The 140222-nt window shown below is 48.2% G+C and overlaps 1 protein-coding gene and 2 pseudogenes across 1 annotated transcript; all 3 read left to right on the top strand.

Annotated features, from left to right (window-relative positions):
• Positions 1-26626: 26626 nt before the first annotated feature.
• Positions 26627-72972, top strand: LOC134949483 (formin-2-like). The gene is made up of 3 exons (XM_063938077.1): positions 26627-28564; positions 69771-69875; positions 72708-72972. The coding sequence occupies exons 1-3, from the start codon at positions 26866-26868 to the stop codon at positions 72908-72910; spliced, it is 2007 nt and encodes a 668-aa protein (XP_063794147.1). The 5' UTR covers positions 26627-26865; the 3' UTR covers positions 72911-72972.
• A 7264-nt stretch (positions 72973-80236) lies between these two features.
• Positions 80237-80356, top strand: LOC134953144 (5S ribosomal RNA; annotated as a pseudogene).
• A 6102-nt stretch (positions 80357-86458) lies between these two features.
• On the top strand, positions 86459-86578 carry LOC134950021 (5S ribosomal RNA; annotated as a pseudogene).
• The last annotated feature ends 53644 nt before the right edge of the window (positions 86579-140222 follow it).

Below are 140222 nucleotides of genomic sequence, written 5' to 3'. Positions count from 1 at the left end.
TCCTGGTTGACGTCACAAACACACCCAGCGTTCGCCCAGGCACTCCTGCGTTTTTCCCGGAAACGGTAGCGTTTTCAGCCACACGCCCCTAAAACGCTGTGTTTCCGCCCAGTAACACCCACTTCCTGTCAATCACATTACGACCACCGGAGCGATGAAAAAGCGTAAGTAATAATACTATCTTCATAGCAAAGATACTTGGCGCAGTCGCAGTGCGAAAAAAAATTGCGCATGCGCACTAAGCGGAATTTCACTGCGATGCAATGAAAAATACCGAGCGAACAACTCGGAATGAGGGCCATTGTTATTAAATCTTTGCCTTTTAAAAAAGACGATAATTTGCACTATTATCTTTTTAATTTGTGTTCCCCTTTTATGAGCAAAAAATAGCTCTTGTATATACAAAAGGGACACAATTTATTTCAGATTGTCAAGTAATTATGCATTTGGAAAACACCATCAGTCTAATGTGAAATTGATACATCTTACAAACAAACGGTACTATCCCTTTTTTTGGGGATTTTGTGGTGTCTAAAGGGTGAACTGGTTTTATCTTTGGAGCGCTTGTGCTCTATTTCATATTTTCTTTGTATCTGTATCTATCTGTTAGTGCAATGGGGAGGCACTATTTGATATAGAACCTAGCTGCACCATTGATATTTTGCACAGCGTTACACTGAATACTATCTTTGCACTTAAAATACACATAGAAAAATAAAATGATTTATCTTGTCACATGCAAGAATAGCAGCAGCCTCTGTACTACTTACACATTGGGACAGGACTCAGGAGGACTCTGTGTGTGTCTCTATCTATAGACCCAAATGATTTAGTTGCATAACAGTTTACACAGGACTCAGACACCCAGGCGGGGAGGAGGAGAAGCTGGGATCCATGTGTCACTTGCAGCTCTCTCCACCCTCCTATCTCTCCTCTGGTCAGAAAGCTCTGTTGGTAGCACATGAAACATGATATTCCTTTGTCTCTGCCTGCACTGCATACTGTCCTGCTCACATACTGGCTGCTGGTTCTGCTGCTGCTTAAAAGGAAAAGCTAGTGATGTCAGTGGGGGGGGGGGGGTCTCCTGACAAAGGGGGGCCCGGGGTACAGTATGACCTGCACCCCCCTCCCCTCAATCTAGCTATGCAACAGGTTATTATTTAGATAATGATAATTGGGTCTGACTTCAGGCCTAATTGTACAGCCATGGCCAAAAGTTTTGAGAATGACACAAGTATTGGTTTTCACAAAGTTTGCTGTTTCAGTGTTTTTGTCCTTCTCCGGACAAGCATTATTCCAGATGCCCCAAGCAATCTGAAAGGGGATTCATCAGAGAAAATGACTTTACCCCAGTCCCCAAGTCTATTCCCTGTACCTTTTGCAGAATATCAGTCTGTCCCTGATGTTTTTCCTGGAGAGAAGTTGCTTCTTTGCTGCCCTTGTCCAGATAAGGAAAGGTGAGCGCTACCATCAGTCCTGTGTCATGCCAACAGTAAAGCATCCTCAGACCATTCATGTGTGGGGTTGCTCCTCAGCCAAGGCATTGGGCTCACTCACAGTTATGCCTAAGAACACAGCCATGAATAAAGAATGGTACCAAAACATCCTCCAATACCAACTTCCCCCAACCATCCAAGAACAGTTTGGTGATGAACAATGCCTTTCCCAGCATGATGGAGCACCTTGCCATAAGGCAAAAGTGATATCAAAATTTTGGGACCATGGCCAGGAATCCCCCCTGACCTTAATCCCATTGAGAACTTGTGGTCAATCCTCAAGAGGCGGGTGGACAAAGAAAACCCCACACATTCTGACAAACGCCAAGCATTGAGTAGGCAAGAATGCGCGGCCATCAGTCAGCATGTGGCCCAGAAGTTGATTGATAGCATGCCAGGGCGAATTGCAGAGGTCTTGCAAAAGAAGAGTCAACAATGCAAAGATTGGGCTCAATTCAAACCTTATCGCAGCAGCAAACTTGTTCTCTAATGGGCAAAAGCATGTGCACCACAGGTGGGGCAGATAGTTAGATTTGGGCGGGGTGTGATCAAACTGAAATCTAAATTGCAGTGTAAAAATAAAGCAGCCAGTACTTACCCTGCACAGAAACAAAATAACCCACCCAAATCTAAAACTCTCTCTGCACATCAGGGCTGGACTGGCCCACAGGGGTACAGGGGAAACCACCGGTGGGCCGCACCTCCTCAAGGAATCAGGTTCCAAACTGTGCACTTGAATTATACATACATACCTCCCAACTGTCCCAATTTTCGCGGGACAGTCCAGTTTTTTGGGGTCTGTCCCGCTGTCCCTCCCGTGGACCACAGTGTCCCGCTGTGGGGGGGAGCAGTTGGGATGCTCCTGATCACTCGCACAGCATGCGCACATCGTCTATTCCAGTGAGCTTGAGGGAGAGGGGGCATGCCAGCAGCTCACAGAGCACTGGCCATGCCTCCTCAGTGACGAAAATGGGGGCGTGGCTTGGGATCACAGACCCTCCACAAAGCCACGCCCTCTTCTACATAGTCCACACCCCTTTTCACGGCACGGGCACGCTACGCGCGCCAAAATGTCCCTCTTTCCAGTACTTCAGTATTGGGAGGTATGTACATATGTTACCTTCTATTGCAGGGGACTAAGGTATGCATTGCTGTTATTAATCTGGTACATTATCATGCATGCACTAGCAGTATTTGCTATATATATTTATCAAGGGGCCCAGACCATGCGGTCTCTAATGGTTAGCCAAGCCTCTGTGTCAGCTGACCACCCCCCCTCTGGTGACTGACCACACCCCTAAACATGGTCCCCTACCATGGCATTCCCCAATGTGGGCTCTTTATGCCCCAGTCCGACACTGCTGCACACGTCATATCTACCCGCAGTGCACATGGGTGGTCATTTCGAGTCGTTCGCTCAGTAAATTTCTTCGCATCGCAGCGATTTTCCGCTTAGTGCGCATGCGCAATGTTCGCACTGCGACTGCGCCAAGTAATTTTGCTATGAAGGTAGGATTTTTACTCACGGCTTTTTCATCGCTCAGGCGATCGTAGTGTGATTGACAGGAAATGGGTGTTACTGGGCGGAAACAGGCCGTTTTATGGGCGTGTGGGAAAAAACGCTACAGTTTCCGGAAAAAACGCAGGAGTGGCTGGAGAAACGGGGGAGTGTCTGGGCGAACGCGGAGTGTGTTTGTGACGTCAAACCAGGAACGACAAGCACTGAACTGATCGCAGATGCCGAGTAAGTCTGAAGCTACTCTGAAACTGCTAAGAAGTTTGTAATCGCAATATTGCGAATACATCGTTCGCAATTTTAAGAAGCTAAGATTCACACCCAGTAGGCGGCGGCTTAGCGTGAGCAACTCTGCTAAAATCGCCTTGCGAGCGAACGACTCGGAATGACCACCATGGTTTTGCCCATTAGAGAACAATTTTACTGCTGTGATCAGGTCTCTCTGAATTAGGCCCATTGTCTCTTTGCACAAACTTAATGTAATTATCAATAAAAGCCTTTGACACTTATGAAATGTTTGTAATTTTACTTCAGTATACAATAGTAACATCTGACAAAAAGGTCTAAAAACACTGCCGCAACAAACTTTGTGAAAACCAATACTTGTTTTTTAGGAACAGTGGGGGTCATTCCGACCCGTTCGCTTGCTGCGTTTTAACGCAGCAGAGCAAACGGGTCCCTGCTGCGCATGTGCCGGCGCCGTAGTGCGCCAGCGCATGCGGATTGACAGGCAGAGGCGATCGATGGGCGGGAAGGGGTGAAACGGCGGCGTTTGGGCGCCGTTTCATAGGCAAGGTCTGGCCAACGCAGGCATGGCCGGACCAATCGGGGGCGGGCTGCAGTGGCTGCGTGACGTCATTCGCAGCCGCTGCGGGCCAGGGAGCGAGAAGTAGCTCCCGGCCAGCACGCTAAAGTTGCGCTGGCCGGGAGTTACTCCTGAAGTGCAAATGCATCGCCGCTGTGCGAGGGGGCCGGACTGACATGCAGGGCGGTCTAGCACCGTGCTGGGCGTCCCCCCGCATGTCAGGAAAGATGATCGTAGCTGTACAAAATTTTGCACAGCTACGATCAACTCGGAATGACCCCCAGTGTCAAGCCAACGTCATGCAGGTTCAAGGGAATGCTGTTTTGTGACAAGTTATTGACAGCAGTGAGAGACTGGAATGTATTAGGGATGGGCAACAAAGAATGAACCTTAAATTTCCCTAGAGAACTGTTACATTGCTGCATGACGTCGGCAAGTCAGACTGGTTTGCCTTTCTCAAATGTCTGGAATTTAAAAGCAGTTCTACAACTTTCTCTAACCAGTGGCTTTTATTATGTATATCTGTAACTTGTACTCTTATATGAAACAGGCACTATGGATGGTGTAATGGTTAGCATTAATGTCTCACAACACTGAGGTCATGGGTTCCATTCCCAGCATGGCACTGTGTGGAGTTTGTATATTCTCCCCATACTTGCATAGATTTCTTCCCACAATTCAAAAATATACTGGTAGGCTAATCAGTTGTGCCGAGGGGGTGGGGGGGCCCAGTGGGGGCCCAGGCCCATGCTTCCTGTGATTAGGCCATGCCCCCTGAAAAGTACCTGGGGCCAGCCAGGCTCTCCACAGCCCTGGCTGGGAGGCATGCCATGTTCCTGTGTGTGGCTGCTTCTCATGTGCTAGACACGCCCCAAAGAGGTGTGGCTATACGCCTCACCTGCTGTGGTCACACCCCCTCCAGGGAGGTGGGTGGACCCTGAAAGTTGGTGTACTTGGGCCCAGGATTTCTCTTGGCAGCCCTGAGGCTAATTGGCTTTGACGAAAAATCTCTAATAACCCTGGTGTGCGTGTGTACGGGTTCACTACGGCTGGCCGGCGGTCGGGCTCCCGGCGCCCAGCATACCGGCGCCGGGAGCCCGACCGCCGGCTGACCGACAGTGTGGCGAGCGCAAATGAGCCCCTTGCGGGCTCGCTGCGCTCGCCACGCTACGGGCACGGTGGCGCGCTACGCGCGCCACACTATTTTATTCTCCCTCTATGGGGGTCGTGGACCCCCACGAGGGAAAATAAGTGTCGGTATGCCGGCGGTCGGGCTCCCGGCGCCGGTATACTGAGCGCCGGGAGCCCGACCGCCGGCATACAGAATGCCACCCCGTGTGTACATGTGTTTAGGGCAGGCTAGATGGGCCAAGCGGTTCTTAGCTGCCGTCAATTCTCTGGTTCTATGTACAGTAACTCTGATTGTAGACCCTTGTGTACGGTCTACTATGTACAGCACTGGAGAACCCTTGTTGCACCTTCTAAATAAAAGATCATAAGAAACATAACCCTGTAAAAATAATGGTTCAAGCAAAAATAAATTTTTTAAGCTTCACATTTGCCTGTGCCACATGGTATCCAGTCTTTAGATCGATCACATTTAGGTCGACATGCATTAGGTCGACATTGTATCTATGTCGACATGGTTACTAGGTTAACATGTTCTAGGTCGACATGACAAAATGTCAACATGAGTTTTTCCGATTTAAAAAAAAATAATGTTGAACTTTTTCATACTTTACGATCCACACGGACTACAATTGGGAACGGTAACCTGTAACCGGTAGTGGTTTTGAGGCACGTGAGGGGACACTAATTGGGGTTCCCAGTCACTCTACAGAAAAAACGACACCATTTAAAAATAAAATAAAAAAAACTTTGTCATGTCGACCTATTTCAGGTGTCAACTTAGTTACTGTTGACCAATAGTGGTCGACCCTATGATCCACACCTAGATGTTTTTTTCTAGTGCTTCAGTGCATCATGATCTTATTGAAATGAATGTTATTTTTAGAAAAAGACATGTTGAATGGTACAGAGATAAATCACACACACTTTAGTGTCGAATTTTAATTAATTCAGCCTCCAGGCGAGCCCTTAAAACTCCTTTTTTAATTTTTTTTATTCTAGCATGCTAACCCTTCTCCTACGTCCGCAGTCTGTACTGAATTCTCCTCCTATTGTGTCCACTTCTACCTCTTATTGGCCCTCATTCCGAGTTGATCGCTCACTACGGATTTTCGCAGCGCAGCGATCATGGCAAAACGGGGCTAAACTGCTTATGCGTATGCACCGCAATGCGCACGTGCGTCGTACTGGTACAACGAGCGACGTGGTTTTGCACAGGATCTAGCGACGCTTTGAGTCACACTGGCGGTCGCAAACAGATTGACAGGAAGTGGGAGTTTCTGGGTGTCAACTGACCGTTTTCTGGGAGTGTTTGGAAAAATGCAGGCGTGGCCGGGCGTTTGCTGAGCGGGTATCTGACGTCATTACCGCGTCATTCATCGCAGCAATCATCGCACAGAATAAGTAACTACAGGGCTGGTCTTGTTCTGCACAAAATGTGTTTGCAGGCGCTCTGCTGCACAAGCGTTCGCACTCCTGCTCTGCTAAATACACTCCCCCGTGGGCGGCGACTATGCATTTGCACGGCTGCTAAAACTAGCTAGCTAGCGAGCGAAGAACTCGAAATGAGGGCCATTGGGCCTTAGTCAGCATGGAACGTCAGCATTCCCATGTTGATGCCCTGTGAAGTGTGCACACGTGCAGAAGCCACACTGCGCGTAGGTACACTGTGATATTAGACGGCATCTCACACGTGCAAATGCCTGTCTGATTGACAGGCAGAGGCGTTCGCAGCGTGGGAGGGGGCATCACGTGGCATTTAAGGGGTGTTCAGGCAGCTTTGGGGGCATGGCTTGGACAATTCAGGCGTGTTTGGACTGTTTAAAGTAGGTGGCTGGGGAGAGGGATTAGAAAGATTTTCTGGGAGAATCAGTGTGAATAGCAATGGGGGGGCGATGTAAGATAACTGGGAGTGGAGAAGGGGGGAGGAGAGCAGCCCAAAAAAAAGAAAACAAATAAAATGATAAATCCTGATAATTCACACATAAACAAGGAAAGTCTACCAAGGCAAAAAATAAATAAAATTGGGTTGAGAGAGAATTACCTAAAGTGCATGCTTCTAAATGCAATCTAGGTACTTATGGCCCATACACACTATGCAATATCGTTCACAATCTGAACGATATTGAGGGTCATTCCGAGTTCATCGCACGTAGCAACTTTTTGCTGCTCGTGCAATCAACGTGACGCCGCCTATTGGGGAGAGTATTTTAGCATAGCAGGGCTGCGATCGCTTGTGCAGCCCTGCTATGCTAAAAAAGTTTCCTGCAAAACAAGACCCTGTGCGACGGATCCAGCAACGAAGGTCCCGGGATTGACGTCAGACATCCGCCCTCCAAATGCTTGGATCCACCTGCGTTCGCATCATCACGCCTTGGAAACGGTCAGTTGACGCCCGTAACGCTTCCCCGCTGTCACTCTTTATGCGATCGCCGCTGCGTTCACTTTCTGCACTGGCAGCGGTGCGTGTGCGCATTGGGGGCGCCGCGCAGCCGCAGTCCCGACCCATTCGCATTGCAACGAAGAACCGCTGCGTGCGAGCGGGTCGGAATAACCTCCATTGTTCAGTCCTAAATTATATTGCATAATGTGTATGCATGATCCGTACGAAGCGCACTCTCGCGGGTCGCATGCAACGTCGTACGTCGGACTGCATGCAGTCTTGATGAGGTGATATTGTGTGGTTTTGAACTCCAGTGATGACTTTGTTTCTAGACATCGTTTGACACCGTTTGTAGTATGTACACACGAACCCATCTGAAATCTTATACAATATCATACGCAGTAGCAGATCTTGCCACGGGCAAGCAGGACTTTTGCCCGGGGCGCCGCCTTCCGGAGGGCGCCGCACCATGACAAGATCCGCTACTGCTGTGCCCCCTGCTGCCCGCTGTGTCCCGCTGTCCACTGTGTCCCGCTGTGAAGGGAACTAGACGCGTAGCGTCTAGTTTCCCTTCGTGGAGAGGACCTTTACTGTGCGGTGCGCGATTACGTCATTGCCACGCCCCCATTCCCCGCCCGGTGCGCAAAATGGCCTAGAACCGGCTCTGATCATACGATATTGTATCGTATGGGATCGCATAATTTGTTCATAGTATTAGTCTGCGACCCAGCTAAGCTTGGCATTAGCGGTAAGGGCACAGTGTGCTGGGTCCATACTATATCTGAGTCTCCCTGGAAGGGCACTTTGTGGGTTAATTGTGCATTTAACCTTTTCCTGTGTGTGAGCTGTCACTGTTACAGATGTCAGGCAAAGAGTGTGTTTCATGTAAGGCACAGTGGGGGTAATTCAGACCTGATTGCTCGCTAGGGTTTTTTGCAGCGCTGCGATCAGTTCAGAACTGCGCATGTGTATGCACCACAATGCGCAGGCATGTCGCACAGGTACATAGCGGATCGTTGCTGGATTTTACGAAGAATCCATTTGCATGGCCGATCGCAAGGTGATTGACAGGAAGAAGGCGTTTGTGGGTGGCAACTGAACGTTTTCTGGGAGTGGTTGGGGAAACGCAGGCGTGTCCATGCGTTTGCAGGGTGGTTGTCTGACGTAAATTCCGGGACCGGACAGGCTGAAGTGATCGCAGCGGCTGAGTAAGTTCTGGGCAACTCAGAAACTGCACAAAGTTTTTCTTTACTGCTCGGCTGCACATGCGTTCGCACACTTGCAAAGCTAAAATATACTCCCCTGTAGGCGGGGACTATCTGATCGCAGCGCTGCAAAAAACTGCTAGCGAGCAATCAACTCTGAATTAGGCCCAGTGTTCCTCTTCTCCAGGGGGTTCACTACTGTGTACTCCGTGTAGTGTACCTTCCCAGCCTAGCCGGGCAGAGACAGCATGGCTGGACTCCATTAAGGGAATGATTTCCAATATATCTTCTAAATTGTCCTGCAATGAGAAAGAGACGCAATACTTAAGACAGTCTATGGATGAGTTTATGAAATGAGACTGAGTACCAAACCAGCGTCTCAGTCCCCTGCCATTTGTCCGCAAAAAAATACTTTGGCCCATATCATACAGTCTGACTCTCATGATAAAGGGTCAGACATGGAGGAGGGGGAGGTGGACTCAGAGGTGGGGGAGGTTACTCTGTCACAGGGAATAGAGGCTCTCATAGACGTTCTGCAGATCCCTGATAAGGTGACAGAGGAGAGTGAGGAATCTTATTTTAATGTAAAAAATAAATCCTCAGTCACTTTTCCTGTATCAAAGGAACTGAATACCCTGTTTGAATAACCGTGGGTTAATCCTGATAGGAAATTTAAAATCCCTAAGAGGTTGCTTTCATCTTTTCCTCCTCAGTATATGAAAAAATGGGAAAATCCACGATAGTCGATGCATCAGTTTCCAGGCTGTCATGAAAAATAGTATAGCCTGTCCCATGTGCAGCCTCTCTGAAAGACACGGCTGATCGTAGAATTGAGACCACACTCAAATCCTTGTATACAGCTGCAGGGGTGGCCCAGAGACCCACTACAGCATGTGGGTGGATTGCTAAAGCCATTGCCAAATGGTCGGGTAACCTAATTGAGGGGTTAAATACCTTATCTCAGGGGGAGATTATTTTACTCCTGCAACATATACAGGACTCTGCAAACTTTATGGTGGAAGCCATAAAAGAAATAGGATTGCTTAATGTACCCACCACTGCTATGACAGTGTCAGCACGCAGGGGCTTATGGCTACACCAGTGGACTGCTGACGTGGACTCCAGGAAAGGCGTGGAAGGCCTACCATTCACAGGTGAGGCCTTATTTAGAGATGAACTAGACAAATGGATCTCCAAAGCTACTGCGGGTAAGTCCACATATCTGCCTTATGCAGCTCCTCAAGCCAGGAAGGCTTACTCAGGTTCCAATTTACAGTCCTGTCGGACTGCAGAATTTAGGGGCAAGGCCAGAAGTTCTTCTACAGCCACCAGAGGTGCTAGAGGTAAACCACGCAAACCTGCAACTGCCGGTTCTCAGGAACAGAGCTAAGTCTCTACTTCCTCAAAACCTTCAGCATGACGGTGGACCGCGTTGCCTGGAAGACTGTCAGGTCGGAGCCCGGCTAAAATTCTTCAGTCACATCTGGACAAATTCATGCCAGAATCCCTGGGTCATAGATCTTATTTCCCAGGGCTATAGACTGGAGTTCCAGGAGCTCCCACCTCACAGATTCTTTAAATCAGGCTTACCAGTTTTGCAAGAGGCAAGTATATCTTTACAGGACGCCATTCAAAAACTGGTACAGACTCAGGTCATAGTTCCAGTTCCACCTCATCTACACAACAAGGGTTACTATTCCAACTTGTTTGTAGTACTGAAACCGGACGGTTCAGTAAGACCGATTTTAAACCTCAAGTCGTTGAACCCGTACTTACGAGTGTTCAGATTCAAGATGGAGTCTCTGAGAGTGGTGATCTCAGGTCTGGAAGTGGGGGAATTCCTGGTGTCTCTGGAATTCAAGGATGCGTACCTTCACATTCTGATCTGGACGCCTCATCAGGCCTATCTACGGTTTGCACTGCAGGACTGTCACTACCAGTTCCAGGCCCTGCCATTTGGTCTCTCCATGGCACCGAGAGTGTTTACCAAAGTATTGGCAGAGATGATGTTGCTACTCCGCAAACAGGGAGTGAACATAATTTCGTACCTGGATGATCTTCTGATAAAGGCACCGTCCAGGTAGCGGTTGTTGGACAGCATGGGCCTCTCAACCAGACTACTCCTGGATCATGAGTGAATTCTGAACTTACAAAAATCTCACCTGGAACCGACGCAGAGGCTTCCTTTCCTGGGAATGATACTTGACACAGAGTCTCAGAGAGTGTTCCTTCTCTTGGAAAAGGCAACGGTAATCCAGTCAATGGTTCGGGGCTGACCTGAAATCAACCTGGATCTCAGTGCATCTGTGCATTTGCCTTCTGGGGAAAATGGTGGCCTCTTACGAGGCAATTCAGTATGGAAGGTTTCATGCGATGCCCTTCCAGCTCAATCTGTTGGACAAATGGTCCAGATCGCATCTTCACATGCACCAGAGGATTTGTCTGTCGCCAAAAGCCAGGATCTCCCTTCTGTGGTGACTACAGACTTCTCACCTAGTCGAGGGTCAGAAGTTCGGTATTCAGAATTGGATTCTGCTATCCACAGACGCAAGCCTCAGAGGTTGGGGAGCAGTCACCCAGGGGGTGCAGTTTCAAGGAAGATGGTCAAGTCAGGAAGTCATACTTCCAATCAACATCCTGGAACTCAGGGCTGTATACAATGCCCTTCTGCAGGTCTCATCTCTTCTTCAGAATCAGGCCATTCAGATCCAGTCGGACAATGTGACGGCAGTGATGTACATATACCATCATGGCGGAACGAAAAGCAGAGCCACAGTGTCAGAGGTGTCAAGAATTCTCCTCTGGGCGGAAAAACACGCTGTGGCATTGTCGGCGGTCTTCATTTTGGGAGCAGACAACTGGGAGGCACACTTCTTCAGCAGACACAACCTGCACCCGGGGGAGTGGGCCCTTCACCTGGAGGTGTTCAGGTGGTTGACACATAGGTGGGGATATCCACAAATCGACATGATGGCCTCTCGGCTCAACAAGAAACTCAAGCGGTATTGTTCCAGGTCGAGTGACCCACAGGCAGTGGTGGTAGACGCTCTGACAACTCCATGGGTCTACCAGTTGCTGTACATTTTTCCTCCAATTCCTGTGAGCCCAAGAATTCTAAAAAGAATAATAAGGGAAAAGGTTCAAGCAATTTTCATTGCTCCAGATGGCCTCGAAGGGCCTGGTATGTGGATCTTCTCGAGATGCTGTTCGAAGATACGTGGCCTCTGCCTCTTCGAGAGGATCTTCTGCTACAGGGCCCATTCGTCTATCAAGACTTACCATGGCTATGTTTAATGGCATGGAAGTTGAACGGCTGATTCTAGCCAAAAGAGGAATTCCTGAAAAGGCCATCCTGACTATGATCCAGGCCAGGAAGGGGGTAACGGCTAAATATTACCACCGTATTTAGAAGAAATACGTCTCTTGGTGTGAGAGCAGACAATATTCTGCGGTGGAATTTCATCTGGGATGTTTCCTGCTTTTTCTGCAGTCAGGTGTGGATGTGGGCCTACGTCTAGGTTAATTAAAAGTCCAGATTTCGGCCTTGTCTATTTTCTTTCAGAAACACTTAGCTTTTCTCCCTGAGGTCCAGACGTTTTTGAAAGGTGTTCTGCACATCCAACCTCCTTTTGTGCCTCCAACGGCGCCTAGGTATCTTAATTTGGTTTTACAGTTCCGCCAATCGGACTGGTTTGAACCGTTACAGGAGGTTGACGAAAAATACCTTACATGGAAGACCGTCACACTGTTGGCCTTGGCTTCGTCAAGACGTGTGTCGGAGTTAGGGGCTTTGTCTCACAAGGGCCCCTACCTAATTTTCCATGAGGACAGAGCTGAACTCAGACCTCATCAGCAATTTCTTCCTAAGGTGGTGTCTGCGTTTCACATCAACCAACCTATTGGGTTCCGGTTGTTACGGACACCTCTGCTACTTCAAAGTCTTTGGATGTTGTGAGGGCTTTGAAGGTGTATGTTAAGAGAACAGCTTTTCGCAGGAAATCGGACTCACTATTCGTTCTCTATGATCCCAATAAAATTGTGTGTCCTACTTCAAAGCAGACGATTGCACACTGGATCAGGCTCACTATCCAGCATGTTTATTCCATGGCAGGCTTGCCGGTTCCAAAATCTGTACAGGCCCACTCTACTAGGTCGGTGAGTTCTTCTTGGGCAGCTGCCCAGGGTGTCTCGGCTTTACAGCTATGCCGAGCAGCTACTTGGTAAGGTTCAAACACGTTTGCAAAGTTCTACAAGTTCGATATTTTGGCCTCTGAGGACCTTCAGTTTGGTTCTGCAGGAACCTCAGCACCCTCCCACCCGGTTTGGGAGCTTTGGTACTTCCCCATGGTACTAAATGGATTCCCAGTATCCCCTAGGATGTAAGAGAAAATAGGATTTTAATTACCTATTGGTAAATCCTTTTCTTGTAGTCCGTAGGGAATACCGGGTGCCCACCTGGTGCTTAGTTTTTCCTGCACTGTTACTTGGTTAAGTAATGTTGTTGGTTCAGCCATTGCTGTTGCTGGTTTCAAGTTTGGTTAGCATGACTTTCCTCTTGTTCTCTGTGTGCTGGTTCGTAATCTCACCTCTTTCTTTATGTATCCTCTCAAAATATGTCCGTCTCCTCGGGCACAGTTTCCTAGACTGAGTCTGGTAGAAGGGGCATAGAGGGAGGAGCCAGCACACACTATCAAATTCTTAAAGTGCCCAAGGCTCCTAGTGGACCTGTCTATACCCCATGGTACTAAATGGATTCCCAGTATCCCCTATGGACTACGAGAAAAGGATTTACCGGTAGGTAATTAAAATCCTATTTTTATTAACATTAGTAGTGCTCTAGTTCATATTATGTCACATAGCAGGGCTACCAATTTATATTATGTAACATACTGTAGTACCCCCAATTCACATTATGACATACAGAGTCCCCAGTTTATATTATGCCACATTACAGTGCCCCCAGTTTATATTATGCCACATTACAGTGCCCCCAGTTTATATTATGCCACAGTAGAGTGTACCCACTTCCTATCATGCTACACTATAGTGCCTCGACTTCATATTGTGACACATTACAGTGCTCCAGTTCATGTTATGTAACATTATAATGCCCTCCAGTCAATTTTATACCACATTACAATGAGAAGTTCCAAGGGCATAACTAGATATATTGTAGGCCCCAAGGAAAACGTTTGTAAGGGACTCTATAAACCACCCAACAGTGATTTTTTTTCTTACATAACAGATGCAACTGTGACAGGGAAGGTGGCCCCTCTCAGCTCTGGGCCCCATAGCAGCTGCACTCCCTGCATCTATGGTAGCTACGCCCTGTATATAACACATGTACCTGTGACAGGGAAGGTGGCCCCTCTCAGCTCTGGGCCCCATAGCAGCTGCACGCCCTGCACCTATGGTAGCTACACCCCTGTATATAACACATGTAACTGTGACAGGGAAGGTGGCCTCTATCAGCCCTGGGCCCCATAGCAGCTGCACTCCCTGCATCTATGGTAGCTACGCCCTGTATAAAACACATGTAACTGTGACAGGGAAGGTGACCCCTCTCAGCTCTGGGCCCCATAGCAGCTGCACTCCCTGCATCTATGGTAGCTACACCCCTGTATATAACACATGTAACTGTGACAGGGGAGGTGGCCCATCTCAGCTCTGGGCCCCATAGCAGCTGCACTCCCTGCATGGAGCAGAGTGAGTTGCCAGTCCCAGCACTGATTCCCAGCCACCTTGTGGCTCCTGGGAATCAGCATAAGCCATTATACAGCTAAACCCGCCCCCTGGCCAACAGGAGTCTGGGGGGGTATAAACTCCACAATGGAGTATACAGATTCCCGGACGCCGTGCACACTGCACGGCTGTCCCCAAAGAATCAGCAGGTAGTATGCACGGAAATATTCCGGGGTAGCCAGCGCTGCATACCACCGAAGGGGTTGTTAAACAGATGTCAGAGGGCAAATTTATAGATCAGCCAGTGGCAAAACATTTTAAGCAATACCATCATTATCTTTCTGCATTGCAATATAAATTGCTTGACCATGTGCTAGGTGATCTGAGAGGAGGTGATAGAGGGAGAATTATTTTGCAAAAAGAAGTCAAATGGATACACTTGCTTATGCTATGGTCCCACATGTGTTAAATAAGACTTGGTCTCTGACCTGCTTTTTATAAACATTTCTATAAACGTTTGTCTGAATGTGTTACAATCTTGCTTATTCTATTACTATGTAGCAGCGTTATCATCTGGTAGCGCATTACATCCGTAAAGAGGTGTGCTTTGTTGATATACGATTAAGAGGAATAATTCATGTTAATCGTTATATCATGATGTGTGACTGCCTGTATATGCTTTCCTTGGTGATGGGAGCAAGGGTACTGGTGAAGGTCTCCACCCAGACAGGTGTGTCACAGGTGTTGGAGATTGATCAGAAATTGGACTGGGGGTGTCTTTTGTGGTGTATTCACAAGTATAAATGTATGTTCTGTGTAGGGAGGCCAATCCCGGGCCGTTTTTTCAATCCCGGGATTCGGGATTGAAAAACGGTCAATCCTGGGATTCCCGGGATCCCGGAATTGCAGTAGAGACCAGTGAAGGTTGTAGGGAGCAGCGCTGGAGGGAGGGTGTAGGTAGTGGTGCGGGAGGTAGGGAGGGTGTAGGTAGTGGTGCGGGAGGTAGGGAGGGTGTAGGTAGCGGTGCGGGAGGTAGGGAGGGGGTAGGTAGCAGTGCGGGAGGGTGGGTGTAGGTAGTGGTGCGGGAGGGAGGATGTAGGTTGCGGCGCGGAAGGGTTGGTAGCGGCGCGGGAGGGTGGGTGTAAGTAATAACACTTACTATTAGGCGGGCGGCCGCGGCAGCCATGGACTCACTGAACGCGGCAGCATTTCAAATGAAGCGTCGGCCGCCAGCCAACCAGAGCTGGCGGACCGGCAGCCAATCAGGGAAGCGGTCGCACCAGTGGCTCTTGATTGGCTGCCGCTGCTGCGGCAGCTTCCCTGATTGGCTGCCGAGCCGGCAGCTCTGATTGGCTGTCGGCCGGCGTTACATTTGAAGTGCTGCCGTGTTCAGCTTGTCCATGGCTGCCGCGGCCGCCCGCCTATTAGTAAGTGTCATTACTTACACACACTCCCTCCCGCACATGCGCACTGTAATCCCTTGAATCCCGGGATTGGAAGCTCCAATCCCGGGATTCAAATCCCGGCATTTTTGGTCCCAAATCCCGGGATCCCGCCAATCCCGATCCCGGGATTGGAATCCCTAGTTCTGTGTATGTTGTATTTTATTCCTGACGACGTTTGAAATAAACCAAAACGTTGAATGAAGACATGCGTGTTGACCTTTTGTCCGAGAGTGCCGCCAACTCTCTACATTATATGTGTGTCTGTGTGTATATATATATATATATATATATATACACAGTAATTCTGCCCTTGTTCTCGTCGTTGTTCGTTAGTTGTCTCCATGGTGTGCTACGCAGTGGAGCATTATCTGGAGAAGTTTCAGCCCAGTGTTATTTCCCAGCATAGGCCAGTTTGGCCAGCAGGACTATTATAGCTCTTGCACCTACAGTATGTGAATGCTGTAACTAGACATTTTAGTGCCCTGTGCCAGAAAGAGAATTGGTGCCCACCCCATTCCATATTAGCAACAAGGATAGTGTGCACCACAGGCGAGCACCAATAATAAAGAGCCATGACTACATGGGGAAGGGGAGTGGCCACAGAATAGTACCAATTCACATTACCTCACACAGTAGTGTCGATTTTTCACATTGTACCACACAGTAGAGCCCCTTATACACATTATACCTGACCATACAGTAGTGTCCATTATTCACATTACACCACACAGTAGAGCCCCTTATACACGTTATACCTGACTGTACAGTAGTGTCGATTATTCACATTACACCACACAGTAGAGCCCCTAATACACATTATACTTGACTATAAAGTTGTGTCGATTATTCAGATTACACCACACAGTAGAGCCCCTTATACACATTATACCTGACCATACAGTAGTGTCCATTATTAATATTACTCCTCACAGTAGAGCCCCTTATACACGTTATACCTGACTGTACAGTAGTGTTGATTATTCACATTACACCACACAGTAAAGCCCCTTATACACATTATAGCTGACCGTATAGTAGTGTCCATTATTCACATTACACCACAGTAGAGCCCCTTATTCACATTATAGCTGACCATACAGTAGTGTCTATTATTCACATTACATCACACAGTAGAGACTAGAGACCCTTATACACATTACACCAGAGAGCAGAAACCCTTATAAACATTATACCACAGTAAAGCCCCTCCTTCTCGTTCATCCTCCTCATCATCATCATTCCTCCTCCTCATTCATATCTCATTACACAGTTCCCACTCACTTCTCATACACTGATCCCCTGCTCACCATAGACTTACACACTCAGCACTTGCTCACCTATCATATACTAAGGTTTCAATACACTTGCCTCCAACACTCAGCCCTCAGACACTGACATCACATACAGTATACTGACCGCTGAATTTCAGTACACTCAGCCCTCAGTCACCCTAAGCCCGGCAGCAGCAGCAGCTAGTAGCACATCTTTCCGAGCAGCAGCAGCTCATCTCCCCCATAATCTTCTAGGGAAGCAGTTTCCGCTGATCTGTAGTAGATGATTCATGGCTTTTGCCCCTGGTACCATCGCTGGATCTCTGCGACTTAAGAGAGCTGGCTGAGCCAAACATTACCTTAATTACCATCTCTGTGCCGGCCCTGGGCTCCTCTCTCTGGGATCAGGGTATCGGTGTCTCCAGCCAAGGTACTAATGCCCCGGATCAGCTGTCCTGGGTCATTCCGTGTCAAATCAACACACTTTTTGTTAAACTTTTACCTCACCAGCTCAGATTTTGTTCAAATTTGGTATGTGGAGAGTATATATGTAGTCCAAGAAAAATACTAAATTTTATTTAAATATCTCATGCCATTTCCAAATTATGACTATGTAAAGTTTTAAAAAATCTGCAAAAAACAAATGCACAAGCGGCATATTTTCAAATTGCTATAGCAGCTCTCCTAATTAAGCTAGCTTCTTGTTTTTGTATACTGTAACAAGAAATGGTGGCTTGCTTATGTGGTGGACAAGAATAAAGATGAAGACAAATTAAAAGTGACCTTCCTTCATCCAGCTGGACCTTCACCATCATTCTTCTATCCAAGGAAGCCTGATGTTTATTAAATAAACTAATAAAGCCATCAAATCTATTATTACATATTACTACTTGTAATACACCCGGCTTTTTTTAATAAACTACCTTGCTTTAAAAATATTTTAACTATGAACCCTTTATCCTTCCACTTTTAAAATAGGATTTTGGTTACCTACCGGTAAATCCTTTTCTTGTAGTCCGTAGAGGATGCTGGGGTCCACATTAGTACCATGGGGTATAGACGGGTCCACCAGGAGCCATTGGCACTTTAAGAGTGTGGGCTGTCTCTTCTCTCTCTATGCCCCTCCTACCAGACTCAGTCTGGAAACTGTGCCCGAGGAGACAGACATCTTTGAGAGAAGGCTTGTAACCAGATAGTGGCGAGATTCATACCAGCTCACACATACAAAGCACATCAAGCTAACTAGCTTGAAACCTCAGCAACAGCTGAAACATTACTTACCAAGTAACAATGCAGTACACAACTAAAACAAAGTTGTACTGAACCAGATAACTATTGCAGGAAAACGAAGCACTGGGCAAGACCCCAGCATCCTCTACGGACTACGAGAAAAGGATTTATCGGTAGGTAACCAAAATCCTATTTTCTCGTACATCCTAGAGGATGCTGGGGTCCACATTAGTACCATGGGAATGTACCAAAGCTCCTAGAATGGGAGGGAGAGCCCGGAGGCTCCTGCAGAACTGATTGACTGAACTTCAGATCATCAGAGGCCAAAGTATTGAACTTGTAGAAGTTTGCAAACATATTCGACCCAGACCAAGTTGCTGCTCGGCAAAGTTGTAACGCCGAGATACCCTGGGCAGTCGCCCAGGAAGACCCCACCTTACCAGTAGAGTGGGCCTTAACAGACGTAGGACACGGCAATCTTGCCGTAGAATATGCGTGCTGGATAGTGAACCTGAACCAACGAGAGATCGTCTGCTTAGAAGCAGGACACCCAAATTATTCTTGGGATCATACAGGACAAACAGAGAGTCTGATTATCTGTGGCGAGCAGTCCTCTTCACATAGATTTTCAAAGCCTTAATAACACCCAAGGACTTTGATGAAATTGAGGAGTCAGTAACAACTGGCACTACAATAGGTTGGTGGATATGAAATGCCAACACAACCCATAGCAGAAAAACTGTTGACGTGTCTGGAGCTCAGCTCTATCTTCATGGAAGATTAAGTAAGGGCTCTTAAAGGACGAAACTTCCAACTCCGACACACGTCTAGCAGAATCTAAGGCCAACCACATCACAGCCTTCCTTGTAAGAAATATGTCCTCAACCTTCTGTAGATGTTTAAACAGTCCGATTGGAGGAACTGCAACACCACATTAAGGTCCCAAGTAGCCACAAACGGTACAAAGGGAGGTTGGATGTGCAGAACTCCCTTCAAAAAGGTCTGAACCTCAGGGAGGGCATCCAATCGTTTTAAAGGAAATGGATAGGGACGAAATCTGGACCTGTACAGATCCCCAAACTCCGGCCCATATCCACACCTGCTTGCAGGAAGAGGAGAAACAGTCCTAGTTGCTTTCCAAATATGATGGTAATGTTTAGACGTTACTCCTTTCCAAGCCTGTAACAGGATAGGAATAACCGTGTTTGGAAGGCCTTTCGAGTTAGTATAAGGCGTTCAACCTCCGCGCCGTCAAACGTAGCTGCGGTAAGTCTTGATAGGTGAACGGCCCCTGCTGCAGCAGGTCCTCCCATAGAGGAAGAGGCCTTGTCTCTTCCTGCAATAGAGTCAGAAGGTCCACGTACCAAGCCCATCTTGGCCAGTTTGGAGCAATGAAGATTATTTGAACTTGCGTTCTCCTTATGAGCTTTTAGAACCCTTGGAAGGAGTGGAAGTGTAGGATACACCAACTGGAACACCCACGGAGACACCCGGGCATCCATGTGGGTCCCTCTACCCGGAATAGCGTTGAAGCTTCTTGTTGAGATGAGAGGCCATCATGACCATTTTGGGAAAACCCAAATGTCTGTTATTGCCCTGAACATCTCCAGATGGAAACCCCACTCCCCTGGATGGAGAACTTGTCTGCTGAGGAAGTCTGCTTCCCAGTTGACTCCCGGAAGGAAGATTGCCAACCGTGCCAATGTGTGTTTTACTGCCCCGAGGATGATTCTTGTCACCTCTGACCATAGCCAGATTAAGGGGGGGTTGCAGGGCATACTGTGCCCCGGGCCCCCCTTTGACAGGGCCCCCCCCCCCCCCCGGCCAGAGCACACTGAGATCATCTTCCCTCTTAAACAGCAGCAGAATCAGCAGCCAGAATGTGAGCAGGATAGGGGGCCTAATTCAGACCTGATCGCTGCTGTGCATTTTGCACAGCAGCCAATCAGGTCTGAACTGCGCATGCGCCGGCGCAGCAGTGCGCCGGCGCATGCCAGACAGCAAACGGCTGCCTCAGCCCTTTGATTGCCTCTGCCTGATTTACAGGCAGAGGCAGGCGCTGGGTGGGTCGGCGGAAATCGCCCGCCGCTTTAGGGGTACGGTCCGGGCAACGCAGGTATGCCTGGCAGTGGCAAACACAGGATTTCTTGAGGGGGGTTTCCAAATGCAGTCCACAATTTCCCACTCTGCGGAACATTGGAGCAAGTGCAGAGTCTGGGGGAGCGGTAGAAGAAACTAGTAACGACTCTGAACATTGGACTTTTATACACTGTATACTGTATGGAATACAGTATTCATATTTAACCCTATAGATGGTCTCTAGTATAAGCTGTATCAAACATACTTAAATAATATAAATAAGTGGTCAGAAATAGGTTAAACATACCATAATAAATACATACACAAACAAACATAATAGAACCAGTAATGCACTTTCTAAGAACACATTCTTCCACCTTATGGTAAGGCTCCTGTCTCTTCTTCCTGGTAGCTACACTCTGGTCCAGTGCACTGATTGAGGACTCAGATCCACACACACAGCAAACTTGGTAGAAGAAGCTGCTACCACTTGGCATCTGGGCATGTTCAGCAGCTCTGCTGTCCCAAAAACTGCATTATGTCGGCAGTTCTAGTAATAGTATTATTTACCATGACCATTGTTGTTATCATTTGAGCCACTTGCCAAGAGGAGGGGGGTTTCCGTGCAACCGGAACCCCCCCCCCCCCCCCCTGCATTTGCCTATGCATGGGCCGTTCGTGGGGCGGGCTGCGGCGGCTGAGTGATGTCACACGCAGCCGCTGCAACCCTGACAGCGACAAGTAGCTCCCTGCCAGCGTGCAGGAGCTGCGCTGGTAGGGAACTACACTTCAAGTACAAAAGCATCGCTGCTGTGTGATGCTTTTGTACTTGTGCAGCGAGGTAGGGCCTGACATTTGGGGCGGACTAGCCCTGTGCTGGGCGTACCCCCGCATGTCAGGGTAGCTGATCGTAGATGTGCTAAATTTAGCACATCTACGATCAGGTCTGAATTAGGCCCAGTATTCAGTGCAGGCAGAGACACAGCAGTAACATATTTCATGAGCTACTGACAGAGATTTCCAACCATAGGAGAGGTAGCAGGGTGGAGAGAGCTGTAAGTGACAGGGATCCCAGCTTCTCCTCCTCCCTGCCTGAGTCCTGTGTAAACTGTTATGCAACTAAACCATTTGGGTCTAGAAATACAGACACACACAGAGAGTCCTCCTGAGTCCTGTCCCAGTGTGTAAGTGGTACAGAGGCTGCTGCTATTCTTGCATGTGACAAGATAAATCATTTTATTTTCCTATGTGTAATTTAAGGTTAAGTTGTCTTTGTTCCTCTACAAGAACATTTTATAAAATAGTTGTTTTTCAATTAGGTGGAGCTATAAACAGTACCTAGCCATTATTAAACTATTAGTTTAAAACTGATATACACCATTGGTTTAAATTTAATATACGCAATCTATACCTCCCACCATGACCCATTCCAGGAGTGACAAAATGCTCTCTACCTGGGCTTCTTTCTTAATTTAGGGTTGCAATCACCTGTGTTGAAATACCTTTCTTATCAATTAAATAGTTTTACACAGGTGACGCCAATCATATATTAAGTTGGAAGTCCCGGTAGAGAGAATTTTGTCCCTCCTGGAATGGGACATGTTGGGAGGTATGCACAATCTAATATACACTCCCTACATTCCACTAGGGCCCCGGGCCCCCCCAAGGCTTAATCCGGCCTTGCCTCTGACATTCTGCTCTTCATTCAGCCCTGTCGGTTTATGTAAGACACTGGTGGTCATTCCGAGTTGGTCGCTCGTTATTTTTTTTTTTCGCAACGGAGCGATTAGTCGCTAATGCGCAATGTCCGCAATGCGACTGCGCCAAGTAAATTTGCTATTAAGTTAGGTATTTTACTCACGGCATTACAAGGTTTTTTCTTCGTTCTGGTGATCGTAGTGTGATTGACAGGAAGTGGGTGTTTCTGGGCGGTAACTGGCCGTTTTATGGCCCTCATTCCGAGTTGATCGGTCGCAAGGCGATTTTAGCAGAGTTACACACGCTAAGCCTACGCCTACTGGGAGTGTATCTTAGCATCTTAAATTTGCGACCGAAGTATTCGCAATATTGCGATCACAAACTACTTAGCAGTTTCTGAGTAGGTCCACACTTACTCTGCCTGTGCGATCAGTTCAGTGCTTGTCGTTCCTGGTTTGACGTCATAAACACTCCCAGCGTTCGCTCAGACACTCCCCCGTTTCTCCGGCCACTCCTGCGTTTTTTTCCGGAAACGGTAGCGTTTTCATCCACACGCCCCTAAAACGGCCTGTTTCCGCCCAGTAACACCCATTTCCTGTCAATCACACTACGATCGCCGGAGCGAAGAAAAAGCCGTGAGTAAAAATCCTATCTTCATAGCAAAGTTACTTGGCGCAGTCGCAGTGCGAATATTGCGCATGCGCACTAAGCGAGATTTCACTGCGATGCGATGAAAAATAACGAGCGAACAACTCGGAATGAGGGCCTATGAGTGTGTGCGAAAAAACGCTACCGTTTCTGGGAAAAACGCGGGAGTGGCTGGAGAAACGGGGGAGTGTCTGGGTGAACGCTGGGTGTGTTTGTGACGTCAAACCAGGAACGAAACTGACTGAACTGATAGCAGTGGCAGAGTAAGTCTCGAGCTACTCAGAAACTGCTAAAAACGGTCTCTTCGCAAATCTGCTAATCTTTCATTCGCAAATCTACTATGCCAAGATTCACTCCCAGTAGGCGGTGGCTTACCGTGTGCAAAGCTGCTAAAAGCAGCTTGCGAGCGAACAACTTGGAATGAGGGCCACTGTCATTACATTGTCTGAGTACACTTGAATGGCCCGATTTCTTATAAGATGGGCCGCCAAAAAAGACTGTTGTATATGTCTCATAGTTCCAGAATGCTGAGCGGTAGTTCGGCTTCCAGACTAGACCACCTTCCCAGGGAGATTTCCCCTGAGGTGAATGCACCTCAACCTCAGAGGCTTGCATCCGTGGTCAGAAGGATCCAGTGCTGGATCCCGAACCTGTGGCCCTCCAGAAGGTGAGGTAATTGGAGCCACCAGAGGAGCAAAAATCCTGGCCCTTGGCGACAGAGAACACCTCTGTTGCACGTGTAGATGAGATCCGGACCACGTGTCCAGGAAATCCAGGTGGGAGGCCCGAGTATGAAGCCTACCATACTGGAGTGCCTCGTAAGAGGCCACCATCTTTTCCAGGAGGTGAAAGCAATGATGAACAGACACCTTGGCTGGCTACAGGACATCCTGGACCATTGTTTGTATCACCAACATAAAAAATATATACCCTCTGCACATCCACGTCGAGGGTCAGTACCCTGGTTGGTTCCAAATGTGATTTTTGAGAGAATCAGAATCCCACGTGGACTCCGAGTAGCGGATCGCGAGAACAAAGGTCTGCAACATTTCCACCTTGGACGATACCCTTGACAGTAGATCGTCCAGATGCGGAGCCATGTTCACCCCCTGCTTGCAGAGGAAAACCAGCACCTCTGCCATCACCTTGGTGTTGTGGAGAGGCCAAATGGCATAGCCTGCAATGACTGTCACATAGTGCAAATCGGAGATAAGCCTGATGTGGCGGACACATTCGAATGAGGAGGTACGCCTCCTTGATATCCAGGAACACCAGGAATTCCCTCACATCACCATCCATAGAGATACCCATTTGAACAGGAACTCCCTCAGGAAGGGGTTCAGTGATTCCATGTTCAAATGGGTCAGACGGAACCATCCGGTTGCGGTACCACGAAAAGGTTTGAATAGTAACCTTCGTTATACAAAGAAGGTAGAAAAGGCACAAGTACCTATGACTCCACCAACTTCTGGACTGTCTCTTGCAGGAAAGTCCTGCCTGCCAGCAGAGCTGGCCAGCCTGATTTTGAAAAATCAGTTAGGAGGGAGATGAAATTCCAGCCTGTACCCCTGGGACATTGCACTCAGGGATTCAGGCTGGACGACACCCAGACATGACTGAAATGTCTGAGCTGCGCTCCCACTGGCCCCACCAGCGGGGCGTGCAGTCCACCATCATGTGGAGGACCTCGGTGCACCTGGAACAGGCGCCTGGTCCTGGGAACCTGCAGTAGCCGGTTTCTTGGACTTGAGCCACCTCCCTGAAAGGAGGCGTTGGATGGCCAGGCTTCTCTGGCTTGGCAGCGTCACAGCGCTGTGATGCAGTTGACGAAGAAAGATTTCTTCGGAGAAGGTGAAGCTGAGGGAAGAAAGGGTGACTTACCCGCTGCAGACGTGGAGAACCACATATCTAGCGCTTCCCCAAACAAAGCCTGACCGGTGTAGGGTAGGGTCTCCACACTTCTCCTGGATTCCGCGTCGGCAGACCACTGACGTAGCTACAGTCCACGATGAGCTGAGACCGACATGGAAGAGATTCCTGCAGCCATGGAACCCAGGTCTTTCATGGATTGTCAGAAATCCAGCCGAACCCTGAATGTGACGCAAAAACAATTCAACATCATTTTTGTCCATTTTATCCAAATCCTCAAGTTACGTGCCTGACCACTTTTCTATAGACTTGGCAATACATGCACTGGCAATAGTGGGACTTTACATTGCCCCTGAAGCCGTGCACACTGATCTGAGCGTATTATCAAGTTTACGGCATACTTGCCTGCCTGACCCTCTCCATGAGGGAGAAAATGCTCTGTTCCTGGACTTTCCTGGTAATTTATGATTGCCATCACCTGTGGTGAGCTAGTTAATTGATAAGAAAAGTGTTTCACCACAGGTGATGCCAATCATACATTACCAGGAAAGTCCAGAAACAGAGCATTTTCTCCCTCATGGAGAGGGTCAGGTAGGCAAGTATGGTTTACGGTCAGCCGGCTTCAACACTGGATGGGTTTCCCACTCTGTCCTATCCTCTACCGCACAGGTTCTCAAACTCGGTCCTCAGGACCCCACACAGTGCATGTTTTGCAGGTCTCCTCACAGAATCACAAGTTAATTAATTAGCTCCACCTAAGGACCTTTTAAAATGTGTCAGTGAGTAATTAATACACCTCTGCACTTGCTGGGTTACCTGCAAAACATGCACTGTTTGGGGTCCTGAGGACCGAGTTTGAGAACCACTGCTCTACCGGGAAAGGAAAAGCCACCTGGATCCTCCTAGGGATCTGGAATATTTCGCATCATTAACCCATGCTTTTTCAAATAAAGCATTTAATTCCTTTGACGCAGGGAAGGTTGGCGAGGCTCCCTTATCAGTGAAGGGAGCCTCCTCAACCTGCTAGGTGTTGTATCAGAAATATTCAACACATCTCTAACAGCCTCTACCATTAACTGCACTTGTGCAAGAGATGCCCCCCCCCCCCCCCCCCCCCCCCCCAACATATCCCCATCACGGTCTGCAGTGTCAGAATCGGTAACCGTGTCGTCTTGCATAACCAGCGCAAGAACACATGTTTGGGAACATATAGTGGGGGGCCCTGAGGTGACAGAACTGGGCCAGACTGCCATAGAGTCCTTTAAAGCCTGAGGTGCAAATCCAGCCTGTGCAGCTCTATTATAATTCGGAGAAATTACAGACTCGATAGAGGAAAAATACTCAGGTTCCCTTGCTGTTAACTGTGCTAAACCAGTGCTATCCAGACTAGAGATGAGCGGGTTCGGTTTCGTTGAATCCGAACCCGCACGAACTTCACCTTTTTTTTCACGGGTCCGAGCAGACTCGGATCCTCCCGCCTTGCTCGGTTAACCCGAGCGCGCCCGAACGTCATCATGACGCTGTCGGATTCTCGCGAGACTCGGATTCTATATAAGGAGCCGCGCGTCGCCGCCATTTTCACACGTGCATTGAGATTGATAGGGAGAGGACGTGGCTGGCGTCCTCTCCATTAGAATAGATAGAGAGAGATTGTGCAGACTGCAGAGTCGCAGACAGAGTTAGTTTACCACAGTCAGTGACCAGTGCAGTTGTTTGTTTTACTAGTTAACTTTTATTTAATATAATATATCCGTTCTCTGCTATATCCGTTCTCTGCCTGAAAAAAAAAACGATACACAGCACAGTCACACAGTGTGACTCAGTCTGTGTGCAGTGTGCACTCAGCTCAGCCCAGTGTGCTGCACAGTCATCAATGTATAAAAGCTTATAATTAATTGTGGGGGAGACTGGGGAGCACTGCAGGTTGTTAGCAGGAGCCAGGAGTACATAATATTAGATAAGCTGAAGGCTGCATAAGCCTGAGGCAATATAAGCGATCAACTTTTTGTGATTGGTTGTTAAATGACTAAGCAGTTGCTAGGCAGATCAGTTTCCCAGTTGGGTTTTTTCCTATTGGATTAGAGGGTTGTGCATCAAGATGGAGAGGAGGGTCTCAGTTTAGTATATAAGGGGTGGCCATTTTGCCAGACTTCCTCTTGCATTTCAGTTTTGCCCAGGAAGGATAAGTATCACACTGCTTGTCTTTTCTTTGCTATAGATTTGTGAGTTTTAGTTGCCTTCACTGGGCATTATTTAACAGCCTTATCTCTTTTGCTGTGTGCTTTGATTGTGGTGCAGACTGTCCCCCATACCCTCCAACATTTTACACTGAAAAATCGGTACAAATCCGAAAAGGGGGCGTGGCCGCGGGTAAAGGGGGCGTGGCCACGCCCATTTTCCTATACTTTCAATGGAAGTTTGGAGAGCCAAAAATCGGTACAGACCATTAAAAAAAGGTACTGTACCTATTAAAAAGGTACAGTTGGAGGGTATGCTGTCCCCACCCCCTCCTGTCATGCCTCGTCGCTCTGCTCCCCCCCCCAGGCGCTTCGTGGAGGCAGGGAGTGCCCTCCGCTCCCGCTCTCCGAGCGTCGCTCCCCAGAGTGGGCTTTCCCCTGCTGCGGACAGGCGGCGGGGGCGGGCAGTTACAGCCCGCTCCCCTGCCGCACGGAGACGGGCGGCCAGCGGCCGCTCGTCACGTGGTTGCGGGGCGCGCGGCTCGGCCGAGCCGCGCACCCCGGCGCTTGCAGCAGAACGGGCCTCTCCCCGCCCTCCGGCTCCGGGCTATTCCAGTCCCCCTCCGTCCCCCACCAGCAGCCGCATGTCACAGGGCGCGGGTGCGCGCGACCCGGCTGGGCCGCGTGACCCGGCGCTTCCGGCGGCAAGTTCGTTCCCTCACCCTCAGCCTGGCACCGCGGACGACTCCCTTCCTCCACCCTCGCTAGTGGCTCCCGGCGGCGTCCTGGTGGCACAGGACCGCCGCAGCAGAGCTGCGGGGGGGGAGGTGGGGTTTAATGTGCAGAGTGATATGAGCCCAGGGCAGCGGGTAGCGCCGCCCGCTGTCCCTGGGACAGTTCAGGACAGCACACGGCCAAATTACATCAGGGAGTCCAGCGCACCCCTGATGATCGGTGGTGACGCGGGGCCCCTGGTGTCCGGGACGGGGGACGTGGCGCCGGCTGCCGCCACGCCCGCCCCGGCTGCATCAGCATGGCAGGTTTTCCCCCCGGCATCAGGGCCCTGCTTGGGCGCCCCCTGGGCATCGGCTGCCCCGCCGCCATGGGCGGCGCCCTCGCTTACAGGGTATCAGTCTCCCCACGCCCTCCACGGTCCTTTGCAATGCGGGTCCACGCAGGCGTCCGTATCGACGGCTTATTTTACGCACGGCGGGGCGCTCGCGGTAACAGCTCAGCAAGGCTACGCGGGGAGCCAGTCCTTCCCCGGTGGGTTTGCGTGGCCTCCGGCCCCAGCATTCCCTTTTGCCGCCAGTATGCCTTCCATGGGTTTCATGACCACGGCCGACACACAGTTTTCCCCGCGTGGGGCCAGCGCGTGCGCCGGCGGGCAGTCCACGTGGTCGGTCGGGGGACCCCGAGTCGCGGTGCCCATGCCGGCCTTTGCGGGCCTGCAGTCAGGACAGGCACCGGGCGGGGGGTATCAGGTGGCACAAGGTTGGCCCCCTCTCCCGGCGCCCCCTCAGTTCCTTCCGGCATCATACGGAGGGGCAGGAGCAGGCGTCTGCCTGCCGCATGCGGCTTGGCGACCATCTTACCCCGCGAATTTTGGCGCAACAAGCGGGTCGGCCTTTACGCAGTCGATCGGGTACACCTCGGCGGGGGCCCCCTCCCTACAGTTGCCGGGCGGCCATCCGCCGCAGAGCGGAGGGGCGGTCCCTCCGCCGCCGCAATTGCGGGCAAGTGTTAATAATGTTCTGGTTCCCCCTGTGCCTGTGGTCCCCTCTTTTTCTCCCTCACAGGTCCCGCCTAGCTCGGGGGCTACAACCGGCATGAGGCGAAGATCACGGACAAGCGGGACGGCGAACGTGGAGGTACGGCCATCAGCGGAGGCGGGTGCAGCGGACGAAGAGGTTCCGGGTCCTTCGAACTCCGGTGAGCTAGATATTTCTTTACACGTTTCAACATGTAGTTCATCGTCTTCCAGCAGCATATCATCCGGCTCTCCACGGCGCCCGCGTAAATTAGCTAGGCTCATCGCGCGGCGAATGGCTAAGGAGGCGCATAAGGCGGCCGCTCCTGCGCAGGTGGTCCCTTCGGACCCTCCCCGTTTCGGCGAGATGGTGCATTGCGCCAACACGGCGGTTACAAGGGGAGTTCGCAAGCGCATGCGGGAAAAGATCCGCAAGGGGAAGTATGTGGACGTATTCACCCTTACGGAGGAAATGCGGCAGGGTTTTGAGGCAGCCAAGAAACCGGGCGGTATGGGGGAAAATGCGTTCCGCAATTTCCACCAGTGGCTGCGTGGGTTTTTGGTGTTCATGGTTTGCTACACGGAATCCCGTCCCGCGGAGTATGCCAATTTGGTGAAATATTTGTTTTTAGTACACGATATGTACTTAAAATCCAAAGGGCCTGCGTGGCGGGATTACGACGAGAAGTTTCGTCGCAATCAGGATGGCAACCCCATCCTGCCCGCGGGTTTTAAGGACGTTGAGGTGTGGTTGGAGGTCACGCAGCAGGTCAAACCCACCCCAGACGTCACGGCCAAGAAGCCCGGGGCGTCCGGGGTGGCAGCTTCTCGATTGACGGGGAAAGGGAAGTGTTTCGCCTACAACGACGGTAAATGCGTCAAAGGAACGAGCTGTCGTTTTCGCCACTCATGCAGGGTGTGCGGATCCAATCACCCGGCCAAGGAATGCGCCGCGTCAACAGGCAGTAAGCCTGCCTCTTCCACCGAGGCCGGTGGAATTGGCAAGTAAGGCCTTCTCCCCGATTATAGTTTCCGAGTTGCTGCGCTGGCTTGCGTTATATCCCGATCGGACGGCCGCATCGTTTCTCTCGGAGGGTTTTCAGCAGGGTTTTCGCTTGCCAATTCCGGATTCGGTGTATGTGGTTGCACGCCAGAATTTGAGATCGGCGCGTGAATTCCCGCAGGAGATCCGGCGGAAGGTCGACGGGGAGATTGAGCGAGGGCGCATGGCTGGGCCCTACGCCTTTTCCCCGTTGCCCTCCTTGTGCATTTCCCCAATAGGGGTGGTGCCCAAGAAGGCCATAGGCAAGTTTCGTTTGATACAGCACTTGTCTCACCCGCCGGGGGTGTCGGTCAACGACGCTATCCCGGAAGCCCAATGCAGAGTTCGATATCAATCGTTTGACGACGCGCTGCGCTTAGTGCGGGATGATGGTCCAGGGAGTCTGTTGGCAAAATTGGACGTGGAGTCAGCCTTTCGCCTACTCCCGCTGCACCCAGATTCCTTGCGGTTTCTGGGTTTCAAAATAGGGGGCGAATTCTACGTTGATCGGTGTCTCCCCATGGGCTGTTCTGTATCCTGCGCCTACTTTGAGTGTTTTAGCACATTTTTGCACTGGTGCGTCCAGACCGCCTCCGGGCAACCGGGGGTGGCTCACTACCTGGACGATTTTCTTTTTGTAGGACCCGGGGACAGTTCGGTCTGTGGGGACATTCTCTCGGTGGCCAGGTCGTTATTCGGCGCTTTAGGGGTACCTGTTGCGCAGGATAAGTGCGAGGGTCCTTGCACTTGTCTTAGCTATTTAGGTATCGAGATCGACACGGTGGGGGGGTGCTGTCGCTTGCCCGAGGATAAGGTGCAGAAGCTATTGGGTTTGATTACAGACTGTTTAGGAAAACGCAGGGTTCGGCTTAAGCAGGTGCAGTCCTTGCTTGGCTCTCTCAATTTTGCGTGTCGGATTATCCCCATGGGTAGGATTTTCTGTCGCAAACTTGAGCGGGCCACAGCGGGGACGGTTCGACAGAATCACTCCGTTTACCTGTCCCGCGAGATCAAGGATGATTTGCGGGTTTGGGTCTCTTTCCTGATGTCCTTCAACAGGGAAGTGTTGTGGCCCGCTCCTTGTTGTTCCAGTGAGCAGCTGCAGTTGTTCACGGATGCTTCAGGCAGTCGGGGTTTCGGAGCGTTCTTTGCTGGCGCGTGGTGCGCTGCGGCCTGGCCGGCATCTTGGGTAACGCGTGGGTTTACCAAGAACCTGCTGCTGCTGGAATTGTTCCCAATCTTAGTGGCGCTGGAGTTATGGGCCGGACAGTTCGCAAATAGGGGCATTTTGTTTCTTTGCGACAACCTAGGGGTAGTGCATGCGATAAATAATCAGCGTTCATCATCGCCGCAGGCCCTGCGATTACTAAGGCATTTAGTGCTAGTTTGTTTACAGCGTAATATTAATTTTAGGGCTCGCCACGTTCCCGGAGTTGACAATGGAATTGCGGATGCATTGTCCCGGTTCCAGTTTGACAAATTCAGGACGTTGGTTCCGGGAGCGGAGGCAGAGGGGTTACAGTGCCCACCTTCTGTCTGGCAGATGGTCGAAGCGGTTTAACGGCGTTGGCCAGGTGTGCACTGGCTCCCTCCACGCTACGTGCGTACAATGCTGCATGGCGGGATTGGTCAGCCTTTCAGAGTAGGTACGGGGTAGCAGGTGAGTCCTCGGCAGACGCCCTGTTGACCTTTGTTTGGGAGCATTACCAAAACGGTAGGTCAAAAGCGGCCATGGCTACTGCCCTTGCGGGCATCGCCTTTCACTCGCGACTCCACGGGACAACGGACCCCACGGGGTCGTTTGTCCTTTCCAGAGCGCTGAAAGGTTGGGCTAGGTTGCACCCGGCGCCCGCGGATTCACGTAGGCCTATAACGTTGCAGCTGCTAGCGGACTTGCTGCAGGTGCTACCTCGGATTGCGTCCTCGGAATTTGAGGTGGCTTTGTTTAGTAGCGCGTATGCCCTGGCCTTTTTCGGGGCTTTTCGGGTGAGCGAGCTAGTGGCGAGCAGCAAGGCGTCCCGGGAATCGGGTCTGCTCTATGAGAATGTGCGCTTGCAGGAGGGCCTGTTGCTCTGTAGGATTGTGCGATCCAAGACAGATCAAACAGGTCGGGGTCGCTGGTTGTCCTTGGAGGCTCAGGAGGGTATGGGCGTTTGCCCGCTGCGGCTGACGCAAGAGTATGTGCGGTTAAGACCTCCGGGGGGCAACTAGTTGCTGGTACACGCGCAGTCGGACCCTCTGACGAAGTTTCAGTTTTCATCGGTGTTTAAGAAATGTTTAACGGCGTTGGGCTTGCAGGAGGCGGACTTCGGTACTCATTCCTTTCGGATTGGGGCGGCTACCCATGCGGCAGCCGCTGGTTCATCACCAGCGGCTATTCGGGAGTTGGGTCGCTGGAAGTCGGCCTCCTATAAGTCCTACGTCCGTATAGATAAGTTATAAGTGCGCCTGTTGCGCTAACCCAAAAACGTGTTTACTCGTCGGTTTTTGAACGCTTACCGTTCAGGAATCGAGGGTGTGAAGCGAATTTTTAAAATTTTTCCTCCGAGGGGGCCTAATTTCAATTGGCTGTTCTACCAAGGTCCACGGGAGGTTTTTTGAGTTTTCTCCTTCACTTGGGTTTAATTGGTTTACGTTGTGTTTCAGTTACAGATTATGTGCATAATCTGACATTAGGATATTTTCTTTTACAGCTGTCATCAATTTTGGAGACCACATATGGATGGTTGGTCATTCATACGTTTTTTGGGCAGAGAAACATCCCATGGCGGCTAGGGCGAATGAGATTTTTGGGTCCAGGCAGTTTAGATGGCTAGGTGTTAGGGGCATGTTATGGGGTGATTTGTTGCGCGTCCTGTTTGCACGGGAGCGCCGCTGGGGTCGCCCCAGTTGTATTATCATTCACCTGGGTGGTAATGATCTGGGCCGAGTGAAAGGCATAGACTTGATTTTGTCTATAAAGGCGGATGTAGTGGCAATACGTTGTCACTGGCCTGGGGTATGCATTGTCTGGTCGGAAATGGTGCCCCGTTTCCATTGGCGTGGTGCGGTGCGTTTCTCGGCGCTGGAGAAAGCACGCAAAAAGGTGAACTCGACGGTGTCTCTGTTTGTCAAGGCCATAGGCGGAGTGGCAATTAAGCATCCTCTGCTGGTGCTGCGGAACAGACAGTTCTATAGAGACGATGGGGTTCACCTTTCTCCGGAAGGAGTGCAGTTTTTTCTGGAAGATATTTTCGGTCTTTTTAGGTAGAGCTAGTTTGTTTCTGGTTGGTTAAGTTTCTGTTTGCGGATGGCGGTGGCGGTTTGGTAAACCTTGGTGGCGGGAAATCGCTGCCAACCAGCTGTCACACAGGCATAAGTGGTCATTGTGGGGCTCCCTCTTTAAATGGACGGCAGGTGTGTCCTTTTCTTGCGGTTGGACATTTAGACGTTCCCCTGCGGGAACCGAACGTTTGCCAGAGAAAGAGGGGTAAGGCCAGCACAATGCGGGTTATGCGGGAAGGAGGCGGGGTAGGTGTACTCCCCTCCTTGGTTTGGTGGTTTCCATCTAGGTGACGGGTGCTGGTGGTTTGGCAGCGGTTTTCTGTTTTTGCCATCCTCCAAACTAGAGTTAATTATATATTCAATTTCAATTCTAATTCGGCCTCAATTATTAGTTTAAAGAGTTGGTCAGCGATTAATAAACATCGTCTGACCTTTAACTCCAGCTACTGTGTCCGTGTCTTTATTTCAGTGTGTGGTGTGGTTTTATTTAGTGATAAGCTAGCTTAAATACAAGGTTTATGTAATCACAATAAAGTTATGAGCGGCTTAGATAAGCTGAAGGCTGCATAAGCCTGAGGCAATATAAGCGATCAACTTTTTGTGATTGGTTGTTAAATGACTAAGCAGTTGCTAGGCAGATCAGTTTCCCAGTTGGGTTTTTTCCTATTGGATTAGAGGGTTGTGCATCAAGATGGAGAGGAGGGTCTCAGTTTAGTATATAAGGGGTGGCCATTTTGCCAGACTTCCTCTTGCATTTCAGTTTTGCCCGCCCGCCCTCCCAGAATGCGGATAGGTCTTGTTTTGCTGTGGGCTATTGAAAGCCAGATTGGCGGGAAATCGCTGCCAACCAGCTGTCACACAGGCATAAGTGGTCATTGTGGGGCTCCCTCTTTAAATGGACGGCAGGTGTGTCCTTTTCTTGCGGTTGGACATTTAGACGTTCCCCTGCGGGAACCGAACGTTTGCCAGAGAAAGAGGGGTAAGGCCAGCACAATGCGGGTTATGCGGGAAGGAGGCGGGGTAGGTGTACTCCCCTCCTTGGTTTGGTGGTTTCCATCTAGGTGACGGGTGCTGGTGGTTTGGCAGCGGTTTTCTGTTTTTGCCATCCTCCAAACTAGAGTTAATTATATATTCAATTTCAATTCTAATTCGGCCTCAATTATTAGTTTAAAGAGTTGGTCAGCGATTAATAAACATCGTCTGACCTTTAACTCCAGCTACTGTGTCCGTGTCTTTATTTCAGTGTGTGGTGTGGTTTTATTTAGTGATAAGCTAGCTTAAATACAAGGTTTATGTAATCACAATAAAGTTATGAGCGGCTTATATTAATTAACAGTGCACACTTTTGCTGCAGGAGTGGTGACCAGTGCCTGACCACCAGTATAGTATTGTTGTATACTACTATCTCTTTAAATATCAACCAGTCTATATTAGCAGCAGACACAGTACAGTGCGGTAGTTCACGGCTGTGGCTACCTCTGTGTCGGCACTCTGCAGGCAGTCCGTCCAACCAGAATTGTATTATTATATACCACCTAACCGTGGTTTTTTTTTCATTCTTTATACCGTCATAGTGTCATACTAATTGTTACGAGTATACTACTATCTCTTTATCAACCAGTGTACAGTGCGGTAGTTCACGGCTGTGGCTACCTCTGTGTCGGCACTCGGCAGGCAGTCCGTCCGACCAGAATTGTATTATTATATACCACCTAACCGTGGTTTTTTTTTCATTCTTTATACCGTCATAGTGTCATACTAATTGTTACGAGTATACTACTATCTCTTTATCAACCAGTGTACAGTGCGGTAGTTCACGGCTGTGGCTACCTCTGTGTCGGCACTCGGCAGGCAGTCCGTCCGACCAGAATTGTATTATTATATACCACCTAACCGTGGTTTTTTTTTCATTCTTTATACCGTCATAGTGTCATACTAATTGTTACGAGTATACTACTATCTCTTTATCAACCAGTGTACAGTGCGGTAGTTCACGGCTGTGGCTACCTCTGTGTCGGCACTCGGCAGGCAGTCCGTCCGACCAGAATTGTATTATTATATACCACCTAACCGTGGTTTTTTTTTCATTCTTTATACCGTCATAGTGTCATACTAATTGTTACGAGTATACTACTATCTCTTTATCAACCAGTGTACAGTGCGGTAGTTCACGGCTGTGGCTACCTCTGTGTCGGCACTCGGCAGGCAGTCCGTCCGACCAGAATTGTATTATTATATACCACCTAACCGTGGTTTTTTTTTCATTCTTTATACCGTCATAGTGTCATACTAATTGTTACGAGTATACTACTATCTCTTTATCAACCAGTGTACAGTGCGGTAGTTCACGGCTGTGGCTACCTCTGTGTCGGCACTCGGCAGGCAGTCCGTCCGACCAGAATTGTATTATTATATACCACCTAACCGTGGGTTTTTTTTCATTCTTTATACCGTCATAGTGTCATACTAATTGTTACGAGTATACTACTATCTCTTTATCAACCAGTGTACAGTGCGGTAGTTCACGGCTGTGGCTACCTCTGTGTCGGCACTCGGCAGGCAGTCCGTCCGACCAGAATTGTATTATTATATACCACCTAACCGTGGTTTTTTTTTCATTCTTTATACCGTCATAGTGTCATACTAATTGTTACGAGTATACTACTATCTCTTTATCAACCAGTGTACAGTGCGGTAGTTCACGGCTGTGGCTACCTCTGTGTCGGCACTCGGCAGGCAGTCCGTCCGACCAGAATTGTATTATTATATACCACCTAACCGTGGTTTTTTTTTCATTCTTTATACCGTCATAGTGTCATACTAATTGTTACGAGTATACTACTATCTCTTTATCAACCAGTGTACAGTGCGGTAGTTCACGGCTGTGGCTACCTCTGTGTCGGCACTCGGCAGGCAGTCCGTCCGACCAGAATTGTATTATTATATACCACCTAACCGTGGGTTTTTTTTTCATTCTTTATACCGTCATAGTGTCATACTAATTGTTACGAGTATACTACTATCTCTTTATCAACCAGTGTACAGTGCGGTAGTTCACGGCTGTGGCTACCTCTGTGTCGGCACTCGGCAGGCAGTCCGTCCGACCAGAATTGTATTATTATATACCACCTAACCGTGGTTTTTTTATACCACCTAACCGTGGCAGTCCGTCCATAATTGTATACTAGTATCCAATCCATCCATCTCCATTGTTTACCTGAGGTGCCTTTTAGTTCTGCCTATAAAATATGGAGAACAAAAAAGTTGAGGTTCCAAAATTAGGGAAAGATCAAGATCCACTTCCACCTCGTGCTGAAGCTGCTGCCACTAGTCATGGCCGAGACGATGAAATGCCAGCAACGTCGTCTGCCAAGGCCGATGCCCAATGTCATAGTACAGAGCATGTCAAATCCAAAACACCAAATATCAGAAAAAAAAGGACTCCAAAACCTAAAATAAAATTGTCGGAGGAGAAGCGTAAACTTGCCAATATGCCATTTACCACACGGAGTGGCAAGGAACGGCTGAGGCCCTGGCCTATGTTCATGGCTAGTGGTTCAGCTTCACATGAGGATGGAAGCACTCAGCCTCTCGCTAGAAAAATGAAACGACTCAAGCTGGCAAAAGCACAGCAAAGAACTGTGCGTTCTTCGAAATCCCAAATCCACAAGGAGAGTCCAATTGTGTCGGTTGCGATGCCTGACCTTCCCAACACTGGATGTGAAGAGCATGCGCCTTCCACCATTTGCACGCCCCCTGCAAGTGCTGGAAGGAGCACCCGCAGTCCAGTTCCTGATAGTGAGATTGAAGATGTCAGTGTTGAAGTCCACCAGGATGCGGAGGATATGGGTGTTGCTGGCGCTGGGGAGGAAATTGACCAGGAGGATTCTGATGGTGAGGTGGTTTGTTTAAGTCAGGCACCCGGGGAGACACCTGTTGTCCGTGGGAGGAATATGGCCGTTGACATGCCAGGTGAAAATACCAAAAAAATCAGCTCTTCGGTGTGGAGGTATTTCACCAGAAATGCGGACAACAGGTGTCAAGCCGTGTGTTCCCTTTGTCAAGCTGTAATAAGTAGGGGTAAGGACGTTAACCACCTCGGAACATCCTCCCTTATACGTCACCTGCAGCGCATTCATAATAAGTCAGTGACAAGTTCAAAAACTTTGGGTGACAGCGGAAGCACTCCACTGACCAGTAAATCCCTTCCTCTTGTAACCAAGCTCACGCAAACCACCCCACCAACTCCCTCAGTGTCAATTTCCTCCTTCCCCAGGAATGCCAATAGTCCTGCAGGCCATGTCACTGGCAATTCTGACGATTCCTCTCCTGCCTGGGATTCCTCCGATGCATCCTTGCGTGTAACGCCTACTGCTGCTGGCGCTGCTGTTGTTGCTGCTGGGAGTCGATGGTCATCCCAGAGGGGAAGTCGTAAGCCCGCTTGTACTACTTCCAGTAAGCAATTGACTGTTCAACAGTCCTTTGCGAGGAAGATGAAATATCACAGCAGTCATCCTGCTGCAAAGCGGATAACTGAAGCCTTGACAACTATGTTGGTGTTAGACGTGCGTCCGGTATCCGCCGTTAGTTCACAGGGAACTAGACATTTTATTGAGGCAGTGTGCCCCCGTTACCAAATACCATCTAGGTTCCACTTCTCTAGGCAGGCGATACCGAAAATGTACACGGACCTCAGAAAAAGACTCACCAGTGTCCTAAAAAATTCAGTTGTACCCAATGTCCACTTAACCACGGACATGTGGACAAGTGGAGCAGGGCAGGGTCAGGACTATATGACTGTGACAGCCCACTGGGTAGATGTATGGACTCCCGCCGCAAGAACAGCAGCGGCGGCACCAGTAGCAGCATCTCGCAAACGCCAACTCTTTCCTAGGCAGGCTACGCTTTGTATCACCGGTTTCCAGAATACGCACACAGCTGAAAACCTCTTACGGCAACTGAGGAAGATCATCGCGGAATGGCTTACCCCAATTGGACTCTCCTGTGGATTTGTGGCATCGGACAACGCCAGCAATATTGTGCGTGCATTAAATCTGGGCAAATTCCAGCACGTCCCATGTTTTGCACATACCTTGAATTTGGTGGTGCAGAATTTTTTAAAAAACGACAGGGGCGTGCAAGAGATGCTGGCGGTGGCCAGAAAAATTGCGGGACACTTTCGGCGTACAGGCAGCACGTACAGAAGACTGGAGCACCACCAAAAACGCCTGAACCTGCCCTGCCATCATCTGAAGCAGGAGGTGGTAACGAGGTGGAATTCAACCCTCTATATGCTTCAGAGGTTGGAGGAGCAGCAAAAGGCCATTCAAGCCTATACAACTGAGCACGATATAGGAGGTGGAATGCACCTGTCTCAAGCGCAGTGGAGAATGATTTCAACGTTGTGCAAGGTTCTGATGCCCTTTGAACTTGCCACACGTGAAGTCAGTTCAGACACTGCCAGCCTGAGTCAGGTCATTCCCCTCATCAGGCTTTTGCAGAAGAAGCTGGAGACATTGAAGGAGGAGCTAAGACAGAGCGATTCCGCTAGGCATGTGGCACTTGTGGATGGAGCCCTTAATTCGCTTAACAAGGATTCACGGGTGGTCAATATGTTAAAATCAGAGCACTACATTTTGGCCACCGTGCTCGATCCTAGATTTAAAACCTACCTTGGATCTCTCTTTCCGGCGCACACAAGTCTGCTGGGTTTCAAAGACCTGCTGGTGAGAAAATTGTCAAGTCAAGCGGAACGCGACCTGTCAACATCTCCTCCTTCACATTCTCCCGCAACTGGGGGTGCGAGGAAAAGGCTCAGAATTCCGAGCCCACCCGATGGCGGTGATGCAGGGCAGTCTGGAGCGACTGCTGATGCTGACATCTGGTCCGGACTGAAGGACCTGACAACCATTACGGACATGTCGTCTACTGTCACTGCATATGATTCTATCACCATTGATAGAATGGTGGAGGATTATATGAGTGACCGCATCCAAGTAGGCACGTCACACAGTCCGTACTTATACTGGCAGGAAAAAGAGGCAATTTGGAGGCCCTTGCACAAACTGGCTTTATTCTACCTAAGTTGCCCTCCCACAAGTGTGTACTCCGAAAGAGTGTTTAGTGCCGCCGCTCACCTTGTCAGCAATCGGCGTACGAGGTTACATCCAGAAAATGTGGAGAAGATGATGTTCATTAAAATGAATTATAATCAATTCCTCCGCGGAGACATTGACCAGCAGCAATTGCCTCCACAAAGTACACAGGGAGCTGACATGGTGGATTCCAGTGGGGACGAATTGATAATCTGTGAGGAGGGGGATGTACACGGTGATATATCGGAGGATGATGATGAGGTGGACATCTTGCCTCTGTAGAGCCAGTTTGTGCAAGGAGAGATTAATTGCTTCTTTTTGGGTGGGGGTCCAAACCAACCCGTCATTTCAGTCACAGTCGTGTGGCAGACCCTGTCACTGAAATGATGGGTTGGTTAAAGTGTGCATGTCCTGTTTATACAACATAAGGGTGGGTGGGAAGGGCCCAAGGACAATTCCATCTTGCACCTCTTTTTTCTTTTATTTTTCTTTGCGTCATGTGCTGTTTGGGGAGGGTTTTTTGGAAGGGACATCCTGCGTGACACTGCAGTGCCACTCCTAGATGGGCCCGGTGTTTGTGTCGGCCACTAGGGTCGCTAATCTTACTCACACAGCTACCTCATTGCGCCTCTTTTTTTCTTTGCGTCATGTGCTGTTTGGGGAGGGTTTTTTGGAAGGGACATCCTGCGTGACACTGCAGTGCCACTCCTAGATGGGCCCGGTGTTTGTGTCGGCCACTAGGGTCGCTAATCTTACTCACACAGCTACCTCATTGCGCCTCTTTTTTTCTTTGCGTCATGTGCTGTTTGGGGAGGGTTTTTTGGAAGGGACATCCTGCGTGACACTGCAGTGCCACTCCTAGATGGGCCCGGTGTTTGTGTCGGCCACTAGGGTCGCTTATCTTTCTCACACAGTCAGCTACCTCATTGCGCCTCTTTTTTTCTTTGCGTCATGTGCTGTTTGGGGAGGGTTTTTTGGAAGGGACATCCTGCGTGACACTGCAGTGCCACTCCTAGATGGGCCCGGTGTTTGTGTCGGCCACTAGGGTCGCTTATCTTTCTCACACAGTCAGCTACCTCATTGCGCCTCTTTTTTTCTTTGCGTCATGTGCTGTTTGGGGAGGGTTTTTTGGAAGGGACATCCTGCGTGACACTGCAGTGCCACTCCTAGATGGGCCCGGTGTTTGTGTCGGCCACTAGGGTCGCTAATCTTACTCACACAGCTACCTCATTGCGCCTCTTTTTTTCTTTGCGTCATGTGCTGTTTGGGGAGGGTTTTTTGGAAGGGACATCCTGCGTGACACTGCAGTGCCACTCCTAGATGGGCCCGGTGTTTGTGTCGGCCACTAGGGTCGCTTATCTTTCTCACACAGTCAGCTACCTCATTGCGCCTCTTTTTTTCTTTGCGTCATGTGCTGTTTGGGGAGGGTTTTTTGGAAGGGACATCCTGCGTGACACTGCAGTGCCACTCCTAGATGGGCCCGGTGTTTGTGTCGGCCACTAGGGTCGCTAATCTTACTCACACAGCTACCTCATTGCGCCTCTTTTTTTCTTTGCGTCATGTGCTGTTTGGGGAGGGTTTTTTGGAAGGGACATCCTGCGTGACACTGCAGTGCCACTCCTAGATGGGCCCGGTGTTTGTGTCGGCCACTAGGGTCGCTTATCTTTCTCACACAGTCAGCTACCTCATTGCGCCTCTTTTTTTCTTTGCGTCATGTGCTGTTTGGGGAGGGTTTTTTGGAAGGGACATCCTGCGTGACACTGCAGTGCCACTCCTAGATGGGCCCGGTGTTTGTGTCGGCCACTAGGGTCGCTTATCTTACTCACACAGCGACCTCGGTGCAAATTTTAGGACTAAAAATAATATTGTGAGGTGTGATGTGTTCAGAATAGGCTGAAAATGAGTGTAAATTATGTTTTTTGAGGTTAATAATACTTTGGGATTAAAATTACCCCCAAATTCTATGATTTAAGCTGTTTTTTAGGGTTTTTTGAAAAAAACACCCGAATCCAAAACACACCCGAATCCGACAAAAAAAATTCGGTGAGGTTTTGCCAAAACGCGGTCGAACCCAAAACACGGCCGCGGAACCGAACCCAAAACCAAAACACAAAACCCGAAAAATTTCAGGCGCTCATCTCTAATCCAGACACACACACACACACACGATTACAGACAGAGTTTCACCCCCAAGAATGGCAAGAGAAACACAGAGAATGGAGCTAACCCACACACAGCGCTTTTATCTAAAGGGAGACCCCTTACCATCGCTGACTGTGCAATTCTTAATAGGATACACAGTCGTTTTGCAGCCTCCCCTCCCCCTTCTACAACCCCCTGGTACCATGGAGATAGCTGGAGTTTCTGTGGAGGGACCTGCTTCTTCCTGAACTGCGCTGTGCAGGTAGGAAAATGGCGCTGAACGCTGCTGGGTCCGCTCTGAGAAGTTCCGCCCCCGAAATGGCGCGGTCTTCCCGCTCACCATGGATTATACTGGCCTGAGGATTTACTGCTTGTTGAGATCCACGGACCCCGACAGGCTTCTGGACCAGTGTAGGGGGTAAGCGCTGGCCCGGGACGCCCCTCACAACGCCGCACCATGTACCGTTGAGCCTTCCCAGGAGCGCAGTTAATACGGTGCTCCCATTCCCGCTGCCGCCATCTTCACACCGGCCCCCCGCTTGCTAGGGGGGTTGGTGACTTACTCACCACAATCTTCAGCTCTGTATGGAGGTGGCGGCATGCTGCTGGGGCTAGCAATCCCCTGTGGCGGGGAGCGATATACCCCTCAGGAGCTCAGTGTCCCGTCAGCGGAGATAGTGGCTCAGACCCCGCAGGGTGGACACTACTCCCCCCCCCTCCCCTTAGTCCCACAAAGCAGATAGGCTGTTGCCAGCAGCCTCCCTGTAAAATAAAAAACCCTAAAACAAAGTTTTACAAGAGAATCTCTGTAGAGCTTCCCTAGCTGTGACCGGTTCCTCCGGGCACATTTTCTAAACTGAGTCTGGTAGGAGGGGAATAGCAGGAGGAGCCAGCCCACACTCTCAAACTCTGAAAGTGCCAATGGTTCCTGGTGGACCAGTCTATACCCCATGGTACTAATGTGGACCCCAGCATCCTCTAGGACGTAAGAGACATTTTGACAAATATTTAACATTAGTATAGACCAGTCAGAGGCTGAACTACCGCCAGTGCAACCAGTGCGTTGCACTGGGGCCCACCTCTGTCCAGGGGCTCAAAGTATGTAATGAGTCAAACTGACTCATTACATGCCGCTGTGTGCTGCGGGCAACCGCTGCCCGCAGCACACAGCCGCCCAGAGAGGAGCGCAGCGGCACGGGGGTAAGGAGGAGGAGGGAGGTGGAGGAGCATACTTGCCTACCCTCCCGGAATAGCCGGGAGGCTCCCGAAAAATGGGTGACCCTCCCGGCCCCCCGGAAGAGCAGGCAAGTCACCCGATTTACGGGGGTCACCCCCTGCCCGCCGCCCACTTAACGAGTAAAGTGGGCGGTCCGGGCAGGTGATGACGCGATTCTTGTTGAATCGCGTCATCGTAACCACGCCCCCTGCTGTATAATGCCGGTAATCGCGGCATTACACAGCAGGGGCATGTCTTAAATGATGATGCCAGAAGCCACGCCCCGTTCTGCCTCTGGCCCGCCCCCGTTACGCCTCTGGCCCGCCCCCTGCACGGCACCTCAGGTCCCGCCCCCCCTTGCTGAGCCGACGGGCTGCTCTCTCCCGGAGAGGGCAGCCCAGAAGCCGGCAACCCTGTGGAGGAGGGAGCCGCAGCAGTGCTTTGTTACTGGTGGAGGCGCTGCTGCCGCCCCTCTGCTTCACTATAGGCTGTCTTCCGAGAACAGCCTATAGTGAAGCAGAGGGGCAGCAGCAGCAGCAGCGCCTCCACCAATAACACAGCGCTGCTGCGGCTCCCTCCTCCACCTCCCTCCTCCTCCTTCTCTACTGCCCGGGAATCATCAGAAGCTGCACCGAGGAGCCTGAGCCAGCGGAGAGGGTAAGTATAATTCTTCTTTCTTTCTTTCTTTCTTTCTTTCTTTCTTTCTTTCTTTCTTTCTTTCTTTCTTTCTTTCGCCTGCCGCAATGTGTAAAAATGGGAAATCTGCCTGCCGCAATGTGTAAAAAAGGGCAACCTGCCTTCCGCAGTGTGTAAAAATGGGGAATCTGCCTGCCGCTATGTGTAAAAAAGGGGAATCTGCCTGCCACTATGTATCTTTGTGCGCGCCTACGGCGCACACTGCCCCTGTTTTACATGCAGGGGTGGGGCTCCGATGCCGTTTCTTGCACACAGTGCTAAAAATAAGAATTTACTTACCGATAATTCTATTTCTCGGAGTCCGTAGTGGATGCTGGGGTTCCTGAAAGGACCATGGGGAATAGCGGCTCCGCAGGAGACAGGGCACAAAAAAGTAAAGCTTTACTAGGTCAGGTGGTGTGCACTGGCTCCTCCCCCTATGACCCTCCTCCAGACTCCAGTTAGGTACTGTGCCCGGACGAGCATACACAATAAGGGAGGCATTTTGAATCCCGGGTAAGACTCATACCAGCCACACCAATCACACCGTACAACTTGTGATCTAAACCCAGTTAACAGTATGATAACAGAAAGAGCCTCTTAAAGATGGCTCCTTAAACAATAACCCGAATTAGTTAACAATAACTATGTACAAGTATTGCAGATAATCCGCACTTGGGATGGGCGCCCAGCATCCACTACGGACTCCGAGAAATAGAATTATCGGTAAGTAAATTCTTATTTTCTCTATCGTCCTTGTGGATGCTGGGGTTCCTGAAAGGACCATGGGGATTATACCAAAGCTCCCAAACGGGCGGGAGAGTGCGGATGACTCTGCAGCACCGAATGAGAGAATTCCAAGTCCTCTTTTGCCAGGGTATCAAATTTGTAGAATTTTACAAACGTGTTTTCCCCCGACCACGTAGCTGCTCGGCAGAGTTGTAATGCCGAGACCCCTCGGGCAGCCGCCCAAGATGAGCCCACCTTCCTTGTGGAATGGGCCTTAACAGATTTAGGCTGTGGCAGGCCTGCCACAGAATGTGCAAGTTGAATTGTGCTACAAATCCAACGAGCAATCGACTGCTTAGAAGCAGGTGCTCCCAACTTGTTGGGTGCATACAGTATAAACAGCGAGTCAGACTTTCTGACTCCAGCCGTCCTTGAAATGTATATTTTTAAGGCTCTGACAACGTCCAACAACTTGGAGTCCTCCAAGTCGCTAGTGGCCGCAGGCACCACAATAGGTTGGTTCAGGTGAAATGCTGACACCACTTTAGGAAGAAAATGCGGACGAGTCCGCAGTTCTGCCCTATCCGAATGGAAAATTAGATAAGGGCTTTTATAAGATAAAGCCGCCAATTCAGATACTCTCCTGGCAGAAGCCAGGGCCAGTAACATAGTCACTTTCCATGTGAGATATTTCAAATCCACCTTTTTCAATGGTTCAAACCAATGGGATTTGAGGAAATCTAAAACTACATTTAGATCCCACGGTGCCACCGGAGGCACCACAGGAGGCTGTATATGCAGTACTCCTTTGACAAAAGTCTGGACCTCAGGGACTGAGGCCAATTCTTTTTGGAAGAATATTGACAGGGCCGAAATTTGAACCTTAATAGATCCCAATTTGAGACCCATAGACAATCCTGATTGCAGGAAATGTAGGAAACGACCCAGTTGAAATTCCTCCGTCGGAACACTCCGATCCTCGCACCACGCGACATATTTTCGCCAAATGCGGTGATAATGTTTCACGGTGACTTCCTTCCTTGCCTTAATCAAGGTAGGAATGACTTCTTCTGGAATGCCTTTCCCTTTTAGGATCTGGCGTTCAACCGCCATGCCGTCAAACGCAGCCGCGGTAAGTCTTGAAAGAGACAGGGACCCTGTTGGAGCAGGTCCCTTCTCAGAGGTAGAGGCCACGGTTCGTCCGTGAGCATTTCTTGAAGTTCCGGGTACCAAGTCCTTCTCGGCCAATCCGGAACCACTAGTATTGTTCTTACTCCTCTTTGCCGTATAATCTTCAATACCTTTGGTATGAGCGGCAGAGGAGGAAACACATATACTGACTGGTACACCCAAGGAGTTACCAGCGCGTCCACAGCTATTGCCTGTGGATCTCTTGACCTGGCGCAATATTTGTCCAGTTTCTTGTTGAGGCGAGACGCCATCATGTCTACAATTGGTCTTTCCCAACGGTCTATTAACATGTGGAAGACCTCTGGATGTAGACCCCACTCTCCCGGATGAAGATCGTGTCTGCTGAGGAAGTCTGCTTCCCAGTTGTCCACGCCCGGGATGAACACTGCTGACAGTGCTATCACGTGATTCTCCGCCCAGCGAAGAATCTTGGCAGCTTCTGCCATTGCACTCCTGCTTCTTGTGCCGCCCTGTCTGTTTACATGGGCGACCGCCGTGATGTTGTCCGACTGAATCAACACCGGCTTTCCTTGCAGGAGAGGTTTCGCCTGGCTTAGAGCATTGTAGATTGCTCTTAGTTCCAGAATGTTTATGTGAAGAGACTTTTCCAGGCTCGTCCATACTCCCTGGAAGTTTCTTCCTTGTGTGACTGCTCCCCAGCCTCTCAGGCTGGCGTCCGTGGTCACCAAGATCCAATCCTGAATGCCGAATCTGCGGCCTTCTAATAGGTGAGCCTTCTGCAACCACCACAGAAGAGACACCCTTGTCTTTGGTGACAGGGTTATTCGCAGGTGCATCTGAAGATGTGACCCTGACCATTTGTCCAACAGATCCCTTTGGAAAATTCTTGCATGGAATCTGCCGAATGGAATTGCTTCGTAAGAAGCCACCATTTTCCCCAGGACTCTTGTGCATTGATGCACTGACACCTTTCCTGGTTTTAGGAGGTTCCTGACCAGGTCGGATAACTCCTTTGCTTTTTCCTCGGGAAGGAAAACCTTTTTCTGAACCGTGTCCAGAATCATTCCTAGGAACAGCAGACGAGTTGACGGGATTAATTGGGATTTTGGAATATTCAGAATCCACCCGTGTTGTCTTAGCACCTCTCGAGATAGTGCTAATCTTGTCTCCAGCTGTTCTCTGGACCTTGCCCTTATTAGGAGATCGTCCAAGTATGGGATAACTAATACGCCTTTTCTTCGAAGAAGAATCATCATCTCGGCCATTACCTTGGTAAAGACCCGAGGTGCCGTGGACAATCCGAACGGCAGCGTCTGAAACTGATAGTGACAGTTTTGAACAACGAACCTGAGGTACCCCTGGTGTGCGGGGTAAATCGGAACGTGGAGATACGCATCCTTGATGTCCAAGGATACCATAAAGTCCCCTTCTTCCAGGTTCGCTATCACTGCTCTGAGTGACTCCATCTTGAACTTGAACTTTTTTATGTAGAGGTTCAAGGACTTCAGATTTAGAATAGGTCTTACCGAGCCATCCGGCTTCGGTACCACAAATAGAGTGGAATAATACCCCCTCCCTTGTTGTAAGAGGGGTACTTTGACTATCACCTGCTGAGAGTACAGCTTGTGAATGGCCTCCAAAACCGTCTCCCTTTCGGAGGAGACGGTTGGTAAAGCAGACTTCAGGAAACGATGAGGAGGATCCGTCTCTAATTCCAACCTGTACCCCTGAGATATTATCTGCAGGATCCAGGGGTCTACCTGCGAGTGAGCCCACTGCGCGTTGTAATTTTTGAGACGGCCGCCCACTGTCCCCGAGTCCGCTAGAGAGGCCCCAGCGTCATGCTGAGGTTTTTGCAGGAGCCGGGGAGGGCTTCTGTTCCTGGGAAGGAGCTGCCTGTTGGTGTCTCTTCCCTCTGCCTCTGCCTCGTGGCAGGTACGACAAGCCCTTTGCTCTCTTATTTTTGTAGGAGCGAAAAGGCTGCGGTTGAAAGGTCGGTGCCTTTTTCTGTTGGGGAGTGACTTGAGGTAAAAATGTGGATTTCCCGGCAGTAGCCGTGGCCACCAAGTCTGATAGACCGACTCCAAATAACTCCTCCCCTTTATACGGCAAAACTTCCATATGACGTTTTGAATCCGCATCGCCTGTCCACTGTCGTGTCCATAATGCTCTTCTGGCTGAAATGGACATAGCACTTACTCGTGATGCCAGTGTGCAGATATCTCTCTGTGCATCACGCATATAGATAAATGCATCCTTTATTTGTTCTAACGACAGCAAAACATTGTCCCTATCTAGGGTATCAATATTTTCAATCAGGGATTCTGACCAAACTACTCCAGCACTGCACATCCAGGCAGTTGCTATAGCTGGTCGTAGTATAACACCTGCATGTGTGTATATACTCTTTTGGATACCTTCCATCCTCCTATCTGATGGATCCTTAAGTGCGGCCGTCTCAGGAGAGGGTAACGCCACTTGTTTAGATAATCGTGTTAGCGCCTTGTCCACCTTAGGGGGTGTTTCCCAGCGCGCCCTAACCTCTGGCGGGAAAGGGTATAATGCCAATAACTTCTTTGAAATTATCAACTTTTTATCAGGGGCAACCCACGCTTCATCACACACGTCATTTAACTCTTCTGATTCAGGAAAAACTGTTGGTAGTTTTTTCACACCATACATAATACCCTGTTTTACGGTATCTGTAGTATCAGCTAAATTTAACGTCTCCTTCATTGCCAAAATCATATAACGTGTGGCCCTACTGGAAAATACGTTTGAATTTCCACCGTCGTCACTGGAATCAGTGCCTGTGTCTGGATCTGTGTCGACCGACTGAGGCAAAGGGCGTTTTACAGCCCCTGACGGTGTTTGGGGCGCCTGGACAGGCATTAATTGATTGTCCGGCCGCCTCATGTCCTCAACCGACTGTTTAAGTGAAGTGAGACTATCACGTAATTCCACAAATAAAGGCATCCATTCTGGTGTCGACCCCCTGGGGGGTGACATCTGCATATTTGGCAATTGCTCCGCCTCCACACCAATATCGTCCTCATACATGTCGACACACACGTACCGACACACACAGCAACCACACAGGGAATGCTCTAATGAAGACAGGACCCACTAGCCCTTTTGGGGAGACAGAGGGAGAGTCTGCCAGCACACACCAAAAAGCGCTATATATGACAGGGATAGCCTTATTATAAGTGCTCCCTTATAGCTGCTTTATATATATATATATAATATAGCCATTAATCTTGCCCCCCCTCTCTGTTTTACCCTGTTTCTGTAGTGCAGTGCAGGGGAGAGACCTGGGAGCCGTCCTGACCAGCGGAGCTGTGACAGAAAATGGCGCCGTGTGCTGAGGAGATAGGCCCCGCCCCTTTTTCGGCGGGCTCTTCTCCCGCTATTATTTGAGTTAGGCAGGGGTTAAATATCTCCATATAGCCTCTGTGGGCTATATGTGAGGTATTTTTAGCCTTTAGTAAGGTTTTTATTTGCCTCTCAGAGCGCCCCCCCCCAGCGCTCTGCACCCTCAGTGACTGCCGTGTGAAGTGTGCTGAGAGGAAAATGGCGCACAGCTGCAGTGCTGTGCGCTACCTTATGAAGACTGAGGAGTCTTCAGCCGCCGATTTTGGACCTCTTCTATCTTCAGCGTCTGCAAGGGGGCCGGCGGCGCGGCTCCGGTGACCATCCAGGCTGTACCTGTGATCGTCCCTCTGGAGCTAGTGTCCAGTAGCCAAGCAGCAAATCCACTCTGCACGCAGGTGAGTTTACTACTTCTCCCCTAAGTCCCTCGTTGCAGTGATCCTGTTGCCAGCAGGACTCACTGTAAAATAAAAAACCTAAACTAAACTTTCTCTAAGCAGCTCTTTAGGAGAGCCACCTAGATTGCACCCTTCTCGTTCGGGCACAAAATCTAACTGGAGTCTGGAGGAGGGTCATAGGGGGAGGAGCCAGTGCACACCACCTGACCTAGTAAAGCTTTACTTTTTTGTGCCCTGTCTCCTGCGGAGCCGCTATTCCCCATGGTCCTTTCAGGAACCCCAGCATCCACAAGGACGATAGAGAAATGTCTAGTTACGGCACTGTTGCTAGGTATCCATTTCTCTGGCCCTGGGCAGGTCCCCCTCACCAGATCCTCTCCAGGGGTGAGGGGGCGGACTAGGGAGGCCAATCCCGGGATCGGGATCGGCGGGATCCCGGGATTTGGGCCCAAAAATGCCGGGATTTGAATCCCGAGATTGGAGCATCCAATCCCGGGATTCACGGGATTGCACTGCGCATGTGCGGGAGGGAGTGTGTGTAAGTAATACTACTTACACTTAGGCGGGCGGCAGTCATAGACGAACGCTGAACGCGGCGGCACTTCAAATGTGGCGCCGGCTGCCAGCCAGTTAGAGCTGCTTCCCGGATTGGCTGCTGGTCCGCCAGCTCTGGTTGGCTGGCGGCCGGCACTTCATTTGAAATGCCACCGCGTTCAGTGTGTCCATGGCTGGCGCCCACCTAGTAGTAAGTGGTACTTACACCCAGCTTCCCTCCCGCACTGCTACCAACCCTCCCCGCTACCTACTATACATCCTCCCGCCCTGCTACCTACACCCTCCCGCCCAGCTACCTACACCCTCCGCACCGCTACCTATACCTTCTCGCCTAGCTACCTACACCCTCCGCACCGCTACCTACACCCTCCCGCCCAGCTACCTACACCCTCCTGCACTGCTACCTACACCCTCCCTCCCTTCCCCGCCGCTACCTACACCCTCCCGCACCGCTACCTACCTTCCAGCGCTGCTCCTGACACCCTTCTTCACTGATCCCTACTGCAATCCCGGGATTGATCGTTTTTCAATCCCGGGATTGAAAAAACGGTCCGGGATTGGCCTCCCTAGGGTGGACTTGGATGGGATGGGGGTGGGGGCGGCAAAGCATTTTGTCGCACCAGGGCCCACCGCTTGCTAGTTCCGCCACTGAGACCAGTGGTTCTCAAACTCGGCCCTCAGGACCCCACACAGTGAATGTTTTGCAGGTAACCCAGCAAGTGCACAGGTGTATTAATTACTCACTGACACAAAGGTCTGCAGGTGGAGCTAATTATGTCACTTGTGATTCTGTGAGGAGACCTGCAAAACATGCACCGTGTGGGGTCCTGAGGACCGAGTTTGGGAACCTGTGGTATAGACTATTTCCTGACATTTTTGTAACTTTTTTGTCGACGCACTGTGTGAGATAAACATGATCAAAATTTTCAGTTTGAATTTGGAAAAAGTTTTTCCTCACAAATCCTATTGTGTTGTATATCATAGGAAAGGGCATAAACATACAGTAAAATGTCACCACTCCCATCTCTCTAGCTAATTTAGGAGAGCTGCAACGGTAATTAAAAAATATGTTGGTTGTGCATTTTTTACAGATTTTTAAAAACTTTACATAGCCATGTTTTGGAAACGGCATAAGATATTTAAATAATATTTTGTATTTTCCTTAGACTACATATATACTCTCCATATACCAAATTTCATCAAAATCTGAGCTGGTGAGGTAAAATCATTGTGTTGATTTGACACGGAATGACCCTTCTGCCTGGCTTCTCCCTACCCCAGCGGTACACAGTTGCAACAGCAGAAAAGGGGGCCATAGGCAGGAGGTAGATGTGGCCAGTTGCACCCACAGGGCAAATGCGCTGTGGGCTGCATACATTCCGTCCACCCTAGTTAAAATCAGACAGCCACGTGCCACTCCCCACCCTGTGGCTGCGCAAGGTGGGGAGCGTGCAGCCACTTGGTGACCACCATGTAAAAGAAGCAACCCTCAGCTTCCCTGTGTACACCTGGCAGGTGCAGGGAGGAGCAGCCACCGTGACAATGTAAGTTTGTGATGTCACAATGGTCTGATCATTGATGATCCGATATATCATCAATAAGGGGTTCAAAAGATGTTTATAAAATATTTAAAAAAAAAAAATGTTTTAAATAAAATCTTTTTGGATATGTTTTAAATAGATATCCTTAATAAGGCTTACTATACTATCCTTTTAAGCTGGGACACAGGTTTGGTGGCTGATCAATACCAGGTGAAATGCAGGCTTAAAGTTAGCCCGTCACAGAACCTGTGTATTTCATGAGTGTCCAGGTTTAAAGGATATAGTAGTATGGTAATGGGCCCTACACATTTGGCGATGTGCCGCCGAGGTGCCCGACGGCCGATACGGCCGACGGGCGACCCGGGGGCGGGGGGGGCAGTGACGGGGGGAGTGAAGTTTCTTCACAACCCCTGTCACCTGGCTCCATAGACGTGCAGGCAAATATGGACGATCTCGTCCATATTGGCCTGCACGCACAGCCAACATGTCATTAGCGATGAACGAGAGTGGGGCTGCGCATCGTTCATCGCTGGTGACTCCACACTGCACGAAATGAACGTTATCTCGTTCATTAATGAACGAGATCGTTCATATCGTGCAGTGATATCGGCATGTGTGTAGGGCCTATAAGCCTACTCTTAACCTAATTCAATCATAAAAAATGACAACAATTTCCGAGCTATCTTTGTAAAACAAAAAAATTAGTCAGTTAAGTCGTAAAACCAAACTAGGATTCAGTACAAAATGCCGACGCATAGGATCCCGACGGTCGAAAGACCGACTCCAGGATCCCGAAGTTTGGAAAGCTGGAATGAGTTGGGGATGTTCTTCCCTGTTCCGTACCTCTCTCTTCCCGCAACCTATCACTAACCTCCCCCCTATAGTGCCTAACCCTAACCCTCCCTGTGGTCGTACCTAACACTAACCTCCCCAGGGGGCGGCTAAACTAACCCCCTCCCCCCCCCCATCCACACACTCATACACCAGTCCTAAGCCTAACTCCTGCGCTATACTTAAATAGGTCAGGATGCCGACATTTGGGATTTTGACATTGGTGTCCCAACCTTTTCTGGATTCTGGCACCAGCATTTTGATGGCTGTCAGGATTCCGGCATCGGCATTCCGACAGCCGGTAATTTAACCGCATCCTGAGTCAGTCAGTGCCATACCTCCCAACATGACCCTCTCCAGGAGGGACACAATGCTCTGCTTCTGGATTTTTTCTCAATGAATGATTATCTGCACCTGAGTTGAACAGGTTAATGGATAAGAAAGGTGTTTCAGCACAGGTGATGGCAATCATAAATTAAGAGAAAAGTCCAGGAGCAGAGCATTGTGTCCCTCCTGGAGAGGGTCATGTTGGGAGGTATGCAGTGCAACAACAATGCATACATACCCTCCAACATGACCTGCCCCACTAGGTACAAAATGCTGTGTTCCTGGACTTCCCTCTTAATTTATTATTGCAATCACCTGTGAGAAACAGCTTTCTTATCATTTAACTAGTTCAACACAGGTGATGGAAATCATAAATTAAGAGGGAATTCCAGAAACAGAGCATTTTTTACCTAGTGGGGCGGGTCATGTTGGAGGGTCTGCGCATACCTCCCAACATGACCCTCTCCAGGAGGGACAGAATGTTCTGCTCCTGGACTTCCCTCTTCATGTATGATTGCCCTCACCTGTGCTGAAATACCTTTCTTACCCATTAACCTGTTCAAAACAGGTGCTGGCAATCATACATTAAGAGAAAAGTCCAGAAGCAGAGCATTGTGTCCCTCCTGGAGAGGGTCATGTTGGGAGGTATGTACAATGCAGTAATTTAAGGCTTGGAATATCTGTGTTTGCATTCTATGGATACCAGCTGGGCGGAGCCTTTTGTTCTCTGAGGGACTCTGGTTTCAAAAATCAAGCACATAGAAGGGAGAGCACAGCGGATAAAGGGACTCATAGTGATTGCAGGACACGCTGAGAATGGACAAGATTACAATTTCCCTTCTTGCTCTTCTGACTTTTCATTTGGGTAAGTAACTATAGGAAGATAAACCTGGTCACGTAAACTAGAAAACAAAATCTTATTGCAATTATAAAAAAAAAAAAAAAATCAAAATTTCTGTGACAAAAAAAAAAATACCTGTGAGATGTAGATATTTGAATTGATAAATTCTAGTTATGAGTATGGAGAAAAATTGTGAAGTAATTTTTTTTTATTCTAATGTGATAAAAGTTAATGTTATATTGCAGTTTTGCACACTGCACAGGTGTATTTTATTACTTATGTCTTTTAAAAGATCCACAGGTGAAGCTTATTATTTCCTATGTCCTTCTGTGAGGAGACCTGGAAAACATGAACTGTTTGGGGTCCTGAGGACTCAGGGGGTAATTCAGATCCGATTGCTGGGCAGCGATTTTTGCAGCCCTGCAATCAGACCGTTGCCGCCTACAGGGGGAGTGTATTTTTGCTGTGCAAGTGTGCGAACGCGTGTGTAGCAGAGCTGCACAAACTGATTTTGTGCAGTCTCTGCGCAGCCCAGGACTGACTGAGTCGCTGCAATCACATCAGCCTGTTCTGGACCGGATTTGATGTCAGAGACCCTCACTTCAAACGTTTGGACATGCCTGTGTTTTTCCAGACAATCCCTCAAAACGGTCAGTTGCAACTCACAAACACCCTCTTCCTGTCAATCTCCTTGTGAACGCCCGTGCGAATGTATCCTTTGCACAAACCCATCGCTGACTGGCGATCCCCTTTGCAGCAGTCTGTCGCGCCTGCGCATTGCATACGCAATTCGTATCTGATCGTCCGTTGTGCCAAAACGCACAGCAGCGATCAGATCTGAATTACTCCCCGAGTTTGAGAACCTGTTACAATGCAATGGTTCTCAATACAGTTCTCAAGTTCCTCCAATAGGTCATGTTTTCTCCATTTCTTTCATCACAAGCAGGGGCGTCAATCTGTTTTGTTGGGTTAGAAATTTTCCCATCTGCTTCTATTGAAAGAAATCCTGAAGATATGGCCCGTTAGTGGCACTTGAAGACTGGCGTTGAGAACCTCATTCATAGTGTGTGATGCAATAGTTCACAGATTCTCAAACTCGGCCCCCAAGACCCCAAACTTAATAATAATTTGGCTCATAAGTACCTTATTAGCAGACATATTTGGTGCTCCCTTCCTTTGCATCAGAAGTCCTCCCCAGCAGCTACATTGTATCTATATTATAACAGTAACAGCAGCTGCTGTAGGAGATTGTTACTAGACTCATAATCAAGGAAGCCACTGCTGCAGAAATAACTCAATAGCCGTATGCTACAATTGTAATAAATACAGATACTGTGGATAGCTATATTCTTTTCCACTTGAATTGATTTGCATAATAAAGGTAATTGAGATCCCCAACTACAGTATTCATTTAACATCTAGCATTTATCTATATGCCGATGCAATCTACAGTATTTATCTTACGAGCGATTCTCTGATAAGGGGACACACTCCCCTTCTCCCCTTCTTTTCTTATTAAAGCTGTCTCCAGTAATCATACTGTAATATACTATAAACAGGAATATTTACTATAGGAGATTGTATTACTTGGCCTGGAACTAGGGGGGTCATTGTGGAATGCTGTGATTGGTACATTCAAGGAATAATAAAGACACGACACAGGTAGCGCACCTTGATATTAAATTTATTTTCATTCATTACATATGGTGATCATATTATACAAGCATATTATAATTTACTTCGTGGTTAGACAATTTTAATGAATCTATTAAAGGTTAATTTTTAACTTTCACTTGTGCGCCAACAAAGAGACATTCTTTTCTTCTCTCGTTCTCCTGTATAACATTACTTGTCTCTGGTAGCACCCCCAAACGTCCTATAACCAATACTTAATGAAATTGATGGACATTTGTTGGGGTTTTCTCATATAAATTTCTAGTAATTTAACAGCTGGTGCAGAACATACCCCCTTTTCCCCCTATTCCCAATATATCCCTAATCTATTAAGGTGCACAGTCAGCGCTGGTTGGGGTCTCCCTATACCTTGTAAGCGCTGTGTGTGGGTTGGCTCCAATCTCTGTGTCTTTCTGCCCTTACCCTGTGTGTATGTGGGGTGTGTGGGGATTGCAAGCAACCATGTCTAGAGACTCTATCATATGCTGCAGAGGATATATCTTCTCAAGAAGATCCCATTCCATTTAATCAGGATTGCACTGTTGTAGCGCAGATTCGGCTAGGGAACCAAAGTGGTTAGCCTCTCTTAAGGGGGTTATTTCTGAGAGGGTTGCGCAGACTGAGAATGCAACTCACCCAAGTTGCATTCTCAGTCTGCGCAACCCTCTCAGATAGGGGGGGGGGGGGGGCCTGTGGTACACTCTAAAAAACGTGCTCTTGCCCAAATTACGCAGGATGACACGGATATCTATTCTGACACTGCAGACGGTGATGGGGATGTGTTGAGGGGGGCGGCATCACTTGATAAGGGGGTGCAGATGATGATTGAGGCCATGAGAGATGTGTTAAATATTGCTGACACAACTCCTGAGCAGGTTGAGGAGGCTTACTTCACTGTTACTAAGAAAGCCTCGCTAACCTTCCCTGCATCTAAAGAATTAAATGCTATATTTGAAAAATCTTGGGAAAATCTGGAGAAAAAATTAGAGATCCCTAAAACGGTTCTGGTTGCTTTTCCCTTCCCGGAGGAAGATAGGAAAAAGTGGGAGACCCCGCCTATAGTTGACGCGTCTGTTTCCAGGCTGTCAAAGAAGGTGGCCTTACCTGTCCTGGGATCTACCGTGTTGAAAGAACCGGCATATCGCAAGGTTGATGCTATGCTCAAGTCCATATACACGGCTTCAGGGGCAATATTGCGGCCTACTACTGCCTGTGCATGGATTTCTAAAGCTATAGCAAAGTGGTCAAGCACACTACAGGAACACTTGACTACGATGGATAAAGGTGATGTTGGCTTGTTTTTACGTAACATACAGGATTCTGCGGGATTTATGGTAGAATCCATGAAGGATCTGAGTTCCATGGCTGCGGGGGTCTCCTCCATGTCTGTCTCGGCTTGCAGGAGTCTCTGGCTGCACCAATGGTCTGCGGACGCGGAATCCAGGAGAAGTGTGGAGAAACTACCCTACACAGGTCACGCTCTTTGTGGGGAGGTGCTGGATGCGTGGATTTCCACGGCTACTGCGGGTAAGTCTCCTTTTCTTCCCTTGGCTGCACCAGCTATGAAGAAACCTTTTTCTCCCAACACGTCGCTGTCCTTTCAGCCCGCTCGGACTAAAAAGAACAGGCCCTCTAACACCTTATTTAGAGGAGGTCGCGCTAAATCCCAAAAACTTGCACCTGCAGGTTCCCAGGACCAGAAGTCTGCTCCTGGTGCCTCAAGGTCCTCAGCACGATGGTGGACCCCACAGCCTGGAGGTCGGTCAGGTGTGAGCAAGACTCCGGCATTTCAGCCACATCTGGCTGTCTTCCGGCCTGGATCCCTGGGTGCAGGATATTGTGTCCCGGGGGTACAGGCTGGAGTTTCAAACTCTTCCACCTCACCGATTCTTCAAATCAGGCTTTCCAGCTTTGCTAGCGGACAGAGCTGTCCTACTGGATGCTATCCGAAAATTGGAAAGATTTGAGAAGTCATTGTTCCAGTTCCACGTCATCAGCGAAACAAGGGTTACTATGCTAACCTTTTTGTGGTACCGAAGCCGGATGGTTCAGTCAGGTCAATTTTGAACTTGAAATCGTTAATCCCTTATCTAAGGGAGTTCAAATTCAAAATAGAGTCTTTGAGACCGGTGATCTCAGGTCTGGCAGAGGAGGAGTTTCTGGTGTCTCTGGACATCAAGGATGCGTACCTCCACATTCCCATTTGGTCACCGCATCATGCTTATCTATTTGCGCTGTTGGACGATCACTATTAGTTTCAGTTGCTGCCATTCGGTCTCTCCACAGCACCAAGGATCTTCACCAAGGTGATGGCAGAGCTAACGGTTCTCCTCCAAGCAGGGGGTGAACATAATTCCATATCTGGATGATCTGCTGATCAAGGTATCGTCCAGGGAGAGGTTGTTACGGTCCATTGCTCTCACGACGCATCTGCTCAGGGAGCACGGTTGGATCCTGAATCTTCCAAAGTCTCATCTGGAGTTGACAAGGAGGCTGTCTTCCCTGGGGATGATCCTCGACGCGGAGGTGCAGAGGGTGTTTCTCCCAGTGCATAAAGCATTGGTGATGCAGTCAATGGTCCGGGATGTCTTGAAGCCTGTTCATCAGTGCGTTCGCCTTCTGGGGAAGATGGTTGCCTCCTACGAGGCTCTGCAATATGGAAGGTTTCATGCTTGGTCCTTTCAGCTGGCTCTCCTGGACCAGTGGTCGCGATCTCACCTACACATGCACCTAAGAATACGTCTGTTGTCGAAAGCAAGGATTTCACTCCTCTGGTGGCTGCAACTGCCTCACCTTCTAGAGGGCCGCAGATTCGGGGTTCAAGGCTGGATCCTTTTAACCACAGATGCAAGTCTCAGAGGTTTTGAAGCAGTCACTCAAGGGGAAACCTTCCAAGGAAGGTTGTCAAGTCAGGAATCCCTTCTTCCAATAAACATTCTGCAGCTGAGAGCCGTGTCCAACAGACTTCTTCAAGCAGCACACCTTCCGCAGGATCAGTCTGTTCAGGTGCAGTCAGACAACATGACCACAGTGGCCTACATAAACCGACAAGGCGGAACAAAGAGCAGAGCTGCAATGTCAGAGGTGTCAAGAATCCTCCTCTGGGCAGAAAGGCTTTCCGAAGTGGACAACTGGGAAGCGGACTTCCTCAGCAGACACGATCACCATCCAGGAGAGTGGGGCCTCCACCCAGAGGTGTTCGAGGAGGTAACCGGTTGGTGGGGTGTTCCTCACATAGATATGATGGCCTCCTGCCTCAACAAGAAGCTACGGAGGTACTGCCCAGGTCGAGAGACCCACAAGCAGTGGCGGTGGAAGCACTAGTGACACCGTGGGTGTTCAAGTCAGTGTGTGTTCCCTCCATTTCCTCTCATTCCAAGAGTTCTAAAGCTTGTCAAAAGAACAAGGATCCAGGCAATCCTCATTGCTATGGACTGGCCAAGGAGGGCTTGCTCAGTTTTACAAGTTCGATACTTTGGCCTCTGAGGACGTCAAGTTTGGTCAAGCAGTTCTGCAGGAGCCTCCGCGCTCTCCCTCCCATTCTGGCAGCTTTGGTACATCCCCATGGTACTAATATGGACCCAGCATCCTCTAGGACGTAAGAGAAAATAGGATTTCTCTAACGTCCTAGTGGATGCTGGGGACTCCGTCAGGACCATGGGGAATAGCGGGTTCCGCAGGAGACAGGGCACATCTAAAAAGCTTTTTAGGTCACATGGTGTGTACTGGCTCCTCCCCCTATGACCCTCCTCCAAGCCTCTGTTAGGTTTTTGTGCCCGTCCGAGAAGGGTGCAAACTGGATGGCTCTCTTAAGGAGCTGTTTAGTAAAGTTTTTTTTTAGGTTTCTAATCAGTGATTCCTGCTGGCGACAGGATCACTGCAACGAGGGACTTAGGGGAGAGACTTGCAACTCACCTGCGTGCAGGAGGATTGAAGTCTTAGGCTACTGGACACTGAGCTCCAGAGGGAGTCGGAACACAGGTCAGCCTGGGGTTCGTCCCGGAGCCGCGCCGCCGATCCCCCTTACAGATGCTGAAGAAAGACGGCGGAACGGAGGTCCGGAAACAGGCGGCAGAAGACTTCACAGTCTTCAGAGAGGTAGCGCACAGCACTGCAGCTGTGCGCCATTGTTGTCACACGGCTCACTGACATGGTCACGGAGGGTGCAGGGCGCTGCTGGGGGCGCCCTGGGCAGCAATATAAATACCTATTTGGCAAATAAATACATCACATATAGCCATTAAGGCTATATGTGTGTATTTTAACCCAGGCCAGTTATTAAAAAACCGGGAGGAAAAACCCGCCGAAAAGGGGGCGGAGCTTATTCTCCTCAGCACTCAGCGCCATTTTCCTGCCCAGCTCCGCTGGTGAGGAAGGCTCCCACTCTCCCCTGCACTGCACTACAGAAACAGGGTTAAAGAGAAGGGGGGCATAAATTGGCGATATAATTATATATTAAGAGCGCATATATAGAAACAACACCTTCTAGGGTTGTTATATACATTATAGCGCTTTTGGTGTGTGCTGGCAAACTCTCCCTCTGTCTCCCCAAAGGGCTAGTGGGTCCTGTCCTCTATCAGAGCATTCCCTGTGTGTGTGCTGTAGGTCGGTACGTGTGTGTCGACATGTATGAGGAAAATGTTGGTGAGGAGACGGAGCAAATTGCCTGTAATGGTGATGTCACTCTCTAGGGAGTCGACACCGGAATGGATGGCTTACTTATGGAATTACGTGATAATGTCAACACGCTGCAAGCCGGTTGACGACATGAGACAGCCGGCGGACAAATTAGTATCGGTCCAGGCGTCTCAGACACCATCAGGGGCTTGTAAAAACGCCCAATTACCTCAGTCGGTCGACAGACACTACCACGGACACTGACCCCAGTGTCGACGGTGAAGAAACAAACGTATTTTTCCTTTAGGGCCACAAGTTACATGTTAAGGGCAATGAAGGAGGTGTTACATATTTCTGATACCACAAGTACCACAAATAAGGGTATTTGGTAGGGTGGGAATAAACTACTTGTAGTTTTGCCTGAATCAGATAAATTAAATGAAGTGTGTGATGATACGTGGGGTTCCTCCGATAGAAAGTTATGGGCGGTATACCCTTTCCCGCCAGAAGTAAGGGCGAGTTGGAAAACACACCTTAGGGTGGATAAGGCGCTCACACGCTTATAAAAACATGGCGTTACCGTTTCCAGATACGGCCGCCCTCAAGGAGCCAGCTGATAGGAAGCTGGAAAATATCATAACAGTATATACACACATACTGGTGTTATACTACGACCAGCAATCGCCTCAGCCTGGATGTGCAGAGCTGAGGGGGCTTGGTCGGATTTCCTGACTGAAAATTTTGATACCCTTGACAGGGACAAGATTTTATTGACTATAGAGCATTTTAAGGATGCATTTCTATATATGCGTGATGCGCAGAGGCATATTTGCATTCTGGCATCAAGAGTAAATGTGATGTACATATCTGCCAGACGAAGACACGACAGTGGTCAGGGGAGGCAGATTCCAGACGGCATATGGAAGTATTGCCGTATAAAGGGGCGGTCCATTGGACCTGGTGGCCATGGCAACAGCTGAAAAATCCACTTTTTGTTACCCCGAGTCACATATCGGCAGAAAAGGACACAGTCTTTTCAGTCTCAGTCCTTTCGTCCCCATACGGGCAGGCGGGCAAAGGCCAGTCATATCTGCCCAGGGGTAGAGGAAAGGGAAAAAGACTGCAGCAAGCAGCCCATTCCCAGGAACAGAAGCCCTTCACAGCTTCTGCCAAGTCCGCAGCATAACGCTGGGGCCGTACAAGCGGACTCAGGTGTGGTAGGGGGTCATCTCAAGAGTTCAGCATCACTCGCAAGGGAACTCCGGGATCCTACATGTAGTATCCCAGGTGTACATTGGAAATTCGAGACGTCTCCCCCTCACACAATTCACAGGCTGTATTCCCAGCAGGTGATAACCAAAGTACCCCTCTTACAACAAGGAAGGGGGTAGTATTCCACACTATATTGTGGTACTGAAGCCAACCGGCTCGGTGAGATCTGAAATATTTGAACACTTACATACAAGCGTTCAAATCAAGATGGAGTCACTCGGAGCAGTGATAGCGAACCAGGAAGAAGGGGACGATATGGTGTCACTGGATATCAGGGACGCTTACCTACAGGTCCAAATTTGCCCTTCTCACCAAGGGTACTTCAGGTTCCTGGTACAGAACTGTCACTATCAGTTCAGACGCTGCCGTTTGGATTGTCCACGGCGCCCCGGGTCTTTACCAAGGTAATGGCCGGAATGATGAATTTTCTTAAAAGAAACATGGACGCTTTCCTGATAAGGGCAAGGTCCAGAGAACAGTTGGAGGTCGGAGTAGCACTATCTTAAGTAGTTCTACGACAGCACGAGTGGATTCTAAATATTCCAAAATCGCAGCTTTTTCCGACGACACGTCTACTGTTCCTAGGGATGATTCTGGACACAGTTCAGAAAAACGTGTTTCTCCCAGTGGAGAAAGCCAGGGAGTTATCCGAGCTAATCGGGATCCTCCTAAAACCAGGAAAAGTGTCAGTGCATCATTGCACAAGAGTCCTGGTAAAAATGGTGGCTTATTACGAAGCAATTCCATTCGGCAGATTTCCCGCAAGAAATCTTCAGTGGGATCTGCTGGACAAATGGTCCGGATCGCATCCTCAGATGCATCAGCGGATAACCCTATATCCAAGGACAAGGGTGTCTCTCCTGTGGTGATTACAGAGTGCTCATCTTCTAGAGGGCCGCAGATTCGGCATTCAGGATTGGATGCCGGTGACCACGGAGACCAGCCTGAGAGGCTGGGGAACAGTCACACAGGGAAAAAAATTTCCAGGGAAGTGTGATTAAGTCTGGAGAATTCTCTCCGCATAAATAAGCTTAGAGCAAATTTATAATGCTCCAAACTTAGCAAGACCTCTGCTTCTAGGTCAGCCGGTATTGATCCAGTGGGATAACATCACGGCAGTCGCCCACGTAAACAGAAAGGGCAGCACAAGAAGCAGGAGGGCAGTGACAAAACTGCAAGGATTTTTCGCTAGGCGGAAAATCATGTGATAGCACTGTCAGCAGTGTTCTTTCCGGGAGTGGACGACTGGGAAGCAGACTTCCTCAGCAGGCATGACCTCCACCCTGGAGAGTGGAAACTTCATAGGGAAGTTTTTCAGCATGATTGTGGACCGTTGGCAAAGACCAAAGGTGGACATGATGGCGTCCCGCCCGAACAAAAAACGGGACAGGTATTCCGCCAGGTCTTGAGACCTTCAGGCGATAGCTGTGGATGTTCTGGTAACACCGTGGGTGTACCAGTCAGTGTATGTGTTCCCTCCTCTGTTTCTCATAACCAAGGTATTGAGAATTATAAGACATAGAGGAGTATGAACTATACTAGTGGCTCCGGATTGGCCAAGAGGGACTTGGTACCCGGAACTTCAAGAGATGCTCACAGAGGACTAAGGGCCTGGGGAGCTAAGAAGGGACTTGCTTCAGCAAGTACCATGTATATTCCAAGACTTACCGCGGCTGCGTGTGACGGCATGGCGGTTGAATGCCGGATCCTGAAGGGAAAAGGCATTCCATAAGAGGTCATACCTACCCTGGTCAAAGCCAGGAAGGAGGTGACCGCACAACGGCATCACCACATGTGGTGAAAATATGTTGCGTGGGTGAGGCCAGGAAGGCTCCACGAAGGAAATTCAACTAGGTCGATTTCTACACTTCCTGAAAACAGGAGTGTTTTGAGCCTCAAATTGGGGTTCATTAAGATTTAAATTTCGGCCCTGTAGATTTTCTTCCAGAAAGAATTGACTTCAGTTCCTGAAGTCCAGATTGTAAAAGGGTGTATTGCATATACAGCTCTTTTGTGCCTCTAGGGGCACCGTGAGATCTCAACATAGTGTTGGGATTCCTTAAAATCATATTGGTTTGAACCGCTCAAATCTGTGGATTTGAAATATCTCACATGGAAAGTGACCATGCTGTTGACCAATATCTCACATGGAAAGTGACCATGTTGTTAGCCCTGGCCTCGGCCAGGCGATTGTCAGAATGGGCGGCTTTGTCTTACAAAAGCCCATATTAAAATTTTCCATTTGAACAGGGCAGAACTGGGACTCGTCTCCAGTTTCTTCCTAAAGGGGTGTCAGCGTTTTCACCTGAAACAACCTATTGTGGTGCCTGCGGCTACTAGGGACTTGGAGGACTCCAAATTACTAGACGTTGTCAGGGCCCTAATATATATATATATATATATATATATATATATTGTCCAGTACTGAATGGCACTCCCAGTGAACGTGTGCAGATTGCTCCGGTGCCCTGCAGCAGCCACAGCTGCAGGATATAGGTAGAAGAAAATGCTGGCACTCACAGAGACTTGTAAAGATGACACAAATGCTGTAGTTTAAGGTCAACGTTTCAGGGCCTTGAAACGTTGACCTTAAACTACAGCATTTGTGTCATCTTTACAAGTCTCTGTGAGTGCCAGCATTTTCTTCTACATATATATATATATATATATATATATATATATATATATATATATATATATATATATATATATATATATATATATATATATATATATAGTTAGGACGGCTGGAGTCAGAAAGTCTGACTTGCTGTTTATATTGTATACACCCAGCAAGCTGGGTGTTCCTGCTTCTAAGCAGTTTATTGCACGCTGGATTTGTAGTACAATTCAGCTTGCACATTCTGTGGCAGGCCTGCCACAGCCGAAATATGTAGATGCCCATTCCACAAGGAAGGTGGGCTCATCCTGGGCGGCTGCCCGAGGAGTCTCGGCATTACAACTTTGCCGAGCAGCTACGTGGTCAGGGGAGAACACGTTTGTAAAATTTTACAAATTTGATACTCTGGCTAAGAAGGACCTGGAGTTCTCTCATTCGGTGCTGCAGAGTCATCCGCACTCTCCCGCCCGTTTGGGAGCTTTGGTATAATCCCCATGGTCCTGACGGAGTCCCCAGCATCCACTAGGACGTTAGAGAAAATAAGAATTTACTTACCGATAATTCTATTTCTCGTAGTCCGTAGTGGATGCTGGGCGCCCATCCCAAGTGCGGATTGTCTGCAATGCTTGTACATAGTTATTGTTACAAAAATCGGGTTATTACTATTGTTGTGAGCCATCTTTTCAGAGGCTACTTCGTTTTCTTATCATACTGTTAACTGGGTTCAGATCACAAGTTGTACGGTGTGATTGGTGTGGCTGGTATGAGTCTTACCCGGGATTCAAGATCCTTCCTTATTGTGTACGCTCGTCCGGGCACAGTACCTAACTGAGGCTTGGAGGAGGGTCATAGGGGGAGGAGCCAGTACACACCATGTGACCTAAAAAGCTTTTTAGATGTGCCCTGTCTCCTGCGGAGCCCGCTATTCCCCATGGTCCTGACGGAGTCCCCAGCATCCACTACGGACTACGAGAAATAGAATTATCGGTAAGTAAATTCTTATTTTTAATTACCTACCGGTAAATGCTTTTCTCATAGTCCATAGAGGATGCTGGGTGCCCGCCCAGCGCTTATTTATCCTGCAGGGTTTATATAGTTCAGTGCTGCCTGGTTCCTAGGTAAATTCTGGGTTTCTTTACTGTTTCAGCTCTTGCCCGGATTTGCCTTGTTGTGTGAGCTGGTATGAATCTTGCCAATATCTGTATATTTCCTTCTCTCAAAGTATGTCATCTCCTCTGGCACAGTTTCTAGAGGGGCATAGAGGGAGGAGCCAGCCCACACTGTTAAACTCTTAAAGTGCCAATGGCTCCTGGTGGATCCGTCTGTACCCCATGGTACTAATATGGACCCCAGCATCCTCTACGGACTATGAGAAAAGGATTTACCGGTAGGTAATTAAAATCCTATTTTTTGTGATTGGTTATAAGCCCTCCTTTGATAATAGCCAATTTAATATAAAAATAAAGTACTATGACCTTTTTAATTATGTATACATATTTAATAAGTAGGACAGCTTACATGTGCAGTCTCTGAATATTCTACCCATTTACAATCGATTTAAGATGGCATATGATACAATACTGTGGAAATATTTTGCAGTTTCTGGCACTTTTTGGGCTGATGTTACCAACACAAGCATCCAAGTGACCCCCATAAAAGTGCTGCCCCTTGGCACGTCCCTTGCTATCTGTACTGTACCTGTGCTGTGTGTACATGTCATGGTGTAGTAGTGTGTGAGGGGAGACTGGCACTGCTGCTGTCTGTACTGTACCTGTGCTGTGTGTACATGTCATGGTGTAGTAGTGTGTGAGGGGAGACTGGCACTGCTGCTGTCTGTACTGTACCTGTGCTGTGTATACATGTCATGGTGTAGTAGTGTGTGAGGGGAGACTGGCACTGCTGCTGTCTGTACTGTACCTGTGCTGTGTGTACATGTCATGGTGTAGTAGTGTGTGAGGAGGAGACTGGCACTGCTGCTGTCTGTACTGTACCTGTGCTGTGTATACATGTCATGGTGTAGTAGTAGTGTGTGAGGAGGAGACTGGCACTGCTGCTGTCTGTACTGTACCTGTGCTGTGTGTACATGTCATGGTGTAGTAGTGTGTGAGGGGAGACTGGCACTGCTGCTGTCTGTACTGTACCTGTGCTGTGTATACATGTCATGGTGTAGTAGTGTGTGAGGGGAGACTAGCGCTGCTGCTGTCTGTACTGTACCTGTGCTGTGTATACATGTCATGGTGTAGTAGTAGTGTGTGAGGAGGAGACTGGCACTGCTGCTGTCTGTACTGTACCTGTGCTGTGTATACATGTCATGGTGTAGTAGTGTGTGAGAGGAGACTGGCACTGCTGCTGTCTGTACTGTACCTGTGCTGTGTATACATGTCATGGTGTAGTAGTGTGTGAGGAGGAGACTGGCACTGCTGCTGTCTGTACTGTACCTGTGCTGTGTATACATGTCATGGTGTAGTAGTGTGTGAGGGGAGACTAGCGCTGCTGCTGTCTGTACTGTACCTGTGCTGTGTATACATGTCATGGTGTAGTAGTAGTGTGTGAGGAGGAGACTGGCACTGCTGCTGTCTGTACTGTACCTGTGCTGTGTATACATGTCATGGTGTAGTAGTGTGTGAGAGGAGACTGGCACTGCTGCTGTCTGTACTGTACCTGTGCTGTGTATACATGTCATGGTGTAGTAGTGTGTGAGGAGGAGACTGGCACTGCTGCTGTCTGTACTGTACCTGTGCTGTGTATACATGTCATGGTGTAGTAGTGTATGAGGGGAGAGTGGCACTGCTGCTGTCTGTACTGTACCTGTGCTGTGTGTACATGTCATGGTGTAGTAGTGTGTGAGGGGAGAGTGGCACTGCTGCTGTCTGTACTGTACCTGTGCTGTGTATACATGTCATGGTGTAGTAGTGTGTGTGGAGGAGACTGGCACTGCTGCTATCTGTACTGTACCTGTGCTGTGTGTACATGTCATGGTGTAGTAGTGTGTGAGGGGAGAGTGGCACTGCTGCTGTCTGTACTGTACCTGTGCTGTGTATACATGTCATGGTGTAGTAGTGTGTGAGGAGGAGACTGGCACTGCTGCTGTCTGTACTGTACCTGTGCTGTGTATACATGTCATGGTGTAGTAGTGTGTGAGGAGGAGACTGGCACTGCTGCTGTCTGTACTGTACCTGTGCTGTGTATACATGTCATGGTGTAGTAGTGTGTGAGGAGAGACTGCTGCTGTCTGTACTGTACCTGTGATGTGTATACATGTCATGGTGTAGTAGTGTGTGAGAGGAGACTGGCACTGCTGCTGTCTGTACTGTACCTGTGCTGTGTGTACATGTCATGGTGTAGTAGTGTGTGAGGGGAGATTGGCACTGCTGCTGTCTGTACTGTACCTGTGCTGTGTATACATGTCATGGTGTAGTAGTGTGTGAGGGGAGACTGGCACTGCTGCTGTCTGTACTGTACCTGTGCTGTGTATACATGTCATGGTGTAGTAGTAGTGTGTGAGGAGGAGACTGGCACTGCTGCTGTCTGTACTGTACCTGTGCTGTGTATACATGTCATGGTGTAGTAGTGTGTGAGAGGAGACTGGCACTGCTGCTGTCTGTACTGTACCTGTGCTGTGTATACATGTCATGGTGTAGTAGTGTGTGAGGAGGAAACTGGCGCTGCTGCTGTCTGTACTGTACCTGTGCTGTGTATACATGTCATGGTGTAGTAGTGTGTGAGGGGAGAGTGGCACTGCTGCTGTCTGTACTGTGCCTGTGCTGTGTGTACATGTCATGGTGTAGTAGTGTGTGAGGGGAGAGGGGCACTGCTGCTGTCTGTACTGTACCTGTGCTGTGTATACATGTCATGGTGTAGTAGTGTGTGAGGGGAGACTGGCACTGCTGCTGTCTGTACTGTACCTGTGCTGTGTGTACATGTCATGGTGTAGTAGTGTGTGAGGAGGAGACTGGCACTGCTGCTGTGTGTACTGTACCTGTGCTGTGTATACATGTCATGGTGTAGTAGTGTGTGAGAGGAGACTGGTGCTGCTGTCTGTACTGTACTTGTGCTATGTATACATGTCATGGTGTAGTAGTAGTGTGTGAGGAGGAGACTGGCACTGCTGCTGTCTGTACTGTACCTGTGCTGTGTGTACATGGTGTAGTAGTGTGTGAGAGGAGACTGGCACTGCTGCTGTCTGTACTGTACGTGTGCTGTGTATACATGTCATGGTGTAGTAGTGTGTGAGAGGAGACTGGCACTGCTGCTGTCTGTACTGTACGTGTGCTGTGTATACATGTCATGGTGTAGTAGTGTGTGAGAGGAGACTGGCACTGCTGCTGTCTGTACTGTGCCTATGCTGTGTATACATGTCATGGTGTAGTAGTGTGTGAGGAGAGACTGGCACTGCTGCTGTCTGTACTTTACCTGTGCTGTGTGTACATGTCATGGTGTAGTAGTGTGTGAGAGGAGACTGGCACTGCTGCTGTCTGTACTGTACCTGTGCTGTGTGTACATGTCATGGTGTAGTAGTGTGTGAGGGGGGAGACTGGCACTGCTGCTGTCTGTACTGTACCTGTGCTGTGTATACATGTCATGGTGTAGTAGTGTGTGAGAGGAGACTGGCACTGCTGCTGTCTGTACTGTACCTGTGCTGTGTGTACATGTCATGGTGTAGTAGTGTGTGAGAGGAGACTGGCACTGCTGCTGTCTGCACTGTACCTGTGCTGTGTGTACATGTCATGGTGTAGTAGTGTGTGAGAGGAGTCTGGCACTACTGATGTCTGTACTGTACCTGTGCTGTGTATACATGTCATGGTGTAGTAGTGTGTGAGGAGAGACTGGCACTGCTGCTGTCTGTACTGTACCTGTGCTATGTATACATGTCATGGTGTAGTAGTGTGTGAGGAGGAGACTGGCACTGCTGCTATCTGTACTGTACCTGTGCTGTGTGTACATGTCGTGGTGTAGTAGTGTGTGAGGGGAGACTGGCACTGCTGCTGTCTGTACTGTACCTGTGCTGTGTATACATGTCATGGTGTAGTAGTGTGTGAGGAGAGACTGGCGCTGCTGCTGTCTGTACTGTACCTGTGCTGTGTGTACATGTCATGGTGTAGTAGTGTGTGAGGAGACTGGCACTGCTGCTGTCTGTACTGTACCTGTGCTGTGTATACATGTCATGGTGTAGTAGTGTGTGAGGAGGAGACTGGCGCTGCTGCTGTCTGTACTGTACTTGTGCTGTGTATACATGTCATGGTGTAGTAGTGTGTGAGGGGAGACTGGCACTGCTGCAGTGTGTACTGTACCTGTGCTGTGTATACATGTCATGGTGTAGTAGTGTGTGAGGAGGAGACTGGCACTGCTGCTGTCTGTACTGTACCTGTGCTGTGTGTACATGTCATGGTGTAGTAGTGTGTGAGGGGAGACTGGCACTGCTGCTGTCTGTACTGTACCTGTGCTGTGTATACATGTCATGGTGTAGTAGTGTGTGAGAGGAGACTGGCACTGCTGCTGTCTGTACTGTACCTGTGCTGTGTATACATGTCATGGTGTAGTAGTGTGTGAGAGGAGACTGGCACTGCTGCTGTCTGTACTGTACCTGTGCTGTGTATACATGACATGGTGTAGTAGTGTGTGAGAGGAGACTGGCACTGCTGCTGTCTGTACTGTACCTGTGCTGTGTGTACATGTCATGGTGTAGTAGTGTGTGAGAGGAGTCTGGCACTACTGATGTCTGTACTGTACCTGTGCTGTGTGTACATGACATGGTGCAGTAGTGTGTGAGGGGAGACTGGCACTGCTGCTGTCTGTACTGTACCTGTGCTGTGTATACATGTCATGGTGTAGTAGTGTGTGAGGAGGAGACTGGTACTGCTGCTGTCTGTACTGTACCTGTGCTGTGTATACATGTCATGGTGTAGTAGTGTGTGAGGAGGAGACTGGCACTGCTGCTATCTGTACTGTACCTGTGCTGTGTGTACATGTCGTGGTGTAGTAGTGTGTGAGGGGAGACTGGCACTGCTGCTGTCTGTACTGTACCTGTGCTGTGTATACATGTCATGGTGTAGTAGTGTGTGAGGAGACTGGCACTGCTGCTGTCTGTACTGTACCTGTGCTGTGTGTACATGTCATGGTGTAGTAGTGTGTGAGGAGGAGACTGGCACTGCTGCTGTCTGTACTGTACCTGTGCTGTGTGTACATGTCATGGTGTATTAGTGTGTGAGGAGGAGACTGGCACTGCTGCTGTCTGTACTGTACCTGTGCTGTGTGTACATGTCATGGTGTAGTAGTGTGTGAGGAGGAGACTGGCACTGCTGCTGTCTGTACTGTACCTGTGCTGTGTGTACATGTCATGGTGTAGTAGTGTGTGAGGAGGAGACTGGCGCTGCTGCTGCTGCTGTCTGTACTGTACCTGTGCTGTGTATACATGTCATGGTGTAGTAGTGTGTGAGAGGAGACTGGCACTGCTGCTGTCTGTACTGTACCTGTGCTGTGTATACATGACATGGTGTAGTAGTGTGTGAGAGGAGACTGGCACTGCTGCTGTCTGTACTGTACCTGTGCTGTGTGTACATGTCATGGTGTAGTAGTGTGTGAGAGGAGTCTGGCACTACTGATGTCTGTACTGTACCTGTGCTGTGTGTACATGACATGGTGCAGTAGTGTGTGAGGGGAGACTGGCGCTGCTGCTGTCTGTACTGTACCTGTGCTGTGTATACATGTCATGGTGTAGTAGTGTGTGAGGAGGAGACTGGTACTGCTGCTGTCTGTACTGTACCTGTGCTGTGTGTACATGTCATGGTGTAGTAGTGTGAGGGGAGACTGGTACTGCTGCTGTCTGTACTGTACCTGTGCTGTGTGTACATGTCATGGTGTAGTAGTGTGTGAGAGGAGACTGGCGCTGCTGCTGTCTGTACTGTACCTGTGCTGTGTGTACATGTCATGGTGTAGTAGTGTGAGTGGAGACTGGTACTGCTGCTGTCTGTACTGTATTTGCATTCCAGGTGTCTCACTCTCTGTATTTTGATCACTTTCTACAGGTCATGCTATGAATTGCTACACATGTGGATATGGTACCTGTCTTATTCCCTCCACAACATCCTGTGGATTATTGGAAGTATGCCTGACACAGACAATAACTGTAGGTAGGTATCACTAATTCCCATATGCTATACAATATCCCTAATCTTGTCTCTTCTATCTTCATGAACGTCCTAACTAATGGCAAGTAATGACAATAGGCCTAACTCAGAGTTGTGTGCAGTGGCCAATGTTCACACAAGTGCACGATTATCTTCAGACTGCGCACCTGACGCGATTACACTGCACATGCATCAAGTTGCCGCTGCGATCCCAGTTGCAATAAAGATTTCATCTCAAAGTGATTGCCAGGAAGTGACTGTGTGTAGGTGTTACCGGGGAGTGGTTGCACAAAAACCAGGCGTCTCGTGGCTGTTTTCGGGGTTATGTAGCTGCAGTCAGCTGCAAATTAGTACGTACATAAACATGGTTGCTGCGTCGCTACTGCCACAGCCAGTGTGCATAACCATAGCGCTACCCTTACAGTCGATGTTCCTTGTTGTTGCCTAATGACTGCGAATGTGTACAGTTCACAATGGCTCCACTGGGCGTCTCTTCTTATTTCTGGGCGGCAGCTTTACTTGCTAATATTTGCAGTTCCGTAGCCTGGAAAATCACAATTGCAATTAATGTACAACTCTGAATCAGGCCCCATAAGTCTACTGTTACCCCTAGCACATACTTGCTGACTGTGGAAAAAATCACAGGAACCGCAGTGCTGTGTGGACCAGCAAATTGACATAGTTTCCGGTAATGGGGGTGTGGCCTAATGATGTGAAAACAAGGCCTGCAGCATCTCCTTTCCAGCCTTCTCCCAGAGACAGAAAACATTGGAAAGTATGCCCTAACACTTCGGAATTATTGCGCTTGCTAGGTTTACAGTCGATGGTTCAGAGCATTTTGTACTGTGGTGAGAGGACTTGTGTCTCACCACAATTGCCCACATTCTGGTGGGATCAGCTCCCTCCAAGGGAGAAGAAAACAAAGTCTGCACATTCTGCACCTTCAATGGGGATTTATAATTCCAGACTTGCTGAATCACACAGCTGCAGATGGAGAAGCAGTAGTCCAGGTTTTCCAGCTCGCTCAGAGACAGCAGGAAGTCAGGTGCAGGTGAGGGGTTTAAAAATCCCAAGTACCCACAGTGCATGGCACTGATGCCTATTAGGGACCGGTGAGCAGGTTACAGTTTATAGCACCGCACCAGTGACTGTGGACATTGGCTGTGCCAGGAGAGCATGGCATGTGTGACTGCAGCAGAATGACTTCTAAACACTGGAAGTGCTAGGAACTTTTATGTTTGTTGCTCTATCTCCTGTATGTGCCTATGTGAACAGATACAAGTCTGTGTACACTGTGCTACAGTGTCTGATGCAGGTAAAATCACTGTGGTTGTAACCACCATACCTGCCTTCTAGTCCTTATTTACAGTAGCCGTGTTACAGTACCTGCAAGTAGGGGTACAGGGGGAGGTGTTTATTTATTTATTTTTTTTAATATAAGGTTGCCTACACAAAGCCTGATAGACTACAGTATGAAATTACTCACTTTTATGCTTGAAATCTGCTGGGTCACTCCAGCATCCTACACAGGCATACCTGCTAACAGTCCCAACTTCCAGCTACAGAAGGGGGTGGTTTGGTTGAGGTCTGTGTACAGCGGGGATGTGGACTATTATATCTTAGAGGCCTGTGTACAAAATGTATACAGTGGACACCTGTTGCCGGAATTTTGTGCACAGGCAAATGCGGGGGCGGGGGGGGGGGGATTTTAGTTGCCTGGAAATCCACCTGGCCAGCGGCCACTACATGCAGTTTAAAGGACAAAGTGGAGCTACTGCTGAACATACCCAGCTGCAGCAGATTTTCCTACCAAGTCTGCAGTGTCTGTGGATCTGAGTGCTCAATCATCACACCAGAGAGAGAATCTAGTAAGTGGCTTACAGCGATCATTGCGCTTGCATATGTCTGACATACTGTATTGCATAATCTGCACTTTGTTTGGGGCAGACTATAGCTTCTTACATGCTAATTATGCATCCTTAATGGGCTGGTAACAATTGCTCTAAGTGGATTGTTCAGACGTGGAAGCAAACCAAAAAAGCAAGTAGCTGGGCAAAACCATGTTGCACGCAGGTGCGGCAGATGAAACGTGCAGAGAGATTTAGGTGTGGTGTGTCCAACCTAAAGTCTTAATTCCAGTGTAAAAATAAAGCGAACATGTGGGTTACATGCAAAAGCAGACAGTATTTACCCTGTACAGAAAATATATACATTTTTTTCCTCCCCTTTCCATACATGCCTACCCTTCTGGAGCGGCCGTGAGACTCCCGAAAATCAGGTGTCGCTCCTGGCCCCCTGGAAAGGTAGGCAAATCTCCTGGATGTGGCCTCACCACCACAGCCCCCCTTCATAGTGGGTGGTCCGGGGACGCCCATGACGTGATTTGCGTCATTGTCCCCCGCTATTCAATGTTGGTAATAAGGGCATTGAATAGCGGGTCGCAATGATGCCACGTCCCCTGCAATACCGACCCGGCTGCCCCCTCCCGTATGAGGCAGCCAGAAAGTCAGTAAGCCTTTACAAAACGGTTTGTTCCAGAAGCAAATTTGCATGCTTTTCCTGCATTGCTTCCGAATCAGACCCTAAAATCAAACCTTTGCAAACTCCTCACCCATCTACAAAAATCCTGCCTTTGTCCGTCGTGCGTGGCAAGGTACGATCACACAGGCAGTGGTATTATTGTCCCCAGAGAGCTTAGCGGATGTCTGGTTTTTGTGTCAAAATCAGTTTCCTTTTAGTCTTTACCGCAGTCTGCACAATTTGTGCACATACTATATTAAAATGCAGTTTACTAGACAACATATAAAATTATACATCTTGTGTCTTTTTGTACAGCATCATTGCCGGTAAAGAAGAAGTCGTGTTCAGCCGTGACAAATTGCATTGCGTCAACTCAAACCACATATCTCGGCGCGACCGTGACAGAATCTCCTTCCTGCTGTTTTACTGACCTCTGCAATTCAGCTGCCATGCCCTCCGTGTCTATTGTAACCAGCATTGCTGTCCTGCTTTCATGGTGGGTGGCCAGACTCTTCTGACCCTAAACAACATTTGAATTATTTTCTCTGCTTGACCACATTTCATAAAATGACATTGCCTATCCGTTTCTTCTTTGTGCCTCATGTCTCAGGGAGATTCATGGATTATAGGGAACTGATTTAATCTACAAAATAACTGTCTCTGCTGTGAGTGATGGGTATAATTGTGTTTTACTAGTCAATGGGCCTAATTCAGACCTGATCGCAGCAACAAATTTAACAGCTAATGGGCAAAACCATGTGCACTGTAGGGGAGGCAGATATAACATGTGCAGAGAGAGGGGGTCATTCCGAGTTGATTGCTCGCTAGGAACATTTTGCAGCGCTGCGATCAGATAGTCGCCACCTATGTGGGAGCGTATTTTCGCTTTGCAAGTGTGCGAACGCTTCTGCAGCCGACGGCACAAATTTTTTTTTTGTTGTTGTTTCTGAGTAGCTCTGAACTTTTGGTCCCGGAATTGACGTCAGACACCTGCCCTGCAAATGATTGGACACACCTGCGTTTTTCCAAACACTCCCAGAAAACGGTCAGTTGACACCCACGAACGCCCTTTTTCTGTCAATCACCTTGCGATCGGCTGTGCGAATGGATTCTTCGTTAAATCCATCGCTCAGCACCAATTTCTTTTTACTCATACAACGCGCCTGCTCTTTGCGGTGCATGCGCAGTTTTGTAGAGATTTAACCGGATCGCAGCGCTGCGAAAAGTTGCTAGCGAGTGATCAACTCGTAATGACCCCCAGAGTTAGATTTGGGTGGGGTGTGTTTAAACTGAAATCTAAATTGCAGTGTAAAAATAAAGCAGCCAGTATTTACCCTGCACAGAAACAATATAACCCACCCAAATCTAACTCTCTCTGCACATGTTACATCTGCCCCCCCCCCCCCCCCCCCCCCTGCAGTGCACATTGTTTTGCCCATTAGCTAACAAATTTGCTGCTGCAATCAGGTCTGAATTAGGCCCAATGTGCAGAATGTCATTGACCAGAGTAACCCTTATATACAGTTACACACACACGTATTAGGTGTTAGAATCTCTATATTCATATATTGGGGTTGGATGTTTATGCATTTGTATTTTCTCTGGAATAAATAATTTGTATTGGTTATGTTGCTTCCAACGTTTGGAGTAAAGAGACATTGCAGAGTCGATCTAAATTGCACTTTAAGAACACCAATATGCAGTACGGCACCTTATTTTGCATGAAGGCGTGAACACATGGTAATAGAGATGGTCAAAAATTGTTTCCAATCAGCTCATCCCATGAAATGGCTGTTTCAGGGGATACAGTATTCTGCACGCATAGTATAATTTGATAAATAGGCCCCAGAGTGTCTGTGAGGTTGGACATAAGGAAGTGAGATATGAACACACACACACACACACACACACACACACACACACACACACGGTATAGGCTAATATGATCGTTATATGTGAAAAATGCAAAGTATATGTGAAGGAGACTAACATTTAACCTGTCATTGTTCATCATGCAAGTTGGGGGAAAAAACAGGTTTGTTTTGGTTTTTGTTTTGTTTGTATTTCAGATACAATTTTTCTGGTATATACCAGTTTTTAGGTTTTAAGTTGTTCTTATTGCATTACTGTTTTAATTAAAAAAAAATGAATCCTGCTTATTTTACTGTGAAAGATTGCTATGTATTAGAAACCAATATGATTTATTTTACATCTTTTCAATAAAACCAATTTTTACTGCTTATTTATTTTATATATTTATTAATGGTTTCTTATATAGCGCAGCAAATTCTGTTGCGCTTTACAATTGAACACAATAAAACAAAACCGGGTAAAAACAAACAGTCATAGAGGTAGGAAGGCCCTGGTTATAATCTATATGGAAACAGGCATTGATACACAAGGAAAGGTGCGATCTATTGCAGAGTTCTCCACCAAATTGCAAAGCTTCTAGGTGGGCTGCATGATATCACATCACAGCAATGATGAACCAGGGTCAGGAGGAAGGGAAAGTAAAGACAGAAAATATGTGGAAACTGTGTACAGTGGGGATATTATTGTATAGGAAAGCTCATGAAGGTTATGTGAGCGGTGCTGGAATTTGATTGTCTAAAGAGGTGAGTTTTCATGGAACGCTTGAAGGTTTAGAGACTAGAGGAGAGTCTTATTGTGCATGGGAGGGCATTCCACAGAGTGGGTGCAGCCTGAAGAAAGTCCTGCAGTTGTGCATGGGAGCGAATATTGGGACTAATTCAGACCTGATCGCAGCAACAAATTTGTTAGCAGTTGGGCAATACCATGTGCACTGCATGGGAGGGGGGGGGCAGATATAACATGTGCAGAGAGAGTTAGATTTGGGTGGGGTGTGTTCAAACTGAAATCTAAATTGCAGTGTAAAATTAAAGCAGCCAGTATTTACCCTGTACAGAAACAAAATAACCCACCCAAATCTAACTCTCTCTGCACATATTACATCTGCCCCACCTGCAGTGCACATGGGTGGTCATTCCGAGTTGTTCGCTCGCAAGCTGCTTTTAGCAGCTTTGCACACGCTAAGCCGCCGCCTACTGGGAGTGAATCTTAGCTTCTCAAAATTGCGAACGAAAGATTCGCAATATTGCGAAAAGACTTCTCTCTGCAGTTTCTGAGTAGCTCGAGACTTACTCTGCCAGTGCGATCAGTTCAGTGCTTGTCGTTCCTGGTTTGACGTCACAAACACACCCAGCGTTCGCCCAGACACTCCTCCGTTTCTCCAGCCACTCCCGCGTTTTTCCCAGAAACGGTAGCGTTTTCTCACACACACACCCATAAAACGGCCAGTTTCCGTCCCGAAAACACCCACTTCCTGTCAATCACATTACGATCACCAGAACGAAGAAAAATCCTCGTAATGCCGTGAGTAAATTACCTAACTGCATAGCAAATTTACTTAGCGCAGTCGCACTGCGGACATTGCGCATGCGCATTAGCGTCTAATCGCTCTGTTGCGAGAAAAAATAACGAGCGAACAACTCGGACTGACCCCCATGGTTTTGTCCATTAGCTAACAAATTTGCTGCTGCGATCAGGTCTGAATTAGGTCCTATGTGCAGATGAAAGACCTAGATCTTGTGTAGATTGAAGAGGTCGGGTTGGGAGATATTTTGAGATAAGCGAAGAGATATACGGTACATCGTTTGGTTAATGGCCTTATGTGTGAGTTAGTATTTTATAATGACTACGGTATTATTTCTATTACCGCTGAATATATGTAGATTAAAATTAAAATATGCAAACTACACTCAGAGATAGATTGAACTGAAAATAAGTTAAAGTGAAGCATTAGTCCTACTTATTAAATTACAATGAGATAAACCTGAATAGTAATACATAATGGAAAATGCACACATTTTTTCAACTCCTATTTTTTTATCTCATCAAAAGAGAGCCAGAATAAAGGGCCCTACACACTGGCAGATAACACAGAACGATATGAACGTTCTCGTTCATTAATGAAGAACTTGTTCATAACGCTCAGTGTGTAGGCACAAACGATGAACGTTGCGCAGCCCCGCGCTCATTCATCGTTGGTGCCCCGTCTCTTACAGTGGCGCACCCAGGGGGGGTTTCCGAGCACCCAGAAACCCCCCCCTCCACTAGCTGCATGAGTATTATTAATGGCTGTCTAGCATCCTCTGCAGCCTGCTGTCTACCTGGTGGCACTTGTAAGTGCAATAAAAGTTTACTTTATTTTAATTATAGTACATATATATCCATGTGCATACATATACACATGTATATACATACATACATATAAAAAAACACACACACACACACACACACACACACACACACACTATATATATATATAAACATGTGTGTGTATATATATATATATATATATATATATATATATATATATATATACGTGCAGAGCCGGCCATAGCTATAGGCAAACTAGGCAATTGCCTAGGGCATTTGATATGCCCAGGGGCGTCAGCAGCTTCTGCTGATTAAAATGATATGCAGCATGCCTATATTCTGTGTGTAGCATTTCATATGCAGATTCAGCCACAGTCTCACACAGTATATAGGCATGCTGCATATCATTTTATTCAGCAGAAGCTGATTGTGCACCCTAGCCACATAGCAATGCAAATAAGATACATTTTCATTAAAACATTTGCCCGACGTTAGCACTGAGGCAAGATTTATGAGGACACATCTGTATCCAAGCAGAGGCAGAGGTCACAGTGTTAGTGGAAGTGTGAGTGCTGTGTGCATGTGAGTGGGTTGGTTGTGCAGTAGTGTTCGGAATATGTGTAAGGAGCATTATGTGTTTTATGTAAAAATGCATTAATAATGTAGGGGCACTATGTGTGTCATTATGTGTATAAGGGCATTAATATTGTGTGGCATACTGTATGTGTAACAGGGTACTACTGTATGTGTCATTATGTGTATTGGAGCACTAACAATGTGCAGCAAATGTGTAGGGGGCACTATGTGTGTCATTATGTGTATTAGGGCATTAATAATGTGTGGCATATGTGTAAGGGACATTATGTGTAAAAGGGCATTAATAAAGGTTGTCATAATGTGTAAGCACATTATGTTTAGAAGGACATTAATAATGTGTCTCATGTATTAGAGGCATTACTGTGTGGAATTATGTGTTTAAGGTGCTCTTCTATGTGGTGTTGCGTATAGAAAGGGCACTACTGTGTCGTCTAATATGAATAAAGAGCAATAGGGTGTAGTGTAATGTGAATAAGGAGCAATTCAGTGTGATGTAATGTGAATAAGGGGTTCTACTGTGAGGAGTAACGTTTATAAGGTAAAGTGATACTACTGTGGGATGTAATATGAATTATGGAAACTATTGCATGATCAAATGTGAATAAAGTGCAGTACTGTGTGGCGTATTTGGAATTGGGGTTACTATTGTGTGGCCATGCTCCTTGCCAGCAAAAACACACCCCTTTTTGGGCTCTGCGCCAAATGTGCAAACTGTTCCTTTTTAAAATATAGGGGGTACAAACACCAAAATAAGGACTGCTATGGGTGAGGGGTGATGGTGCTGGGAAAGAGGTGCAGGATCAGAGGCGGAACCAGCGGTGGTGATAGGGGGCACCAGCCAAAATCTTGCCTAGGGCAACATATTGGTTAGGGCCGGCTCTGTATATGTGTACTGTATGTGTGTGTACATATATATATGTGTGTATGTATGCATGTTTAATATGCTATGTATATGTGTGTGTGTATATATACACACACACATAGCTGATAAAGGGGGGGGCCTGGTGATTATGGACCGTGATAAGTACACTAAGGAAGCACTGAGACTATTGGGAGATGATGTTTCCTACACAAAACTGTCTGGTGACCCCAAAGATACGTTCGTCGGAGAACTAAGAACACTTTTCATACACGGTCTACGAACTGAGATACTTACAAAGGAGGAATTCCAATTTTTAATGAAATCAGACCCCACTACCCCTATTTTTTATTTCTTGCCTAAAATTCATAAAAACCTGATAAATCCACCTGGAAGGCCCATCGTGGCGTGCATTGATTCACTCACATCAAATTTATCAGAGTATGTTGATGTCTTCTTAAAACCATACGTGAAAGAGCTACCGTCATATTTGAAGGACACGACTGCAGTACTTAACTCCCTGAAAGACTTTGAATGGAAAAACACCTATAGATGGGCAACAATAGATGTGCAATCATTATATACATGCATAAACCACGACAAAGGTGTAACAGCATGTAGAGAATTTATGGAAAATGACACCTCACTAACAACTATACACAAAGATTTTATTTGTGATGTCATGTATTTTATTCTTCAGCACAACTATTTTAAATTTTTAGATCATTTTTACTTGCAACGCTGTGGGACCGCAATGGGTACGATTTTCGCACCGAGTTTTGCTAATCTTTTTATGGGTAGCTGGGAGAAGGATTTTATCTATGGTAACCATGATTTTAAGAACCACATTGTCTTTTATCGTCGTTACATAGATGACATTTTAATTGTTTGGGATGGCACGGAAGAATCCTTTTTCAATTTCCTGGAATTCCTGAGCACCAACGAAATGAATCTTTTATTTACTTCTAAAATCAACAAAGAATCAATTGAATTTCTCGATGTGATTTTAACAGGGGTGGAAGGAAGAGTCGAAACCAAGAACTACATTAAGCAGGTTGACACTAACAGTTACCTGCATTACAAAAGTAATCACTTGAAGAAATGGAAAAATAACATCCCCTTTTCACAATTTAACAGGATAAAGAGAAACTGCAGTAATCAGAAAGAATGCGACACCCAAATAGAGAAGTATAAAGAGAGATTCAAGAATAAAGAATACCCAGCCACCATTGTGGAAGAAGCAGCCACCAGAGCAAAAACACTTGAGAGATCAACACTGTTAGAATATAAAAACAAGAAAACCAAGAAAGAAGCAGTTCCGTTTATTACCACCTATAACCGTCATGAGAAAGTTATTAGAGACTCACTAAACAATCATTGGGGAATATTATTAATGGACCCAGTCCTCAAGGAAATACTGCCTCCTCGCCCTGAGATTGTCTTCAGGAAATCGAAAAATCTAAAAGATATCCTGGCCCCCAGTATGCTGCATAAGAATGTTGACGAGGAATCAAGAATGCCAAAGTGTACTGGATCATTCAAATGTGGCTGATGCAACATCTGTAAGTACCTACACCCAGCAAGGAAAACATTCACGGACATAGAGAAGAAGGAGGTATACAAGATTAAAGACTTCATAAACTGCAATACACAATCTGTGATTTATTTATTAGAATGCAACTGCGGGAAACAATATGTGGGCAAAACGAAGAGACCACTGAAAATGAGAATCCAAGAGCATGTCCGCAATATAAAAAATAAAATGGAGAACCACGCAGTGTCGAAACACTTTAACCTTGTACACAACTCCAATCCGGAGGCACTAACTTTTAAAGCTATTGAACTAGTGAAGCTGGGAGAAAGAGGTGGCAATTTGGCCAACAAACTCTCACGCAGAGAAATGTACTGGATCTTTCAATTACAAACACTCCAGCCGAAGGGATTTAACGATTATTACGAAATCGCTCCGTTCCTGTGAAACTATATGGCCATTGGATTATCACGGTTGTATCCTGTTACACCCCCGCCTCATATCATCTCTTTCCCACACCCCCCCCCCACCCACCCACCTCCTATACCTTTATTATAAATCCACACCCCCCTCCCGATACCCACCCCTACCCACCTACAGCACCCTATTCCCATCCACACCACTTCCGCACCAATTATGTGATGAGATATTAAATCTGACAAATGTATGGTAAAAATTTATTACAGTCATACCTCACTGGAAAGGCCCAATCTCGCCCGATCTTGGAAGCGAAGCAGTGTCGGGCCTGATCAGTACCAGACTAGGGAGACTATCTGGGAAGATCAGGTACTGTAAACAAACTATTGTTAAATAGCCTACATGAGCATGTCAATTTAGTATTAAGCCTCACACTTCCTATTAAATATTATTATTTATTATTTTTTATTCTGCACCCTGCACTTTATATAATTATATACTTATTATATATATATATATATATATATATATATATCTTATATATTATTAAATTCACTACTGGATATACCTTTAACAATATATATTAATGTATACTATTAAATAAATGTTAGTGATTTAGCTATCAACAGTTGTGCCATAACTGATCAAATCCCATTTTCTATTTATTTGTATGTCTAAAATACCGGAGAATTGAGATAAATGTCCCCGATTATGGACTCCCTAAATATGGCCGCCGTATGAAGTACATATGAGCAAATCCCTACAAAGATGGCCGCTGCAAGGAAACTCACTGAGAAAAAACATCCTAGGACTGTTGAACTCCAAACGAATCCTGCAGCCGCGGGCGGCGCGCATGCGCAATCGCGCACCGGAAGTGGGGCGGAAATGACGCGACGGCCCGAAACCGGAAGTGGGGCAGAAAAGGTCCGCCGGCGCATCTACATGACAGTTTTTAAAGCTTTCCACCACCAAACCTGCCTTTTAAATCCACATCTAATATTATGTTTACATACACTATCAAATTGTATTATTGTATAAGTCTAAATAGAAGTTTCTTATGCTCTGTTCAAACACATGCCTGAGTAACAGGAAGTGATGTCATAATTACTATGAGACTATCACTGGTATAAATAGAAGTCTGGTCCCACTTTACATTTACCCCTTGATGAAGTCTGACTGACGAAACGCGTTGGGCTACCTGGCAGTGACCTCATACCAAGTTAAGTTAAAATAGTTTTACATATTTTAACATATTTTTAACTGGTATTACTATGCATTGTGTCTGTTGCTTTTATCCCATCTTTTAAGAAATCTTTTGCTGCTCAAACTTTAGCTTAATTAATAATTGTCTGTTTTAATGTATCAATAAATTAATTTTTTAGATTCATTTTTTATCTGGTTATTACTTATTAGATTTATTATATCTATGTAGATCCACTTTTATTTCGAAATATTCTAAGACACCATTGGTCGCTTTATCCCCCACCCCTCGTGTGTTATTAATCCTTTGCTACAGGGAACCACCATCCCTGTTTTATTTGGGGGACAGCTGACTCCCTATACCAACCTATAGGGAGTGTTATTTAATCTGGCTATACGTGATTATTTGGAGTTGTACACAAGTGGCGCAATAATCTCCCCCCCCTTTGTTATCCACAAATCTTCTGGTACTAATTTTTATTTGCTGCCTGGTGCACTACAACCCATTTAAAATGTGGAGAAACTTAGATCGGGCAACTCAGAGACAAAACTGGTGCCAAAAAATATTTAATGAAAAACGCCAATCTAGTGAACCCTGCCCACCAGATGATCTAGATGATTTGTTTTGGGGTATAGAAAGACTCCTTACTAAAGAAGTTAAAACATGGTGGGATATAAAGGGCCTAGAGCATTATATTTCAGTAGATAGAATCCCTAGAGGGCTTAGACTGCTAAAACAACCTACATTCGGCAACTTGGATGCAGCTTTTTTAGAAAAATGGGATAAAACACTACACAATTGTTCCATTGACCTAATGAAACTTCTGATTGATGAAAAGAAGAACTCGCTTATAGAATTGGAGAAGAATATCAAAATTAAGGAAACGGAACTTGAACCCTTCAAAGATAAAGAGGATTACAATATTAATGAGAAGGTTCTCTTCAGAAAAATGGAACGTATCGAGGAAGAGGTCACTAAGAACAAAGAGAAAAAGTTTATGAGGGACAAAACAGACTATGAACAAGGAAAAATCAAAAACTGGAGCAGGTTTGGAACCACGAACCAACAAACGAACAGAACAAATAAACAATACTGGAAAACTGTACCAATCAAAGGTAAATCACTACGGAATCCAGAAACAAACACACCATCACCAACCTTAAGGATGCAGAATAGATTCACAGCACTGCAAAGACTTAACTCTAACAGTGATCAGACTTTTTTAGCCCAAAGAACAGGAACACGACCAAAAGAAGCAACAAAAAATCCCCTGAAGGAAGATGTTCACCATGCCTCACCTCTCAAACGAAGATATACAGAAGACGAGGAAAACGGGGCAGTAGGAGGGAACGACAACAAAAAAAGAACATTCTAGTGACGGAAACAAAAGACAAAGGAATTTTTAATCTATCAGAACACACGCTGTCGGAACCAGAAATATCCTTACTGAACAAAGGCCTGACATTTGCACCCACGGGAGGGCTTAACAAGTTTGAGACCTTCATCGACCTAAATAAATTTATTAGAAAATTGACACTCAAAAGGCATTTCTCAAGGAAAGAAGATGCGGTCATCAGCAACTACGAGAATCAATCAAAGTCAGGTCTCAAACCGACTTCCAAATTTTATCCATTTGAGTCAAAGGGGAGCAACGCAAGTATTTTTTATGAACTGGTAAAAAAGGATCTTTGTGAGACTAATATGGAAATAATTAAAGAGAAGAACATCACAAACCGAGAAAGTGAGGCTCTAAAAAAACTGCAGAAAAATCAGGGAATTGTTATTAAACAAGCTGATAAAGGGGGGGGCCTGGTGATCATGGACCGTGATAAGTACACTAAGGAAGCACTGAGACTATTGGGAGATGATGTTTCCTACACAAAACTGTCTGGTGACCCCAAAGATACGTTCGTCGGAGAACTAAGAACACTTTTAATACACGGTCTACGAACTGAGATACTTACAAAGGAGGAATTCCAATTTTTTATGAAATCAGACCCAGCTACCCCTATTTTTTATTTCTTGCCTAAAATTCATAAAAACCTGATAAATCCACCTGGAAGGCCCATCGTGGCGGGCATTGATTCACTCACATCAAATTTATCAGAGTATGTTGATGTCTTCTTAAAACCATACGTGAAAGAGCTACCGTCATATTTGAAGGACACGACTGCAGTACTTAACTCCCTGAAAGACTTTGAATGGAAAAACACCTATAGATGGGCAACAATAGATGTGCAATCATTATATACATGCATAAACCACGACAAAGGTGTAACAGCATGTAGAGAATTTATGGAAAATGACACCTCACTAACAACTATACACAAAGATTTTATTTGTGATGTCATGTATTTTATTCTTCAGCACAACTATTTTAAATTTTTAGATCATTTTTACTTGCAACGCTGTGGGACCGCAATGGGCACGATTTTCGCACCGAGTTTTGCTAATCTTTTTATGGGTAGCTGGGAGAAGGATTTTATCTATGGTAACCATGATTTTAAGAACCACATTGTCTTTTATCGTCGTTACACAGATGACATTTTAATTGTTTGGGATGGCACGGAAGAATCATTTTTCAATTTCCTGGAATTCCTAAGCACCAACGAAATGAATCTTTTATTTACTTCCAAAATCAACAAAGAGTCAATTGAATTTCTCGATGTGAATTTAACGGGGGTGGAAGGAAGAGTCGAAACCAAGAACTACATTAAGCAGGTTGACACTAACAGTTACCTGCATTACAAAAGTAACCACTTGAAGAAATGGAAAAATAACATCCCCTTTTCACAATTTAACAGGATAAAGAGAAACTGCAGTAATCAGAAAGAATGCGACACCCAAATAGAGAAGTATAAAGAGAGATTCAAGAATAAAGAATACCCAGCCACCATTGTGGAAGAAGCAGCCACCAGAGCAAAAACACTTGAGAGATCAACACTGTTAGAATATAAAAACAAGAAAACCAAGAAAGAATCAGTTCCGTTTATTACCACCTATAACCGTCATGAGAAAGTTATTAGAGACTCACTAAACAATCATTGGGGAATTTTATTAATGGACCCAGTTGTCAAAGTCAGAAAAATATCTCTATGCACACTGCCATATTTTACACCTCATACAGGTCCGTGCTGCGCATGCGTACGCTCTCCCGTGCGTGCGCATACTCACAGTCGCGGGCACCCGCAGGCGCACGGTATGCGTATTTACGGTAAAGTTTATGTGATCGTAGCGTGCGACCCAATTGTTACATAAGTTCACTATATAATGTATTTTGTAGATCATGGTCCCTTTGATAGATTCAGAAAGTTTAGTTAATATAGCATGTTCCTGGACAGAGAGATCCCTCTTTGTATTGTACGAAGGGTCCAACAGGAGTCATACAGTGGTGTTTAGTACCCATCGGAAGAACATTTAATTAGCAATATTCCGGTGTTGGTTTGGAGCGGATTAATCGCTCGTGCGAATAGTTATGGACATAAGAAGTTTATGTCCATTTACTATTATTTGTTCTTACTTAGCCATGCGGCGGGAAACCCAGTATCCCACCCACCTGAACAGTTGGAAGTAGCCACAGCCCACCTGTATGAATCAACCTATGACCTTTTGTTATAATGCGAAGCCGAATTCCTGTGTCCAATGAACAATGAGATTGTAGTGACCATTGAATTGTATTGTGTGTGGGGCATAAATAGACAGGCCGACCATATCCAGTTCACTCTCTTCAACGGTTCTCATTGCTGATAATCGGGAGCTGGATATCGAGGCGCATGCGATCGTTTCCCCTTGTGCGTAAGTTTTCTCCGCAATCATATTGATCTTCTTGTTATTCTGAGCCATTTCACTCTCTCTCTCTCTTCTCCTCTTTCTCTCTTATTTTCCCTTTAAACGTAATTGTATTGTATTGTATTTCCTGTGTAGTTATCTGGTTAGGTAGTCTATGTTATATTGTAGTGTATGATTTGTATTTGTATTAATTCTTTTGCAAGTATATCATTCATAATATATATATATTAGGCGTTGGACCCTGAGCACGGTATCTGTGTATTTCTTATAGTGTTAAGTGTTCTCAGAGCGTCGGTGACGCTCGAACAGCTTTAGAGGTAATAAGGTTATACTGTGTTGCATTTACACTCTATCATTACACTAAGGTTTTACTGCATAACACACTGTTTATGGTTTAGATACAAAGGTTTAACATTGTGAGCGTCAGCGCCGCTGGTGATCTCCTCGTGGTCCCGAGCGTCCGCTACGCTATAGCGAATCATTACGTTAGTCGGCAGCCAATAGCGTGCCTGTCTGTGATCTCTTGGCCGTGAGCGAACGTGACGCTTGAGCGTCTCGACCACGGCTAAGCGATTGGTACGCAACGTGCGTACCCTTACGGTACTTCATACGTAAATAGCGTACAGTGTTCTTAGACCTCATAAAGGGTATTATATATGATAAATATTTAGCTTTATCACAGTCCTCAAGGAAATACTGCCTCCTCGCCCTGAGATCGTCTTCAGGAAATCGAAAAATCTAAAAGATATCCTGGCCCCCAGTATGCTGCATAAGAAAGCTGACGAGGAATCAAGAATGCCAAAGTGTACTGGATCATTCAAATGTGGCCGATGCAACATCTGTAAGTACCTACACCCAGCAAGGAAAACATTCACGGACATAGAGAAGAAGGAGGTATACAAGATTAAAGACTTCATAAACTGCAATACACAATCTGTGATTTATTTATTAGAATGCAACTGCTGGAAACAATATGTGGGCAAAACGAAGAGACCACTGAAAATGAGAATCCAAGAACATGTCCGCAATATAAAAAATAAAATGGAGAACCACGCAGTGTCTAAACACTTTAACCTTGTACACAACTCCAATCCGGAGGCACTAACTTTTAAAGCTATTGAACTAGTGAAGCTGGGAGAAAGAGGTGGCGATTTGGCCAACAAACTCTCACGCAGAGAAATGTACTGGATCTTTCAATTACAAACACTCCAACCGAAGGGATTTAACGATTATTACGAAATCGCTCCGTTCCTGTGAAACTATATGGCCATTGGATTATCACGGTTGTATCCTGTTACACCCCCGTCTCATATCATCTCTTTCCCACACCCCCCCCCCACCCACCCACCCACCTCCTATACCTTTATTATAAATCCACACCCCCCTCCCAATACCCACCCCTACCCACCTACAGCACCCTATTCCCATCCACACCACTTCCGCACCAATTATGTGATGAGATATTAAATCTGACAAATGTATGGTAAAAAGTTTATTACAGTCATACCTCACTGGAAAGACCCAATCTCGCCCGATCTTGGAAGCGAAGCAGTGTCGGGCCTGATCAGTACCAGACTAGGGAGAGTATCTGGGAAGATCAGGTACTGTAAACAAACTATTGTTAAATAGCCTACATGAGCATGTCAATTTAGTATTAAGCCTCACACTTCCTATTAAATATTATTATTTATTATTTTTTATTCTGCACCCTGCACTTTATATAATTATATACTTATTTTATATATATATATATATATATATATATCTTATATATTATTAAATTCACTACTGGATATACCTTTAACAATATATATTAATGTATACTAATAAACAAATGTTAGTGATTTAGCTATTAACAGTTGTGCCATAACTGATCAAATCCCATTTTCTATTTATTTGTATGTCTAAAATACCGGAGAATTGAGATAAATGTCCCCGATTATGGACTCCCTAAATATGGCCGCCGTATGAAGTTACATATGAGCAAAACCCTACAAAGATGGCCGCCGCAAGGAAACTCACTGAGAAAAAACATCCTAGGACTGCTGAACTCCAAACGAATACTGCAGCCGCGGGCGCATGCGCAATCGCGCACCGGAAGTGGGGCGGAAATGACGTGACGGCCCGAAACCAGAAGTGGGGCGGAAAAGGTCCGCCGGCGCATTTACATGACAGTTTTTAATGCTCTCCACCACCAAACCTGCCTTTTAAATCCACATCTAATATTATGTTTACATACATTATCAAATTGTGTTACTGTATAAGTCTAAATAGAAGTTTCTTATGCTCTGTTCAAACACATGTCTGAGTAACAGGAAGTGATGTCATAATTACTATGAGACTATCACTGGTATAAATAGAAGTCTGGTCCCACTTTACATTTACCCCTTGATGAAGTCTGACTGACGAAACGCGTTGGGCTACCTGGCAGTGACCTCATACCAAGTTAAGTTAAAATTGTTTTACATATTTTAACATATTTTTAACTGGTATTACTATGCATTGTGTCTGTTGCTTTTATCCCATCTTTTAAGAAATCTTTTGCTGCTCAAATTTTAGCTTAATTAATAATTGTCTGTTTTAATGTATCAATAAATTAATTTTTTTAGATTCATTTTTTATCTGGTTATCATTTATTAGATTTATTATATCTGTGTAGATCCACTTTTATTTCGAAATATTCTAAGACACCATTGGTCGCTTTATCCCCCGCCCCTCGTGTGTTATATATATATGTATATGTGTATATATATATATATATACTCACACAGACACACTAATCTTACGGACACAGCATATACTGGGTCACCTCAGTCCGCACCCCCGTGATTGGCTCCGCCCAGTTCTGGAAACCCCCCCCATGCAAATCCTGCGTTTGCCACTGACTTATGCATGCTGGCCAATATGGACAATCTCGTCAATATTAGTATGCACTGCTATGGAGCCAGGTGTTAGGGGGAGTGAAGAAACTTCACTCCCCCCATCACTCCACCCCCCACCCCTGCCGCCGAGTCACCCGCCGGTCTTTGGGCACCTTGGCGGCGGGTCGCAAAAGGGCCCTCATTCCGAGTTGTTCGCTCGCAAGGCGAATGTAGCAGAGTTACACACGCTAAGCCGCCGCCTACTGGGAGTGAATCTTAGCTTCTTAAATGTGCGACCGATGTATGCGCAATATTGCGATCACAAACGAGTTAGCAGTTTTTGAGTAGCTTCAGACTTACTCTGCCTGTGCGATCAGTTCAGTGCTTTTCGTTCCTGGCTGACGTCACAAACACACCCAGCGTTCGCCCAGGCACTCCCACCGTTTCCCCGGCCACTCCTGCGTTTTTTCCGGAAACGGTAGCGTTTTCAGCCACATGCCCCTAAAGCGCCGTGCATCCGCCCAGTAACACCCATTTCCTGTCAATCACAATGCGAACGTCGGAGCGATGAAAAAGCCGTGAGTAAACTTACTTTCTTCATAGTAAAGTTACTTGGCGCAGTCGCAGTGCGAACATTGCGCATGCGCACTAAGAGAATTCTCACTGCGATGCGATGAAAATCTCCGAGCGAACAACTCGGAATGAGGGCCAATGTGTAGGGGACATAAGTTTTTCTTGCTTCCACTCATCTGAATATAAAGGAGGTTAAACCATGAGGTCTCTCTGTGTATTTCCTCTGTAACGTGTTGGATTTGTTTACCCTTTAAGATTGAGAATGTTAGATGTGGTTTCCTCCTGTCCTATAGGATTGTTAGAGTAGGAGTCTGTAGAGTCTTCGCTGATGCTAGGCAAATTAGGGGACTATTTACTAAGCTTTGGATGGAGATAAAATGGGCGAATATAAAGTACCAGCCAATCAGCTCCTAATTGTCATGTTACAGGATGGGTTTGAAAAATGACAATTGGGAGCTGATTGGCTGGTACTTTATCTATGTACACTTTATCTCCATCCAGAGCTTAGTAAATAGACAGTAGACAGCTAAGTACTGTACCTCTCTGATCTGGTTCACTGTGTGTGTGTGTGTGTGTGTGTGTGTGTGTGTGTGTGTGTGTGTGTGTGTGTGTGTGTGTGTGTGTGTGTGTTTACTGTATTGGTTCAGCTCACTCAAATTAAGTCTGTAGAATAATACCAGCTGGACTCCCTTATAATAGGTTTTGCGTCCACTGCAGCAACCTGAATGAAATAATTTATTGAAAAAAAATCTGAACTGGAAAATATTTTTGCATATGAACGTGTATTAACGCCGGTTTTTGCTCGGTGGAAAAAGGTCGCCGTCTCTAGGGGAGTGTATTTTCGCTTTGCAAGTGTGCGAACGGTTGTGCAGCCGAGCGGGACGAAAACGTTTTTTGCCGTTTCTGAGTAGGTCTGAACTTACTCAGCCGTTGCGATCACTTCAACCTGTCCGGTCCCGGAATTGACGTCAGACACCCGACCTGCAAACGCCTGGACACGCCTGTGTTTTCCACGGCACTCCCAGAAAACGGTCAGTTGACACCCATAAACGCCCTCTTCCTGTCAATCTCCTTGCGATCGGTTGTGCAAATAGATTCGTCGCTAGAAGCATTGCACAGCGACAATGCTGTTTGTACCCGTACGACGCACGTGCGCATTGCGGTGCATACGCATGCGCAGTAGTAACCTGATCGCTGCGCTGCGAAAACCGGCAGCGACCGATCAACTTGGAATGAGGGCCATGGTACTGTGCATCTTCAGTAGAAGAAATTGGTCCCCACCTTTAGATAAGCTGAAGGCTGCATAAGCCTGAGGCAATATAAGCGATCAACTTTTTGTGATTGGTTGTTAAATGACTAAGCAGTTGCTAGGCAGATCAGTTTTCCCATTTGGGTTTTTTCCTATTGGAGTAGAGCACAGGTTCTCAAACTCGGTCCTCAGGACCCCACACGGTCCATGTTTTGCAGGTCACCTGTAGATTTTAAAAATGTGACAGTTGGTGATACACAGTGCAGCTGCTGGGTGACATGGAAAACGTGAACCGTGTGGGGTCCTGAGGACCGAGTTTGAGAACCACTGGAGTAGAGGGTTGTGCATCAAGATGGAGAGGAGGGTCTTAGTTTAGTATATAAGGGGTGGCCATTTTGCCAGACTTCCTCTTGCCATTCAGTTTTGCCCGCCCGCCCTCCCAGAATGCGGCTAGGTTTTGTTCTTGCTGTGGGCTATTGAAAGCCAGATTGGCGGGAAATCGCTGCCAACCAGCTGTCACACAGGCATAAGTGGTCATTGTGGGGCTCCCTCTTTAAATGGACGGCAGGTGTGTCCTTTTCTTGCGGTTGGACATTTAGACGTTCCCCTGCGGGAACCGAACGTTTGCCAGAGAAAGAGGGGTAAGGCCAGCACAATGCGGGTTATGCGGGAAGGAGGCGGGGTATGTGTACTCCCCTCCTTGGTTTGGTGGTTTCCATCTAGGTGACGGGTGCTGGTGGTTTGGCAGCGGTTTTCTGTTTTTGCCATCCTCCAAACTAGAGTTAATTATATATTCAATTTCAATTCTAATTCGGCCTCAATTATTAGTTTAAAGAGTTGGTCAGCGATTAATAAACATCGTCTGACCTTTAACTCCAGCTACTGTGTCCGTGTCTTTATTTCAGTGTGTGGTGTGGTTTTATTTATTGATAAGCTAGCTTAAATACAAGGTTTATGTAATCACAATAAAGTTATGAGCGGCTTAGATCTTTGATGGTTTATTGTTCCCTTGTTACCTGTCTTGTGGACTTTATGCATCAAGTTTTTTCACTCCAAGAATGTCAGCTTGTTCCGAATATGGGTATCTTCTGCTTGCCCAACCAGCAGGGCCGGCGCTACCCGCTCAGCAAAGGGATGCAATGCAGGTAGGCGCCTGATCGAAGAGGCGCCTTCCTGCTCTGCATCCCTGTGCTGCTGCGCCGTCCTGGGCCTGGCCTGTCCCCCCTGCTGCTGCCGCCGCCTACAATTGCAAACTGACAGGCAGCAGAGCCGTCAGTTTAAAGCCCTCCCTCCTTCCCTCCTCCCGTGGCAGAGACATGATGAACGGATGGGAAGTGGGCGGAGCTACACGACCGAAAAGGGGCGGAGCTACGCGGCCGAAAAGGGGCGGAGCTACATGGAACCCCCAAGCTAAGGCAGATCACTTCCAGACCAGACTGTGGTGCTGTAAGTGGATGGAAAAAAGGTGAGATAAAGTGTGTGTATGTATTGTATGTATGTATGTATATGTGTGTATATATGTATATGTGTGTGTATGTATGTGTGTATGTATGTGTATGTGCGTATGTATATATGTATATGTGTGTGTATGTATGTGTGTATGTATGTATATGTGTCGCCAGTGGCAAACGCAGGATTTGCAAGGGGGGGTTTCCAGAACTGGGCGGAGCCAATCACGGGGGTGGGGACTGAGATGACCCAGTATATGCTGGGTCCGTAAAACTAGTGTGTCTGTGTGTGTGTGTGTGTGTGTGTGTGTGTGTGTGTGTATATATATATATATATATATATACATACATACATATATCTACACATATATATATATATACATACATACACACACAAATACATATACACGGGTGGTCTTCAGTATGCCGGCGGTCGGGCTCCCGGCGACCAGCATACCGGCACCGGGAGCCCGACCGCTGGCATACCGACACTTATTCTCCCTCGTGGGGGTCCACGACCCCCCTGGAGGGAGAATAGAATAGTGTGGCGCGCGGCGCGCCACCGTGCCCGTAGCGTGGCGAGCGCAGTGAGCCCGCAAGGGGCTCATTTGCGCTCGCCACACTGTCGGTAAGCCGGCGGCCGGCCTCCCAGCGCAGGTATGCTGGTCACCGGGAGATCGTAGTGAACCCATATACACATATACATAGCATATTAAACATGCATACATATATATATATATATATATATATATATATATAAAATATGTACACACACATACAGTACACATATATACACATGTATATATATGTATATATGTATATCATATGTGTGTGTGTGTTTAAATGTATGTATGTATGTATGTATGTATGTATGTGTATATATGTATGCACATGGATATATGTACTTTAATTAAAATAAAGTCAACTTTTATTGCACTTGCAAGTGCCACCAGGAAGACAGCAGGCTGCAGAGGATGCTAGACAGTCATTAATAATACTCATGCAGCTAAATTTAAAAAAAAAAAGTGGAGGGGGGTTTCTGGGTACTCGGAAACCCCCCCTGGGTGCGCCACTGGTCGCAGTGATCGCAAAATACGTGGCATAGCACATTTTTACGAGCTATAGGAAGTGAGGGACCCGGTTTAAAAAAATTAGTGGGTCTCATTGGACGCACTGTGTCTCACTTCGCCAATAGGAATCCTCACACTCCACGTCAAATCACCGCCACATCTCCCCGTCTGCTCCGAGAATGCCCGCCCCCTTTCCGCGGATAGGCATAGTGAGTCCAGGGGAAACAAACCACAGTTAGCGCTGCTGCTGATTCCGCCGCTCAGACTGGGAGGGAGTCACAGTCGCCGCAGTGAACACTGCATTACAGCGAGCGGCATGTGATCCCCAGTCAGCTCGGCGTGCCGTGACACTTCCTGCATGGGGGCGACTCCTTACACAGCGGATACCACAGCTTCCCCTCCCACATCACTTGGACTCTCCCTGCGGATGCCGGCTAAGCAGCAGTTGCCGGTGGGATGATGGATCGACTCCTGAATGGAGTCGGTATGCTAGCAGTAGACTAGGCGCAGGTGTATGGTATGCAAAGATGGGGGTTGCACAATGTAACAGAAGGGCTCACTCTTCTGGTACATTGTTACATCAGGCCAAACGGGGCAACCTGTGGCTCTCCAACCTCTGGCTATTCTGAGACTTGTGCTTCCACACACAGTGGCTGAAGAGGAACAGTATACCTAAACACACACCCACACCTCCCATTTCTCAGAGCTGTGCCATCCCCTCTCTGGGTCATACGTACATGGATTGCAATATGTGGTGCATAAATCAATATTGCATTATATATATATATATATATATATATATATTTCTCTATCGTCCTAAGTGGATGCTGGGGTTCCTGAAAGGACCATGGGAATAGCGGCTCCGCAGGAGACAGGGCACAAAAAAGTAAAGCTTTACTAGGTCAGGTGGTGTGCACTGGCTCCTCCCCCTATGACCCTCCTCCAGACTCCAGTTAGATTTTGTGCCCGAACGAGAAGGGTGCAATCTAGGTGGCTCTCCTAAAGAGCTGCTTAGAGAAAGTTTAGTTTAGGTTTTTTTCTTTACAGTGAGTCCTGCTGGCAACAGGATCACTGCAACGTGGGACTTAGGGGGAAAGTAGTAAACTCACCTGCATGCAGAGTGGATTTGCTGCTTGGCTACTGGACACCATTAGCTCCAGAGGGATCGAACACAGGCCCAGCCGTGGAGTCCGGTCCCGGAGCCGCGCCGCCGACCCCCTTGCAGATGCTGAAGCGTGAAGAGGTCCGGAAACCGGCGGCTGAAGACTCCTCAGTCTTCATAAGGTAGCGCACAGCACTGCAGCTGTGCGCCATTTTCCTCTCAGCACACTTCACTGGGCAGTCACTGAGGGTGCAGAGCGCTGGGGGGGGGCGCTCTGAGAGGCAAATATAAACCTTATACAAGGCTAAAAATACCTCACATATAGCCCATAGGGGCTATATGGAGATATTTAACCCCTGCCTGACTGGAAAAATAGCGGGAGAAGAACCCGCCGAAAAAGGGGCGGGGCCTATCTCCTCAGCACACGGCGCCATTTTCTGTCACAGCTCCGCTGGTCAGAACGGCTCCCAGGTCTCTCCCCTGCACTGCACTACAGAAACAGGGTAAAACAGAGAGGGGGGGCACATTAATGGCTATATATATATATATTAAAGCAGCTATAAGGGAGCACTTAATATAAGGATATCCCTTGTATATATAGCGCTTTGTGGTGTGTGCTGGCAGACTCTCCCTCTGTCTCCCCAAAAGGGCTAGTGGGTCCTGTCTTCATTAGAGCATTCCCTGTGAGTTTGCGGTGTGTGTCGGTACGTGGTGTCGACATGTATGAGGACGATATTGGTGTGGAGGCGGAGCAATTGCCAAATATGCAGATGTCACCCCCCAGGGGGTCGACACCAGAATGGATGCCTTTATTTGTGGAATTACGTGATGGTTTATCTTCCCTTAAACAGTCAGTTGAGGACATGAGGCGGCCGGACAATCAATTAATGCCTGTCCAGGCGCCTCAAACACCGTCAGGGGCTGTAAAACGCCCTTTGCCTCAGTCGGTCGACACAGACCCAGACACGGGCACTGATTCCAGTGACGACGGTAGAAATTCAAACGTATTTTCCAGTAGGGCCACACGTTATATGATTTTGGCAATGAAGGAGACGTTACATTTAGCTGATACTACAGATACCGTAAAACAGGGTATTATGTATGGTGTGAAAAAACTACAAACAGTTTTTCCTGAATCAGAAGAATTAAATGACGTGTGTGATGAAGCGTGGGTTGCTCCTGATAAAAAGTTGATAATTTCAAAAAAGTTATTGGCATTATACCCTTTCCCGCCAGAGGTTAGGGCGCGCTGGGAAACACCCCCTAAGGTGGACAAGGCGCTCACACGCTTATCCAAACAAGTGGCGTTACCCTCTCCTGAGACGGCCGCACTTAAGGATCCATCAGATAGAAAGATGGAAGTTATTCAAAAGAATATATACACACATGCAGGTGTTATACTACGACCAGCTATAGCAACTGCCTGGATGTGCAGTGCTGGAGTAGTTTGGTCAGAATCCCTGATTGAAAATATTGATACCCTAGATAGGGACAATGTTTTACTGTCGTTAGAACAAATAAAGGATGCATTTATCTATATGCGTGATGCACAGAGGGATATTTGCACACTGGCATCTCGGGTGAGTGCTATGTCCATTTCAGCCAGAAGAGCCTTATGGACACGACAGTGGACAGGCGATGCGGATTCAAAACGTCACATGGAGGTTTTGCCGTATAAAGGGGAGGAGTTATTTGGAGTTGGTCTATCAGACTTGGTGGCCACGGCTACTGCCGGGAAATCCACTTTTTTACCTCAAGTCACTCCCCAACAGAGAAAGGCACCGACCTTTCAACCGCAGCCTTTTCGCTCCTACAAAAATAAGAGAGCAAAGGGCTTGTCGTACCTGCCACGAGGCAGAGGAAGAGGGAAGAGACACCAACAGGCAGCTCCTTCCCAGGAACAGAAGCCCTCCCCGGCTCCTGCAAAAACCTCAGCATGACGCTGGGGCCTCTCAAGCGGACTCGGGGACAGTGGGGGGCCGTCTCAAAAATTACAGCGCGCAGTGGGCTCACTCGCAGGTAGACCCCTGGATCCTGCAGATAATATCTCAGGGGTACAGGTTGGAATTAGAGACGGATCCTCCTCATCGTTTCCTGAAGTCTGCCTTACCAACCGTCTCTTCCGAAAGGGAGAGGGTGTTGGAAGCCATTCACAAGCTGTACGCTCAGCAGGTGATAGTCAAAGTACCCCTATTACAACAAGGAAAGGGGTATTATTCCACTCTATTTGTGGTACCGAAGCCGGATGGCTCGGTAAGGCCTATTCTAAATCTGAAGTCCTTGAACCTCTACATAAAAAAGTTCAAGTTCAAGATGGAGTCACTCAGAGCAGTGATAGCGAACCTGGAAGAAGGGGACTTTATGGTATCCTTGGACATCAAGGATGCGTATCTACACGTTCCGATTTACCCCGCACACCAGGGGTACCTCAGGTTCATTGTTCAAAACTGTCACTATCAGTTTCAGACGCTGCCGTTCGGATTGTCCACGGCGCCTCGGGTCTTTACCAAGGTAATGGCCGAGATGATGATTCTTCTTCGAAGAAAAGGCGTATTAGTTATCCCATACTTGGACGATCTCCTAATAAGGGCAAGGTCCAGAGAACAGCTGGAGACAGCTTTAGCACTATCTCAAGAGGTGCTAAGACAACACGGGTGGATTCTGAATATTCCAAAATCCCATTTAATCCCGACAACTCGTCTGCTGTTCCTAGGAATGATTCTGGACACGGTTCAGAAAAAGGTTTTCCTTCCAGAGGAAAAAGCCAAGGAGTTATCCGATCTGGTCAGGAACCTCCTAAAACCAGGAAAAGTGTCAGTACATCAATGCACAAGAGTCCTGGGAAAAATGGTGGCTTCTTACGAAGCAATTCCATTCGGCAGATTCCATGCAAGAATATTCCAAAGGGATATGTTGGACAAATGGTCAGGGTCGCATCTGCAGATGCACCTGCGAATAACCCTGTCACCAAAGACAAGGGTGTCACTTCTGTGGTGGTTGCAGAAGGCTCACCTATTAGAAGGCCGCAGATTCGGCATTCAGGATTGGATCCTGGTGACCACGGACGCCAGCCTGAGAGGCTGGGGAGCAGTCACACAAGGAAGAAACTTCCAGGGAGTATGGACGAGTCTGGAAAAGTCTCTTCACATAAACATTCTGGAACTAAGAGCAATCTACAATGCTCTAAGCCAGGCGGAACTTCTCCTGCAAGGAAAGCCGGTGTTGATTCAGTCGGACAACATCACGGCGGTCGCCCATGTAAACAGGCAGGGCGGCACAAGAAGCAGGAGTGCAATGGCAGAAGCTGCCAAGATTCTTCGCTGGGCGGAGAATCACGTGATAGCACTGTCAGCAGTGTTCATCCCGGGCGTGGACAACTGGGAAGCAGACTTCCTCAGCAGACACGATCTTCATCCGGGAGAGTGGGGTCTACATCCAGAAGTCTTCAACATGTTAATAGACCGTTGGGAAAGACCAATTGTAGACATGATGGCGTCTCGCCTCAACAAGAAACTGGACAAATATTGCGCCAGGTCAAGAGATCCACAGGCAATAGCTGTGGACGCACTGGTAACTCCTTGGGTGTACCAGTCAGTGTATGTGTTTCCTCCTCTGCCGCTCATACCAAAGGTATTGAAGATCATACGGCAAAGAAGAGTAAGAACAATACTAGTGGTTCCGGATTGGCCGAGAAGGACTTGGTATCCGGAACTTCAAGAGATGCTCACGGACGAACCGTGGCCTCTACCTCTGAGAAGGGACCTGCTACAGCAGGGTCCCTGTCTTTTTCAAGACTTACCGCGGCTGCGTTTGACGGCATGGCGGTTGAACGCCAGATCCTAAAAGGGAAAGGCATTCCAGAAGAAGTCATTCCTACCTTGATTAAGGCACGGAAGGAAGTCACCGTGAAACATTATCACCGCATTTGGCGAAAATATGTAGCGTGGTGCGAGGATCGGAGGGTTCCGACGGAGGAATTCCAACTGGGTCGTTTCCTACATTTCCTGCAATCAGGATTATCTATGGGTCTCAAATTGGGATCCATTAAGGTTCAAATTTCGGCCCTGTCAATATTCTTCCAAAAAGAATTGGCCTCTGTCCCTGAGGTCCAGACTTTTGTCAAGGGAGTACTGCATATACAGCCTCCTGTGGTGCCTCCGGTGGCACCGTGGGATCTAAATGTAGTTTTAGATTTCCTCAAATCCCATTGGTTTGAACCATTGAAAAAGGTGGATTTGAAATATCTCACATTGAAAGTGACTATGTTACTAGCCCTGGCCTCTGCCAGGAGAGTATCTGAATTGGCGGCTTTATCTTATAAAAGTCCTTATCTAATCTTCCATTCGGATAGGGCAGAACTGCGGACTCGTCCGCATTTTCTCCCTAAAGTGGTATCAGCATTTCATCTGAACCAACCTATTGTGGTGCCTGCGGCCACTAGCGACTTGGAGGACTCCAAGTTGTTGGACGTTGTCAGAGCCTTAAAAATATACATTGCAAGGACGGCTGGAGTCAGAAAATCTGACTCGCTGTTTATATTGTATGCACCCAACAAGTTGGGCGCACCTGCTTCTAAGCAGTCGATTGCTCGTTGGATTTGTAACACAATTCAACTTGCACATTCTGTGGCAGGCCTGCCACAGCCTAAAACTGTAAAAGCCCACTCCACAAGGAAGGTGGGCTCATCTTGGGCGGCTGCCCGAGGGGTCTCGGCATTACAACTCTGCCGAGCAGCTACGTGGTCGGGGGAGAACACGTTTGTAAAATTTTACAAATTTGATACCCTGGCAAAGGAGGACCTGGAGTTCTCTCATTCGGTGCTGCAGAGTCATCCGCACTCTCCCGCCCGTTTGGGAGCTTTGGTATAATCCCCATGGTCCTTTCAGGAACCCCAGCATCCACTTAGGACGATAGAGAAAATAAGAATTTACTTACCGATAATTCTATTTCTCGGAGTCCGTAGTGGATGCTGGGCGCCCATCCCAAGTGCGGATTATCTGCAATACTTGTACATAGTTATTGTTAACTAATTCGGGTTATTGTTAAGGAGCCATCTTTAAGAGGCCCTTTCTGTTGTCATACTGTTAACTGGGTTTAGATCACAAGTTGTACGGTGTGATTGGTGTGGCTGGTATGAGTCTTACCCGGGATTCAAAATGCCTCCCTTATTGTGTATGCTCGTCCGGGCACAGTACCTAACTGGAGTCTGGAGGAGGGTCATAGGGGGAGGAGCCAGTGCACACCACCTGACCTAGTAAAGCTTTACTTTTTTGTGCCCTGTCTCCTGCGGAGCCGCTATTCCCATGGTCCTTTCAGGAACCCCAGCATCCACTACGGACTCCGAGAAATAGAATTATCGGTAAGTAAATTCTTATTATATATATATCATATTTATTTTATTATAGTACTTATATTATGCACTATTGATTTATATAGGCTCCCCAAAAAATGGAGTAGGACCCATATTTTTTAAAGTGAAGGGTCCATGGGACCCACTTTTATTTTTGCTCCGCGCTCACTGGTGTGTATGTATGTATATGTGTGTGTGTGTGTGTGTGTGTGTGTGTGTATGTATGTATGTATATGTGTGTGTGTATGTATATATGTATATGTTCATGTGCCATGCAGTGTCTCCGCGCTTCTCCTGTCGACTCCCCGGTATGAGGCTCCTGGAGGACAGGAGAGCTGCTCTGTTGATGGGACACTTGCTCTGGCTATCTGCCTTAGCACCACGGCCCCTGTGTGCCACTGTCCACAGAGGGAACAACAGCGGCTGGGACCCAGGAGCTGTGGGGAGCAGGTGACATTCTAGTTTAACTTCGAGAGCGAGTACCTTTCACTACCATCCTGCCCCCCTTGCTCCGCACCACTGCTCCTATCCTGCCCCGCCCCCGCTCTACACCACTGCTCCCATCCTGCCCCCCTGCTCCGCACCACTGCTCCCCATCCTGCCCCCCCTGCTCCGCAACACTGCTCCCATCCTGCCCCCCCTGCTCTGCACCCCTACTCCCATCCTGCCACCCTGCTCTGCACCAAAGCTCCCATCCTGCCCCCCTGCTCTGCACCAAAGCTCCCATCTCGCCCCCCCCTGCTCTGAAGCACTGCTCCCTTCCTGCCCCCCTGCTCCGCACCACTGCTCCCCATCCTGCCCCCCACCCTGCTCCGCAACACTGCTCCCATCCTGCCCCCCCCCCCTGCTCCGAAACACTGCTCCCATCCTGCCCCCCCTGCTCTGCAACACTGCTCCCATCCTGTCCCCCCTGCTCCGCAACACTGCTCCCATCCTGCCCCCCCTGCTCTGCACCACTGCTCCCATCCTGCCCCCCCTGCTCCGCACCACTGCTCCCATCCTGTCCCCCCTGCTCTGCACCACTGCTCCCATCCTGCCCCCCCTGCTCCGCACCACTGCTCCCATCCTGCCCCCCCTGCTCCGCACCACTGCTCCCATCCTGCCCCCCTGCTCCGCACCACTACTCCCATCCTGCCCCCCCTGCTCCGCACCACTGCTCCCATCCTGCCCCCCCTGCTCTGCACCACTGCTCCCATCCTGCCCCACCTGCTCCGCACTACTGCTCCTAACCTGTCCCCACCTGCTCCACACCACTGCTCCCATCCCGCCCCCTCCTGCTCCGTACCACTGCTCCCATCCTGCCCCCTCCTGCTCCGCACCACTACTCCCATCCTGCCCCCTCCTGCTCCGCCCCACTTCTCCCATCCTGCCCTCTCCTGCACCGCATCACTGATCTTATCCTTCCCCTCCTGATTGGCGGCAGGTACACGGTGGATTTGAAATAGTGGCGCTGTGGTCATAGGAGCCGCAGTGCCACCGACCACAGCTTCCTCCTCCTTGCACCGCCACCACCCTCTCCTCCTCCTCTGCTATACTACCGCCACCCTCAGTCGCCCCACTGCCGCCCTCATTCCTTCTCTGTACTGCCAGCCTCATGCCGACCAGAGCCTCATGATACACCGCACCGCAGACCACAGCATCCTCAGCACCGCCGCTGCTAAATAGGTAATCTTACCCTGCTGCCTTTCTCTCTCTCTAGTCCCTATTGTATGCCCTTGCTATCCCTCTCTCTGTCACTCTCCCTGTCCCTATGTCCCTGCTGTCACTTTCCCAGTCCCTATGTCCCTGCTGTCACTTTCCCTGTCCCTCTGTCACTCTCCCTGTCCCTATGTCCCGGCTGTCACTTTCCCTCTCCCTCTCTCTCTCTCTCCCTGTCCCTGTTGTCACTCTCCCTGAATTTTGTCTCCATGTGGTATAATGTGAATTTCGGCTCATTCAGTGTGCTATAATGTAAATTTTGGCTCATTCTGTGAGGTATAATGTGAATTTCAGCTCATTCATTGTGCTATAATATGAATTTCGGCTCATTCAGTGTGCTATAATGTGAATTTCAGCTCATTCAGTGTGCTATAATATGAATTTCGGCTCATTCAGTGTGCTATCATGTGAATTTCGGCTCATTCTGTGTGCTATAATGTGAATTTTGGCTCATACCGTGTGCTATAATGTGAATTTTGGCTCATTCTGTGTGCTATAATGTGAATTTCGGCTCATACCGTGTGCTATAATGTGAATTTTGGCTCATTCTGTGTGCTTTAATGTGAATTTAGGCTCATTCTGTGTGCTATAATGTGAATTTCGGCTCATTCTGTGTGCTATAATGTGAATTTTGGCTCATTCTATGTGCGGTGAAATGTGAATAAGATTGTGATACTGTGTGACATAATTTGAATTGAGGGTACTGTTGTATGGTCACACCCCGTGGGAAACCATAATCCTTTTTTGCGGCCTTCGGCGCACGCTCTCACTTTATTAACTGCAGTATGAATGGGAGGGCGCAAATTTATAGTTTGCAGGGGGGCGCCGAACACCCTAGCACCGGCCCTGCCAACCAGCTCCCTGATCTATCCATTTCATGTTACTGGCAAGTCTAATGAACTAAAGCCTCTGCATTATGTATTTGATAAGCAACAGTGTGAATTCTTAATCATTTCACTGTTTATTCCAAGGAACATTACTTATGTTTTTGGCCTTACCATTAGTGTTCAGTTTGTGTTCTCAAAGTATTGTCCTCCTGGACCTGTAACACCACAAGTGGTGGGTGCTGTGTATAGTGTGGATCATGCCTGGACACAGAATACTCCTCTTCTTCTTCTACCTGTCACGGTATGGCAGAGGAAGAAAGAACTCCCGAATTCAAGGATGAACACCAGAAAATTAAGTGGCGATTAGATGTCAAAGACGGCAATGTTTCGTCACTGTACTGTTGTGAGAGGTGCGAGGGCCTGCGGGTGCGTGTGGTGTTGCCTGCTGCCATGCAGGTGTAGACTCGGTACTCACCAGGCGCCGCTCTCTCTCACCTTCAGGTACCGGAACCTTCAACGGACCTGGAATTCTTCAGTCGGATCCGGACACGGCGATTCCCTCTCGGAGCTGACCGACGACCGAGCTGAGGAGAGAATGGTCTACATTAAAGGGGGTATCGACCCTTCTTCCGCTGGAACAGGGGATACCCCAGGGGTGGCCGCGACCTTCACCGGTTGGGCGAAGGGTCATCACCGGCACAAAGCCTCAGCTACCCAGATTTCACACACTCGCGCTTTCGCACGTAATGTGATGAAAAGAAATTCTCACGTCCGTGAGCAATCCCGATTCCGGCGCTCGGGGACAGACAAGGGACAAACGTACACGGATGCTACTCACCGTCACAAGTCTTGCACTCCGATCTTCTCCACTTACAGGTCCCTGTAAGGAGGCAAAGAGAAACAGCCGTGCAGGGCCTAACTCTGACCTAGTGTCACACCCTATACTATCTACAACGGCAGAGCCCTCAAACTAGCTCTGTGGGTGTGGTGCAACAAAACTATACAAACACAGACACTTTGCCCTGCACGGTAACAACATACATCACAATATCGGAATGCAATATCACACGGTGTTGTCCCTTTTCTACCCGACTCAGAACACCCAGTAGTGGGGACCGCACAGCTCACCCACCTACCGTACTCTCAGGGTGGCCTGAGCCTAATGCCCAGCGCCACCTTTACTCACCTCGGGGAAACACTGATTAGCTGGGCCTAGCGCCCCCTAACTGCACACAGGCCGGAGGCCTGACTTCGCCCACGGGCCTAGCGCCCGCCTAACTTGTTGCTGTTGGGTGACCTGGGCCTTGTGCCCAGGGTCACCTTAATATTCCCTAATGGCCAAAATACGCTAGGGCCTAATGCCCTCTATCGCCCCACAGGCCTAGTGCCTGATATGTGCCCCGGGCCTAGTGCCCACCTAACTGGTGCCCGTTGAGTGACCCGGGCCTAATGCCCAGGGTCACCTTATCGGTACCTACTTGGCCACGGGCCAGGAGGGCCTGACTATATGCCCACGGGCCGGGAGGGCCCGACTCAATGCCCACAGGCCGGGAGGGCCTGACTGTGCCCACGGGCCTATTGCCCGAACACCGGGTGGTCTAGGGAGGGGCGGGTACAGGGGCGCCTGATAAGGGCCTACATGACCCGCTGGGAGAGGTACCAGGGGGGAGCTTCGGCAGCCCTTTGCTTCCCACCCCTGGTGACCCCTCCGGCGCTGTTCTTTAATCTTCGGCCGCTGGCCCGTCCTGGCCAGCGGCGCCGCCGTCGTCGCGCCGCGTCCAGCTGCCGCTGGACATCTTCTTTTCCGAACCCGACCGATGACCTCCTCTTCCGGCTCCTCCGCGCGGCGTTCCTCCTCTTCGCGCTCTTCCGCGCACTCCGTCTCTTCTCATCTTCGCCGCTCTTCAGCGCGGCCTTTTCTTCAGGCTCCCGCCCGGCGTCTGACGTCAGACGCCGGGGGCGGGGCCTATGATGCGGCGAGCGCCAATTGGCTCGCCGCGTCTCTTCCTGATTGGCCGCCGCTCCGGGAGCCGCGATTGGCTCCCGGAGGGCGCCAACATTCAAACCCTCCAGCCTCTGGTCCGGTGCAGGGAAAAGGGTAATCCCTGCACCGGACACCCGCCGCCACGCACCCAGCGCTGATGTGCCCGCAGGGCACATCTCTACACTGTTCAGGAGTAAAAGAGTTAACAACAGGTGATAAGATAACAATGAACATTACTAATGTGCTGCATTCATTCCTAACTGACAGTTCTACAGATCTCCAGGAGGCTGAAAAACATGAACTGTTGGTAGATCTCAAGGACCGGTTTGGCCAGCCCTGTCTTACAGCAACACACACTATGGCCGTAATATACTCAATATAAGAATATGAGAATAATTTAACCAGGTGGTAAGTGTGCCAGATATCCATGAGACCAAATGACATGACATTGAGCAATGTGCCCTTTTTATCCAGGATCTAAACCTGATTATGGGCCTAATTCAGGTTGGATCGCACTATGCGATACAACCGCAAATAATGAGAAAAGGATGTGGGCGCATCCGCAGCAACTGTCCTGCACATGCGCCCGCATTTTCTGCGGGGGCACAGAAAATGCGATCGCCTCTGCCTGTCAATCGCAACACTCCATTTCCAGGGAGGAGGCGGAGTGTTGTGAGGCTGGAGGTGGGCAAACGGGAGCATGATCACGGTGCCTGAGTGATGCCACATGCAGCCACCACAACCGAGAACATGGTGGCGGGCCTCCTGTGGGCGCAATCCTTACTGAATTAGGCCCTAAAGCAGGAATTAAGTTGGGACAAAATTTACTTGGTTTTGGGATTTGCTTCAGGGTACGTCAAAACAGATCCCTTCAACCCATTTGACATCATAGCAATGAATTTAAAGGGCCTCATATGCATACTTGCCTACTCTCCCGGAATGGCCGGGAGGCTTCCTGAAAATCGGGTGACCCTCCCGCCCCCCCGGAAGAGCAGGCAAGTCTCCCGGTTACAGGGGTCCCCCCCCTGCCCGGCCGCCCACTTAGCGAGTAAAGTGGGCGGTCCGGGCAGGCGATGACGTGATTCTTGTTGAATCGCGTCATCATAGCTATGCCCCCTGCTGTATAATGCCTGCAATAACGGCATTACACAGCGGGGGGGGGGGGCTTACACGGGGCGGTCCCGTGGCCACGCCCCCGACCCGACCCCCTCTTCACTTGCTTTGCAGTCCGACCCCCTGCAGCACCGACCTGGCTGCTCTCTCCTGGAGAGAGCATCCAAGAAGTCGGTAAGTATGCTCATATGTCATCACATAGTGGCTACAATGGACCTTACCAGATCACGCACCAGCAGTAAGTAAGAACAAGGAGCAACAGGAAATTTACAAAAATATGCAAGCTCAAGTCCCAATAAAATGGAAACAAAACTTGCCATAAATGAGCAGGGCTCTCCCCTTCTGTCATATCATCTGCTCCCCTTCCTGGAAAGACTTAAGCATCATCAGCTGTGGGACAGAGCTTGGTGCCCTGCACAGCTACGATCATATCCCCTGACATATCAGTCCGCGACCCGGCACCCCCCCCCCTTGCCCCCCCCGCACAAATACAAAAGCATTGCACAGCGGCGATGCTTTTGTATTTCTGGGGTAACTCCCGCCCATCGCAGCTCCTGCGGCTGGCCGGGTGTCGTTCGTCGCTGCCGCTGGCCGCAGCGACTGCGTGAAACATCACGCAGCCGCCGCGGTCCGCCCCCTCAACGGTCTGTCTACGCCTGAGTTGGCCGGACTGCTCCCTCTAAGCGGCGGCGTAACGCCACCATGCAGCCCCCTCCCGCCCAGCGACCGCCTCTGTCTTAGAGGCGATCGCTAGGCAACGATGACAGCCATGCGCAGGCGCACTGCGGCACCGGCGCAGTTCCGACCCGATCGCTGCGCTGCGACAAACTGCAGCGAGTGGCTTGGAATGACCCCCATGGTCTCACGTTAGGTTACAAGTTGTCTTTCACCTTTGACATACCTGACAGACAAAGTGAGTGGGAAGTGTATACAGCTTTTAGGCTGGCTGATTATTATAAATATATGTTCCTGTTATCAGTATCTCAGATGGGGTGGTCTTCTGTATACCGGCGGTCGGGAGCCCGACCGCCGGCCAGCCGTAGTGAACCCCTCAGATGAGAACTGTCTAGTAAAATGTGTGGGGTATTGTATTCATAAGTAAGTGAAAAGAGTACAGTTGTCCAGGATAACATAAATTATGTTATACCAAATGACTACTACACCCAGCTTCACAGACCCTGAATGTAATATCTGGTAAGACAATATTAGCGTATCCTTGCAGGGTTATAAAGCCTAGAGACTTACACATAGCAAGTAGTTCTGATCGAAGCTAGGTCTGGCTGCAGCGGGCCTAGACTTCTACAAACCCTCTCCAGCTTTTAACTTATGACAAAGTAATTAGGCGGGACCCTGGAGAATGACTGAACATTATTATTTAAACTAATTAATTGATGACCATCATCTGGGACAGATCTTAAAACATCTGAGATAAGAACTAAGTATTCTAATTTGTTCTTGTTATTGTAACTGACTATAACTTGTTACTTGCATGTTTTTCATTATTGTAACTTAGATAAATAAATCATACTTGCCTACTCTCCCAGAATAGGCGGGAGGCTCATGAAAATCGGGTGACCCTCCCGGCCCCCCGGAAGAGCAGGCAAGTCTCCCGATTTTTTAGGGGCCCCCCTGCCCGGCTAGTGAGTAAAGTGGGCGGTCCGGGCAGTCGATGACGTGATTTTTGCTGAATTGCGTCATCATAGCAACGCCCCCTGCTGTATAATGCCGGTAATCGCGGTATTACGTAGCTGGGGGCGTGGCTTAAACAATGTGCCGCGATAACCCCACCCCTGTTCCGCCTCTGCCCCCTATGAGTGTCATAACCCTGCCCCACCCCCCTGCTGAGCCGACCTGGCTGCTCTCTCCTGGACAGAGCAGCCAGGATGTCGGCATGTATGAAATAAACGCTTATCCTTTTTAATATGTCCTGTGTCAGTCCCCATATTTAACACATTGTATCCCAGTACTTGGTCGCTTGAGATTTTCAACCGACAATAGCTACATACCAGCCTTATCCCCAAATCCCCCCCCCCCCCCCCCCCCTCCCCCTGAATAGTGGTCTTTTTTTTTTACCACTAATTTTTTAGTGGTCTTTTTTGCTCATTACAAATTATGGGAGGAATGACATACTCGCGCAGAGCTGTGGTGTATGGGCAACAACACCTGCAGCTATCAAAATCTTAAGGGGGAAAGGTCGACCCACGGCGTCCCCCTTGTTACCGCTCAAATAAACTCCCCTTTAAATAAGAGTCTGACACATGTCTTTTGGATCGAATTACTGGCCACAGTTTATTTCCATTACCTTATTCCATGTTACCTTACAAGGTTGCAGGGCACGGACAGAAATGGTGGGCAAGGCGCAAATGGGTCACTGACCCCTCCTGATTACCTGGGGGCGTGCCCTGCCTACCCGGTAGGCACCGCGGCAACCAGCACTCCTGGCGCATATTACTCTCGCCTGGCACGCAGCCCACTGGCCCAACCGTCCAAGGCTGGAGTCGAGCGTGCGCCCGTTCACCGAGGGTGAATCTGCCAACCTCAGCTGGCTCCCCCCGTTCGCCATGCCTTGTTCACCGCTTCTTCCCGCCGCCCGCTGACTGTGACATACATATAACATGCCTTCATTTGCTATAACACGTTAACATACAACCATACTGTAACTTGCACCTGACAATTTATACAATAAAAACTTTGATCACCATCACCCTTCACACGAAACCCTGTGACAATGCCAGATATATATATATATATATATATATATATATATATATTCCAAAATGACCGGCACTCTGTCTCTATTACCAGCTGCCCCGGTGCCTTCCCTGGCTGCATGCCAATGTAAATCATTCAAAGACGGGTGGCACTCACGAGGACTTGTCACTGCAGGAAGAAAAAACGAGAGAGACTGAGCTCTGGTAACGTTTCAGCTATATTCTAGCTTTCGTCAGACCAAACATATACATACAAAATGCAAACATTTATACCTTACCCCACACCTAATGACCCTTCTCCCTGGTCCGGTGCGCTGGCGAGGGGAGATGACGCTGTTCACCCCAATCGCGTGTGTTTGTCTCACCTGCTGCCTCGCGCCATGTACCTCCATCCTGCTCGTCGGCAGCGGCTGATTGACGTCACCACGCTCTGACTGCGTGCCGCGTTCACTCCTCCTGCCCGGCGCCCGTTACCTAGGGAACCAATAAACAAAATACAGCAACGTGTTACATAGACAAACCATAAGCATAATCCCACATGCATGACACCAATATACTAACTGTTTTAGACTATAATAGTAACAAAGATGCTAGTTCTGGTACTACACAGCAATGTATCTACTAATATGTTAATTTTGTATCCTACAAATAGCATTGACTTTACTATATCATTATATGTCCTATGTTAAACGAATCCCTATGATTACTAACCATTATATAGCTAATCTAATCTCATTACATTATAGTCACTACACATATGAGGTTTAGATTCCTCGCTAATCTAACAAGATGGACAAACAGACCTAATTTGACTATAAAAAGCAATTCAAAGGCATTTGTTCATTCAACCCCCCGGGTGATAGTGTGTTAAGAAAATGAATCCATCTCGCCTCACGTTGTAATAACAATTTCTCTCTATTACCTCCTCTTAATCTCTCAGGTTCCTGATCTATGATCTTATATTTCAGGCATGATAAATTATGTTTAGACCTGGCAAAATGGCGCGCTACTGGTTGCGCCTGACTTTCGCCACCCAAGGCCGCTCTTATCGCCGACCTATGCATGGCCATTCTCTCACGAAATTGTCTCACTGTCTTCCCCACGTAAAATAATCCGCAGGGGCAGCGGATAAAATATATCACAAACGAATCTGTGCAAGTCAAGATCTTATTAATTTTAATAAATCTGCCTGTCTGAGGGTGCGAGAATCCTGGACCTGTCTCCATATAGCTGCACGTAGTGCAGCCAATGCAACGATAGCAGCCAGGCTTCTTGCTGAGGAATGTCTTAGGGGGGGTAACCTTGTAATTCGAAATATCGTTGTGTACTAATAAATCTCTCAAATTTTTATTCCTCGTGTAACTGCAGTAATGATTTATCATTCAAAGAGCCTAGCTCTTTATCTGTTGTAATGACAGGCCAGCTGTCTTTAACATGTTGTTTTACATTCTTACTAACCGTGGACCACTTCTGCACAAATGGTATTTTCTTCTGCATTAGAGTGGGTGCTAAATCTTTAGGTTTTAATAACTGGCCTCTATCCATCCCCAGGACTTTGGCCTTGGTGCGCATAAGCTCTGTCCACTCATACCCCCTTGCTTTAAACCGCCGGGCCATTTCGTTTATCTCTGCCTCTGTGTTAACAATCTTGTCTGAGATTCTATGAACCCTCAGAAATTGGGAGTAAGGGAGGCTATACTTCATGGAGGGCGGATGAAAACTTGCAGCATGCAGAAGTGTGTTTCTGTCCGTCGGTTTTTTAAAAAGATTAGTGTGTACCCGACCATCTTTAATTGAAACGGTAACGTCTAAATAGTTGACCTCTTGAACACTACTGGTAGCTGTAAATTTAATATTAGGATCCATTTGATTGATCCGTGCTAGAGACATCTCAAATTCTTCCTGCGTACCTGACCAAATCAAAAACAGATCATCTATGTATCGGACAAAAAATAATATCTTGCCCGAAACATAGGGATCCGTGAAAAAGATATCCCTTTCCACTTCGAACATGAAGCAGTTCGCAAAGGCAGGAGATACACAACTACCCATCGCGCATCCCTGCCTCTGTTCGAACCACTTTCCGTCGAACAAAAAATAATTATGATTAAGGGTCAATTTGAGTAATTCAAGGAAAAAAGTTAAGTCCGGCCCACAATAAGCTGAACTAGTGGACAACAAGGAGAGAGAATTGACTAACATAGGAGAGGAATGGGTTAAACATCCTGTGAGGGGTGGACCTAGCTGTGAGGTAGTACAGCCTTAGGAAAGGGGGAGGGTTAAGGTATATATAGGCTGGAGTGGCCATTTTAGGTCTCTTTGCTTGCTGAATTTTCTGGGTGAGTTCTGCCTGGCAGATTTTTCACCCTTATAAGTTTATTCACTTGTAAAAAGTTACCCAATTGATAATATGGCCTCCAGCCGCCCACGCCGATCCGCGGGTGCACCAGCCCGGTACCAGTCCGGCGAGGCCGGTCCCGGGGCAGGGAGGTCCGGCGCTGAGGAGGCCGTTACTGCCCCTGGGGCTTCTCAAGCGGGGGTTCCGGGGCGCAGGACGCGCTCCTCCGGCAACCCTGTGGTCGCAGGTGCATCGGCTGGCGAGCGTGGTCGGCGGCATGTGGCGGTGCGGAGCACTGACCTCCCGGAGAGAGGCGACCAACAGTCCTCGCCTCCGGGGTCGGTCAGGGGTGACGGGACGGCAGGAGCTCGCGGGTGCACGCTGGCGCGCCTAGCCGGGCGCCGCTCGGCACCCGCCGCAACGACACCCGCTCACTCCCGCTTGCCGGGGCCGCTTAGAGGCCCCACGCGGGGGGGGAGAGCTGGGCGGGTGTCAGAGGCGATCCGGCCCGGGCCCGTCGCTGGGCCCAGCGCGGGATCGTCGAGCGGGTGTGCATCACAGGCTGTTACATCAGCAGGGGGCGCCCGGACAGGAAGCGGTGGGGCGCGCGCACGGCGTGCGCCCGCGCCCACGCGCGGCTCCGGCGGCGTCTCGAGCGCACGGGTGCGCGCAGCGACGCCGCAGCGCTCCGTGTCCCCTCAGCCCTCCTCGCTGCGGATAGTTTCCGGCGGGGCGAGGGGGGGGGAGGAGGCCTGGTGGAGATCAACCAGGTATTTGGGGGTATTTGCCCAGCGGTGCTGAAGGCACAGCACCGCGGGCATCAATAGTCACGCCTAGCGGGGGCTACCGGGCTGAGCGAGCTGGCTCAGTCAGGCGGCAGGCTAGCCCCAGTATAAGGACAGTGCGAGAGGCGGGCAGCACCCCCAGGGGACCTGGGCGGGTAGGCACAGGAATTATGGAGGGGTGGACTTCCGGGGTGAGGCGCCCTGGCATTGCGGACCTTTCCCCACAGGGCCGACCGGGCCGCGGTGCAGATGGGTCATGGCTTCCTATGCCCAGCGGCGGGTCCACTAAGCGCGTTCCTCCCTCACGACAGCCAGCAGACGACGTTACAACGTCACGGGGTCACAATGAAACGCAAGGCGCGTTCGCGTCGGCCCTCGCCACGGTGGTGGCGGCATTGGGTCCGCTCGCAGATGCCCCCCGGTGCTCGAGGGTGGGCCCGGGGGGATACCTAGCGGATCGGGCGCCGGTGCAGTTTCAGACGCTCAGAAGGTAGCACGTGGGTGCCGCGAGCTTGGTGCGGCCGCGGCTCAGCTGCAGCAGCAGCCGCGGCGAGACGGGAATGTGCATTCACCTGGCACGCCCACGCCTAGTCGGGCTGGGTGCACGCCTTTGTTTGTATCTGGGTCCTCTCCCCCTTTTCTGCCCGCAGTTGTTCAAGCGGATACGGAGGAACTGGAATCGGAAGCTGAGGACGTTACGTACGTCGCGCCTGATGAATCTGGATCCGATCAATCTACGGCTTCAGGTGAGGCGGAGCAGTCGGGGTCGGTTTCAAGTACTCCCTCTAGTTCGCGCAGCTCGTCCCCTTCATCCTCTTCTTCCTCCTCCTCCCTTTCTTCGGCAGCGTCCGACGTCAGTAGCACGACGAAGGCGAAGAAAAGGGCGACTAAATACGCCAGGAAGGCGGCTGGGCAGCAGGAGAGGCGCAAGAGGCGAAGGCGGCTTAGCAAAGAATCTCGCAAGGCCAGGAAGCGACGCGACTTGCCAGGCGTGGTCCGCTGCGAATATACTGCTGTCATGCGAGGGCTTAGGGATAGCTGCAGCAAAAGGATTCGCAGGGGGACTACGTAGATGTCTTCGTCTTGACTAAGACTCTAAAAAAGAGTTCAAGGCAGCTACCGCTAAGAAGGGCATAGGGGCCGAGGCGTTCCGCACGTTTGATAACTGGCTGGCGGGGTTTTTGGTTTTCGCGGCTTGTTACCTTGAAGACAGGCCAGACGAACATATGAATGTAATTCGGTACCTGCATCTCGTGCACGATATGCAACGCACGTCGGCGGGTAACGAATGGCGTAGGTATGATGAGGAATTCAGAGAGAAGCAGGATGGGTTGTACGTTATGGACTTCGGTTTCAAGGACGTGGAGGTATGGCTTAAGGTCACCAGGGCCTCGCAGCAGGACAAGGAGCCCCGGAGCGCAGGGGCGGACGGACGCCGTGCTGGGCCGTCCGCCCATGCGCCCGTCCGGTCTGGGAAACAGCCCGCAACGAAAGGGTTATGTTTCGCGTTTAACAACGCTGCATGTTCCTACGGCAAGCAGTGTCGGTTCCGTCACGCTTGCCTCCATTGCGGGGGTTCCCACCCTGCCTCCTCCTGCTTCAAGAATACTCGGCAGGGTCCCCGTTCTAAGCAATCCTACTCGAGAGGGGCACCCGGCGGGGGCGCTCCACAGGGCACCAACGCCAATTAGGTTAAAGGCTATGCGTAAATGGTTGGGTTGGTATCCGAATAAGGAGGATGCCAGGTTTTTATACGAAGGTTTTAGTTTTGGTTTCCGCTTGCCTGTTGCGAGCGATGTTACAGTTCGGGCACAGAGGAACCTCCAGTCTGCTCGGGCCTTGCCTTTAGTGTTGCGGGAAAAAGTCGATAAGGAGGTCAGGCTGGGCAGGATGGAGGGGCCGTTTGCAACACCCCCAATGGCGGATCTCGTCATCTCCCCGGTGGGGGTGGTACCCAAGAAAACACCCGGGTCCTTCAGACTGATCCAACACCTTTCCTACCCAGCGGGGTCCTCGGTCAACGACGCTATACCTCCGGGTCATTGCTCGGTAGTGTATCAGTCGTTTGACGAGGCGCTTAATTTGGTCCTCAGCTACGGCGCTGGGGCCCTCATGGCAAAGATTGACGTCGAATCCGCTTTTAGGTTGCTACCCCTCCATCCGGACTCATTCCGTTTTATGGGTTTCCGGATTGGATCGGAATATTTAATTGACAAATGTTTGCCGATGGGGTGTTCCGTTTCATGCTCGTATTTTGAACGTTTTAGCACCTTCCTGCATTGGTGCGTGGAGTCTTCGTCGGGTGGGCACGGTGTTGCCCATTACCTCGATGATTTCCTTTGTACGGGTCCGGCGGGTTCGCCGCGGTGCGGCAACCTGCTTTTCAGTATACGAGCATTGTTTTGTCATTTCGGTGTGCCAGTGGCCGAGGACAAAACGGAGGGACCGATCTCTTGCCTGTCATTTCTAGGCATCGAGATCGACACGGTGTCAGGCGAATGTCGCCTTCCTGTGGACAAAGTGGCTAAGCTTCGCGAAGCCATTGGCCAATTCATGGGTTCGCGTAAGGTTAAGCTGCGGCAGGCGCAATCCTTGCTGGGCATGTTTAACTTTGCTTGTCGGGTCATCCCGATGGGCAGGGTTTTCTGCCGGAAGCTGGAAAGAAAGAGCGACCGCGGGGTGTGCCAGGCCGCACCACTTTGTACGCTTGCCCGCTGAGATAAAAAGAGATCTGGCAGTTTGGGCCTCGTTCCTGGAGGATTTCAACGGTGTGTGAATATGGCAGGCTCCAACGGTCGACAGCGCCAGATTGCAGCTTTTCACCGACGCGGCAGGAGCCTCCGGTTTTGGTTGCTTTCTTGAGGGATCTTGGTGCGCGGCATCGTGGCCGGCAGACTGGCACCAGGCGGGTTTCACTAAGGACCTTCTGCTCCTGGAACTCTTTCCCATCATGGTTGCGCTGGAAATCTGGGGCGAGCGGTTAGCGCATCGCAGCATCCTGTTCAGATGCGACAATCTGGGCGTGGTGCACGCGATTAACAACCAGAGGGCAAAATCGCTGGTAGTGCTTTGGGTGCTAGGGCAGTTGCTGCTTACTTGCCTGTGCAGGAATGTGTGGTTTCGGGCACAACACGTACCGGGTCTAGAAAATGGGGTCGCTGACGCGCTATCGCGAGGGCAATGGGAGAGGTTTTACTGGTTGGCTCCCGAGGCCGAGGAACAAGGTTTTCATTGTCCCGGTTATGTCTGGCAGGTCATCAAGCCGGACTGGAAGGTCTAGCACTGCGTTCGGTCGCGCCATCCACGCTTAAGGCTTACAAGCAGGCCTGGAGCGAATGGGAGGAATTTGCTAGAGGACGGAAGCAACGAGGGAAGAGCGGGCATCGGATGATGCTTTCTTTTATTTGGCAGCTTTATGTTTCAGGTAGGTCTAGAGCGGTGGTGTCCCGGTACTTGGCTGGCATTGCGTTCTTCTGCAGAATTAAAGGGGTTCCCGACTTGACGAAAAGTGGTATTCTGCTTAAGGCTATGAAAGTATGGGCGCGCGTAGCACCTACGCCGCCTGACAGAAGGCGGCCCATCGATGCGGCGTTGCTGCCAGGCATCATTGGGTCGGTTGGAGCCATCGCATCATCTATGTTCGAATCGCTGCTTTTTAGATTGGCTTTCTCTATGGCTTACCACGGCGCCTTTAGGATATCGGAGTTGGTAGCGCCTTCTAAGCAAACTGATTCGCGCATGCTGGTAGAGGACGTAGTGGTGAGTGGGAGGTCCTTGCTGTGCAGATTGCGACTCTCTAAGACGGATCAGGTGGGGAAGGGCCGATGGGTCACCCTGGTTCCGGCACTTGAGGAGAGCATATGCCCAGTACGGTTGGCAGTACAATATGAGGCAGTTAGGCCCGACTGTCGGGGGTCGTGGTTGTTGCACTATGACGGGCTGCCAGTAACTAAGTTCCAATTTCGGTGGATGATGGGTCGCTGTCTGACGAGCTTGGGCCTTTCCCCCTCCCACTTCGGTACACACTCCTTCCGCATTGGGGCTGCTACGGCGGCAGCAGCCGCGGGTTTTTCGGGAGCCCAGATCCAGGCGGTGGGACGATGGAAGTCGTCCTGTTATAAGCGGTACATTCGCCCCGTCGCCTGAGATTCTTTGCTTAAGCGTAGCTTGCATCAAGAAGTTAGAGTAAGATAATGTTTGCTTGGTGTTTATGCATTTGTTATGTTCATTGTGTGTTGGTTCGTTTACCCGTGTGTGATCCTACTCAGGGATTAGCCACTTGCCGCTGCGGGCGTGAGCCGGCAGCGGGGGTCTGGAGTTATTTTGCGATTTTTGCCTGACTTGACGGACTGAATTCTAATCATTAATTCGGCTAATCTGTTCTTATCAAAGTCCCTCAGCAGGTTTTTATGCTTTCACCTCCAGCTGAGTTATTTCATGTTTTACCCCTTTTTATACCCCCCCCCTTTTTAATTTCGTTTTGTTTCTTTTGCCTTTCCCTTAATGTCTTAATGCTTTTACTTCAAATTGGCTAGGAGCTCGGGAGATCGGCTAGGCCGTGTCTGCTGCGACATTAGGAAGCAATAAAATTTTTTTCTTTTGGCAGATCCTTCAGGTTAACATGCTATGGCGTAGAATTATAGTAACACATTTTACCCCTTTTTCCTTCCATTCAGGTTGTTTCGCTGATGGCTTGTCCGTTTGGGTGGTCGGCCACTCGTATGTCTTCTGGGCAGCAAGGTTTTTGGCCTCTGATACTTCTCAGAGGTTTCCTAGAGGTCAGGGAATCAGATGGCTTGGTTGGCGAGGTATGATGTGGACAGATCTATTGAGTAGACTGGTCAGTCAGGCCAGGAAGCATGGAGTTCCCAAGGTTTTGGTTGTCCACTTAGGTGGCAACGACCTAGGGAAGAGGACTTCCTTGGAGCTACGGTGGGCCATGATACAAGATCTGGCAAAGGTGGCCGCAGCATGGACCAATTGTATATTGGTATTTTCCCTGATGGTGCCAAGGTTGAGTTGGCGAGGTGTGGAGGACGGACGCGTAATGGATGAGGCCAGGTTAAAGGTGAATGGGGCGGTGGCGAAGTGGGTCTTGGCCCACGGAGGTAAAGTCGTTCGCCACCCTAGGATTCGGTTCCGAGACAAACACCTTTTTCGGCCTGATGGTGTGCATCTATCCAATGAGGGGATGATGTTTTTCCAGGAGGATCTGTTCCTAGTGTTGCAGGAGTTAGGGTAGTTTATGGTGGCGGTGCGAGGACTCTGGGATGGAGTCCTTCGCTGTTGGCGGAAAAGAACGGCAGTTTGTAGTTGTATGGTTTTTTATAGGTAGTAAGTTTCAGTGTTATATGGTTTAGGTGCACTCACCTCCATCGACTTAATGGCCGCTCGACCACCCATCCGGGAGGCAGCGGCAGGGCACCCAGGAGCGGTGGGAAGTCACTGTGGGGGTTGTGTTGACACCTATTACCGGTTTTGATAGGGTGCTGGACGGTTTCGGTCAGTTTACCAATTTAAGTTTACCAATAGTTTAATAGAGCCGTTCTTTTTTCTGCCACCATTATGCCGGCTGATTCGGCATCTTAACAAATTTTTCCCAATTACAGGTTTTGCTATGGTTAGGGTCAAATAAATAGCTAGCAATTTTTCTGCCAAAAATCATGTCTCCGTGTCTTTATTTACTGGTATAAAAGGTAACTAAGGTTTACTTCAATAAAGGGGGTCCACCAAATATCACTAGGATGTTTAGGAGAGAGAATTGACTAACATAGGAGAGGAATGGGTTAAACATCCTGTGAGGGGTGGACCTAGCTGTGAGGTAGTACAGCCTTAGGAAAGGGGGAGGGTTAAGGTATATATAGGCTGGAGTGGCCATTTTAGGTCTCTTTGCTTGCTGAATTTTCTCCCGCCCTCCCGCCCTAAGGGTAGAGGTTGTTTTGTTTGACGCGGAGTGCATTGGCGGTTAATTGCTTAGCTGTTTTCATTCGTTGGCTATTTATAGGCGGAAAAGAACGGCAGTTTGTGTAGTTGTATGGTTTTTTATAGGTAGTAAGTTTCAGTGTTATATGGTTTAGGTGCACTCACCTCCATCGACTTAATGGCCGCTCGACCACCCATCCGGGAGGCAGCGGCAGGGCACCCAGGAGCGGTGGGAAGTCACTGTGGGGGTTGTGTTGACACCTATTACCGGTTTTGATAGGGTGCTGGACGGTTTCGGTCAGTTTACCAATTTAAGTTTACCAATAGTTTAATAGAGCCGTTTTTTTTTCTGCCACCATTATGCCAGCTGATTCGGCATCTTAACAAATTTTTCCCAATTACAGGTTTTGCTATGGTTAGGGTCAAATAAATAGCTAGCAATTTTTCTGCCAAAAATCATGTCTCCGTGTCTTTATTTACTGGTATAAAAGGTAACTAAGGTTTACTTCAATAAAGGGGGTCCACCAAATATCACTAGGATGTTTATCGTCTGGCAGCCTCTACACCTCTATCGTGCGGGATGTTGGTGTAGAGACTTACCACATCTAGAGTGCAAAGTAAACTATTAGTGGGTAATAAAGGTAGTTCCGCCAACCTGTTAATGAATGTTGTCGTGTCTTTTAAATATGTCGGTTGTGTTTGCACCACCGGTTGAAAGTAGTGATCAATATATTGTGACACCTTATAATATATTGAATCTCTAGCGGAAATAATAGGACGACCCGGTGGCACCCGTGCATTCTTGTGGATTTTTGGAATCGTGTAGATGGTCCTGAATCAACGCATTCGCCACAGCTTTTGGGATAATATTCTCCTCTACTGCTTGAGTCAATATAAGGCGAAGCTCTTCATTATAGGAAGTGGTGGGATCCCTATATATAAGAGAAGGGGTACAAAATGCAAAAAAGAGGGGAGTGTGCGGCCCGCTAGCGGCTCGCTTTAATGGGTGGGTGGGTCACGCTAGGAGCTCTGCTCTCTCTGCACTCAATGCCCGCCCCCCCCCCCCCCGCGCTTGTCCTATTTAAACCCCTCGGTGTCCGGCCGCCCCCCCCCCATCTCCTGACTGGCTGCCAGGTACTTGCAGGTGTGAAAGAAGGGTCGGGCATACCTGCCCGCCCCCCCCCCCCTCCTTCGCGCCGTTGGCCCGCGGGCCGTCTGCCGCCCCTCCCCCTTAACCCTCTCCGGCGCCATCCCTGGCTCGGCACCTTTGCTCTCCATAGCTGCAGGTGTCGGAACGGTCATTGCAACTGACCGTTCGTACATTGGCTCTGCATATCGCCCTGCTATCTTTCAGAGAGCAGTGCCAATATAGACAACCATTCAGCCCACACCACTGTAGCCTGGATAAAGACTTCTGAGATGAAATGCATCAGTGATCAAACGCTACAGGTGACAATGCCGCACAGAATTGATGAGTGTGTATCGGAATGCTGCTGAGCTTCCCAGGACTCAGTATGTCCCGGTATACACACCAATTCAGTGGGAGTAACTGACTCGCCCTTAGAAAGCACTATTGTATCAATTGTTGTTAGGTTTTTTTGCATGTGATGTGAGCTGGAAGTTGTGTGGTTTTTAACACAACAAATAGTTTAACGTTAATGCACCAGATTGGATTTTTGTTTCTTTTCTCTTCCCACTCTGCTCCAACCACTCCAATTGAAGGAACAGAGATATTCAAAAGGAGAGACAAGCTGAAGACAAAAGAAGTACTGTAGGAGAAGTTCTTATAAATCCTTGAGAATTAAACTGCACCTACAAATACCAGACATTTGTCTTCCTGTGAGTGTCATCGTATAAGGGAGATTCAGTGGCAAATGCAGGATTTCTAGAGGGGGGTTTCCAAATGCAATCCTCGCTCTCCTGCGCTGCGGAACATTGGAGCAAGTGCGGGAGTCTGGGAGAGCTGTAGAAGAACCTAGTAACGACCCTGAACAGTGATCCTTTTATACATTGTATACTGTATTCAATACAGTGTTAATATTTAACACTATATATGGTCTGTAGTATTAGCTGTTATCAAACATATTTACTGTAAATAATATAAATAAGTGGTCAGGAAAAGGTTAAACATACCATAATAAATAAATACACAAACATAATAGAACAAGTACTATACTTTCTAAGCTCACATTCTCCCACCTCATGGTAAAGCACCTGCCTCTTCTTTCTGGTACAGTAGCTACTCTTTGGTCCGTTGCACACACACAGCAAGCTAGGTAGAAGAAGCTGCTACCACTGGGCCTGTGCAGCAGCTCTGCTCTCTCCCTTAAACTCATACTTGTCTACCCTCCCGGAATGGGCGGGAGGCTCCCGAAAAACGGGTGACCCTCCCGGCCCCCCGGAAGAGCAGGCAAGTCTCCCGGTCACAGGGGTCCCCCTCTGCCCGGCCGCCCACTTAACGAGTAAAGTGGGCAGTCCGGGCAGGTGATGACGCGATTCTTGTTGAATCGTGTCATCGTAACCACGCCCCCTGCTGTATAATGCCGGTAATCGCGGCATTACACAGCAGGGGGCGTGGCTTAAACGATGCAGTCAGAAGCCACGCCCCCATTATGCCTATGGTCCGCCCCCGTTACGCCTCTGGCCCACCCCCTGCACGGCATCTCAGGCCCGACCCCCCCCTGCTGAGCCGACGGACTGCTGTCTCCGGAGAGAGCAGCCCAGAAGTCGGCAACTCTGCTTAAACTGCATAATGCATCGGCAGCTCTAGTAATCGTATTATGGGCCTAATTCAGACCTGATGGCTGTGCTGCAAATTACACTGTCCTGCGATCAGATAGTCGCAACCCAGGGAGAGTGAAAATTTGCTCCGTGCAGTGTGCGATTGCATGTGTACGCTGTCAAACCCTCCAATATTTTACACATGAAAACTGGTACAAATTAGGGCGTGGCCATAGGTAAATGGGCGTGACCACAGGTAAAGGGTGCATTGCCACGCCCCCTTTCCTATACTTTCAGTGTTCATTTGGAGAGTAAAAAATTGGTAAAAAGCCCTTTTTGGCAGGTACAGACCATAAAAAAAAGGTACTGTAACTGCCAAAAAATAGGATTTTAATTACCTACCGGTAAATCCTTTTCTAGTAGTCCATAGGGGATACTGGGAATCCATTTAGTACCATGAGGTATAGACGGATCCACTAGGAGCTTTGGGCACTTTAAGAATTTGATAGTGTGCGCTGGCTCCTCCCTCAATGCTCCTCCCACCAGACTCAGTCTAGGAGACTGTGCCCCGAGGAGACGGACATACTTTGAGAGAAGGATAGATAAGGAAAGTGGTGAGATTATGAACCAGCACACACAACAAGAGGAAAGCCTTGCTAACCAAACTTGAAACCAGGAACAGCAACAGCTTAACCAACCAGAATACTTAACTAAGTAACCGCGCAGGAAGAATGAAGCACCAGCCGGGCGCCCAGTATCCCCTACGGACTACGAGAAAAGGATTTACCGGTAGGTAATTAAAATCCTATTTTCTCTTACATCCTTGGGGATACTGGGAATCCATTTAGTACCATGGGGAATTACCAAAGCTCCCAAACTGGGTGGGAGAGTGCTGAGGTTCCTGCAAAACTGATTGACCAAACTGAAGGTCCTCAGAGGCCAAAGTATTGAACTTGTAAAACTTTGCAAACGTGTTCGAACCTGACCATATAGCTAAAAAGATAGATTAGGTGCAATAGGGTGCGCTAAATGCGTGAAATACACATAAGAATAGACTTATGTCTTATGTGCTGAAATAAAAAGTAATACTTCCCTTAATACTACCTATATGAATATGTTCTAAAAACATCTTGCCATTTATACGTCTTGGAAGGGCTCCACCAGATGCTCCAGTTGGTTTCTTGCTTCTGCAGTCACAAACACTCACTGGGAGCTAGGGATGGACATCGATGGTCGATGTTTTTTAACCATCGATGTTTTCGTTTCGATGGTAGTGTTTTTAGCATTTAATGGTGGCCTCCCGATGTTTTTCACCATCGAATGATAGTCATTCGATGGTCTTCCGATGGTGGCTTGTTTTTTTCTAATTCCAAATAGCTATGCCTCCCCTTGCTGCTGTGTCTATCAGGGAAACTTCCTAAGTCCGTTGGAGGCCTCCAACGGACTTAGGAAGTTTCCCTGATAGACACAGCAGCAAGGGGAGGCATAGCTATTTGGAATTAGAAAAAAACAAGCCACCATCGGAAGACCATCGAATGACTATCATTCGATGGTGAAAAACATCGGGAGGCCACCATTAAATGCTAAAAACACTACCATCGAAACGAAAACATCGATGGTTCAAAAACATCGACCATCGATGTCCATCCCTAGCTCCCAGTGAGTGTTTGTGACTGCAGAAGCAAGAAACCAACTGGAGCATCTGGTGGAGCCCTTCCAAGACGTATAAATGGCAAGATGTTTTTAGAACATATTCATATAGGTAGTATTAAGGGAAGTATTACTTTTTATTTCAGCACATAAGACATAAGTCCATTCTTATGTGTATTTCACGCATTTAGCGCACCCTATTGCACCTAATCTATCTTTTTCACTATTACGCACTGGTATAAGGGAATACCATTGGTGCAAAGGGGTAGCTGCTTTTGCCGGTGGCGCCATATTCGTTCTCTATACTTCTTCTATACTACTGACCATATAGCTGCTCGGCAGAGCTGTAAAGCCAAGACACCCTGGGCAGCCACCCAAGAAGAACCCATGATCTAGTAGAGTGGGCCTATACAGTTTTTGGAACCAGAAATCCTGACATGGAATAAGCATGCTGGATAGTGAGCCTGATCCAGCATGCAATAGACTGGTTTGAAGCAGGATACCCAATTTTATTGGGATCATAGAGAACGAACAGCGAGTCGGATTTCCTGTGACAAGTTGTCCTCTTCACATACACCTTCAAAACCCTGATACTCCAGTCTGTAGCCCTGGGAAATAAGATCTATGACCCTGGGATCCTGGCTTGAATGTGTCCAGATGCGACTGAAATTTTTTAGTCAGGCTTCCACCCGCCAGTTCTCCAGGCATCGAGGTCCACCATCATGCTGATGGCTTTGAGGAAGCAGAGCTTGAGCTCTGTTCCTGAGAACCGTCAGTTGCTGGTTTGTGTGGTTTACCTCTAGCGCCTCTGGTGGCTGTAGAAGAACCTCTGGTTTTTCTCCTTAACTTGGCCGTCCAAAAGGACTGTAAATTTGAACCTGAGTAAGCCTTCCTGGCTGGGGAAGCTGCAGAAGGTAGGTATGTGGACTTAGCCGCAGTAGCTTTGAGATCCATTTGTCTAGTTCATCTCCAAATAAGGCCTCTCCTGTGAAGGCCTCTGCACACCTTTCCTGGAGTCCACATCAGTAGTCAACTGGCATAGCCATAAGCCCTGGCGCGCTGACACTGCCATAGCAGTGGTGCATGCATTAAGCAAGCCTATTTCTTTTATGGCTTCTACCATATGTATATGTTGCAGGTGTACAATAATCTCCCCTTGAGGCAAGGTATCTAACCCCTCAATTAGGTTACCCGACCATTTGGCAATGGCCTTAGTAATCCACCCACATGCTATAGTGGGTCTCTGTGCCACCCCAGCAGCTATATACAACTATTTGAGTGTGGTCTCAATTCTACGATCAGCCGTGTCTTTCAGGGAGGCTGCACCAGAGACAGGCAATACAATTTTTCGTGACAGCCTGGATACTGATGCATCCACTATCAGTGGATTTTCCCATTATTTCCTATCCTCAGGAGGAAAAGTAAAAGATGAGAGTAACCTTTTAGGGATTTTAAATTTCCTATCAGGATTAACCCACTGTTCCTTTGACACAGGAAAAGTGGCTGAGGATTTATTTTTTATATTAAAATAAGATTCCTCAGTCTCCTCTGTCACCTTATCAGGGATATGCAGAACTTCTCTGATAGCCTCTATGAGAGCCTCTATTCCCTGTGACAGAGTAGCCTCCCCCACCTTTGAGTCCACCTCCCCCTCCTCCATGTCTGACCCTTCATCATCAATCAGACTGCAGGATATGGGCAAAGTACGTTTTTGCGGACATATGGCACGGGACTGAGACACTGGTTTGGGAACCGAGTCTCTTTTCATAAACTTAGTCATCGATTGTCTTAAGTATTGCGTCTCTTTCTTATTGCTGGACAATTTAGTAGAAATATTGGAAATCAATCCCTTAATGGAGTCCAGCCAAGCTGGCTTTGCCCCGCTAGCCTGGGAAGGTACACTACACTGAGTACACACTAGTGAACCCCCTGGAGAAGAGGAACACTGTGCCTTACATGAAACACACTGTTTGCCTGACATACTGTGACAGTGACAGCACACACACACACACACACACACACAGGAACAGTTTAAATGCACAATTAATCCACAAACAGTCCTTCCAGGGAGACACAGAGATAGTATGGAGCAAGCACACGGCGCTCTTACTGCTAATGCCAAGCTTAGCCAGGTCACAGGCTAAGTACCTAGATTAGGGACTCAGTACACTAATAATTGCTCTACCGTGCTATGACCCCCTGGCACTGCTGAGGTAATCTGGAGTTTCTCCGGAGGAGCTGCACGTCCCTGTCATTCAGTGCCTGTGTCTGCTGCAGAGGGAAAATGGCGCTGGTGAGCTGCTGGATCCGCTCATAGTGAAGCCCCGCCCCTTCAATGGCAGGCGGTCTTCCCGCTCTTTTTTATACTGGCTGAGGCAATTTTGTGCCTAAAATGGAGTCAGCCCCTTTTAAGTCTGTAATACCAGTCTGGAAACTGTGTACACTGCAGTGTACTGAGACTCAGTTCGCCCCCTCAGAAGCTGTGCGTCTGCACTGTGTACTGAGTCTGGAGACCCAGTCGTACCATGTAGAAGTCATGCGTCTCTTATGCCACCATAATGGCCGGCAACCCGCTAACCTGGACGCCGGCTTAGTACTCACCACTCTTTATTCTTCTGGCTCTGTTAGGGGTGGCGGCGTGCTGCGGGAATGTATGCTCACTGTGGTGGGGCTTGCGAATAGTTCCCTTAGGAGCTAGTGTCCTGTTAGCGGGGAACAGGACCAGTAACCCTTCAAGAGGTTAGGCCGTTCCCCCCCTAAGTCCCACGAAGCAGGCAGGCTGGTGCGAACCAGTACTGCCTGAAAATAACAAACATATAAAATAAATGCAGAAAACTCTTCAGGAGCCCATTCTCCATTCTGAGCAGTGTGTGCAGTATGTGCGTAGCTCAGTACTTACTCCTCCAGTGCGATAGAATCAGGCTGATCGGGGCCGGAGCTGACGTCACACACCCTCTCTGAAAACGCTTGGGAACGCCTGCGTTTTTCCTGACACTCCCAGAAAAAGGGCATTTACAGTACCACCCACAAACGGCCTCTTCCTGTCAATCACTTTGCGAATGCCCGTGCGATCGGAATTTTCACACCATCCTGTCACTGTTTGGCAACGCACCTGCACAATGCAGTGCATACGCATGTGCGGTCATTCGATAATCGTCCGCTGTGAGAAAAAGCACAGAAGCGATCAGGTTTAAATCGGGCCCTATATATCATTGCTATTGTTGTCATAATTTGAGCCACTTGCCAAGAGGAGGGTGAGGGGGGGGGGGGGGGGTTTCAGGCAACCGGAAACCCTCCTATGCATTTGCATATGATGGTGGATGACATTGTCACTTTGGTGCTGGCAAATGCTAATAATAAAAATAATAATAGAACCTTGCACATGGCCACTGGCAAAGTTTATGACACCCAAAATTAGGGGGTTGTGGCTGCTCATGTCGGGGGAAACACAAGGCTTGGTCTGTAGAACTAGAGATTTGCACGAAAGCTCATGTTTTGGTTTGGGATCTAATTCATCATCATGTCTTGGTTTTGGCAAAACCACCCTCAAGTGTTTGGCTCAGATTCAGTTTTCAGTTTGGTTTAAAACTGATAATCATTCATAAAAATTGCTAAAAATCCATAAAAAGCTACAATCGTAATTTCTTGCAATCCAAAACCTGAAATTCAGATTTAAAATACGAAATCCAAGCAGCGGGAAGATCCGAACAAGGACTTGGCTCGGATCACCTCAGAAGATCTGAACCAGGTTTTGGCTCGGTTTGGATCCACAAAATTCGGGTGGATTTGAATTTCTGGAGAACTGAACCACACATCTCTACACTTTGCATGCTAAACGGATCATAGCCAAGTCATCTCGGGTTCCTGGATGACCTATGCCCCCAAGCAGCCCCAGTTTCCCAGTTACTCTCTATCTGTGCCTTGGCCCCTTTCCACCACCAGAAATGTTCAGTAGAAACAAAATGTGAAGTAAAAAATTTTAAAATGTGAAGTACTTGGCAGACTTTTTCCTTCATGGGACATATGTACCTTGAAGAGTGATTACGTTTAGAGAGATAAAGGGGTCTATTTACTAAGCATTGGATGGAGAAAAAGTACCAGCCAACCAGCTCCTGTCGTTTTTCAAACACAGCCTGTAACATGGCAGTAAGGAGCTGATTGGCTGGGACTTTATCTCTCACTACTTTATCTCCGTCCAAGGCTTAGTACAGTAGATAGAGCCCAAAGCACCAAGCAACCAGCACCTATCTGTCATTTTTAAAATACAGCCTGTATCATGGCAGTTAGGAGCTGATTGGCTGATACTTTATCTCTCTCCACTTTATCACTCTCAACTCGTTGCATGCCTCTGTTTGCCGTGGCCACTCCCCCTTGCCATGCACATTGCAGCCCAGGCCATCCCTGCCCACTGGCCATACATGTACAATGACACTAACCCAGTTAGTGTCATTGTACATGCCGGCTGTCATTGTTATGCCGGCTGTCGGGATCCCAAACACTGGCATGCTGGCAGTGGGGTGAGCGCAAAAGAGCCCCTTGTGGGTTTGCTGCGCTTGCCACGCTGCGGGCATGGTGGCGCTATTTATTCTCCCTCCAGGGGGGTCGCGGACCACCCAAGAGGGAGAATAGTTGTCGCTATGTCGGCTGCCGGGATTCCGGCGCCAGTATAATGAGCGCCGGGATCGCAACAGCCGGCATATCAAATACCACCCCAGCGAAGACTCATAGAGTCCTATATGGTAAAGCCATCTGAAGACTTTCCATCGCTTGATAAATAGTGCATACACAACAATCGATGCCCATTGCAGGTTATGGGGAAGCAAAGACTAATGAAATTAAGGGGACTGCAAGATAAATTAGTGATGTTTTCATGTTAGCCCTCTTGGTAAATAGGAAGAAGCAGCGATAGCTCCTATCTCCAGCATAAAAATCAGAGACAGGGATTCATTAAATGACCCAGTCATATTATAGGATATTGTAGGCAGGGACGTGCAGTGAGCTAAATGGCTCAGGAGGCACTGGCTAACCCCAAAGCCAGAAATCCATGCAATATATGAGCCAATGGGTACATCTGGGCATTATACACAGGTGCAGCATTATAAACTCTTGGAAATCTGGTGAGTTTTGATTAGAGATGTGTGGAAAGGATACACTGCCTCACCTGCCATAGACTGTTTACACCAGAGTTTGGGCTATAAAAATTATTAGAATAATGCAAAGAAGATATTTCAAACAAATTATTTGTATTTTTCATATACTTTATTCAGTCAAAACTCTGGTTTAAACGTAAGTATGACAGGAAAGGCTCTGCCTCACCTGCCTCACCCCACCGCACGTCACTAATTATAGGCAATGTTGAGTCCCCTTTCCTTGGTTTTAATTGGTGGGAGGGAGGGGGGAAATGTGGGATACATTCTGGAGATAAAAGGAGAGACAGGCATATAATAATAATTACATACAGTACACTAGAAATTTGCATGATGAATAAAAGAGAACAGTGCTACCTACTGTAATTGCTTGTGTTGGGCGTGAGATGTGTGGTTAGAAAGGCATTTGTTAGCAATAATGGAAAGATGAGTACAGATAACAGTGATGTAACACATGCAATACATGCAGAGTCAGACTGAGGCATGTAGGGCCCACCGAGGGGAATGCAGTGGTAGGGGCCCGTGTTTTAGGGGTGTGGCCAGTCCATAGAGGGGGTGTGACCTGCCACCTCATTGGTTTGACTAACCATTAGAGAGTGCAACGTCTGGGCCCCTTCATAAATTTATACAGTAAATTCATCTGCTGTATGCAGTAGCGGATCTTGCCACGGGCAAGCAGGACTGTTGCCCGGAGCGCCGCCTTCCTGAGCTGCTGCTGTGCCCCCCGCTGCCGCCCACTGTGAAGGGAACTAGAAGCGTAGCGTCTAGTTTCCCTTTGTGGAGAGGACCTTTACTGTGAGGTGCGTGATGACGTCATCGCGCACCGCACATCATTTCAGCACCGCTACTACTGTACAGGGGGCGTAACTGACCACGCCCACTGCATGAAGCCACACCCCTATTGGCCGCCCGGGGCGCTAGAAGCCCAAGAACCGTCCCTGGCTGTATGCATGATAATGTACCAGATTAATAACAGATTAATAACAGCAATGCACTGTAGATAATTCACATAGTCCAGTATAAGGTAACATATGTATAATGTATAATCCAAGTGCACAGTCTGGAATCTGATCCTTAGAGCAGGAGGTGGGCCCCCAGGCAGAGGGGCCCACCGGTGGTTTCCAGTCCAAGCCTGAATACATACCTGCAGTTTGACATTTATAAAAAAAAAAAAAAAGGTCCAATCCCAATATTTGAACATGCAGTTTATGTAGGGAAAAACATAGGCCACATATAGAGTTAAATGGTGAATTACAGTTACTGTTGAAGACAAAGGGCGGAAGATGGTAAATGTAACAAGAACAATGGTCAGGCAATTGAAAAACTAAACTAATTATAATCACAATACAATGCAGAGTAAAGAATAATGACTAATAAGTAATGAATAACAAGTAACGAATGAATAATGCAATTATTTCCTACAGCTGTGAACATTTTGGGGAAAACCATACACAGATATACAGAGGAAAGAGGTAAATACAGGATACAAAAGGCGAGACGGTAAAAGATGAAGCAAACAGAAAGGCACTTATATTATGTAAATGATTGAGTTGGAAGGTTAGATATTACAGAACACAATACTAGCAAAAATGCACTGTACAGATTGGACAATGCATTGTCCAATCAGGTTCCACTTATCATGTATATCTAGCACCATCTAGATGGTAATAGCTAGAATCCGATTGGTTGCTTTGGGCAACATCTCCACTTCTAGAAACCCACACTTAAGAAAAAATACCCCCAAGCCTCAATACACCGTGCAACATGAGATGTGGTATGTTGGGGTGGTGTAGTGATGGACAATGGGAGTAATGAGGTGGGACATGTATGTTGGGTTGGCGTAGTGATGGACAATGGGAGTAATGATGTAGGACATGTATGTTGGGGTGGTGTAGTGATGGACAATAAGTATAATGATGTGGGACATGTATGTTGGGGTGTATTGATGGGAAGAGGGTGTAATGATGTTGGACAGGCATGCGTGTGGCTATTAAATAACAAGAAAAAATAAACCATACTGTGTGAGCTGAAAGGGAGTGGGGGAACATTGACCTTGGACTATCCCAAAACGGTTTTGCAAGTTTCACCCCTCTGGCACAGATAGTTTACTGTCACACAGCGTTCAAAGAAGCTATGTTTTTCTGTGTGTCTTGAAAATGACTAGTTCTAAAGTAGAGCAACATATTGTATTATCTAGAGATGTGCGACTGGCACTTTTTGTGTTTTGTGTTTTGGTTCTAATTCCACTTTCGTGTTTTGGTTTTGGATCTGGATCAGAATTTGGGGGTAATTTTGATCCTACGGTTTTATAACCTCAATAACATTAATTTACACTAATTTCCAGTCTATTCTGAACACCTCACACCTCACAATATTGTTTTTAGGCCAAAAGGTTGCACCGAGGTTGCTGGATGACTAAGCTAAGCGACCCAAGTGTGCGGCACAAACACCTGGCCCATCTAGGAGTGGCACTGCAGTGTCAGACAGAAGGGCAGATATAAAAAAAAAGGCCCCAAACAGCACATGATGCAAAGAAGTAAAAGAGGTGCACCGAGATTGCTGTATGACTAAGCCAAGCGACACAAGTGTGTTGCACAAACACCTGGCCCATCTAGGAGTGGTACTGCAGTGTCAGACGGGATGGCAGTTTTCATAAACTAGGCCCCAAACAACACCTCATGCAAAGATGCAAAGATGCAGAAGAGGTGCAATGAGGTAGCTGTAAAAAAAATAGTCCCCAAACAGCACATGATGCAAAGAAAAAATGTGCACCTTGGTTACCGTATGACTTGCACCTTGGTTGCCGTATGACTAAGCGAAGCGACGCAACACAACCACCTGGCCCATCTAGTAGTGTCATGCAGTGGCTGAATGTCGAGAGTGGTCCGCAATTGTTTGGTTCACTGACAGCATCTCCAGTACGCCCGTCATTTTTAAAAAATTCTGCAGTTGGTGGACTTATACGGCAGTACCCCAGGGCTAATACAGCAGCAATCCTGGACTCATACGGCAGTGTCAGACAGGATGGCACTTTTTAAAAACTAGGCCCCAAACAGCACCTCATGCAAAGATGTCGAAGAGGTACAATGAGGTAGCTGTATGACTAAGCCAAGCGACACAAACAATTCCAACTGGAATTATACGTCCAAATCACTGGCATTAAATGGCAGTACCACTGGACATATATGGAAGTGTCAGACAGGATGGCACTTTAAAACAATAGTCCCCAGGGGGCGTGGCCTGGCGGACAAACTGTACGGACGTGCTGATACTGAGCTCCTGATAAGCCCTTATATAGAAAACCATTTCTCCTCCTCTGGCCCCATTCCTGCCCCTATACATTGTGTCACTGCTCACCCTATGTCCCTACACCTGGCGAGCCTGAGCTATGGAGTCGGGGATCGGGTTTTACCTGTCCCTGCGGGTTGTGGCCTACCTGCCATTGTCACGCCAGGACCTCATTTTTGTCCTTCCTGCTGAGGATCCAGGAGAAGTGCCTCTGACAACCTCTCGGCCGATGATTGCGGGCGAAGGGGATTCTCGGGCGACGGGGATTCTCCTGATCACCCTCCCTGGATGGATGGATATGCACTGCCTTGTGGAGTGTCCCTTGGCGATCGCTGCTATGACGCCCTCGCCCCGGTGATCGCGGGGCCACTAAGAAGGACATCTCTGACACTTTGCTCACCACTGAACTCCATAAAGTGGCGGGTGAACTGAAACAAGATATTTCTGCTTTGGACAAATGCACCACAGTGCTATAATCCACCTCCTCCCAATACTCTTCCTTCCAATCTGACACATACAAAGACCTGGAATACCTCAACCACGAACTTGAATTTCTGAAGGAGAAAAATTAGGACTTGGAAAATAGGGAAAATGCAACAACATCCACGTCAGGAATACCCCAGAGTCTGTGGTACCAGCTAGCCTCCTCTCATACCTCACTCGTTTCTTCACCTTTCTAGTACCATCCCTGTCCCCTCCGGATTTGGGCATTGAACGCGAGCACCGCGCCCTACGTCCCAAACCTAAGGATTCTGAACCTCCTTGAGATGTAGTTCTCCGTTTCCTGTTCTTTCACATCAAAGAGCAAATTTTGACAGTCAGCCGCTACTCCCCCCCAATACTCTTTGAAGGAACGAAACTTCAGATATTCCAGGACTTAGCACCCATTACTATAGCTAAACGCAGAGATCTTCGAGAGATTACACTAACTCTTCGAGACCATGGCTATAAGTATCGATGGGGTTTTCCTTTTCGCCTACTGGTGGACGTCAACGGTCGTCAGCACGTTATCCGCACCCCTGATGAAGGTAAAGGACTACTCCAGCAGCTGGACCTTCGGCCTGCCTCCTTTTCAACTGCAATGACTGATTATGCCCTCACCTGATTGGACCTCGCAACATCTTTATTACTGTATCCCTATCCTCCTTCAGTTGATGGCCCTCTGGAGGCCCCCTTTACTATGGTTCCTTAGCATTGCTGTTTCGTAGGAAATTTGAGTTATTATACCGTATATATTCTTGTTGTATTTGCAGTTTCTTGCTTTCATAGACTATTATATCTGTACTTACTGTTTGATGTTGCAACTTTGGGCTCGGGCTGCGTTTTCTTCTTTTTTTCAGCCCGCTTTCTCACCCTCCGCCAGTACAAGCCCTCTACCAATAGGGAATCCCCATACATTCTTCTTGTAGACTTTATCCTTAGTGCCCCCTACTAGGGTTTGATTAACCTTCTCTCGCTCCCTACTCAGGGCACCCCCATTTTGCCTGGGTGCTCTTACTGTGTGGCCGACCTCCTCTTTGGGAAGTCTATACCCACATTTTGTTTTATATTATTACTTTACTTTCCTTCTTTTTTTTCCCCACCTCTCTTTTTTCTCCCTCCTCTTCTTTCCATACATCAATCCCATCCCCCCACCCACCCACTATGTCGCTCTGTGTTTTGATGCTGAACGTAAGGGGCCTCAATACTCCTCAAAAATGCTCCATACTGTGGTCATGTGCCCACACTCATTCTGCTGACATCCTTTTTTTTACAGGAGACTCACCTTAAACACGGAGACCATCCTTCGTTGTCATCCAAACGGTTCCCGACTGTTTTTTATTCAAATAATCAGTCAAAACGCTGTGGAGTTGCGATCTTGATACGTGACTCAGTTCCCTTTGTACTGACAAACTCTCTTCAAGATGATAGCGGGCGTTTTCTTATTCTGAAAGGTCAGCTTGGGGGATATGATATTACACTAGCCTCTGTATATGCCCCAAATATGGGTCAATCTGCATTTTTTTTTAAAATTTTCCTAGAACCACACAATTTTCACCACGGTAAGGTTATACTGGGAGGTGATTTCAATTCTATTGTCTCCCACACTTTATATCACTCAAATGTTATCCATCTTCCCTCTAGCCCTGCTGGCTCTCGGACCTTGGGGAGGCAAATGGCCGAGGCGGGCTTGTCCGATACTTGGAGAGTTCTCTATCCCTCAGCCAGAGATTATACTTATTATTCCCGTCCTCACGACTCCTATTTGAGAATTGATATGCTCCTTTGCTGTGCGTCTTTGATGGCTTCCCTTACTGACTCGACCATTCACCCTGTCCCCTGGTCTGACCACTCTGCCGTAGCGATTCACCTAGATCTCATGTCTCCTCACACGGGTGGGCATTTTTGGAGGCTTAATGAAACTCTCCTGAAACTCCCAGACTTCCAGACTATTATGTCCACTAAACTATCTGAATTCTTTGAGACTAATACCACACCTGAGGTATCTTTGTGCATGGTATGGGAAGCTCATAAAGCGACGATCAGGGGTTAAATTATCCGCTATGGCCAACCCAACTGGCCAACATGTCCTCCCTTTCATCCCGAATCCAGCAGTTGGAAACCGACCATAAACGTACTCACTCTGCCACAATATTAAAGCAGCTGGATAAAGCGAGAGGCGAGCTACATAACATCTTAGCTGAAAAAGCTGAAAAAACACTACGTTGGTTAGGTCAAAAATTTTATGACAAAGGCAACAAAGCCGACACTCTTGGCGAATAAACTGAGGGCTAAACATGCTGCACAAGCTATAGTCTCTCTGAGGGGTAAAACTAACACCCTTTCCTATGATCCCAATACTGTCAACCAAACATTTTGGTAATACTATGAAAATGTATATAACCTACCCCCACCCTTATACTCCCCTACGTTCTCACATCAATGTAGGTATTATCTCACCTCTTGTGCTCTCCCATCCATTAGTCCTCTTGCGCAACTCGGTTTTAGCCAGGATATTTCCGAGGAGGAAGTCACACAAACCCTTAAATCTCAGAAAACATCCAGAGCCCCCAGCCCGGACGGTTTTCCTATGATGTACTATAAATCTTTTGCAAACCTCTTAGTTCCCCTCCTGACCAAATTGTTCAATTCAATACTAGATGGATCCTATTTTTGCCCTGAATCCACACAATCTAAGATTATCGTCATCCCTAAACCGGACAAAGATCACACTTTATGCTCTAACTATAGGCCCATTTCCCTCCTGAATACCGACCTCAAACTAATCGTCAAAATCCTAGCCAACAGACTTAAAACGGTATTACCAACCCTAGTAGACCCAGACCAAGTGGGATTTGTCCCTCATTGCCAAGGACTAGACAATACACGTAGAACCATCGATCTGATCCAACATATTAATCAGTTGAAACTACCTTCGGTGATCCTGGCGATGGATGCCGAAAAGTCGTTCGACCGATTTTCCTGCCCATTTCTGTTCCATACCCTCGAAGCTTTCGGCCTTGGTGACCATTTGCTTCATGCCATCCAGACCCTCTATCACAACCCGTCTTGGGTGGTCACGTCCAATGGTGTTTGCTCTGCACACTTTAAATTGAGTAATGGTACTAGGCAGGGATGCTCCCTCTCACCTTTGCTCTTCGCGCTCTGTATTGAGCCATTAGCTGCTCAAATTAGAGCCAACAATACCATTTCCGGAGTCTCCTTAGGTAACCAACAATATAAAATATCGCTATTTGCAGACGACGTTCTATTTACCTTGACTGACCCCACTGTGTCTCTCCCCTCCGTGCTACACGATTTAGGCAAATTCGGTTCAATATCAGGTTACAAAATCAATGAGGGGAAATGCGAGGCACTGTCACTTCACATCCCATGCCAAACACGACTGAGCTTAGAAACTGCTTATAATTTTCAATGGCGACCCACCCAGATCCGCTATCTCAGTATTTATGTCACCAAGCAGTATTCCCACTTATACCAGGCCAATTACACCCCCCTCCGCAGACGGCTCCAACACGACATATCACCTGGAAATAACTATACATATCCTATATTGGCAGGCTCAATGCTCTAAAAATAAATGCCCTGTCCAAATTATTATACCTATTTCAAACACTCCCGATTAGGGTTCCCACACATGTACTACAATCCCTACAAGTCGTTTGGAAAATTCATATGGGCAGACAAAAAAACACGATTAAGTCGTTTTGTATTGTCCAAACCCACGGATAGCGGCGGTCTAGGCCTCCCGATTCTGCAAAACTATAACTACGCTACACAACTAAGCCATATTATCTCGATGACAAGAAATGGTCTCAAATCCGAAGTCGGATCACTAAAGCCTTGATTAATGTCAGCATCAGGGAGACGGCCTACAAAGTATACACCCGTTGGTACTTATCCCCTGATAAACTACATTGTATATACCCACACTCCTCAGCTCAATGCTGGCGTAGCTGTGGCATGGTAGGCATCTTTTTTCACATCTAGTGGGAATGCCCCATGATCCAATAGTTCTGGAGGGTAGCCGTAACACTTATGGCACAGGTCACTTCCTGTTCTGTACCTATGGATCCATCGATACTCCGTCTCCATATGCCCCTTCATTCGGCGTCAAAGGCAGGGAACAAACTGATCTTCCATATCTCCAACGCTTCTACACTCCTGATTGCAAATCTTGGAAATCCCCCATACCTCCAACCCAGAGCGCTTTAATCAATAGACTGCGATACGTCTCCTCTCTTCTCAAAAACACTGTGCCCAAGTACCTTCAGGTATTGGACTCTTGGTACACTTTCCTCTCCTCTCCCTTGCCTGGTGCCCCTTCTTTACCCCTCTCCTCCTCCTAACACCACCTCCCTCCCTTTTCCTCCTTTCTCTCTACTCCTCTTCTCCCTTTTCTTACTGGTCTCCTTCTCCTTGGCATTACTATGCTTTTCTTTTTTCACTCTACTACGTTTGTCATAGATTTCTGTGCTTCGCTATCTGGGACATGGTTTTTATTTTTTTTATTTTTTGTTGTCTTTTTTATTTTTGTTACACTATACCATCAGTGTGGCGAAATTTTATACATCTTTCTATTTATTTTTAATGTTGTATTGTTCTATTAGTTTAATTGCCATTCTCTGTGACTGGACATGTGTCAGACTCGGGTTTGTCTGTGTCCCCGGAGGGGGCGCTAGTGGGTCAGTGGAGGTGGAAGGGAGAAAGCGAGGAGGCTGGATTAAGTTTCTGCGCATGGGCGCAATGATATTTATTGTACAGCAGGTTCACAACGGCAGTAAAAATAAACAGTAATAAATGCAAATGTCAATAGTGCAGCATGGAAACTGAAAGTCTATGGCAACGGAAATATGGCAGATGGATGAATGGTAACTGATGATAATAATAACAGGCAGGAGATAAACTGGTATGGGAACCAGAGCAGTTTAAAACGTGGAGCCAGCAGAGATGGTAATGAATGGCAAACCTGGTAGCAGAGGCAGGAGACTGACAATGTCCACAGTGCAGGTGATGAGGCACTGGCAGCAAGCAAGCTGCATCACAGGTGGGGAGATGGAACACACCTGGAGTCAGTCTCTACTGCTTAGGCTGAAGCACACTGAGATGATGATTAGTGTGAAGCCTGTAACAGAAGCAGGTGTTGCTGAGGCTTGTAGTTCCACGGAGCTGTGAAGATAACCAGGAGCACAGAGTCTCAGGTAGATGACCAGGAACACGGAGAACAACAGGTAGGTATCCAGGAACACGGAACAACAGGTAGGTATCCAGGAACAGGAACCAGATCCAGACACATGGGTCGCAGGAGTGACACAAAGTTCAGGATGCCTGCAGACTGATCCTGCAGCTCTATATATACCCCCTGTTGCACAGTCATTGGTGGGAGTGAGGAAAGTGGGTGCGGCCAAGCACCGGATTGGCCGCCGTACTCTGACTGCTGGAAACTGTCATGGCGGCGCCCATGCCGCGGCCTAGCGGGAACGCGGCGTGCTACACGCCCGCTGTCACAGAAGCGCTCCCAGGACCAGGATGACGTCTGGTGGCAGAGGTGCGGACGACAGTGGAACGCAGGGACCCAGGACGGAGTCCGCACCGGCGGACAGATGTGACTGTGGTGAGTCGATTCCTGACAACATGCTCTGTACAATATGTACCTGTTTTAATGTTGACTCTGTATTCCAGTCATGTAATGCTCTTTTTTTATTAACACAAAATAAAATCAATTGTTTAAAAAAAAAAAAAAGAGTCCACAAACAGCACATGATAATAATAATAAATAAAAAGCCTTATGTTGTATAAACAGGACATGCACACTTTAACAAACCAATAATTTGAGTGATAGGGTCTGCTACACGACTGTGGCTGAAATGGTTTGTTTGGGCCCCCACCGAAAAAGAAGCAATCAATCTCTCCATGCACAAACTGGCTCTACACAGACAAGATGTAGACCTCATCCTCCAATAGCTCACCCCTTTCACTGTGTACATCCTCTTCTTCACAGAGTATTAATTTGTCCCCACTGGAATCCACCATTACAGGTCCTTCTGTACTTTCTGGAGGCAATTGCTGGTAAAGGTCTTCCCAGAGGAATTTATAATTCATTTTGATGAACATCATCTTTTCCACATTTTGTGGAAGTAACCTCCTACGCCGATCGCTGACAAGGTTACGGCTGCTCTACACACTCTTTCGGAATACACACTGGAGAGGGGGCAACTTAGGCAAAATAAAGCCAGTTTGTGCAAGGGCATCCAAATTGCCTCTTTTTTCTGCCAGTATACGTACGTACGGACTGTCTGACATGCCTACTTGGATGCTGTCACTCATATAATCCTCCACCATTCTTTCAATGGTAACAGAATCATATGCAGTGACAGTAGACATGTCAGTAATCGTTGGCAGGTCCTTTAGTCTGGACCAGATGTCAGCTTTCGCTCCTGACTGCCTTGCATCACCTCCAGCAGGTGAGCTGGGAAATCTTATCCTTTTCCTTGCAGCCCCAGTGGTGGGAGAAACTGATGGAGGAGCTGTTGATGGGTCACGTTCCACTTGAGTTTACAATTTACTCACCAGCAGTACTTTGCACCTCTGCAGACTTGTGTCTGCCGGAAAGAGAGATACAACATAGGCTTTAAACCTAGGATCAAGCACGGTGGCCAAAATGTAGTGCTCTGATTTCAACAGATTGACCACCTTTGAATCCTGGCAAAGCGAATGAAGGACTCGATCCACAAGTCCCACATACTTTGCAAAATCTCTCCGTCTTAGCTGCTCCTTTAATTTCTCCAGCTGTTTCTGTAAAAACCTGATGAGGGGAAAGACCTGACTCAAGCTGGCAGTGTCTGAACTGACTTCACGTGTGGCAAGTTCGAAGGGTTGGAGAACCTTGCACAAGATGGAAATCATTCTCCAGTGCGCTTGAGTCAGGTGCATTCCCCCTCCTTTGCATATATCATAGGTGGATGTATAGGCTTGAATGGCCTTTTGCTGCTCCTCCAACCTCTGAAGCATACAGAGGGTTGAATTCCACCTTGTTACCACCTCTTGATTCAGTTGATGGCAGGGCAGGTTCAGGAGTGTTTGCTAGCGCTCCAGTCTTCGGCACGCGGTGGCAGAATGTCGAAAGTGTCCCGCAATTTTTCGGGCCACCGACAGCATCTCCTGTACACCCCTGTTATTTTTCAAAAGATTCTGCACCACCAAATTAATTGTATGTGCAAAACATGGGACATGCTGGAATTTGCCCAGATGTAATGCACGCACAATATTGGTGGTGTTGTCCGATATCACAAATCTCCAGGAGAGTAAGCCAATCTGCGATGATGTCCCCCAGTTTCCGTAAGAGGTTGTCAGCTGTGTGCGTCTTACGGAAAGCTGTGATACATAGCGTAGCCTGCCTAGGAACAAGTTGGCGTTTGCGAGATGCTGCTGTTGCTGCTGCTGTTGTTGCTGCAGGAGGCCATACATCTACCCAGTGGGCTGTCACAGTCATATAGTCCCTAGTCTGCCCTGCTCCACTTGTCCACATGTCCGTGGTTTAGTGGACACTGGATACAACCGCATTTTGTAGGACACTGGCGACTCTTTTTCTGACGTCTTTGTACATTGTCGGTATCACCTGCCTAGAGAAGTGGAACATAGATGGGATTTGGTACCGGGGACACAATACCTCCATCAAAGTCTAAATTCCACTGCACTAATGGCGGATACCGGATGCACGTCTAACACCATCATAAGTGTCAAGACCTCAGTTATCCACTTTGCAACAGGATGACTGCTGTCATATTTCTTCTTCCTCACAAAGGACTGTTGGACAGTCAATTGCTTACTGGAAGTAGTACAAGTGGTCTTCCAACTTCCCCTCTGGGATGATGATCATCTCCCAGCAGTAACAACAGCAGCGGCGGCAGCAACAGCAGCAGTTGGCGTAACACTCAAGGATCCTCCCGAGGAATCCCGATTAGGAGAGGATTCCTCAGTCTTGACAGTGACATGGCCTGTAGTACTGACGTTCATGGCTGAGGAGGAAGTTGACGATGATGAAGTTGGTGGTCTGGCTTGCAGGAGCATGGGTACAAGAGGAAGAAGGGATTTAGGTGTCAGTGGACTGCTTACGCTCTTACCCAAAGTTTCACAACTTGACAATGACTTATGATGAATGCGCTGCAGGTGACTTATAAGGAAGGATGTTCCTAGGTGGTTAACATCCTTATCCCTACTTATTATAGATTGACAGAGGCAACAGATGGCTTGACACCAGTTGTCCGGATTTGTGGAGAAATAATTCCACACCGAAAAGGTGGCTTTTTTGATAGTTTGCCAAGGCATCACAATGGGCTTCTTCGTCCCAAGTACAACAGGTGTCTCCCCTGGTGCCTCATTTAAACAAACCACATCACCATCAGAATCCTCATCGTCAACTTCCTCCTCAGCGCCAGCAACACCTATATCCTCATCCTGGTGTACTTCAACAGTGACATCTTCAATTTGAATATCAGGAACTGGACTGTGGGTGCTCCTTCCAGCACTTGCAGGGGGCATGCAAATGGTGGAAGGAGCCACCTCTTCCTGTCCAGTGTTGGGAAGGTCAGGCATCGCAACCGCCGACACACTTGGACTCTCCTTGGGGATTTGTGATACCATCTCAGAATGCACAGTTCTTTTCTGTGCTTTTGCCAGCTTAACTCTTTCATTTTTCTAGCGGCAGGATGAGGGCTTCCATTGTCATGTGAAGCTGAACCACTAGTTATGAACATAGGCTAGGGCCTCAGCCGTTCCTTGCCACTCCATGTCGTAAATGTCATATTGGCAAGTTTACGTTTCTCCTCAGATGATTAAAATTTCTTTTTTAGGGTCTTTTTACTGAACTTTGGCTTTTTGGATTTTACATGCCATCTACTATCACATTGGGCATCGGCCTTGGCAGACGACGTAAATGGCATTTTATCATCTATGTCATGGCTAGTGGCAGCAGCTTCAGCACTAGGAGGAAGTGGTTCTTGATCTTTCCCTATTTTATCCTCCAAATTTTTGTTCTCCATTATTTTTCTGGAGTTATATAACACAATATGCGGCACAGCAATGACTGATGGCTGATGTACAGGACATTACCACTGGTCTGATGCAGGACAACGCAGCAACACTGTAAGGGTCTTGTTGAAATTATTATTATAATACTGTAGCAGTGGACATATAGCAGCAGCGTATACCACTGTGACTGCCTGGTCACTGGAATGACTGATGGACAGGACACTACCACTGGTCTGATGCAGCACAACACAGCAACACTATAAGGGACTTGTTGTCATTATTATTATAATACTGTAGCAGTGGACACATAGCAGCAGTGTATACTACTGTGACTCAGTGGCGTGCGGTGAGGTCAGTGGCTGGGGAGGCACAAGCAGCTAACACCCCCCCCATCGAGAAAAAAAAAAAAGTGTAGCCCCCCCCTTTATTTGTAAAACCAGCACCAGGCAGAACCAGCCAGGGAGGGTAATTCCATAGCAGGGGAGACACTCGGTATGGGGTCCCCCTGCCATAGCATTAATCTACCCCCCCCCCCCCAAGCTAGTCAGCCCAGGGCTGGAATTCCTTGGAAGTGGGGACCCCAAAAAATAAACATGGGGTCCCCCTCCCGAGCAATAACCAGCACTGGGCTGATAGCCCGGTGCTATGCCCCGCACCCCTGGTCGCGGTGGGTGCGGGGTTCATTGTTAAAATTGTTCTTTACAGGTGGCCTACAGATCCCAGCAAGCCTGTCCCAGCATGCTGGCACTTGGAGAACCACAAGTGCCAGCATGCCCGGACATAATGGGCCTGCTGGCACCTGTAGTCCGCCTGTAAAGAAAATATTAAAATAAAAACAGCACACAGTCTTAAAAAATAAGTTTTATTGCACAGGGTCTTCACCTGGGGGCGGCGGCCTTTAAGCTCTTTTGCATGGCCGCCGCTTCCCCAGGGCTTCAGGCGTCTTCACCTGGGGGGGCGCCACCTCCCCAGGGCTTCCAGCGTCTTCCTCTGAAGTCTTCACCTGGGAGGCGGCGGCCTTAAATCTCTTTTGCATGGCTGCCGCCTTCCCCAGGGCTTCTAGCGTCTTCACCTGGTGGGCGGCGGCTGCTAAGCTCTTTTGCATAGCCGCCGCCCATCCAGGACTTCCAGCGTCTTCAACCTTCACCGCCCGCACCCACGCCACCAGCACCCACGCCGACGCCTGCACCTCCACCGCGCCCACAACACTGATTGACAGCAGATCCAGTGACGGATCCGCTGGCCAATCACTGTGGCCTGACTGACAGGGGACGTGCTTTCATAGGTTGAAAGCACGTCCCTGTGTGAAAGAGGCACCACTAACTGTGCCGCTTTCCCATGATTTTTCAATGGGCTTTTAATGCCCATTGCTAGGCCCCGCCCGCACCCGCCCCCCGCTCCCTTACCTTTCCCTATCTGACAGGGAGGCACCATGATCGGTGCCTCCCAAACACTTTACAATGGACTGGGACGATTAGGATAATATAAAGCAAATACTTATGACACAGAATATGTGTCATAAGTATCTTCTTTATATTATTTTAATTAGTAATGACAGGGGAGGCACTGCCTCCCCTGCCTCCCCTGACTGCACGTCCCTGCTGTGACTGCCTGGTCACTGGAGTGACTGATGGCTGATGCACAGGAAACTACCACTGGTCTGATGCAGGACAACACAGCAACACTGTAAGGGACTTGTTATTATTATTATTATTATTATTATTATACTATAGCAGTGGACATATAGCAGCAGCGTATACCACTGTGACTGCCTGGTCACTGGAATGATTAATGGCTGATGCACAGGACACTACCACTGGACTGATGCAGCACAACACACCACCACTGAAGTGATGCAGCACAACACAGCAGCAATGGACATATGGCAG

Source organism: Pseudophryne corroboree, chromosome 8 (assembly GCF_028390025.1).
Source record: "Pseudophryne corroboree isolate aPseCor3 chromosome 8, aPseCor3.hap2, whole genome shotgun sequence".
Classification (NCBI taxonomy): Eukaryota; Metazoa; Chordata; class Amphibia; order Anura; family Myobatrachidae; genus Pseudophryne; species Pseudophryne corroboree.
The sequence above is the reverse complement of the archived record's forward strand: the minus strand, read 5'-3'. Positions and strand labels throughout refer to the sequence as shown.

Excerpts from the sequence above, each read along its gene's own strand:
- LOC134949483 (XM_063938077.1), top strand. The coding sequence starts at position 26,866 with ATGGAAGTTTGGAGAGCCAAAAATCGGTACAGACCATTAAAAAAAGGT. Across the intron at positions 28,565-69,770 it reads TCCGGGTCCTTCGAACTCCG|GTCATGCTATGAATTGCTAC; the intron begins GTGAGCTAGATA and ends CACTTTCTACAG. Across the intron at positions 69,876-72,707 it reads GACACAGACAATAACTGTAG|CATCATTGCCGGTAAAGAAG; the intron begins GTAGGTATCACT and ends CTTTTTGTACAG.